The sequence below is a fragment of the Bos grunniens genome, chromosome 1 (genome assembly GCF_055505025.1).
Source record: "Bos grunniens cultivar Pamir isolate PY7600 chromosome 1, Bosgru_T2T1.0, whole genome shotgun sequence".
NCBI classification, from domain to species: Eukaryota; Metazoa; Chordata; class Mammalia; order Artiodactyla; family Bovidae; genus Bos; species Bos grunniens.
The window spans coordinates 14,998,885-15,142,641 of NC_141165.1; the positions used below are offsets into that span (position 1 = coordinate 14,998,885).

A 143,757-nucleotide genomic window follows, 5' to 3' on the forward strand; every position below is an offset into this window, starting at 1 on the left:
AAAAGAAAATGGAAAGGAAGCTGGGCAAGGTAGAGTGAGTTCCCTTTCGTGTGAACAAATGTGCTTAAGTGCGCAGAGGACATTCTGGGAAAATGCCTAAGAACTGTGAAACGTGGACAGTGGCACTCAGAAGGGGCAGAGTCTTCTGTACTGTCTGACTTTAACAACCAACTGTAGGTATTGTATCCTTATTAAAACATACTCAATACATTTGTTAAAATGTAGTTGATAAAAATAACTTTTTGCTGGAGAAACAGCAAAAAATAAAGAAAAAGCACCTCTACCTTTCAAGAGCTGTGACACAGAAATGAAATCAGCACACCTGTTTTCCCTGACTTGTGGTTGTCGCCTGTCTTTTCAAGTACTCGAGGTTGGCCTGGGATTAAGTGGCCTGGAAACTCATGTCACTGAGCAGGGACCCTCCTGACCTGCTCCTGGGTGGGTTGTTGGGTGGTGCCCAGGCCTGATGGTGCTTCCTTGAGCCTCACACTGAGCCTTTGTTCTTTCTTCCTGGCCAGGCTACAATGGGCATTGACCCTGCTCTGGCTCCCAGGTGTTCTCCCAGATAGAGAGGTGTTCACAGGCAGCTGCAGCTGCCATTGCCCCTCACTTGCTACTGCAAAACAGTGGGGTGGGAAGCACCTCTACCCTTTGGGATGGTCGAGCCTCTGGGGACTTTGAGTGGGCGGGGCTGGAGGGAAGGGCTCCCAAACAAACAGAACCTGGAGTGCCTGTGTAAACACAGGGGTATAAATAAGTCTTCTTGGCCAACTCAACATGTTTTCTGAGCAGTCAGGTCCCCAGAGCCAGCCTGTGACCATGGAGGCCAGAACATTCTGGCTGCTGGTGGTGGTGGTCCTGGCCTTGGGGTCCTCCAGTTCAACCGGGCAGTATGTGGGCCTGTGTGAGTACCGCTCTGACCCCCTCCCACTGGGCGGCAGGGAGGAGGAGGGGCTGAGTGGAGAGTGGGAACACAGGACTAGGGGACAGGACATGGAAGAGCCAGGCTGGGGGCTTTCTGTGGGCTAGAGGAAAGTGGCCAAGCTCCTTAATAATTTAATGATTGCTACTTTAGCCACCTGATGCAATGTACTTTACATTAAGAGCATGAAGGTTAGAGCTGAAGGATCAGCTGTAGTATGGAGTTGGGTTTGCTCGTCTCTGTTACTGATCAACTACTTTAGCCACCTGACTCATTGGAAAAGATCCTGATGCTGGGAATGACTGAAGGCAAAGGAAAGGGGGGTGGCAGAGGATGAAATGGTTAGAGAGCATCACCAACTCAATGGACTAGATAACTCAATGGACATGAGTTTGTGCAAACTCCAGGGGATAGTGGAGAGCAGAGGAGCCTGGTGGGCTACAGTCCATGGGGTCGCAAAGAGTCAGACACAACTTCGGGACTGAGCAACAACGGCAGACTTACCAGACACATACATTTTCTCTCAGCAGCCCTACGAACTGGGTCTTGCTGTCCATATTTTGCAGACAAGGAAACTGAGCTTCAGAGAGTTAATAACTGACTCTACTGGTCAGTGTGGAAAGCAGGATGGGAACTTTGGTAGCCACACAAAGCCTACCCTCCCACTGCCTTCCTTGCTGGAGACTTCTGAATCAACAGTATAGGTCTTTCTACATTATTCTGGCACATTCGCAAAACACAAAGAAAAGACAAATGAAAACAGCCGCTTCCAGAACATTTTCAATACCTACAGTTTTCATTTAGCCATTGAATTGTGATTCCAGGTGGGGCATGACTGTTCCATTAACTGGATTTTGTAGAAATTCAAGTGTGGCTTTTATCAGGTTCTGAGTGGTCTCAAACTTGGGAGCCATCAGAATCACCTGGAAGCTTTTAAACCTCAAAGCCCAGTAGGATGTGCCAACTACATCAGAAGGTCTCTGGGTGGGAGCAGGTGTCGCTGGTCCTGACCCCACCGTGAGCAATGTTTGGGAACCAGTGGAATAAGGAATTATGAATTGGCAGCCATAGAAGAGGATTCTAGGTTCCCTGTGAATTCTATTTGCCTAAGGAAAAATCCGGTTAAGGAATGAGGCACAGTGGACTTTTGCTGAGCTTCTGACATAAAGACTTATCTGAAAAGTGAATCATAGAGACCCACAGATACACAGGCACGGTGTGTCAAGGGAAGGAGGGAGAGGCAGAAAGGAGCTCACATTGCGGTTTTCTTACTTGAATGCCTATCTTCTATTATCCTATTCATTTTTAAGGGGGAAGTTCTGTTGATTAAACACTGAAGGGGAACTTTGTTTCCGGGTTCAGGGGACCCTGGATTCCTGTGGGTACCTGCCAACTGGCAGGAACCCAGGCTCTACAGGTGCTAGGAGCACCCAAGTGAGAGACCCCGGGCAGCCGGCCAGATCTTTCACAAAACATTTCTCCTTAAATACTTATGGGGAAAGAGGGCCCTGGAGCAGCATGTTGGGGGAGGGGTGGGGTTGTATCCTATGAACTGGGAGCTGCGGGGAGGGTGCGGACTTGTAAATGCGGCCGGTGGACCAACCCCAAGCCAGAGAGGTCTGTCTGACCTGGCTTTGTGTGGACCAGCGGCGAACCAGTGTGCAGTGCCGGCCAAGGACAGGGTGGACTGCGGCTACCCCGAGGTCACCCCCGAGCAGTGCAACAACCGCGGCTGCTGCTTCGACTCCAGCATCCACGGGGTGCCCTGGTGCTTCAAGCCCCTGCAGGAAGCAGGTGAGCCAGATCGAACGCACAAGGTCTTTCAGGCCCCGGGAAGCCACACACACTTGGGCCCTGGGTGGGCCCCCTATGCCACATCTGTCTGCTGGGCAAGGCGGGGCTTCCCAGGTGGCACCAGTGGTAAAGAACCCACCTGCTCATGCAAGAGACACAAGAGACGTGGGTTCAGTCCCCGGGTTGGGAAGATCCCCTGGAGGAGGGCAGGGCAACCCACTCCAGTTTGCTTGCCTGGAGAGTCCCATGGACAGAGGAGCCTGGCAGGCTGCAGCCCAGGGGATCACGAGTCGGACACAACTGATCACTCATGCACTTAGTTTTTCATCCTTTGAGAAAGGTGTTCAGAGTCAAGGCCTTATGTAGAGGGAAATAGCTTAAAAGCTACCCTGGAGAAAAGTGGATATTACATGGGTTTGGAAAACCGGGCTGACTTTCAAGGCCATTTTCAGCAAGCACCCCACTCAGAGTCTTGGTCATTTGTGATCTGTGACGTGCTCTCTGTCTGGACGTGGAGTCCTGGCATGTCTCCCCACCCTGCCACCCACCTCCTGCCCGTACCACGAGGGGCTGCCCCCTCCCTCGCTGGGGCAGTGGGGTGCAGGGTGGCCCTGGGGGACCCTGCCCAGGAGCAGACAGCAGCGCACTGGGTGCTGTGCTTTCCTGGCTGTATTCCGCCCCCCTCCCCGCCTGTCCCCCATCTCCACCCCCATGGAGGTTGCCGTGAGCCATCTGGAGCCCAGGTGCCAGCTCACCTTCTAAGAGGCACGTACTACTATGTGAGGCCCTTTCCTGGAATTGGCACAGTGGCGGGGGTGGGGGGTGGGGGGGATAGGGGCACCCTTGCCCTTTGTCCCTGGGGAATGACAAAGGCGCCTGCATTCCAGCCAGCCGGTCTGCCTCCCTAATCAGTTACGGGGGTGGGGGCCTACCCATAGCCCAGAGCTCCTCCCCTTCCCGCAAACCCCAGCAGAGGTCCAGATCAGCCTCTGGGCCCAGTGGGGAGTCACCCCTGTGCTGATCAGCCCCGCCTCCACCTGCTCTTCAGCCCGAGAGGATACTTCTTTGAACTCTAGCAGCGGCCCTGTCTGGCCTGGCCCATCTCAGGCTCCATTTGTCCTGACCCCTTGGGTACCCCTGGGATATGCGGCTGTTCTCCCAGGGAGTGGGGACTCGACCCTTCCCCAGGGACTTGGCAGGGAGACAACACACACCACCAACCTGGAGAAGCCAGGCAGCGGTGGCTGGGGACCACGTAGCTGAGGGTAACTCTTGTCTGTGCTTCATTTCCAGAATGCACCTTCTGAAGCCACGTGGCCGCCCGACACCCAGGGAGGGGATCTCCGTACTTGGGTACCCTGCCCGCCCACCCAGTGCTCATCCCTCTGCTTCTCTCAAACTGCTCCTGGCCAGGCCTGAACCAAATGCCTGGGGCCTGATGTCTTAAAGAATAAAGCTCCCGTGCTCAGCATGAGGACAGGTCTTCATTCCTAAGACTTGACGCCGCTGTGCTTTATTTCTGCCAAGTCACTCTCTTCCTTCTCAGCCTTCCACCAATGGGGGCAGAGGGCAGTGTCTTAGCATCACCCAGCAGAGGGTCTGCCCTAGGCCTGGGGAGCAGGGAAGGACCCCAAAGTAGCTCCCTAGAGGTGAGGATGCTGCAAACCTGAGACCTAGTGTGGCCGGACAGAGAGTGCCACTTGGACACTTAGAAGGTTTCTCACCTTCTAAGCATCACTTAGAATGGTGTTGAGAAACACCATTTCAAATGTAAGTTCCCCCCAAAAGGTTATTCATGACTTTCATGGTAAAGAGAGAGCCAATAAATCCATTTTACCAATTGGCACTTTTTTGGGTATTTCTTTGCAAGTCAAGTGTAGCATCTGTGACACCTTGGCCTTCTTTTGCTATTTTTCCTCTGAAAATGGATGCGGTTTTAATCCATAAACAAAGTGTCACCATGAGAGCTCTTGAAGTCTTAGCCATCCCCAGATGGAGAGTCATCTCCCCCACTCTTGGAGACACTCGGCTCTCCCGGGACACCAGGAACATGTCCACACCGTCAGACCTAAGCTCCTGCTCTCCAGGCCACATGGCCGACTCCTCTGATGCTACTGAGGGCTGTTTCTGCTGCTCGGAGGCCAGGAAGTAATGCGGCCCCCGAAGGCAGGGCTTCTGGGCCTGAGCCACCCTTCCTGCTGGAAAATAGACACTGGCTCCTTTTCAAAACAAAAGGCTTCCTTTTTAGCCTTGCACTTGGGGCCAGGTCTGTAGAGTGAGAGCCTGTGTGTGTCCTAGAAGGGAGAGGTTAATACCCTTGTTGTAGGATAAGCAACTCATCCCAAAGCCCTTTGAGGGGGCACCAGCCAGAGCCCACCCAGGAGCGGCCTGCCTGTTACACTGAGATGTGTCAAGTGAGGTCTGGTTGGAGGACCAAGAGCTGCCCTGACGCGGCACGTGATTCCCCACGTGGGAGCCCCCAACCTGGTCTCCAGCCCTCTCACACCCTCCACCCCAAGAAAAGGACTCTGTCCCATCCATCATCCCCGATGGCCCTGAGTCAGCATCTCTTCCTGGCACCAACCACTCCCCCCGCTCAATTTGTCCACAGATTCCCAACAGCATCTCCCCCATAGGTCCCTACTCATCCCCCACCCCCAAGAGGACAGGGCACTCAGCGTACAGCCTTGCAGGGTAAGGAGGGAGACAAGGCTGGGACCACAGGGGACGATTCCCTTCCCCCACCTTGGAGGCAGCCAGGCCCCTGCACGCGCCCTCCTGGATGGAGCCCACTGGAGTCACCGTCTCCCCACGCCACTGATGCCACTGCCCACCTGGCACTCCTGTCGTCAGCTCAGAGCCACTGCTTCTGTGTCAAGGCCTCCAACACCATCAAGGGGAGGGGTCCTTGCCCCCACCTCAGCCCCCAGACGGCAGCTTCTACTTGCTCACTGGTTGTTCAGGGTCCTTGCCGGGGTCCAGCCCCAGCTGATCCAGGGTATTCGAAGGACAGACGGCGTAGGCGACCTATTTATTTAAATATTCATCAAAGATATAGAGTAATAGAATGAGGATAGCTCAGTGAGGAAATTCAGTGGAGAAAAGCAGCTGAAATAAGGATAGCTCAGTGAGGAAATTGAGTGGAGAAGAGAGGCTGAAATAAGGATAGCTCAGTAGGAAAATTTAGTGAAGAAAAGAGGCTGAATAAGATTCCAAAGCAGGGAATTTACGTCACCTACGAAGGCCACAGGTGTCCTCCCGTTCTCCCGAAGGAGAGGAGACGCTAAGGCCTCCCTGGTCAGATCTTAGAAGCCCAGGCAAAATTAGTAGGCTTGACAAGCTTCCCCGCCTCAGAGGAAAAATTCAGCCAGAAGGTGAAAGAAAGAACGACATGGGGAGACCAAGTTTCGGTGAACAAGAAAGGGACGTACTTTATTTTCCAAAGTAGTTTTATACCTTAAGTTGTGCATAGAGGATAATGGGGGAGGGGGTGGAGTCATGCAAGGACAGCAGTTCCTGATCCTAATCGAAGCCAGGCCAGGCTTTCAAACTTATCATATGCAAAAGTTTAGGTGATTTACATCATCTTCTGGCCAGGAAGCCTGTTAACATTTTAAGAAACTTATTTTTCTCTAAAGGTGATTATTCCAAAGTCAGGCGCCAGCCTCCAAAAAGCATTGGATAAAGTTGCATTCCTATAGGGCAAAGGTGAGGTGGGCTCAATCAAGAAAAGAATTAACTCAAGGGTCCAAGGTTACAAACATTAAAGCTACTACTTACATTTCTATACACCCATTATATCAATCAGTACACTGCCAAGGACACAGTAGGTAAGGGATATGGAGACTTAGCAGCAAACATTGGCCCAATAAGTGAAAAACCCTTCACCAATACAATTTCTAATCAATCTTTTAACTACTCAAAGGAATCTGTGTTTAGACAGTTTAGAACATCTCCTGCCTCTCACAGTTGGGAGGCTCTGAACAATCACATGTGGCCGGAAAAACCGATTCAGGCAGGCTAGAGGACTTCCAAAGGAGTTTGTAGGTTGAAACACTGTCACACCCAGGAATTATTAACTGGAGCTGTAAGCTAACTCTTTTTTCAGAGAGAGGTAGTGGGGGACAGCCCCCCGTAAAGTCAGAGGTGTAGGTGAAAGCACAAAGCAGAAAGTAGGCAGACTCTGGTTTTGGGGGGTAGATGCTCGAGAATTTCCAGGGGGACTCCTGAGGCTCAATCCTGCCTTTGCGTATGCCAAGCCTCCTTCTTCATGACCTTTGCCACGGGTGGAGCTCGCTTCCAGCAGGTCCTGTCTGGAGAATGTGTTTCCTGGGAAACTTGGAGGAGACTCCAGGCCAGAGTTAGATGCTGGAGCAACATTCGTCCCTACCAGAAGACCTGGCCACAGGTGGGAGGATGGGGAGATGGAGCCTTAACACATCTCTGTTGTTCCTGCAAAGGTCAGAGGGGTCATCACACAAGTTGGGCATCTGGGGTCCCAGTTGGCGTAAACACTAGCCCCTCCCCAAAGCCAACACTTCTCAAGTGGCTCAAACAACAGGTGTGGATCAGAATCACCCAAGGAGTTTCCAAGAGTCTCAGAGTCTGGTGATGAAATTGGGGTCTCCAGGGCAGCTCACAACCTCAGTGATATCCAGTCAGGCAGAGAGAAGCTGGGCACGTCCTTCTGTGCAGGGTCAACATCTGATAATGGAAGCCAAGTGTGTTGTGAGGGTCTGTGACACCAGGAAGGACAAGACCCACAGAGAGGGGCCTGACCAGGCAGACTCGGATCGTCTTTAAAACCGAAACTCTCCAGTCAAAATGAAATACACAAGCAGAGCCAGTGGCTCACTTGTCCTCCAAGCCAAGATAACCGCAGACTTGTGGGGACCTGGACAGGCCACTTCTTAAATAATTTCATATCATTACTGAGTTAGGGCACACACTTCAATCCCATGCCTCACCCTAGCCACACAGGTCGGGGGCTGTGGCTGTAGTAGTCTCATAAGTGTGTTCGAAGACCACCGACATCAGGCCAGACCGCTCTGACCGCAATGGAGCAGGACACAGGGAAGCCCAGTTCCCCATCCTTCCAACCTGGTCCAAACCACAGAGCCCCCTCTGCTGGCTGACCTGAGTGCCTGCAGCTTCCTGCAATCCTAGCTTAAGCCTGTCTCCAAGTCACTCACTTTCTAAATGGGATTTACTAACAGGCCTGGTCACCTGACCACGTTGCCTCCAGACAGCATGGGATCTTGAGCAGAGCTGATCCCCAGTTTCCACCAATTAAGCAAAAACTTCATCTTCTCAGGAAACTTGGAATTTTTTTCTCATTCTCCTTTTCCTTGCGGTTAAGTTTAACCCTGGCCGTGGTGCTCCATTTCCCGCTTCCTGAGATGTCCTCTAGTCCCAGGGGGTGGGGGAGCAGAGGAGGTGGGGGTCTCATGAAAGCATCTAGTGCCCCGTCTCCCTGAAAATAAACATTGAAAAGGCGGCTCAGCCTCCTTTAGTGCACACAGCTGCAGCGCTGTGGGGCTTCACACACTTTACTTCATTCAGCCCCTACAGCAGCCTGTGGAGTACAATCGTTATCTCCGTTTTTACAAGTGAACAAGCAGAGGCACAGAGAGATTAGGTCAGGAGCCCAGGGTTACACAGCAGTGGAGGGAGATCTCCAGGGTCTGCAGGCACTTCCCCACCCCAGCAGCTCTGAGCTCTCAGAGTAGAGAGGGCTCCTTCTTAGTTATCAGGCCAGGAGCTGGGTGGGGCAGCTTCTGGGCGATGGGTAGAAGAGGGGCTTCCCTGTCCAGGTCAGTAAGTAGCAATGGCTGGGTGGCTGCTGCATGTCCTGCCAAAGAGAGCTAGAAGTAGCCCCACTGAACCTGCAGTTTCCAGAAGGGTCTTGGAGGGTGTCCCTCTGGGACCCTGCCTCCATGAGTGCCAGGCCAGGGTGAGAGGGGGAGGCTTACAGAAGTCCACATCACCCTGCCCAGTGTGGAAGCCCAGACCCCAGCAAGCCCCAGCTTACTCAGCAGGAACTGGGTGGAATTCACTCCAAAGTGCCTGAGGGGGAGCCTTAAGTTCAGCCGTAGAGAAAACTCAAGTCACTGGTGTGCACAGTGCAGATGTGTGCACCACGTTTCGTGTGTCTGCCCGAAGCGTGTGGCTGCCCCTCGTTTCATCCTCTGGACAGACACTCAGAGGGTCTGTGTGAAGCCCAGCATCTCACAGTAACGCCTGGGGTGGGAGGAGCTGGGCGGGTCTGGCTCCCAGCATGCTCTGTGTTGGCGGCAGGGTGGTTCCGCCTTTATCCTTCCCCCAGGTGTGGACATCTCACGCTGAGGCCAGCCGGAAGTCGCTGGCTGACACCCAGATGGATCTGTAAAGATAATCAAAGCTAATAAGATGATCAAGCACTTGGCATGCGGCAGACACCCATCAGGTACTTGAGATTTGCTAAGTCCTTGAAAGCCCATGTGGCGTGGGGGGTGGGTACCGCCATCCTGTTTTTCATTTTTTCTGAAGAGGAAGCTTTCGCAGAGCCCTTTAGTAATTTGATCAGGCATCCACAGCCAGGAGGCAGCCTGTGAGGATGCACTGTGGCGGAATCATAGCACCTCCCATCTAATCCATTTTATAAACAGCAATAGATTTCTGACAGATGGCGCTAGCGGTAAACAACCAGGCTTCTGATGCAGGAGAGGAGAGAGATGTGGGTTCGAACCCTGGGTCAGGAAGATTAAGGTCCCCTGGAGGAGGGCATGGCTACCCCCTCCAATATTCTTGCCTGGAGAACTCTGTGGACAGAGGAGCCTGGCAGTCTAGTCCATAGGGTTGCAAAGAGTCAGACACCACTGAAGCAACTAAGCACAAAGAAATTAAATTGTTAATATGTTTACAAGCTTGTGTAAAGAAAGGTCTATAACAATTGGCTAGGTTTAAAAAGGAAACACTGATGGGGAATTTCCTGGAGGTCCAGTGGTTAGGGCTCAGAGCTTCCACTGCAGGGGGTACAGTGCAGGCAAAAAAAAAAAAGAAAAAGGAAACATTGAAATGCTGAAAAACATGAATAATTATCCTAATTACTGACTTGCCATGACCCAGGAGAACATCCCACTGAGCCCTGCTCAGTCCTTGAGTTCTGTGTGACCTGGTGGGGGGTCTCCCAGGGGTGGGTGGTCTTCCTTGGCTCTGGACCCTAGATGTCAATTAAGTACAGAGAGTGCTAACCAATTTTAAAATTCTGGGAGGAGAGGTACTACAATGTGGACTGGGCACTTTTTTCTTTGATTTATCCTTACTTTACCAGTGAAGAAACAAGAGAGAAATTCGCTTAAGGACACAGCTTTGCTAAGACTCAAACTCAAAGTGTGCTGGCATTTTCCTGGGCTGCGTGCAATTTGATCATCACTGGTGGATTTCACGCCCCCCGGGCACTCGACTGACACTGACTGTCCAGGTTCCAAATGGCCTATACACCACCCATTAAACCTTCCTACCTCCTGGTCAGTGCACATCTAAAATTTGAATCTACCAGTGGTCACGGTAGGTTCAAAAAATGAATCGGGTCCCATAGGATCCAGGGATCACTCTGATATCAAATACCTTCCTCACTGATTAATGATGCACATTGTGGAACCTTCCAGAAACCATGGGATGAGCGCTTTGGCTTGCCCAGGAGAAGCCAGACCCGCTGCCTTGCTGCTGGTGGAAAGGGAAAACAAACATCAGGCTTACTCCACCCCCAGCATACACAGTGGGCCATTAAACCTACTTATTATTAACATTACTTGTGATGTTCACAGGCTTTTCTCCTCCTCTTGTGTCAGTGCGGTTGGTCTGTGAGAACGTTGCTCTGACATTTCTTATTTGGCAATGACTCCTTCCGTATTGTTCCAAAATATGTCGACTACTCACTGGAATTCATCACTCTAAGAATTCTTAAATGCTCAGAGGCATAGAGAGGAAGGGTTTTGCAGGGTCAGGTGATCAATGCATTCACCAGGGAAGCCTGCAGGGAGGCGAGTGGGTGATGCCGGAAGTCCCAGGTCTCACTGTGGGTCTGACACCAACAAGTGGAGCAGGGAAGGAAGGACTTGGGGTAGGGGGCAGAGCCTCGGGCCACGGCTAACTTCAGACAAGGTTTCCAACAGGTGGATCCCTAAACCAAGCTGCCCCTTAGCAGAAAACTGCATGGGGAGGAATGGCCAGGTTGGGAGGGGCCTGGGGGAGGTGTCCTGGTGCCGGTGCCCTGGGGCTAGAGGCAGGGTGTGGGTGCTGGGAGGGGCTGCCTTGGACGTACCATGAGAGTGGGGGTCACGCGTGGGGTCTGCAGCCCCACCTCCAGGGGGACAGCTTCTCTGTGCACCTGTTTCACGTCGCACATTTCCTTCTGCTTGAATTTCCAGAAAAGCTTCTGTGGTTTAGATTGGAGGTTGTAAGGATATAAGTATAAGGTTGTTTTCCTACTTCTCAGATTTATTGAAGCATGGATGCTACGGTAAAAACAACCACAGTGGGGATCAGAAGGGACATGGCTGCGTGGATTCTGGAACATTCCGAGGATGGCATGAATGACGTACCTTCTGGTCTGATTTGGAGTGGGGGGTGGGAAGCTGGTGTGAGGAGGGTCATTCTGAGAGTCATGAGGGGCAGGGTGATCACCAGCCATCTGGTGGGCAGCTCTGGTTTCTTTGAGGGGCTGTGCTTGGGACGGTTTGGGGGTGAGATGACTAACTTTCGTCTTATTTGTTTAAAGGCGTGTGTAGAATATTGGTGAATGAGATGTCTAATAAAGATCTTTTTGGAAGGAGTGGACAGTGGCGGGGATGCTGGTGGGGAAGTGCGGGTGGCTTGGAGCAGAGGACGGCGTCTAGAGACAGAGAAACCTGCACAGGGAGAAACCGTGGGGGCGCCAAGCCTCAGCGGGGCTTCTCCCTGTGTCCTGTCCCCTCACACACACCTGCAAGGGAAACCTAGTCCTCCTCTCACGGCCTCTATCAGGTGAGGATCCCAGAGACACCTGGACCCAGGACCAGCCTGAACCCCAGTGCTGAGCCCTGTGGGGCCCTGACAATGTAAAGACCCACAACACTGACTCCTGGTGATGTTCACCCATCGTCTGGTTGTGGTTGTTTAGTCGCTGTGTCCAGTTCTTTTTGACTCCATGGACTGTAGCCCTTCAGGCTCCTCTGTCCATGGGATTTCCCAGGCAAGAATATTGGAGTGGGTTGCCATTTCCTTCTCTAGGGGATCTTCCCAACCCAGGGTTTGAACCTGCATCTCCTAGCAGAGACTGGGAGAAGTGTGGGTGTGGGGGCAGACTCCTCCAGGCCGCTTCCTGTGACTGGACCGACTCTTTGCCATCAGCCTCCTCAATGCCTTCTTCTGAAGGCGGGAGTGTGATGCAGGGGTCAGGAGTCCTGGTCCCCCGCTAGACTGTCACCGTCTGAATTCCGCCTCCACCATTTGTCTTGGGACACTTGTCTCATCTCTCAAACTCAGTTCCCTGGCCTGTGAAACGTGCTGGCCATAGTGTTCTATCCCCAAGGATGCCTGAAAAACGAGATCACACATGAAAGCCGCCTGACCCTGCGTTACCACTTTGCCTATCGAGTGGGGCTGGCGTATCTCCTCCCGCACTCTCACTTTCCTTCCCAACTTCATCCATCATAACACCTTCAGAGGAACTGTTTCATTAAGAGAGAGCACAGTGCAAGGTGGACAAAATTCCCCACAGCCTCCACCAGGCCCCAGGCCCGAGTCTCCCCGCAGGCTGTGAGCTGCTGCTGTCAAAAGGAAAGAGAAGTGAGAAACAGGAAAATCTGAAAATAATGATGATTTATTTTCATTTATGTCACATTTTCATAAATGGCATCTAATTTCAGAAAACAAAACTCAAGTCTGCAAAAAATGCACGTACAAATCATCTAAGGAGATAATTCTACAGAGATATACAAAGTAGGACCAGGGTCTATAAGATTGAGTCAGAAAGCTCACACCCTAGGGTCTGCTCAGGTCCCTGTTCCAACAGAGGGAAACAGCCAAGGAGTCAGGTACCCAAGGGAGCCACTGTCACTTAAAAAAAAAAATATATATATATATATATATATGTACGTATGTATAGATGTCATTCTCATCTACAAGAGTGCACACCTCTGCCAGAATTTCCTAAAGCTACGCGGCTATATCAAGGCAAGGTTATCCACACAGCATTATAAAAACCAGAGATTACATAATTACAGGTTAGATATACAGATATATGCACATCTTTACACAATGATTAAAAGTGTTATTTGCATTGACTCTTGCTTTGGAAGGAAGAACAAAGGAAAAAAGGTAAAGTAGCTACTCATCGAGTAAAAGGCAGCAGTTCAGATTCAGCTCTGAGCAGGTATTAAGCCACTCTGTCTGCAAAGAAAATACAAACTTGGGGAGTGGGGTCAGCTACGTGTGCTAATTTTTTAAACATACACATTCTACCAAGAAACCCATCTCTGGTCATCCCCCTCCCCAGGGAGCATTTGATGATAGAAACAGAAAACTTCTAGTGTGGGGAGAGTGGTTCATATTGTTAGCAATTTGGGTGATAGAACCTTTTGCTATCATTTTTCACTGGCCGAGGACTTGGAATGAGGTATTTGTGATGATTCTTGGGTAGCCTGTGTTCCAAAGGTCATAGAAAAGTGTCCCCTAAGGTACACGATGCCAGAATTGTGGGGGGAAAAAGTAGAGATATAAAAACAAAGTATCTACCACAGCCACTGGAATACTCTCGATGAAACCAACCGTGGTGCCTTTCAGATGGGGTTGTGCCTGGGATGTCCAGGAACCCATGAATGTAGGGCTCTCAACCTTGACCCAGGTGCCCACGACTCTCAGTCTATCTCTTCGAGATCTGACCCATTCCACCCAGCTCGAGAGGGCATGTTCTGGGATCCCCAGGAGGGCAGGTGAGTTTGGTAACTTCTCCCCTTGGAATGAGTGAGCCTGCTGTTTCCTCTGCCCCAGCAAAGACCTGCTTGGAAAATACTGTTTTCTTGAAAGCGCCACAGTGCTGATCCAGGGCTGTGCTGACTGGACCACTGCCTCGTGGCAGGTGAAATGAAAGCAAGGCTTCCTGAACACTCCTTCAAGGAGACGCCCTGGGGGGCTTGAGAAGTTGCCCCCAAGCAGGTCAGGGACTGTCACACCTCACCGCCTGGCCATGCCTCAGCATCTCCACCCCAGCTCACCTTGGCCCTGCTGCAGGTGAGGGATGACCTCCATCCTGCAGAGGTACCAGCAGATGGCTTCCAAGTTCCCCAGGACCAGATGTACTAGCATCAGTGAACATAGGAAGTACCATTTAACTGTACACAAAATCGGGGCCACAGTTAAACGCTTGTGCAGGGTTCTCGCTCATATTTATAGACACCTCAAGCAGAGGGTGCGGGCCATGGAGACAGAACTTCGGCTGACTGTAGCCGTTTTCTGCTTTGCTCTTTTCCACTTTTGTGGCTTGGGCTCGGGCTGTTTCCAACATCTGGTTAAAACCATGAGCCCCAGGGAGAAATTCACACATACTTGTGGCCCTATCCTCGGTTTGGGGGTGTCTCCGTGGGAATGGGGAGCAGACTGGTTGGGTCTGGCCTTCCCACTGTATACTCACAGCCCATCTTCCCTCCCAAAGTGGGGCCCAGACCCAGCTGACAGGCTCTGTCTGGCCTGTGAGCAAACGAGGACACACTTCTGTGCTTCTGTCCTTTCTCTGCAGCTTTACATGGTGGAAAAGCCCTGAGGCTGTGCCCCTCCAATGATGACCACTTGGCTGGCTGGAAGGTGGTAGCCAGTGCACTTTCTCCTCTGATGTTAAAGGTCTATTTTAAGAACAGGGAGGTGTCAGGGGCTCTAATTCTGGCCTGAATTCACTTGAGTCGCCTGTAGAAACCTGGCTTCCTTGGCTGGCCTCAGGGCCACTGTTATAGGCCACAGTGAATGCCTGTTTGAGGACTGATTCCACGCTGATGCGTTCAGAGATAACAAAAATGAAGCTAATGCTAAACCTTCATTTCCTCAAAGATGGGAAGAAGAAGTGGGGGAGGACATGTAACAGCTGTCAGAAAACCTGGGCTGAGCCTCAGAAGGACATGCCTGAATGCTTCAACTGCATGCCGACTTCCTGCCCAGAAAGTGGGATTTTCAGCCCAGGCTGCATGGAGCCTGCAGGTGGGAAAAGTGGACTCCACAGGCAGGGTGTGGGGCTCCCCCATTTCTGGTCCCAGGGGGACCCCCAATAGGGACATCAGAAACACCTGTTTTTGCAGAAGGCGATTGTCTCCGGGGCATTTCCCTGAGGCAGGAGGTCAAGTGCAGGGACCGGAAGGACCAGACCTTAAATGGAAGCTGCAGAGAAGGGTGGGATCCGCAGGGCAGCGGTGGTGCAGAGAGGAAGCAGAGGGAGGCTCTCAAGCCTGCCCCACTCCAGGGAGCTCTTCAGTGTCTGCACACACTCTCCGGGCACTTAGCAGAAACGCAGGGGCCGCCCATCCTGGGACTTGCCTGGCTCCATCCTCTGTGTCCCCAAGGAGAGAGGCAAGCCCATGATGACAACGAGCCCTAAACACACTTCCCTGGAAAGTGTGGCTCTGGGTGTATTTCCTGACCAAAACCAGGGAGCCGAGCAACACCCTACACCAGCTTCCACGGTCCCTGTCCCCTAGGACTATCGCAAGGGAGGCACACATGGTCCCTGTGAATCTGGGCTGTCGGCACTTTCTAAAGCCCTGGCTCACATTAACAAGGGGGCGGGGAAGAGATGGGTGAGGAGGCTGGAACACAGAGGAGAAAAACAGAACTTTAAGACAGTTCAACATGAGACACGAAAGTTACTGAGAGAAAGGAGACTATTTACAATCAGGCGTTAGACGGGGCCACTGAGGAATGAACCAGAACCTCTGCTGGACGTCAGCAAGGATAATTTCAAATACAAACAAAGACCCCTCCCCTTTACCGAGTCAGATCCAAGCCCAGTATTTTGAGTCTGAAGCATTTAACACTGAACACAAGTGAAAAGTTATAAAATATTTTATTAGCGGTCTTATTTCTTCAGAGCCTCTAACTTGATGGCCATACACACTGCACCTCCCTCCGCCCAGCTGGGTCGTTTGGGTTTGCTTTCTGCCACACGCTGATCAAGCCGGCATTTGCTGAAAGACTGAGTTGGTTCTGACTATGCTTCACCATCTGCTCGGCAGGTGTGAAGTCGGTGAATTTTCTCTTTCCTTCTTGGAGTAAAGGACAAGTAAAGATTTACAGACGCCACAGATAATACTGTGAGATACACACCCGGAGCCAGCTGGCGCATGCCTTTGCGCATGTGTGCACACACTCGTAGGCACACACACACTGGACCCTCTCGGACCCCAGCCAGCCCACAGGCAGGCTGCGTTAGGAAGCTACAGCCAGGCACGGGCAGAGGAAGGCACCTCTCCACTGAGACAGGGTGGGTGGGTGGGTGGAGTAGGGGTAAGAAGCTGGGTCCCCAGGCCAGCTCGGGACCCCCCTACAAAAGGCAACTGAGGAAAGACGAGCAGGCTGCCCCCCATCCCCATGGTCTGCACGGTGACAGCAAGTCCAGAACTATCCTCGTTTCGCACTTTACACCTTGAAAAGCACTTTCGAGTCCATTCACACACTGAGAATAGGAGGCAAGAGGGCAGAGCAAAGTAATAGAGCATTTGGGGTCAGACCTGGCTCTCTCCTGGTCCTAGCACCCAGGGCCTCACTGAGCCTCCCCAGCCTCGGTGCTCTGGCTGCACCAAGCATGCGGGGGGCGGGGAGGCGGTGAGGGGGAATCAATACACGTTAGCGAATGAGGACCCAAGCAGAGGAGCTGGTTAGGCACACAGCCGGGCCGCCCAGTGAGGAATGATGGATGCTAGGCACACGGGGGGATGTTCAGCTGTGAACCCACCGGAGGCCTTTCTACCTCACGCACTGGCCTGCCCCTGACCTTTCTCAGGTGGGAAAATGACCTTTCTGTGGATCTCTAGGATGAGTTTTTACCTAAAAGCTTAAGTCCTGTTTCTTGGTCCAGAAGGGCCCTCTCCCAAGGTGACTTAATCAGATTCCAGCACCTTTGTAAAATGTTTACCTGGTGTCTTTCCTTCCCATGTCACCCATACGAAGCTTTGGAAGCATTTAATTCTCAAGCTGATGTTCAGTAAGAGTAGGTGAAAGGGAGGTCTGAGGTACTGCAGACAGAGGCGAAAGGCTCCCAAGATGGGCTGGTCAGCAAAGCCAGGACCTGACGCTTCTGAGGAGCCACGGGGGTTAGAACACAGTGGAGCTCCTTCCTCTCCTCAACCCCATGGATCAGAGATTCTCTGGACTTACATTCTCACCTATACTGACAACCAGAAAGGCAGCACATCACTCATCTGAAGTTTCCTCCTTCCTTTTAAATGAAGAAATGAAATCACAGATGAAGGAAGATCCAAGTCATTACATTCAGAAATTACTTAAAAGAATTAGACTTGGCAAGTGGCCCTGGTTTAAATTTCAATGTGTGAAAGATGGCACGTCACCCTCCCCCCCCACCTCTTAACTAAGCCCATTTAGGAAAATAAAATCAACAAGTTACTTGGATATTATCTTTTGTTGTTGCTTAGTTGCTCAGTCGTGTTGACTCTTTGTGACCTCATGGACTATAGCCTGCCAGGCTCCTATGTCCATGGGATTCTCCAGGTAAGAATACTGGAGTGGGTTGCCGTTTCCTTCTCCAGGGTATCTTCCCGATCCTGGGATCGAACCCACATTTCCTGCTTGGCAGGCGGTTTATTTACTACTGAGCCACTTTGGGAAGCCCGGATATTATCTCAGGCCATTGCAGTAAGGGTTTTTTTTTTTTTAATCAAACTTCCATACAACAAAAAAGCAGATTCACTCGGAGACCCTGATTCCAGGTTACAGCATCCTAGAAGGGGAAATAGTTCTGTTTCCTTCAGAAACCTTCTTTGGCCTGAACCCCCTTCTACCCTGTGGCCACACTGATTCTGACAAGCACACAGGCTCCTGCCAGGAATTCAAAGGCCATTAACCCTACAGAAGTGCCCATGATTCTTGCCCTAGAGGGATTTTGCTTAGGTGATCGCATCATTGGAAAGAAGTTTCCAATCCGGAAAGACTGAAAAGATGATGGTGCCGCTGAGTTGCCATGGAAACCAGATGTGGGAGACAGCATCTCCCATGGCTCTCAGTACACAGTTTGATGGAGCTCCAGAGTCTTGGCCACACTAAGCTTTTGCCAGTTTTTTACAAAGGCCTTGGATTCTCAGGAAATCTCAGCATCTTCCCTCCTATGCAGTTAGTACATCTTTCATGGGCTACACCTGCAGATCCTGCACATTCACATCTGGGTTTCTCTGAGCCCAGGTTCAGTGGAGGTAGTTGATGTGATAAGTGAGGGAAGAGAAAATGTTTGTAAAAAATCAGCAGGATTGAGCTTCTAGAATTTTTAGGCAAAATTAAGGTGCTCAGAAAGTTAGGAGAAAAAAAAACCCCAATATATTTTGCTTAAGTGAAAATAAGAAGCACGGGGGAAATAAAAGATTTTGAAAGAGATAGCCGAATTTGCCTTACAACTTTCTGTACAACTTTACAAAATTCCTGCATGGCTTAGTGCGCATGGTTGGTTCCAAGGTTTTCCTCCAACCTGCAACCAGCAGCTGTGTCTTTCCCAGGTTCTGTCTGCAAATGAGACCAGCTCAGCGATCAAGCCAAACCCCTCACATCTCTCCACGAAGTAGGTTTACCCTGAATAATTTTCTTCACCAAGTACTAAAAAGGTATAGCTTCTGGAAATGAATGAAATTGATCGACTTTTGACTTGGAAAACGACTTCTCGTTGGAAAAAGAGACAAACTGTAGAAAGATGCAACTATGAAAATACCAGTCACAGGATGGAGTCCCTCTTGGCTTCGCCTTTCCACCCCTGGACATCTGACTGCCCAGGGGCCCCGGGAAACCACCCACATTCCTCGTGCAGAACCAGAGCTCCCTGGTGAGAAGGAAGAATTCTGCTGAGGAAGCCTCTTGCCACCCACTATGTGGCAGTTTTAAATTCTGCCTCAGGGGTTGTATTTTAAAAATTTCTGCATGTGAAAAAGAAAGACCATTCTACATCTTCTTCCTAGTTATAGCTAGAAAGGGTAATGGAGAGAAGACCCAACTCAGTGGGGCGGCGAAGTCCAGCACAGGTTCGCTGCCTGACAACCCGACGTAGTCCCCAGGGTCCACAGGCGGGTCTGTGTCCTTGAGCCCGCAAGGGTTCTGGAAGTGGCCCATGGCCACGGTGTCCAACGTTCCTCTCTCTGGCTTTGCAGCACTTTACCTCTCGGCCCGGATTTTGTATCTCAGCACGAGGTAGGCGATGAGACGCAGGGAGATAAAGAAAATCCCCAGGACAATGAAGTCCAAGTAGAGCTTGGCGTTCTCCACGTCCAGTTCTCGCAGGATAGCCTCTGACTTCTGGAAATGGCAGGTCTCGTTGGTGTTACAGTGCAGGTCCTCCCGGTCAAGGCCGTAGATGGAGAGGATGACCCCCTCAAACCCATACCTGAGGGGGGGACGCCAGAGTGAGGAGGGCTCAGGACCCCCCCATCCCTACCTCTGCCCATGTCTGTGGAATGTACACTGACCCCCCCACCCCATCCTCAGCCTGGCTCCCTCCCTCCCTGGAGGTCTTTTTTCCTGGAATACTTCTTAACCACTCTGCAGCTTCCTAGCATAAACTCACTCAACAGCTTGATCGAGTGTCTTCCAATTTCCTTGCCTCCAAAGTCTCCACACACACACAAAAAAACAACCCAAATTTAACCAAGAGTGGGTATTGTTCAGAGGTGACACGAATGGAAAAACACATTGATCACTTCTGATATCACACCTTTTTTTTTTTTAACAGTTAAATAGAATAAAAGGTCTGAGAGCTTTTCAAGGCCTGCAGAGCATTTGAATAAAACATTTCTGCACCACCTTTCATTCTGTTCCAGCTCTGCATTATCAGAACAAAAATGCTAATTCCGAGAAGAAAGACACGGGTCTCTGATTTCTCGGTCTTGAAAGGTGCACCATTGCTGAAACTCTGCACAAGGGCTTTGTTTCGATTTTGTTCTCGGGAACAATGTACCTGGCTCTGAATTGACATTCTAGAAAACACAAGCTTGTTCACAGCTTGGGACCCTAGGTGTCATGTGGAATGGCTGTGGCTGGGGGCACAAGCTCTAATGACCGGCCCTGCCTGCTGAGGGCCAAGGTGCCAAAGCGCCTGTGAGCCAAGAGCGTGAAATCTGATGCTGAAGCGCTAAGGCACCAGAGCAGTCTTGTTCAAGAATATGAGGACGCTTGAGACATGTCTTGTTTTCCACTGGATTTCTTACTCAGAACCTTGTACTGTGGTGTTGGAGAAGACTCCTGAGAGTCCCTTAGACTTCAGTGAGATCAAACTAGTCAATCCTAAAGGAAATCAGTCCTGAATATTCATTAAGGACTGATGCTAAAGCTGAAGCTCCAATACTTTGGCCACCTGATGTGAAGAGCCAACTCATTGGAAAAGACCCTGATGCTGGGAAAAATTGAAGGCAGGAGGAGAAGGGAGTGGCAGAGGATGAGATGGTTGGATGGCATCACTGACTCAGTGGACATGAATTTGAGCTACCTCTGGGAGATGGTGAAGGACAGGGAAGCCTAGTGTGCTGCAGTTCATGGGGGTGCAAAGAGTCAGACATGACTTAGCGACTGAACAACAATAAGAACCTTGTTATAAGCAGTGTTTATTCCAGAGAAGAATGAAATTCTTCAACGCAGCTCTCTAAAGCACGTAGGACATGGGGTTGCCATGGCTTGTCCAGGGCACCAGTGAATGCTTGCTTGGTCGCCCAGTCATGTCCAACTCTTTGCGATCCCATGGGCCATAATGCACCAGGCTCCTCTGGCCATGGGATTCTCCAGGCAAGAATACTGGGGTGAGTTGCCATTTCCAGGGCACCAGTAGCTAGGGTTTATTTTATCCACGAGTGTGTGTGTGTGTGTGTCTGTGTGTCTGTGTGTGAAGGTGAGGCACACACAACTGGGAAGAAAAAGGCACTGATACTTTCTAGGTTCATGACCTGAGAATCCACCCGGCATCTAGCTGACGGCCAAGGAGGGGCTTTCGTGAGCCTCTGCCTGTCCCCAGTTCCCTTCCCTTTGTTGTCCTAAAGGCCCCTAGTTCTAAGGGGCCCCGCAGGCTACCTGACGTAAGAGACATAGGACATCCACTGCAAGTAGGTGGGGATCGTGTCAAAGCTGACGAAGAACCCTGAGAAGAGGAGCACAGGGATGGCCGTGACGGGTCCCACGAAGGTCGCCACCTGGGAGGGGACACAGAAGGACCTTACTCCTACCCACCCCCTCCTCCTAAGGGGGCCTGGAGCCCACAGCCCACGCTTCCAGGAAAGGGCCAGAGCTGTCAGGACAGGTCGTCCAGGTCATCCAGGTCATCCAGGACCAGGATGGCACAGACGCACCCCTTTGGGGAGGAGCAGTCTGGTCTCCTGCACAAGGAGGAGCCAGGTTGGTGCCCAGCAGGACCCAGCAGAACCCAGCAGAGGGGACGGAGGCTGAAAGAGCATGGAGGCCCTGAAAAGCAGGGACAGAGAGATGCTGGTGGGGCCATGAGGGCGCTTGTGGGGTGGGAGGCACACGCCTGAGGAGTTGACATCCTGTGTCCCAGCAAGGAAGGGTCAGGAGTGAGACTCCCTGGGTGCCGAGAGCAGCTGGCATGGGCCCAGCACTTTCTACGGCTGTTGGCTGTGAGATGGACACCACTGCCATTCCCGCCCATGGATGCGGGTGCTGCCCAGAGGCCGTGGACATGGAACACGAGGCCACGCAGCAGGGGAGGGGGCAGCAGAAAGCCGTGGGGTGCTGACTCCCCAGGCTTCTGGCTTTGTTTCCTAAGGCTCAGACTGGCCTGAACACATGAAGCCCTGGAGATGCAAAAACTGTGCACACAGTGGGTTTGGCAGGCTGGGAGTAGGTGGCACCAGACATCCAGAAGGGGCATGTGGAGGGGCTTGGGCAGGTGGGAGTGTGAGCTGTGATGGGGTTGTCTGGGGAACAGCTGTGTGGATCCCACAGAGGCAACAAAACATAGGAATTGAGAGCTTGGCCTGAGAGCTGGCTGCGTGACTGTGACAAAATCACCTTGCCTCTCTGGGCCTCAGTCTCCCCATCTGTGAAATGGGAGGACTGCACCTAACTTGTGGGGGTGCTTAGACTCAATGAGCTCATGTTCAATCACAGGTCCAGCTGGCCTCTGGGCACAAACTCAGCCCGTCCTTGTGCCAGAGACCAGCCGCTCCTCCCCAAACAGGTGCTTGGTGAGAACAGCACTGGTGTGCCCCGTGACCCGTAAGGCCACCTGCTGCTGTCAATTTGCCAATCCTGAGCAGCCAGGACACCTTGATCCCTTCCCCAGCGACCGACTGACCGACCTGCTGAAGCCAGGCTGGGAAGTCAGGACAGAATCAGGAGGAGGGGTCTCAGGGGCGGGGTACTGAGCCCACAGGGCCCGCAGCCCCAGCCACATGGGTGGAGGTGGGGAAGCGAGGTCCGCCCCATGGTACATCCTTGGCTGGTACCTGCAGTGATGTGGATGCAGCTCCGATCAGCAGGCCCAGGGACTGCGCCACCAGGGAGGTCATGGTGCCCAGTGCCGCGAACAGGACGAAGCGCACAGCGTCAGACGGCTGCGACGTCATCCAGTACACGATGCTGCAGTAGGCCACGGGGAACATGATCTGGAAACACAGCACCCGTCACCCTCACCTGCAAGCCGCGCCTCCCGCCCCCCAGGGATGCTGGAGAGCCCCGCCCCGTCATGCCACGCCAGGGCGCATGCGCACCTGAAAGGGCACATCCGCCATGGTCTTGGCCAGGTAGTAGGCCTTCAGGCTGTACCAGTAATTCAGGTGTTCTCGGAGAAACACGCTCATCTCCAGAGGAACTAGGGGGCAGGAAAGTGAAAAGGGTCACTTGGACATTACAGCACTCCAAGAACTCAGACAAGGGGTCTCCTGCAAGGCCCTCTGCAGCCCCAACTTGGGCTGCCTTCCTGTGAATCTGAAGTGCTTCAAGTATTAATATCTGGAGTTTGAATGGAAAGGTATGAAATGATTCACCTGCCTGGAGAAACTGCCTAGTACGCTGGCATCACTGTAGTGACTGGTCCAAGTATCTCCTGCTGAACCTGTTTTCACTGAGTAACTGACAATGCAATGCCTTTCCCTGGGCAAGTCCTCAGAAGCTGCCCTTGTAAACTCAGGGCAACTTAAGGAGGAGGAACTGCTGGAGGAGCTGTCTAGGCTGGGAGCCTGGTGAAGCCAGTTTTCCACACTGTCCCCCTGAAGCGGCTGAGGGCAGCCTGCTCTGCAAGCAGCCTAGAATTGCACAGAAATCCACCTAGAACAGCATTGCTGCATGCTAAGTCACTTCAGTCGTGTTCAATTCTTTGCGACCCCATGGACTGTAGCCCGCCCTATTCTTCTGTCCATGGAATTCTCCAGGCAACAATACTGGAGCGGGTTGCCGTGTCCTATTCCAGGGAATCTTTCCAACCCAGAATAGCTTTACCCGCTCACAAATTTGGCTGCACCAGGGCTATCTTAACTGAATGAGGTAATGCTCACACAGTAGCATTTGAGGGGTTCCCAATTAGAAAACCTTTTAAAATCTCTCAGCCTTCCACAAGGCTTACAGATCTTCTATTAGTGATTCACTCCTTTGGCTTAAACATGGTATGCATTTTCTCATCTAACAGAACATACAATCATACCTACATCTGTCAACAAAGAAAACGGTATTTTAAAAAATAAAATAAAACACTCTATGTTTGTGGCCAAGAAAGCCACGACTTAGTGGCAGACAAGGAAGGAGGGGTGGGCGCAGGCTGGACCAGGCACTCACATGTGAGGACGGTGGGCATGAGGGCCGCGAACATGAGGAAGAGCATGGAGAAGAAGAGGAAGCCGGAGTTGCTCAGGACCTTCTTGGCTTCGTTGCCAATCCCCAGGTACAGCAGGCCAATGAGGAGGCCGATGCCGATGTGGGACGTGATCCGCAGGTGCGTGAGGACCTGGGCAGACGAGGTCCACACTCAGGTGTGCAAGCTCGGAGGTGGGCAGTGAGAGGACAAGGAGACCAGGGGCCCCAGAGGGGGCGGTCAAGGCTTCTGCCCCTTCCCTCCAGAAAGGTGGCAGTCAACCCGCTTCTCCTGAGGCCTGTGCATTGCAGACGGATTCTTTACGACTGAGTCACCCAGGAAGCCCATTCATTCACTACCCTTAGTTTAAGCTTCCATTATACCAAGCCCAGGACCCTACACCAGCTCATGTGAGTGTGTGTGTGCATACACGCACACACATACACACACAAACTCACAGGGCAGCATTTCACTGCTGTTCAAGCGGAAGGAACTTCTATCCTGCATTAAATCCCCTTCAACATAGCAAAGCAGGACTGTGTCCCTTCGGAGGAGGGGACAAGTGACAAGAACGGTGGTGAAGCGGACAAAGAACGGCCGCAGGACAGACCCACCCTTGCAGAGCAGGGGCTGGATGGCTCCCAGCCCCTCTATCTTTCAAACTGGGTTCCAGAGGTTCCTGGGCACTCGGGGACCCCCTACACAGGCTGTCAGATTGTCCACTCGAAAGGCTGGATCTTGTTCTGATTCCCAATCCTTCACCAACTCCTTCCTCTGCTGGGTGGGGCTTCCCAGAGGGAGGAATCCCCTCCCTGATGCCAGCCTTGGCCAATGGAACGTGAGCACCAGTGGCAGGTTCCGCCACCCCGCCAGGAGCAGGAAGCTATAAGGGCTGCCATTGGGTTTCTCCGACACTTTCCCCTGCCACGTTCTTTTCTAGAACCGGAGCCGGTCCTCCATTCTGGGTCCCCAGACGAGAAGACACATGGGGCAGGACCACAACTGACAGCCACCCACAGGTTACACGAACCAGACATGACTACTGTCATAACCACTAGCAGCCAGGGAGTGTTTGTTACTGCGGCATCACAGAAAACTGACTGATGCAGAAAAAGGAAAGCGCAAGCAGATGAACAGACCCAAAGGTGACCCCTCAGCTTCTGTTGCCATGGAGACCACTGCACACCGCCTTACCGAGTCCCTCATGATGCTGAGGAAAGTCCTTTTGAAGAGGATGCAGAACTGGGTGAGGCAGCTGGCAGAGAAGCTGTGACAGCCTTCCATGGAAGTGGAGTCCTGGGGACACACCAAGGGGGAGAGGAGGGGTGAGCCCCCCGGCCCCCGGACGCCCCCTCCTCTGAGCTGAGGAAAGTGCTCGTGCAGCAGGCGTGCAGGGCGTCGTGCAGTGCTCCCGGGGGCTGGGGGTGTGCATTACCTTTCTCCACCCCTTCCATCGTTTTGTCTGCTTTACCTCTTCAGAGGGCCGGTGCCAAATAAAAGGATTCACCTCGGCATCGCCCCCAGGCTCTCTCCTGCAGTCAGAGTCGCACTTGCCCTCCCAGACCGCTCTCACCAGGCGGCCGTTCTGGTCGCCGTACTCGCCGGACGCGACTTCCATGACTGCACAGAGGAGAGAGACAGAGCGTTCAGCCCAGCATTGCTCATATGGGCCTCTTCCTTTGCAACAAAGTCAGTAATCCGGTGGGAATATCTTTTAACTGATTATATAGATGCCGCGTGAGGATGCTAATGGTGTGATAAAAATCATTTAGCGGCCAATGTTTCCTTTCTCAATGCCCAGCAAGGCCGTTGATCATATCAGGAGGCTGGAAATGCAAATACAGATTGTGATGTTGGACAGCCCGAGAAGTCATGAGCTCATGCATCTATTAACTTACTCATCTGTCTAGTGTTTATTAAGTGCTGGTCATGGGCATGCATGCATCAGAGTTGGAGCTGAGAGGAGGGCAGAAGGAAGCAAGATTCCTGTTGGGAAGGCAGTTCCCAGGATGAGGGTGAGCGATGAGCACTGAGGCAGCTCTTTGGGACCAAGAAGAAGTGCTGGGGGTCCTGAGAGGGGTGTGCTGAGGTTTTGGACTACAAGCTCCACCTCTCAGATCCCTCCACCGACCCTCCTTGACCCTGGTATCATGCCTCCTCTGTACCCCAGACTGTCCAAGGTCCCACCTTGCTCTTTCTCTCCGGGGTCCACCCTCCCCTGGCACCTGCTGCTCCTTCCTCTCCTCCCACCTGTGCTCTCCCTCCACCCTCCCCCATTCCTCCTGATGTAGGACCGGATCCTTCATCTCAGTAAGATTCTTGCTAATGCAATGCCCCCAGGGACCCTTTCTGGCAAAACCAGCTGTTTCCAGAGCCCAGGCCAGGACAGCTAACTCTCTCTGCATCGGATCACAAATCGGGAGAGCCTGGCCCCACCAGAATGTCACGATCAATGACACCAACCCAGCCAGAACTGCCTGCTCTGCTGGTCATTCACACCCACCACCCTCCAAACAGCCCCTCTCTCCCCACGTCTCTCCCTCTCCTCAGGCATGATATTGAGGAGCCCCTCCCTGGGCTCTCCCCAGTGCCCTGTTCCTTCTCCTCCCATCTGTCCTTCCTTATAGGTCCTCACCTCTCTGCTGGCCGTGGACCTCACCGCCCTTCCCTGTTCAGCAGCACCTGTCCCCCACTGTCCTTGCTCCTGAACGACTATGCAGCCAACCTGACCATCCCCACCATCAAGGATGCTTAAGACTCCTCCTCCTCTCCCTCGGCCCGCATCTCCTTCCCGCTCACCCCACTCTGGCCCGGCTTCGTCAGAGCGCCCTTCTTGTAAGACAGAGGCATTTCCCAGCAATAGCATCTCATGGAACACAACTTGGGAGAGGATGTGTAGGAAAGGTGGGGTCTGGGGAACTGCTGGGGCTGGATGCTTGAAAGTAAAACAACTGAGTGAGGAAGGCTGATGACCAGGAGACCAAGAAGGAGGAATGGAATGGGTTGAAGCGTGCCCCCCCAAAAGACTCATGTCCACCTGGAATCTCAGAATGTGGCCTTCTTTGGAAAAGGTTATTTGCAGATGTAATTGGTTTTGGATCTTGAGATGAAATTATCCTGGATTTAGGATGAGCCCTGAATCCAACTGAAGGCAAATGGAGAAGGGGGCTGCAGAGGATGAGATGGTTGGATGGCATCACCAACTCAATAGACATGAATCTGAGCAAACTCCAGGAGATGGTAAAGGACAGGGAAGCCTGGCGGTGCTGCAGTCCATGGGGTCACAGAGAGTCGGACATGACTTAGCAGCTGAACAACAACTGAATCAAATGACTGGTGTCCTTATTAGAAGAGGAGGTGACATACAGACACACACAGAGAAACACAGAGAAAAAAGCCATGTTGGGTCACAGGCTAAGGACCATTGGAGCCTCCAGAAGCTGGATGAGGCAGGAAGGACCTTCCCCCAGAGCTTCAGGAGGGAGCCCGGCCCTGCGGACACCTTGACTTCTGGCCTCCAGAGTCTGAAACGTGACTTCCTCTTGTTTCAGACCACCCAGCTTGTGGGGCCCCAGGGAAGCAGGACACGATGGCCAGGACAGGACCCCATGCACCATGGTCGAGGGGGAGAATGGGACGGGATCGGGGTGTACAAGCACTTGGTGGTCTAGTGACTACGAAGCTCAAAAGGAAAAGAAGGCAAGCAAGGGGGGTTGCAAGTTCTTGCACTTGGACAGCAGGGAGCAGAAGTGGTGGATCTGACAGGAGGACAGGGAGATGGTTCCAGAGGCACTGGACACAAAGGGGCCGCCATCTGCAGACAAACGTGCAGGCTGCACAATGGGCAGATCTGGTGGGGAAGTGACTTGGGACGTTGGTGTCAGTGCCCTGGAGGGTTCCGGCCAAGAGGAAAGGCCAAAGCGGGAGCCCTGGGGGCACTGAGCATGGAGCTCATAAAGCATGAGCTGCAAAGCACAGAAGCTGCAGCCTCTGGATCAGGAGGAGCGACTCCTGTCATTAACCTGGGCTCTAGGCTCCCAGGGTGTTAGTGGCTAAGTCGTGTCTGACTGTGCGACCCCACTGACTATAGCCCGCCAGGCTTCTCTGTCCACGGAATTTTCCAGGTGAGAATACTAGAGTGGGTTGCCATTTCCTTCTGCAGGAGATCTTCCAGACCCAGAGATTGAACCTGGGTCTCCTGCATTTCAGGCGGATGCTTTACTGTCTGAGCTACTAGGAAAGTCCTGGGTTCCCAGTGAAGTGATGTGAAAGTCACTCAGTCATGTCCGACTCTTTGCGACCCCATGGACTATAGAGCCCATGGAATTCTCCAGGCCAGAATACTGGAGTGGGTAGCCTTTCCCTTCTCCAGGGGATCTTCCCAACCTAGGGATCGAACCTAGGTCTTCTGCATTGCAGGCAGATTCTTTACCAGCTGAAGTACAAGGGAAGCCCTGGATCCCAGGGTCTTGTTCAAAACTGCTTTGGTCAAAATTTGTTGTGTTTGGTCAAAATTTAAGCTGAATTTTAACATCTGCATTAATCAATGCAAAGGGGAATTTGTTAAAGGTTATTTCTTTTTAGAAATAACTTCCTTTAGACCGAAAGCATCACACAGTCAAGTATTGGGAAATATTTGACCTAACAACAGATCCCTTGTTTCTAGTCCCAGGTATTTCATCTGGAGGAAAGAAAACCTCTTTTGACTTGGTCTTGAAAGTTCTGCCTCAGGACGGCACTTGAACTATCTGTGGAATATTAAAGTAATTCTTGATTTGAAGGCTAAAGGTAAGAGTAGAAACCCACCAGGAATAAAAAAGACCCTCTTTTGGCTGGTCAAGGCTCAACTCACCGAAATCGGCCGGGTTGTGGTAGGTTGGGCAATTCAGACCTAAGTCCCTCAAATACGGTACAAGGTTTGAGACTTTCCCTCGGTACACACACTGTCCTTGACTGAGGACATAAAGCTGAAAAAGAGTAAGAAGGAAAACATCAACTCTGCCTTACTCTGTAAAGGGAGAGAAACTCTCAATCCATCCATCCAATGATCCACTCACCCACCCATCCATCCATCTATCCATCCACTTATCCATCCATCCATTCACCTAACCACTCACCCATCCACTCACCCAACCATCCATCCATCTATTCATCTATCTATCCATCAGTCCACCCATTCACCCCATCATCCACTCACCTGTCCATCCATCTATATATCCACTCATCCATCCATCCACCCATCCATTCACCCCATCCATCTAACCATCCACCCATCTATCTATCCATCCATTCATCCATCAATCCATCAATTCCTCTCTCAGGACAGCTTTATGTTACCTCCCAAGGACTCAAAGTTCAAAGGGAAATCCATGATAAGTCAGGAAAGACAGAAGCTATCATATGACCAGGAATTATTCATTTTGTTGCCTTTCTTCCCCTCATGCTAACCACTTGCTTAGGCCAGATTTTGGAGCTATACACACTGCATTCCTTGGGACATTTTTTTGCTCAGGATGATATAAAAGCATAAGATTTATAAAAGAGATGATACCGTACAAATATCACAACCTGCCATCTAATTCTGTATGGCAAGTGTCCCCGTCCTGTCATCGGGGGGCCATTAATGAAGCCTCAGTAATGTCAGTGACTCATCCAAGACCCTAGAGAGAGGACACTGGCCAGCTCTTCCTATCCCTTCTGGCCCTGCCACCTGAAGTGCTTATGGCATCAACGTCTTAAGAAACATAACACCTAAGGCCACTCAAAAATGAAGACACCCTCATGAACTAAGCTGCGAGTACCTAGATTTGGTTTCACCCAGGCCAATGACAGTGGGCCAACGTACCTGGTCGAACAGCTCAAAGAGCTTGGCACTGGGTTGGTGGATGGTGCAGATGATGGACCGGCCGCCCTGGGCCAACCCCTTCATCAGGGAGACAACTTGGAAGCAGGAGGCGCTGTCCAGGCCACTGCAAGTCAAGGGACACCGTGAGACGTCTGTGAGCCCCAACCAGACCCCTCATTCAGAGCGCCCTGGTTGTGTCTGTGCAGGCTGGCCTGAGCCCCTCAGCGGGCGGAGAGGTGGCCCCTTCTGCTGGCGGGGAGGGCAGGGCCTGATTACCTGGTGGGCTCATCGAAGAACATGACGGGAGGGTTGTTCACCAGCTCCAGCGCGATGGCCAGTCGCTTTCGCTGACCGCCAGAGAGGCTGCCGGTCCGCGTGTTGGCACAGGACAGCAGGCCCAGGGCCGTCAGGATCTCCTTGACCTGGGGGACAGCAGAAGCAGAGTGGCATCAGAGATCACAGCCGCTCCTCGCCACCTACAGGGCCCACGTGGAACTCCGATCTCCTTCTCCACCCAACTCCCAGACACACCTGGGACCGCACATCCGGCCCACCCCAGCGTTGCCAGGCCTGATGTCCTGATTAAGGAGGCTGAGACTCAGGAGACTGAGAGGCGGGGTTGGGGCCAGGCCAGCCTGGGCTGGAGTCCTGGTCCTGCCTCTGGCTGGCAACCTAGCAAGTCCGTTCATGTGTGAGCCTCACTCAGGGCCAGGGCCGAGAAGGTGTTGGATAAACACTGCAGAAAGGGTGGATCCATGGACACATAAGTGGACGAGTGACTGGGTTTCTGACCAGCACCAAGGGGAGGGCCACCCTGATAGTTTAATGCTATAACAGATAAAACGCTTGGCACATGGTAAGCATTCACTCGGCGACAGCTGTTAGTCACACTATTGCTAGTGCACATAGCTCCCGTGGACTCAACCACACAGGCCAGGTCTCCCAGAAAGACAGAGCTCCATCCACGCTTGTAAATGGGAAAAGAAGGCCTCTGATTCAGCAGCAAGGCAATGACACTGCTTAAAGCTATCACTGCTTCTCTTAGAGACCCTGCCAACACTGCCCTGGGAGCTGCCTGGGAACCAAGGTATAAACAGCCCACTGTGTGCTCAGCCCTCCCTGGCTGCCCCATCCCTGATCCGGGCTGGACTCAGGAGCAGGAAGGTCAGAAGAGTTCAGTGTAAACCGTTCATCAGTTCATCCACAGCGGTCAGTGTTCGGGTCCATCCTGGTGTCTTCTGGAGGTGGCCACAAGAAGGCAGAGGTCAGGTGCCGCCCTTCTGGCCTCCTTGTCAGGTTCACCTCCCAGTGGGGTGCGAGACAACCTGCCACAGAGGTCCTGCGAGAATTCCCTGGGCCATTGTCCTAGCCCATGGTGGCAGCAGGTGGACCCTAGTCCAGCAACTTCTCTAGGGAGCTGAGGTCATCCTCAAGGAGAAGGAACTCAAGGAGAAAAATTTCCACTCTGGCTCTTGAATCACTTCTGCGCGGTCAGGACACAATGTGGCCTCGGTGATGGGAAGGACCGGGGTGCTACTGCTCCACGCACTGGAAGCAGGCAGGTCAGATAGATCTGCATTTGAATCCTGCTTGGCCTTTCCCCTGCTGAGCCCTAAACCCAGCTCCACCACCTCTTCTAGAACATACAGCCACTGAGGCATGCCATCCCGGAAGCTCGCAGCAAGGTTGCCCAGAAAAGGCCATCTTTCAGGAACGCTTTCCCTCGTGTGGACAGTCCACTGGCCTTCCCAGGATGACATGGCTCCGGCAGTCTCCAGGAATCCAGTCCAAAGGTTCAGGAGGAAGACCACCCACTCCCTTCTTGCCCTTTGCCCCACTGGAAGGATGCTGGAGGCGGACGCCAAGGTCAGCACCTCCTGTTTCCCTTGCGTGCAGGCATCTTGTCTAGGATGCTCTCAGGAGTGACGCCCTGAAGGCTGGTTTTGTTTTAAAGTGAATCAGAAAGAACAATGTCCCCTCCTGGGAGACCTCACTCCTGAGGAAGACCCCTCACTGGGGGGTTCTCGAGGCTGGGGCCACTTTTCTGGGAAACGAGGTGGACTGGGCAACATTCCACTACCTGCTGGAACATTCCAGTCTTTTATGTTTCCTCGAGAAGTAAACAACCAGGACCCAGGGACACAACGGGGCTGGAGGGAAATGAGTCAGGGCCTGTCCTCTCCTTGGACAATCACGCAGCCCTGCCGATGGTTCTGAGGGGGGAGGGGGGCTGGACCCTGCTGAGGGCGAGGAGGACCGGTCGACACTTGACAGACAGAGCGGGTGCAGGGCTGAAGGACTGGCTGTGGGTGCTCCTCTGTGGAGTCAGCTGAGAGGCACACACGTGCCCCTCGCCCCCGCCCTTTAGCAAACGCTCCCTCCCGGCTGCCCCTCCCACCTGGAAAGGCTGGTCCCCCGGACCACGCTGCAGGCAAACCATCCCACACCCACTTACTCATGGATTGCATCTGTTCTGGGAGCTCAGACATTAATGAGAGCATTGCACTCAGCTTCCCACCTCCAGGAGGCAGCTACGGACAAAAGTCCCAGGCGCTGGACAATCTGGCCTCAGGTTGTCCAGTGGTTTCCAGGAGGCCTGGCCTGAAGGGTCCCCTCAATGGGCTTAGTTCTGCTTCACTTCAGGGCAGGTTCACCCTCTGATCCCCCACATCTGCTCACCCATCCTCCCAGGGCGCTGGCCTGTGTCTGAGGCTCGCCCTTCAGAACAGAGTGGTGGTGGAAACACCCATGCCTCCCATGCTTTTTCCCCACATCTGTGTTTTGGGGTCTGTTCATCCATTTTATTCCTTTCAGCTACAGAACCAGAGTCCATGTGAAGCATCTACAAGGAGGGGTTTTCACTCCTCACAGAAATCGGGCTTCCCTACCCTGGATGTGCCATTTCCTCATCCTCTCAAATTTCCACCTGAATCCTCAGGTTTCTGAAGAGTGAGGTTGGGAGAGGAGGGCACAGGGAGGGACAGGAGGGCCCCTAAAGACACACCATGCTCCAAGGTCATTTGTGATGTGTGCATGTTCGGTCATTCAGTCATGTCTAACTCTTTGTGACCCCATGGACTGTAGCCCGCCAGGCTCCTCTGTTCATGGGGTTCTCCAGGCAAGAATAGTGGAGAAGGTTGCCATTCCTCCTCCAGGGGATCTTCCCAACCCAGGGATTGAACCGGGTTTCTTATGCTTCCTGCATTGGCAGGCGGGTTCTTTACCACTAGCGCCACCTGGGAAACCCAAGGCAGTTTACATCACATCCTATCAACTGTCATGTTGCTGCTGACACTGTGACTGTTTTCTACGACAGAGGATGAGATGGTTGGATGGCATCACCAACTCGATGGACATGAGTTTGAGCAGGCTCCGGGAGTTGGTCATGGACAGGGAAGCCTGGTGTGCTGCAGTCTAGGGGCCACAAAAACTTGGACATGACTGAGCGACTGAACTGAACTCATTCCATTTTGCATGGTCACATAAAGAGCCGAGTTGCATTGCTGGCACCAACCCCACAGATCTTGCTCTCTCTGCTGCTGGCCTGTGGCCCTACAGGCACAGGAAGACAGGATAATATAATAAAAGTAGAATTTCACCAAATCCCATCTTACACTGGAACTCTACCAGTGCCAGCCATGGGGTGGAGAGGAGGGGAGTTGGGTTTGTCTTAGACAGTGTATAAAAATAAACCAGGCCTCCCCACTAAGTGGGGGCTTCTGGTGCTCCCCGCTGGGTCTGTTTACCCAACACCCTTTGGCTCCCTGGGGTTTCAGGGAGGCAAAAAAGCAAGGAAAAGGATCACAAGATCTCTGTCATCTCAGAAACTTGCTTGTGTTATTTTTAAAAGGCTGGTTAATAACAGGTAAGAACCAAATTTCTTCTTGCAAGTGTGTAGGAGTGGAGGCTGGTTATTTTTAAATGGATGACTAACCATCTTCACTGTTAGTGTTTTATCAAAAACAATGGAGTATAAAGTGTATCAGAAACTAAAAGGGGCAGAGGGCTGGGTCTAAGCCTGAGCTTGGTTCCTCAAGCCCGTGTCCTTGCTACATCTGTGAGCTGCATCTGTCTGGTGGCAGCATGGTCATTCAAGGCGTGTGCCAGTCCAAGGGCACATTGCTATGCCACTGACCCCCCAACAAAAACAGCCAGGTGCCAAGCCACAAGCCAAGTCAGTCCCCAGAGGCCCCTCCACATGTGACTGCCAAGTGGATTTCATGTGACCCAAGCATACACTTACCATCTCCCTTCTTCCTTCGTCCTTCTCCTGGAGTTTGAGGTGTGCAGATACCTGTAGGGGACAAGAGCAGCAGTATGGGTCAGAACAGATGGCCAGCAGCAAGACAACCCAACTCAGCGACGGCGGCCCCAGAGCCCCAGGGGCTGAGCTGCTGGATGACAGAGGAAATCCACAGAGGTCCAGGCTCTCCACCTCCCTCAGCTTCACTAAGGAAAGTCCCAGAAAGCAGTGGCCCCAGGGGCTCAGCTGCTGGATGACAGAGGAAATCCACAGAGGTCCGGGCTCTCCACCTCCCTCGGCTTCACTAAGGAAGGTCCTGGAGAGCAGTGAGGTCTGGGATGCTTCCAGTCATTTCCGTGGATTCTCTGCTGGTCCCTGAGGGAAGTTAGATGTGGGTAACTGAGCGACGTGGACTCCCCAGGCTTTGGAGGCTTCAAGATCACTGTCAGGAATTTCACAAAGCCACCTGTGAAACCACTGACAGCTTACCATTCTCCACAGTGGGAGTATTTACACCACAGAAATTGGCAAGTGGTACACAAAAGGAGTTAATTGGGAAAGACCCTGATGCTGGGAAAGACTGAAGACAACAGAAGACGGGGGCGGCAGAGGATGAGATGGTTGGACGGAATCACCGACTCAATGGACATGAGTTTGAGCAAACTCCAGGAGATGGTGGAGGACAAGTAAGCCTGGTGTGCTGCAGTCCACGGGGTCGCAAAGAATCGGACACAACTTAGTGACTGAACAACAACAACATACAAAGGGTCTAGTTTTGTTATTTCTGTTGTTTGGTTTGATATCCCACCTGCTAGCACACATGGGGCCCCTGACCCTGTCTGGCGAAGGCCTGAGTAGCCATCACCATGGCCAGCATTCTGCCGATTCCTGGGACCTCGGGAAGCAAGGGCTTCAGTCTCCTCCTCGGCACAGCACTGAGGTCAGAACTTGCCCACCTGGTGAGCTACTGAGGCTGCCCAGTGGCCCCTCAAGAAACTGTGATGCAGGGGTGAGGGGCCGAGAGGCTGAGCTCCCAGAATCAGGCTGGAGCAGCTGCCAGCCATGTGACTCCGAGTGTCATGTCTCAGGCTGCCTGGGGGCGGAGGGTCAGAAGCAGCGCACGGAAAGGCACCACCAAGGGCTCGTGGCCAGCATCATCCCCACGTGTGGGACAGGATCCTGCAGAGTACAAGGGATCCTTTCTCATTGTGTGCCAGCGTGTTAAGTCACCTCAGCTGTGTCTGACTCTTTGCGACACTATGGACTGTAGCCCGCCAGGCTCCTCTGTCCATGGGATTCTCCAGGCGAGAATACTGGAGTGGGTTGCCATTTCCTCCTTCAGGGGATCTTCTCGACCCAGGGATCAAACCCAAGTGTCTTATGTCTCCTACATTGGCAGGCAGGTTCTTTGCCACCAGCGCCACCTGGGAAGCCCATCCTTTCTCATTAACTGAGAATAACTCATTTACTCAGTTAATCATTTCTCATTAACTTCACAGTATTTATCAAAGGGATCATGAAGCTCTCAAAATCAAAATGTAATTGAGTTCAATTCTGAAAAATAAATGGATTTCCCAGCAGAACCTGGAGACACGTTAGGGGGAAGACAGAGGTGGCAACAGGAGTCGAAGATCTCGTTTTCAAAAGAAAGCGGTGACAGAGCTAGAAATCGAAGTGAAGTTTCTCAAACAAGTAACCAGGGAATGAAGCTTTGGTCGCCCCAGATGAAGGTGAAGCGACAATGCGGGAATCCTCAGGATCCACAATGAGGGTAAGTAAAAATCACGTATTTCCCAACCTCACAATCCTATTTGCAAACTCCTCCTGAGCAGCCCATGCCCCCATGAGAACAGCCACTTGGAGGCCTGAGGGGCTACATGGTCAGGCTGCTGGGCACTTAGGGCTGCTGGGGCAGCAGGTTAGAAGGCAGACCACCTACCCAACACCTTCTCTGCTTCTCTGTGCTGAGCTGAGGATCCCTTGGAATTGCCCTTCAGCCAAAATGCTGGGCATCTACCTCTCTGCAACCCCGCAGAGAGGAAGCCTGGCCCCGTGTGTGTCAGGAGTGCAAGACAAGACCTCTCTTGTGGAAATCCATGGTGAATGCTCGTCTACTGCCCAAGCACGAGGTAGACTATCTGGGAAGGTCCCCAATGTGCCAGGAGAGGCCTGGAGACCGGGCACTGCCTTGCACCGCAGATGAGATGGCAGAGAAGCAGGCAGCCCCACGGACCCATGCTCCATCATGGAAAGGGCTGCCCACTGACTTCCTGGCTGGGAGGCTCCCTAGCAGCTTCCACAGCCCACAGCGGGTCAGTGTGGTCCCTGTCCACCTGGCACAGGGCTAGGTCACAGTCTGCCCAAAGAGTACAGACCACGCCAGGCCATCCTAGACCCCGCTGTACAAGATGCCTGGACTAACCGCTAAACTCTCCAAGGCACCCTTTCTCGTGTGGTTGTGTAGGATTACATGTCTGATGACCTTGCTGGACAACGTGTGTGTGGGCCTGAGACCCAGCAAGTGAGCAGCAAACACGTGTTTTATACCCACCTGGCAGGCAGATGAGTCAGAGGACAAGACCCTCAGGGCCCTAATCCAGGCACCAGACTGCCTGGAACTTTGGCCAAAGCCATATAACACCAATGGGAAGAAAAGACCCTTGACCCATGGGCCTGAGACTGAGGTCACCCTGGCAGTGGTCCCCCACATCAGCCAGGTTAATCACGTTCTCAGAAACCTGGCCTCAATTTTGCCATCTGGGGTCTACAGGGCCTTGGGAGGCTGCCTTGGGTGAAGCTGTCCACACAGCACGTGGGGTCAGAACTCTGTGTGAAAGTGGGGTGCCAGTGCCACTCCGCCTCATGTGGAGGGTGGGGGGTAGATGCAGGTGAGGGCAGGGTACAGGTGCCGCTCCGCCTCATGTAGGGGATGGGGGGTGGATGCAGGTGAGGGCAGGGTACAGGTGCCGCTCCGCCTCATGTAGGGGATGGGGGGTAGATGCAGGGGAGGGCAGGGTACAGGCGCCGCTCCGCCTCATGTAGGGGATGGGGGGTAGATGCAGGGGAGGGCGGGGTACAGGCGCCGCTCCGCCTCATGTAGGGGATGGGGGGTAGATGCAGGGGAGGGCGGGGTACAGGCGCCGCTCCGCCTCATGTAGGGGATGGGGGGTAGATGCAGGGGAGGGCGGGGTACAGGCGCCGCTCCGCCTCATGTAGGGGATGGGGGTGGCCAGGTGTGGGGCTGCGGGCCCCAGGACGCTCACCATCATGGCCTCTTGCACGGTCAGGTGCGGCAGCAGCAGGTCGTCCTGCATGATGTAACAGGACACCTTCCGGAAGCAGCGCAGGTCCCGAGGGAGCCCGTTGATGAGGACCTCACCCTTCATGCCGGTCTCCCTGCAGGGTCAGCGAGAGGACGTGTCAGCCCGGCCCCTCCTGCACCGCCTCCCCCTCCTCCAAGGCTGAGGGAGGGGGGAGACCACAGCCCCTTCCAGCATCATCCAGCTGGACCAGTAGGGACACCAAGCTGGGCATGGCCAGGACACCCAGATCAATGCTCAGAGGAAGGAACCCCAAGAAGAAAAGGCCCAGTGTGAAAAGGGAGGGGAGAACAAGTGTGGGCCTCTCTGGGATCTCACGTTCATTGCAGGTGCCTACGGACCAAACCAATACATGGATGCTCCTACCTGTGGACATGAGGCCCCATGCATGCCCCTGGCTTTGCAGGGTTTATAAGATGAGCATATTAACAATCCTGTGTGTAGCCTCGGTTATATCAACTCCCCGAAAGGCCAAGACTCTGCAGCCCAGGGTGGGACCGCTAGGTAGGTCAGAACCAGTTTCTGAGGGCAGCATGAATCTGATGCTGACTGGGAGGGACCAGTACAGGCTCCCCAGGCCCAGGTGGCTCAGAAAAGAAGAGGGAGTCTGGGCCCTGGACCCACTAGATTGAGCAGACGGGGAGTTGTTCTCTCAGACCACAGTGGAAGTGCGGCATCCTGGGTATACTGTGGAGACGGAGGGGCATGGCCCCACCAGCCACACTCACTCTCCCACTCAGACGCACTGGGCATCTCTACTGTCCAGTACGGCTCTGGTGCATCATCGCAGCCCAGGGAGGTAGAGGGAGCCGCAGGCATCCTACTAGGATCCACCTTATCCTGTGCTGCCTCGTTGATGCCACGGAGAACAGAAACACAGAGAGTCTATGGAGACCAGTGAGATTACACCTGCTCTCCAACTTCGTCCAGCCCACTACTACGACCATGGGCCCTGGGGTGGGTCCCTTCTTTCCTCCAAGGAATGGGTTGGATCAACTGGCTTCCCAGGGCACTAGGCTGGGAGACCTGTCTCCAGGTTGCCACATGTGGCTCCAGGATGGTGCTGGGCAGTCTGGGCAGGAGTGTGGGTGTGGGGTGAGCTGAAAAATGACTGCATTCACCAAACAGAAGCTGCTCCCCTGAGGCTTCTCAGAGCCTTAGAAAGTGATGGGGTGTCCCATCAATGCCGCTGGCCCCTGGCCGACCACTGGCTGAGGGTCTGCTCACCTGTATCCAGCCAGGATGTTCATGAGTGTGGACTTCCCGGCCCCAGAAGGACCCATGATGGCCACCAGCTCTCCACTGTTGAACTTTCCAGAAATGCCCTTCAAAAGGGTCTTGTATCCTGTGAAAAAAGGATCACGTTCATTTCCAGCCATCCCAGGACATAGTGGCTCTGTCCCCAGCGCTACAGAGGCAAACACAGAGCATGTAATTGCAGACCCAAGGCCACAGGCCAGGGTTTTCACCCCACAGTATTTATAAAAACGCTGAGTTCTGGGCACGAAAATGGACCTCCTGTCCTTTAGATGCCTCTGCCTACTTTCTCAGTTGCATTTCATGGGTTATATTAGTGATAAGTACCAGTGGGTGTACAATGGCTGTAGCATTTACAAAGCCCTTTCCTGGACATCACCTAGGGCAGCCGTCCCTAACCTTTTTGGAACCAGGGACCAGTTCGGTGGAGGACAATTTTTTCCACGAACCATGGGGTAGGGGATGGTTTGGGGATGATTCAAGCACATTAATTGTGCACTTTCCTGCTATTGATATTATTATTACATCAGCCCCACCTCAGATCATCAGGCGTTAGATCCCAGAGGCTGGGGACCCCTGATCTCAGGTATGAGGAATCCATATGACTTACCTATTTAAAATCTATATTGGTATAAATTATTTATATAGAATTTATCCACATTTGTAATTAAATGTTTCACATGCTAATAATTCATTACTAATTGAAAGTTTATCATTTTGCAGTTATACCACATTGCTCTGGACTTTCTGCCAAATCTCCATCAAAGAGCCTTGTGAAAGGGCAAAAAAAGAACTACACATGCCAGACAGTCAGTTACTTCTTTTCAAGCAGACGGTTGAAGATCTTAAAAGATCCCACGTGCCGCAGTGGGACCTAACACAGTCAAATAAATAAATTTTGTTTTTTAAAAAGGAATCAAATAGAGGCAACTAGATTCATCTGAAGATTCCTAATTCAGAGACAGTTCTCATTGAAACATTGAGAAACAATGTTTCTCAGAGAAACATTGCCAGGACATGCCCTTAAATGATCAGAATTGGGCAAATTCAGCATTCTGGTTCCCCACGCAGAGCTGAAAGGGGCCTGATGAGGACAGGGCCTTTTGGGTACCTGACGAGCCCCTAGTGACTCCCCAGGCCCCAAACCCATGTTTACTCAAACCCCAGCCTGGGTCTAGGTCTCGGCATCTTCTCCCAGTGGCCTCTCTTCTTTCACAGATGGGAACCCCAAACCCCCACTTGTCACCAGGTGCCTCCCTGATTTGAATGGGGAGTCAGTCCCTGAGGACTTTTTAATCAGGCCGAGAGAAGCAAAGGGCAGGAAGCTTGCAGCCTTGCGACTTGACTCATTATGGGGAGTGGCGGTCACCAGGGAGACCTGAGACAGTCATCCTGGGGGGAAGGGACCGAGTGGCAGATGGACAGGTTGAAGGGTATCTGGGAGAGCCGCTTAGGTCCGCAGGCAAGTCAGATTCTTGCCACTGGGATGTCAGTGATGGCAGGTGGACAGACACACAGCAGGGAAGCCAAAGAACACAAGGGTAGGGGTCAGCGACCCTGAAAGGTTACACCTGCCCAGCCGTGGGCACAGATGGAAGAGCTGGGGGACAGCAGGGACCCCCCACGGCGGGTAGAGCCCCAGACTGGGCTCTGTCCACATGGGAGGGAGCTCTGTGGAGGGGGACCCCAGGGGACTGGTGTGACGTCACCGAGAGAGCACTAATGCCAGGCATCTGCTCATTACTGGTCTCCTGGGGGGTGCAGGCAGCCTTGGGGTTACTCCAGTGCAAACCTTCCTTCAGCTCTGTGCTTCCCTGAGTTCAGAACTAGCCAACCCCCAGCTGGTCCCCTGAAAACCGGGGCTGCCCGAGGAGGTATGTGGCTAAGTTGACCACCAGCCACTTGGAGGTCATGTACATTCTGGATCATGATGCCTGAGGGCAGTCTTGCCATGGGGGTCTGTGAGGCCCCTTCCCTCGGGCAGGGGACCATGGGAGCTGCTCTCTTTGGGACCCTTGATGATGGGGTCCACACGAGGGCACTGGATAATAGTAACACTTCCAGGGACCTCACACAGGCTGTGATGCCCATGGCCAGGATGCCAGGAACAGACCCGAGTCTGGGACCTGGGGGAAGCATCAGCCTTTCAGGGGAAAAGGCAGACATACGGGGTATAGACTGTGGTCTTGTCATTCACAGCCACCAGCTTAGAACTGGGGGTCTGACTGTGGACCCCGGGCTAAACCAACACACCTGGAGCCGAAGGAGTTATCTGCCTCCCAGCCCATTCCTAGGAGGGGGCGTGGGCTCCCAGGGGGACGGGGAGGGACATGACGCAGAGCTGGCTGGCCAAGAAGTGTCCCTGTGTGTGCTCCACCCTCTTGGGCACCGCGTTTATATCAGAAGCCTGCTTTTCTTTTAAAACGACAGACCTGTATTTGGGATTGAAGGTGACACTGGACTCAGAAGTCCAGGAGGCATCCCCCTGCACCCACCCTGGATGGGCCAGGATGGGAGGACAGGGCGTGCTCTGCACTGGCCGAGGGCTGGGGAGCCAATGGGGGGCACTCCTGTTAGAGTCGAGTGTGTGAGCGAGTTGGTGAACACAAATGCATCCCTGTGCTTAGTCACTCAGTTGTGCCTGACTCTTTGCGACTCAATGGACTGTGGCCTGCCAGGCTCCTCTGTCCATGGGATTCTCCAGGCAAGAATACTGGAGTGGGTTGCCATTTCCTTCTCCAGGTGCATCCCGGTATTTATGTAACGAGCTCGTCCTTCACTGCAGAGTCTGGTGTCTGATCCCCATATAGAAACATGAAATTGAGATGCTCTACCCCACCCCACTCCACCCCCCTGCCCTACTTCCCAGAGGAAGCTCTGCTTGGCCCAGCTTTTGGTATAATGGATAAACCGCCTCCTCCGAGTCTAGAGGTCACTTGTCTACACAGGTGCAGATCCTGGGCTGCTCTTTGGATCTGGCCGGTGAGCACTCAGGGGATTGTAAGCACATACACCTCCTGAGAGGAAGAGCCACCCAGTGCCCATCAGCCCCACACAGGGCATGAGTGCTCTGTCCTTAAAAGGTCCAGCCCTGAAGGCAGGTCAAAACCCAGACCCGGGATGACAGGAGGGATGGAGAGACAGAAACAGAAAGACAGACAAGACAGAGAGATGATAGTGCCTTGGGCACCCATCACAGGGAAGGAAACTCTGCTTAGACCCTGGGTTCAGCGGGGCAGCTTTGCTAGCATCCTCTCAGACGGGAAGGACACGGCCTGAAACGAGAAGCTGGGGACCAACAGTGGGAGTGTTGACCTTGACCTCCTTGACCTCCAACTCCAGGAGCGCTGGAGCAGATGTGCTGGTGAGTGGGGGGGCGGGGTGACACTGGGGGGCAGCAGATGGAAACCCATAGTTTCCAGCCAGCCTGGGCCAGTCTGTCTCACAGCCCTGGATGCTTTACATCGAGGGGATGTTCAGGGGGTCTTCATGGGGAAAAGGACAAAAGTACAATGTGATGTCTGGTCCTGGCTGAAAGCCTAGTTATGCCCCAGCAGTTAGAGGAAATACTATTGTTGGAAGGGTGGCTAGAGCAGGTGCCCAGGGCACGGGAGGACAGAGCATCTGTGGGAGAAGAGAAGCCCAATACAGAGGAGGAGCAGACCTGATTGAGAATCCCCACAGCCCCCACAGGCCCACAGGCCCAAGGGCACCCAAGGATCATCTTGCCTGGCTTGTCTTTGGTGTTCAAGAGCAGTCTGTGAGAAGCAAGATTCATTTTCCAGAGTTTTGCTTTACAAATGCCCTTGCTAAGCATGCTGTGTTTTATAAAGACATACCATAACATTTCAAGCGACCCCGTGGCTCCACTAAACTCAGAATTGGTTGACAGACCCTGTGCCCTGCCCAGCGGGTATTAGGAAGGAAAACCATGAGAGTAAACCCGTAAAGGCTTTCTCCATAAACACCGCTGAGGACGTGAAAATGAAGCCAACTGGAGGTGTCTTTTCCACAATCTAATCCTTTCTCCAAAATCACTATGGATGGTGACTGCAGCCGTGAAACTAAAAGACACTTGCTCCTTGGAAGAAAAGCTATGACACACCTAGACAGCATATTCAAAAGCAGAGCTATCACTTTGCTGACAAAGGTCTGTGTAGACAAAGCTATGGTTTTTCCAGTAGTCCTGTACAGATGTGAAATTTGGATCATAAAGAAGGCTGGACGCTGAAGAATTGATGCTTTCGAATTGTGGTGATGGAGAAGACTCTTGAGAGTCCCTTGGACTGTAAGGAGATCAAACCAGTTAATCCTAAAGGAAATCAACCCTGAATATTCATTGGAAGGACCGATGCTGAAGCTGAAGCTCCAACACTTTGGCCACTTGATGCAGAGTCAAGTGGCTGGAAAAGACTCTGATGCCAGGAAAGATTGGAGGCAGAAGGAGAAGGGCACAGCGAATGAGATGGTTGGATAGCATCTCCCACTCAGAGGACATGAATCTGAGCAAACTCCAGGAGGCAGTGAAGGGCCGGGAAGCCTGGCATGCTGCAGTCTATGGAGTCACAAAGAGTAGGAGCAACTGAACAACAAAAACAAATCCTTTCCAAGGGGAACTGAGATATGTTCAGAACATCCACAGTCCATTCAGCACCCGCCTGGTGGGGCTGTATTTATCTATAAAAAGCGGAGATAAAGATGCTTGTTAACAGTTTGCATGAAGCGAAAACTGAAGGCTCTGTTATACCTGCAGTGAGTTACTCTTACAACGTTAGCAATTTGGAAAGAGCCTGTCCGGACATTCTGCATTTGGGGAATGAAGGACACTCTGAGCAGGCTACTTTTAAAGACAATGCCCATCCACCAAACCGAGTGCCCAAGGGGAGCCTGAAATCTGATACCTGCCCCCCAATGCACCCCTCCTTCTGCCTCCTGACCCCCTCAGCTCCAGGAAGACATAAGCAGAGCCATCTTCTGAAGCTCCACGTCCTACGTGTGCAGTGGTGCCTGGCGTGTAGTGGTCACTGAGAAAGTGTCTATGACATTAATAATCAGAAGGTGAGCTCTTTGCACAGGTGAGCTCAGAGTGATGGCCAGTATCTCAGGCACAGCCATTTGGATGTCACTTCTTTCCAAGCCACCTCCAACATGACCAGACCCCTCTGGTGAGTGTTGGGCTAGCAGGATATGGCCAGGAGCTTGTGGAGGACCAGCGGCCTGGATGGTCTCCAAGATTAACCCACCGAGGGGGCACTGCCTTAGGGATGGGCACTGTTGCCCCTCTGTGTCACATCCCTCTGTGTTATACACCCAGTCGTCTGTAAACTCTTACGTACTAGCAGTCAAAATGTGCATGTTCTATCACTTCCGAGGAATCCCTTTTGATGCAAATTTTACCGAAATAAAGAAAGTGTGTGTGTGTGTTAGTCACTCAGTCGTGTTGGACTCCTTGTGACTCCATGGACTGCAGCCTACTAGGCTCCTCTGTCCATGGAATTCTCCAGGCAGAAATACTAGAACTGGTTGCCATTCCCTTCTCCAGGGGATCTTCCCTACCCAGGGATCAAACTTGGGTTTCCTACATTGAAGGTGGATTCTTAGCCATCTGAGCCACCAGGGAAGCCCGACATATAGAATACAGAGAGGAAAGGGAACACATCGGTAGTGTACACATGGCTCCGTATACCTCCCGCAGACGGAACCACCCAAGGAACAAGCCCTGAGATCAAGAAATGGGATCCACAGAGCTTCTGGAGGGTCCTCAGGCCCCCTGTCATCACTTCAGTGTGGGAATTGCTTTTGAATCTTAAGCAGAACCCCTGGGCTGTTGAGTTTTAATCAGGGAAACACCTTTCCCAAACAGAGGGAAAAACCGGTAATTTCCTCCCTTGGAAATGCAGACAGCTCTCCTTTGCTACGGAAAAATTAAGAAACACCCCTTAGACCTTAGACGGGAAATTGCTCCTTTGTCCCCCCCCCCACCCCACATGGGGAGTGCCTGTTTGAAGGCCTGTGACCCCAGCCTGGTGGTGGGATACCCTTCCCCCAACTTGGCCAGACAGCAGCCCCTGGGATGAGCTAACTCTTGTCCAGAATGCACCTCAGGAAGTGAAGTGAAAGTCGCTCAGTTGTTACCAACTCTTTGCGACTCCATGGACTGATGCAATTCTCCAGGCAAGGATACTGGAGTGGGTAGCCTTTCTCTTCTCCAGGGGATCTCCCCAACCCAGGGATCAAATCCAGGTCTCCCACATTGCAGGCAGATTCTTTACCAGCTGAGCCACAAAGGAAGCCCCAAGTCAGGATAGCAGGGAGAAACAGCGACTGCCTGCTGTTGCATCCTCTATGTCAGCTAACAGTGCGAGAAACGGTGCTTGTCAACACCTCCGAGCTTCTGTAAGGCCGGCTGGGTCCCGGCATGGATTTTTTCACTCTAGAAACCTGCCCCTGAAGGAGGGGTTGGGAGCAGCCCCCCACCCCTCGGGAAGCGTCAGCCCTGGGCACCCTCATCTGGGTCAGTACGGGCCAGCTCTGCAGTGTGTCCATCTTCATGCCCCACAGCAGGCTGAGTCCCAGATGCTCTCCGTATAGCGCACAAGAGGAGAAGCCAGGGCTCAGAGAGGGTTCATGACCTGCCTGAGGCCACACAGTGGCTGAGCAGAGAACCCAACATTCCAACCACTTCTCTGCCCAACCCCAGAGCGGCTAAGAACCTCTGCCAGTGCGGGGAAGTGCAGCTGGGGGGTTCAGGCAGCCAGCTCCCCCCACCCCACTCTCCCTCCACATGCAGGCTTGCTCCCAATGAATCCCAAGCATGTGTGCGCTAAGTCACTTCAGTTGTGTCCAACTCTTTGTGACCCTATGGACTGTAGCCTGTCAGGTTCCCCCGTCCATGGGATTTTCCAGGCTAGAATACTGTAGTGGGTTGCCATTTCCTTCTCTGGGGATCTTCCCGACCCAGAGATCGAACTCACATTTCTTGTGTCTCCTGCATTAACAGGCGATTTCTTTACCACTAGCACCACCTGGGAAGCCCTAATGAACCCCAAGGTCAGCTCAATTCGGGAATGCGCGTTCAGTCTGCTGTTGCAAGAAATATTTAACAGAGGATAGGAATAAACATACACCTTCCGCCTCAAACACGAGATGCCCTTGGTCAGCAAAGGCCACGTGTGCCACCCGGGTACTAGCAGCCTCTCCCAGTGTTGATGTGGGAAGATGCTATGGGAGCCAGGCCCCTAGCCCCTCTGTGGCTCCAAAGAGCTCCCAACTTGACCAATCACCTCTCATCCTTCAAATTCTTTTTCACTTTGTGAAACATTCTTGAGTTTGTTTTGCTTTGTTTTTTCAATAAAGAAAACCAAAAGGTCTTGCCAGGACATGGGAAGCTTCTTTGGTCTGGGGGGAACTCAAGCCCCGCTTCTGAAAGGACCTCTCGCTGGGAGTGGGGTCTGTCCTCCAACCCAAGTGGATGCTCCCAGCCCCTCCTTGTCATAAAACCCTCTGCTGGGGAAGAGCAACACACAGACCTGTGTAGGGGGTCCGGAGCAGCAGTGTTGCTGACACATCGGGGTCTGCCGCCCCTCAACACCATCAGGCCCTCGACCCTGTTACCTGCAGAAAATGACAAGCAGCTTGTCCTTCATCTCCAGCTCCAGGGGCCTGCTCACTCAAGTTTCATTTAACAAGCTTCGGGCTTTTTAACAAGGGCTGGCTTTTCTAGTGAGATCCCAAGGTCAGTCCGTCTGTTTTCAAGCTCACCACACAGAGGTCAGTGGTGTAGGTGGGCTGGCTGGAAGTCCAAGGCCACAGCAGCAGCTCGGCACTCAGACCCCTCCAGGGGGTAAGTGTGCCGTAAAAATACTGTGCTCAAACCACAGGGACCACAGCTAGCATGAGTCTCGGATCTCCCTGGTGGTCCAGGGGTTGGGAGTCTGACTGTCGACGCAGAAGAACGTGGGTTCCATCCCTGGTTCAGGAAGCACCACGTGTCACGGGACAACTAAGCCCGTGTGCCATAATTACTGAAGCCCGCACACCCGAGAGCCCATTCTCCACCACAAGAGAAGCCACCGCAATGAGAAGGTCACGTATCAAACTAGGGAACATCTGCATTCGGCAATGAAGACCCACCACAGCCATAAATAAATAAATATCTTGGGGGGAAAGAAAAAAGGTAAGTCTCATCACAGAGAAGGGTCCTCGATGGACAGAGAGATGCTGCCTGCAGGAGAGAGAGGAATAGAACTGCCCATATTCCCCTCCACACCCCAACCCGGTCCCCTCTCAACAGCCCCCAGGGTCCCCACACCCATCAGCCAGGCTCCAGGACAGAGTCTCAGATCCTGCAGTCCGTATCCTCATTGGGAGACCTCCCCTCACACAGGAACAATAAGACACAGACCCAACCACCCACTCTAACCCCACTCCCATCTCCACACACCCAAGAGGTCAGTTTTCCAAATAAGAACCCAGACCACTGTCATCACTGACCATCTGACCACCAGGGACATCCAAAATCCCTACAGATGCCTCCTCATCCAGTCCACCTGTAGCTACAAAGAGGCCCCTGAGCTAGTGGGGTGGGTAGGGGTGCCTTGCGCCATCTGAACATGGCTGCTGGGGATTCCATGTAGAAAGGGAGGCAGGAGGACACTGGCGACAAGCTGGCAGCTCACATGGAAATGAGGGCCGGGGGACTTTGAGCAAATCCCCATTTCTGGGCTGTCTTTCTATTTGTTCTTTCTGCTAATGGATATTTTCCTGCCATCAGCTCCTCGGCTCCTTGGCAGAGTGGAGGTGGGGGCACAGGGAGGGTGGGCACAGAAACTGACCACCTGTCCTGCCTCTTGCTGTCACCTCTGACACCCCCAGTCGGCGGGAGGAGATTCAGACCCAGGTCTTTAATCACCGGGACTCCATATGTGCATCTCCACATTCCCCCTGCCCCCCCTGCAAACAGCAAGCTCTTGGATATTTCGGGCAGCTCTTTTTAATGCTCACAACCCAAAAAGGACCACAGCAAGATCATTCAGAGGGAACACAAGGAAGGGAGAATAGGGACTTGCAGGCACCTCCTGGTTTCAGCACAGTTCATGTGTCACCGAGTGGCAAGACCCTGGCTTGTCAAGTGCTGACAACTCACATCTCAGGCCCTTTGGGAGGAGTCGGGTTCCAGCTCAGCCACCATCGAGCTATGGGACTTGGGCCAGCTCCCAGAAACGCCCACAGCCCAGTCTCTGGTTCCCACCTTGGGGCAGAGGTTAAGTGTCCACTCTAAACATGAGTGGCCAGGTCATCAGCTTTACCCGAGAGGTGACACAGGGTCCTCACCTTCCTCCACGGGCTCATCCAGGAAACCCTGATCCTTTGCCCTTCCTGCCCTGTGAGCCCTGACACGACTGGTGTTAACAGAATAACACACCCAGGATACCATGACCCTCATGTAGTGGGACTGACTGCATGGAGGGAAGCACCTCTGGAGGCCATGACTGTGGGCACCAAATGCAGGCACAATTGCCTGATGGGCACAGAGACATGGTTCCAGCAATCTTGCCAGTCCACAAGATGAGTGACAGTTAGGACAGCAAGGGGCTTCCCTAATAGCTCAGTTGGTAAAGAATCTGCCTGCAATGCAGGAGACCCTGGTTTGATTCCTGGGTCGGGAAGATCCACTGGAGAAGGGATAGCCTATCCCATTCAGTATTCTTGGGCTTCCCCTATGGCTCAGCTGGTAAAGAATCTGCCTGTGATGTGGGAGACCTGGGTTCAATCCCTGGGTTGGTTAGATCCACTGGAGAAGGGAAAGGCTACCCATTCTAGTATTCTTGTCTGGAGAATTCCATGGACTGTATAGTCCATGGGGTCGCAAAGAGTTGGACACAACTGAGCGACTTTCACTTTCACTTTAGGAGAGCAAGAGCAAACAATGGCTGACTCCTCAAAAGCCGCACCAGCTTGGGTCACCTCCATTGTTCCCTGGGCCAACATGACGCCCCCACCAGGGAGGACCCTAGGAAGTGCTCCTTGAATGACTGGTTGGATGGCGGCGATGACAGGGCTCAAACCCTGCAGACTAGGAGTTGGCAACTCATCTCTTTAAGGGCTAGATCATCAATATTTTAGGCTCTGCAGGACACACAGCCTGTCACAACCACTCAGCTCTGTGGTTTTTACCACAAAAGCAGCTAGATGAAATGAACGGATGTGACAGCATCCGGATGAAGCTCTACTTAAAGAACCAGGAGGTGGGGTGAGGGGTCTGGTCCCCAGGGCATTGTTGCCAGCCCTACCCTAGGACCCTGGAGTACCAGCCATGCTACTTCTGGCCTCGTCATCCCTCTGGGAGGTTGGAGGAAGGCCAGGTAAGGAGGGGGCACAGTTCTGGGGGAGATCAGGAGAGCTGGGGTGTGCCTGGGAGGAAGGCATGCACTCTACACCCAGAAGTGAGGAAGAGCACTGCCCCGAACCACAAGTTGCTTTGGAGGGCATGGGTCTCCAGAATTCTAGAATGAACCAGGCTAGCTCAGCCAGCAGAGGGGTGACAGCCTGTGGGTATGCCAGGTGCTAGGACAGCTTTGGGTTGGCTCTTCTCCCATCCCTCCCAGACTTCCCATCATGCCACCCGTCAGGAGTACCACCGGAGCCATGGCTTTGAGGGCCACCTGCAGGCCCCTCATCAGAAGCCCTGAGGGCAGGCACTAGCAGCTGCCCTAATCCCATGACCCTTCTTTAATAGGACGTCCCAGCCCACGTCTCCAAAGCTTACCAGGAACAGCAATGTCACCCACAAGTTGTCATGTGCCATCTATCTCTACAAGGGTCAAATCAGGAGCTGCTACAGCTGCTGACCTTCAGCAGCCACTAAAGGAGTTCACGGTGGAGATCAGGAATGCAGCATCAGTGCTCTGGGAAAAACTGGCAGAACAGGTCTTCACATAGTTAGATATTTTCAGGAGAAGATTTTTTTGAGCCTAATTCTTTTATCTCCTTGTATCTAGAAAAATGTTAAAATCCTTTCTGGTGATGACTGTTCCCCATGATTAGCAGAAACCTTCTGCTAAAAATATGTGGTTAATTGCATGTACTCACCTTTCACCAAAATCACATACATACTGACCTCCTCCCCTGATTCTTTGGAGCAATTTCTCAGAGCTATCTGAGATGCTGCTCCCAGGCTATAGTCCTCATTTTTCCCCAAATAAAACTTAACTCATAATTGTCACATTGTGCTTTTTTTTTTTTTCCAGTTGACAGCAGAACCATGTTTAGAGCAATCCCCAACTGTAAGCCCCAGAGTAGTTTTCATGCCCAGATCTTGGAGACTAGGGGTGAAGAGAACTCTGGAGGGATGGGTGGGTGGGTGTGTGGGTGGAGGGAGGGGTGATGGGATTCACGCTCTGCCTCATTGTGGAGGTAGAATCATAATCTCCATGGATGTCCACATCCTAGCTCTTGGCATCTGTATGTTGTCTTTGCAGATGGGATTAAATGAAGAATATTTAGATCAAGAGATTATTCAGTATTACCTTGGTGTGGGTGTAGGGTAGGGGTGGTGCATGATGGTCCAAAATCATCACAAGGGTCTTTATGAGGGAAAGAAGGAGGCAGGAGAGTCAGAGGCAGTGGCAGGAGCTATGAAGACAGAGGCATAGAAAAAGAAATTTGAAGATGCTACTCTGTTGACTTTTAAGGTGGAGGAAGAGGCCATGGGACCAGGAACCAAGGTGTCTCCAGAGCGAGAAAAGGAAGGAAAGGATTATTCCCTGAAGCCTCCAGAAGGAAAGAAGGAACACAGCCCTGCTAACACTTTAATTTTATATTCTGACCTTTGGAATTTTCAGGTAGCAAATTTGTGAGGTTTTTTAAAAAAGTTTTAAAAAATGTTTTTGACTGAACTGAAGGGCCTGCAGGATCTTAGTTCCTCAACCAGGAACTGGATCCTTACCCCCTCCAGTGAAAGTGCGGAACCCTAATCTCTGAACCTCCAGGGAAGACCCACAGATTTGTGTGTTTTTAAGCCACCGAGTTTGTAGTAATTTCCATCAGCCACGGGAAATGAACACGCCCACCCTCACACTGCCCACACCAGCAGCATCCCTGCCAGGCCCAGGGGACCACTTCCCTCTGACAATAACTCCTACATGAGCATTACAGAGAAGCTACACTTCTCAGCCGGCAAGCATTCACAAGAGGCAGTGTCCTGAGAAGGAATGTTCTGGAAGTGATGAGAGCTGCTGTCTTGCAGCTTTCCCAGGGGTCCTTCTCCAGTCCAAGGTCCTTCTCAGACTCTCCTGTGCAGCTCATGTGGGCACGAAGCCTGGTTACATCATCTCCAGTACAGGTTTTTTCATGATAAGTTTAAAGGAGCTGGTTATGTGCCACGCAATTAAATACGGAAAGAAAGATAATCGGCCTTGGAGCTTCCAGTGGAGACCTCTGGAAAGGAGGGAGCACAGTGGTAGGAGGAAGCCTGGGGCTCACGACTGGCTGTGCTCATGGCTAGAGAGTGGCCATGCACAGGCTTCCCACCATCTTGGCCTCAGTTTCCCATGAGGAAAGAAAAACTTAGACTTCTCCAAATGTGAGTCACGTGGGGCTCTCCTGCTGAACCAAATGTCAGCTGAGGTTAAGGGGCGGGCTCCTACCCAAACAACCAAAGGTCCTGACATCAGGGCCGGAGACACGGAATTCCATCTGCAGACACAATGCTCCCAGCAAACACTGATGTTGAGATCACTGACCTGCAGAGCCTGGCCCAGAATCTTGTCTCAATCTGAAGCAGGTCTTTCATTTCAAAGAGATGTTTTTCAGTTGGTTCTGAACACTGACAACTAAAAAGAAACAAGGGAGCCCAAGCAGATTATAAAGGCAATAAACCTAGATCATTATTTTCAAGTGGATGTGTGCCTTCAATTATTTTTTAATGGTAAAATTTTGCACAGCAGACTCACAGAATCGTCAAGTGACACATTTTCTAGGTCTGCCAAACAAAACTTGCCTAACCCCAGGGCATTGCCTCATGCCACACACATCAGTGATCCCCCACTGCCCAGAACTGAGCTCATTGACTGCATATTTTCTCCGCTGAGAGGCAGAGACATAGGCAGACATTCCTACTCAATGAATGAAAATTAATGTCAATATCATGGGATGTGAAAATTACAGCAATCAAAGGACTGTCTGACGTGGTGAGCATGGAATCCTTCTGGATCCTTCTCCATGCTTGGGAACCAGGAAGGGGAAATGGGATGAATGATGGGAGAGGGAAGTGGGGTAGGGGGAGACACAGAGAAGGCATGTGTGGGCTAGAGGGGCTGCCTCGTTGGCTCAGGAGAGGACGAGCCATGTTCTGATTGGTCAGTCACCTCTGGAAGAGAGTGTAAAGGTTCCCTGTACTTGCCAGTGTTATCCAGTGTGCCTGAGTGCAGGGAGCAATTCAGCCCATAGCACAAGCTCCATCATCTTCGAAATCTCCTTTGCTGGCGTGATGACTTCACTCACTCCTGCCATGCAGGGAGGCACCTGTGGACTGCAGGCATTTCAGTGGCCAGTTCAATCACACCCTTAAGTGTGTGAGATTCCTCTTGACCACAGACTGAAACACATTCCAGTTTCTGGAGTGCTGGATCCAGTGTGGGAGGCAGTGCGCACAGTGGGCAGGCAGCCCAAGTGGGAGGTCTGTCAGAGTCTGGATGTCCCTGCATTGTCTTTCTCAGGGTCACTATCTTGTCCTCACGCTGCCTTGCCACAAGCTTTGGGATGAGGCTGCCTAGAGGAGCAGGATGGATGGAGGGTCCCAGCTCATCCATCCCCAGCACCCAGGAAATACTAGCACATGTCCTGCTAACTCTGCATCTCTCTTCATCAGCCCTGTGTCTCTTTAATGATAACTCCATAAACAACAAGGAATAATTCAGACCAGACGCTGGAAAATACTTCTGCAGAGCCGCCAGCCCCGTGGTCCCCAATATCACTGGCATGTGGGGTCTTCCTGGAGCTTTGAAAGCTATTCTGATGGAGTCGGTCTGGCCCCAGTGGCCCCTCCACCACCCTGGAGCTCAGCCCCTAGTTTGCTGTGTGACCAGGACAAGTTGCTTCAGCTTCCTAGACTCATTTCCTTACCTTGACCTTCAGGGTGTTTGTGAAGACAGAACAAGATCATGTGCTTGAAGGGCATCCAGAGGAGGTAGGTGTGCCCTTCCAGCAGGTAGGGGCTGGAAGAAGCCGTGGAGCTGCAGCTGCAACAGGCACAAAACGCACCTGGTGAACTGCAAGCCACCTGACAGTGACCTTGTCACCTGAAGACGGACAGCTGGGCCACCATCCTCATTCATGTGGACTGAGGACCCTGTGTGCATCCCGGTGCATCTGCAGGGAAGGGACACCCAAAAGAGCATCCACCCCAGGGTTAACATTCTGGACCTGGTTGCTCAAGCCTGTGATCATTTTCAATGAGCCAGAGCCCACTCTTGTTGGAATGTTCCAGAAAGCCTCTAGAGGCTGCTAGGTACAGAGCCCGGTCAGCCCCTGTGAAGAGGAACCTTGACCTCAGCCTCCCTGGGAGCAGGCCTGCCTCTGTTTACACTGTGAGAACTGCTGATTCTCAGTGGGTTAGGGTCCCAGACAACACAGCTGGCACACTGCAGTGACATCATTTCCTGTCGCCAGGCTCTATGGGTCATTAGGAATGACAGCCCCCTGGAGCCAGGACTCCTGGGCTGGGTGCTCAGAGCAGCTGTGATATCAAGAGAACAATGTACTATGCACCTCCAACATGCACACACATATACACCATGCACACACATGCACACACCACGTGCATGCATGTGTACACACACCGTGTGCACACACATACCATGTACACAGGGCAAAGACACTGTGTACACACGTACGTACACACACCATGTACACACATGCCATACATGCATGTGTATACACATCATGTGCATGCACCAGGTAAAACACATATACACACATCCCATGTACACACACGCACACATCCCACGTATATACATGTGTACACACACGCCATGTACACACACACCATGTATATACACATACCACATGTATATACACTATACCATGTACTATACACTACACCATGGATATATACACACCATATACACACATACCATTCACACACACAGCATGTACACACACCCCATGTACACACAAACCATGTACTCACATACCATGTCCACACCCACCATGTACATGCACACACCATGTGCACACACATACCATGCACACACACACACTATGTACACACTGTGTGCATGCACACTATGTACACACACATACCATACACACACACACCGTGTACACACACTCTCGTGTTCCACAGTTGGTCAGTACAGAAGCTCACTGGCAGAGGAGCCCCTGCCCCAGTGCAGATGATGGCTGTCACACCTGCCTGTCAGGCATGAGGCAGCTCTCCATCACTGCAGTATTTTTATCCCTCTAAAAGCAGAACTGATCTTTTTCACAAGCTTCCAAACCTGCTAGAACATTGAAGAAAAAAATCCTTCTGATGACTTAAATTATGCCAAAAGCACTGATAAGGGTGCCAAATAAGCTCCAAGTATCACATCAACCTCAAACTGAAATCAACACGCAGGACCATTTCTACACCCAAGGTCGTGACTTTCCTCTAGATGCCAATGTTGACAAGAGGAGCCCAGCTACACCCCTCCCCACCTCCCCTCCTCCCCTTTCCTTCCCCATCAGTCTGGTCTTGGGCTTCAAAGGGACTCATGGTGAGAACAGACTGCCTTGCTCTCCAGACCCTCTTCCTCCCTCTTTGAGAGTATGCTCAAGGCAAAAAGTACAAGATCCGTGTTCCCAGACACTGATGACATTTCCTCCTTAACCCTGCCTGCGTCTTACCCTAATGCCCAAGGGCCAGCTCATCAGTGCCTCACTTTTCCTTCAGTTCAGTTCAGTCGCTCAGTCATGTCCGATTCCTTGTGACCCCATGGGCTGCAGCACACCAGGCTTCCCTGCTCATCACCAACTCCTGGAGCTTGCTCAAACTCATGTCCGTTGAGTTGGTGATGCCATCCAACCATTTCATCCTCTGTCACCCCCTTCTCCTCCTGCCTTCAATCTTTCCCAGCATCAGGGTCTTTTCCAATGAGTCAATTCTTCACATCAGGTGGCCAAAGTATTGGAGCTTCAGCTTCAGCATCAGTCCTTCCAATGAATATTCAGGACTGATTTCCTTATTAAGTACTTTTTCTTATTAAGGGGCAAAGCTACACCCACAACTCAGACCTCTTTCTTCTTGTTTTTTGCATCTGAAGTAAAAGGGGACTTTTTTTGCTCACAACAATAACAGGAACCATGCCTGGGAAACTGGACCTAAAAACGTCCAAATGGACCTAACCACATGTGAGAGTTTCTGAGCCTGGGGGAAGGGACTACTTGTAAAATGAGGACATTATCGTTCATTCCCAAACTGTGCAAACAGCATATCTTCATCTGCCACCCCCAGTGGATGTCATGGCAGGAAGTCCACTCTGCCTTCGGAACAGCTGGTCGAATTGTCAGGCTGTGAACACTGACCACTGGGCTTTAAGCAGGTGCTCCACTCTGGAAGTCAACCAAGCAACAGACAAGGTGGAAAGTTTTCTGGACGGTTTCCCCAGGGCATGACTTTAAAAGGCTTAAAATGGTCCCCTGGCCACAGCTCAGCAATGCTTTTCGTCCTTGTTTCCTCAGAACCTCTCCCTGCATCAGCATCCTAATCTCCCTCCTGCTTTGGGGTCCCTGTCATTCTGCCTGCTCTGACCCCCAGCATCCCAATGCCCTGAACCTCAGCAGAAGCGGCCCCTCACCCTCCTGTCTGCATGGGTTCTGAATTTTGGTGGGCGGTTATCGAATGAGTAAATATGCAAAATGCTGTTCTGTGTCCACAAGCATCCCAAAGAGCCGCCCATAGCTTCCTCTCACCCCCGACTCCACAAGGTTGGAAAATCCACCAACTTAAGAGGCACTCCCACAACACAGGGCTGTTTGCCCGTCCTTCAAAGCCCAGCCACTTGGTGGACAGTGACAAGTCAGGGGCCACTTGACAGAGTCACTGAAATGCAGTATCCTGTTCATGTTCCCCAGAGAAAAGTCACAGCACCAAGAGTGGTGCCCAGCTGCTGCCACGCGGGCTCCTGGCTTGGGGACAGTGGGGTGTTGACTGCACCTGCCCCATGGGTCCCATCAGATGGAAGTCTCTCTTCCTACTGTGGATGGCTGGCGGTCGGGGGGCAGGGGGCTCTGCAGTGGGGGCGGGGCTCACTGTAGTGAACTGTGTCCCAAGCCTTGCTGAGCTGAGTCCAGCATGGTTCTGGCTTACTCTCCACCCTCCATGGGGGCTGGGTTGCTCTCCCCACATGGGCACCTGCACATCCCTGCTCTGGTCTTATGACCTGCTCTGAGCACCTGCCCTGGCAGACACTGGGGTCTTGGCTCCTCACCCATGTTCCTGGCTGACAGGCCCTCACCCACCCTTGAATCTCCTGCTGGAGCAGCCCTTGATTCAGGGCAGAGTAGGCGTACTCCCTGGGGACGAGCTGCCCCCAGGCTGGGATCTAGGTTTAGAGGCGTCTTCTGCTGCTTCTCACAGGCCCGGCTACATTGGTCTCCAAAAGCCACTGTCACATGTAGGCACGTGGGGACTTTGGAAAAGGCAGAGCACACAGGCAGCAGCCCCAGCACAGAAGTCCCTTCCCCTGCCGCCCCCAAACTGTGGCCCCCAAACCTCACTCACTGCCACCACCACCTGGCCTGGGATGACATCAAAAGTTGACCTTCCCTCCAATGACTTCCCAAACCCTGGCCCTGGAGTGAGTTAAAATCCAAGCGTGAGTGTGAGTCGCTCTGTCATGTCCAACTCTTTGTGGCCCCATGGACTGTAGCCCTCCAGGCTCTTCTGTCCATGGGATTCTCCAGGCAAGAATACTGGAGTGGGTTGCCATGCCCTCCTCCAGGGGAGCTTCTCAACTCAGGGATTGAACCCACGTCCCTTGATGTCTCCTGCATCGGCAGGCAAGTTCTTTACCACTAGCGCCACCTGGAAAGCCCCATGAATATGAATTAGTTTGATTCTCACCACAGCCCTGTGTGGTACAAACTTTAAAACTTCCATTTTACAGAAGAGAAAATTGAGGCACAGAGAGCTAAAATAACTTTCCTAAGGCACCATGACTAACAGGTGGGAGGCCAGAATGTAAACCAAGCAGTGGGCTGCTCGCCTAATGCTCTGCTGGAGATGGCAAGTTGGTGAGGTTTCAGAAAGAAAAATAAATGAAGACACACGTCATGCCACTCCTGAGCTCAACCATCTGGAATTGTACTATCCCCTTATTTTTGTCTCTATTGTATGACATTTGTATTTATCCTTAAATAAGTTTGGTAAGTTTTCCACGGTTTTGGAATTTATATAAATGTGTCATAATGTGTGTATTCCAAGAATTGCCCCTTCTCCAGCTCCACTTTTTATATTATTATTATTTATTTATTTTTGGCTGTGCTGGGTCTTCGTTTCTGCGTGGGCTCTCTTCTCTAGTTTCGGCAAGCAGGGGCTACTCTCTGGTTATGGTGTGCAGGCTTCTCATTGAGGTGACTGCTCTGGCTGTGGAACGCAGGCTCTGGGTGGTCAGGCTGCAGTAATTGCAGCTGCTGGGCCCCAGAGCACAGGCTCAATAGTTGTGGTGGATGGGCTTAGTTGGTCCATTTGATTATCCGATTTTTTAGCACCCCACTCCAGTACTCTTGCCTGGAAAATCCCATGGATGGAGGAGCCTGGTAGGCTGCAGTCCATGGGGTCGCGAATAGTCGGATATAGCTGAGCAACTTCACTCTCACTTTTCACTTTCATGCATTGGAGAAGGAAACGGCAACCCACTCCAGTGTTCTTGCCTGGAGAATCCCAGGGACGGGGGCACATGGTGGGCTGCTGTCTATGGGGTCGCACAGAGTCGGACACGACTGAAGTGACTTACCAGTAGCAGTAGCAATCTGGTTACATGAGGCTTTAATTTTGACAGCAGAATCATCAGTATCTCAGTCAGAACAAAATGAATACATGCACATAAGATACAAATTTAGACGTGGCAGTAATAGGACTAGATCTCAAAAGCTGGTTTATCTCAAACCAAAGGTCTTTCAACCTGGGCTTTCTCATCTATAAAATGAGAAGATTGGACCATTGTAATCTTTAATAGCTTTTCCTAACTTGGAAAAAATACTCATGCATAAATATGATCACACAAGGATGCATTTGTAAATACACGCACTAATATATGTACCTGCTATTGTATATTGAAATGTCATTTCTTCTCTCTGCAAGGCAAATTGATGAAAAAGAAACTCAAAAGCTCAAGGAATGGCATTCATCCCTTTATGTCAGTGAGGAAAAGCTGTGACTGATGATTCTTCTCGTAGCCAAAGCAGCTCTGTTTACTGTCTTTGAACTGCACTGAGCTTCATCTATGAAAATATTCAGTCGTGGGTAAATCATTAGGACAGTTTTATTGTTTTGCCAATATCTTAGGTGAAAACTGTCTCGATAGCAGTAATTCCTTTCAAAGCTATTTTATGTCCATTGATGACTATTTTCCCTCAAGAAACAGCCCCTGTAAAAGTCCCCACCTTTATTTCTCTGAAATGCCTGGATGGCAAATTCAGTGCTGCCCCCTTGAAAGTCTGGGAGCTGACAGGAGAGCCCGTGAGGTGCCCAGAGGTGGGTGGGGCAGTGATGTCTGCCTCCTGGCCCTCAGTCCCTGTCCCCACCACCCAGAGCTGCTGCCTCCCCTGGTGACAGGTGTTGGAACACTCCAGCCCAGGGCCACGTCCTGGATCTTATTCTGGGCCATTCCATGGAGGAGAGACACAGGCAAGGTGTCTCGTCTGTCTGACCAGCACTTTCCCCGCCTTGAGCTCCATCTGCTGGTCGTCAGATCAGGCACTCAGGAACAGGGAAAACGCCAAATTGCCTGGATTCCCCCAGAGGATGTCCAGTGAGCTCAGCACCAGTTGCCAGGCCTCCTACCCCCTGAGCCGCTCCCGTCCTTGCCTCGACAGGACTCCGCCTGCCTGTCCAGCTCTGCCCTGCCTGCTGGGCCTCTCCACAAAAGACAGGACCCCAGTGTCCATGAGAGCACCCCGTCCAAGCAGTCCTCTCGTGAAGCAAATCAGAATAAAGATATCCTGCTGCCCTCACCAGCTTTTCCCTTTATCTGGCCCAAACACCTAAAGTCAACTGGAGAAGAATGCAGTTTCCAGTGGCTTTGTAATTTTTATGACTACAAAACCCCCAAACCAACATCTTCCTTATGAATCAGGCTTCTACACAAGCTAACGGAAGGCGTCAAGCCTTTACATAAATCCTGTTTTCTTTGGTTCTTCCACTGGACTTTTTGATCCTGAAGTTGGCTTTATTCTACACCTTCTGGTACAAAGCACAGGATGTCCGCAATTCAATGGAAGAGGCCCAGAGACAGTCCCAGGGGACACACTCCTGACACTCAGCTCCTGGGATAAGGCTGAACTGCAGGAGGCACCTGGGGTTAGAGCTGGACCAGTGAAGGGGGATTTGGGACCTGCCAGGCATGGGGTCGTCTTCCTCAGGGTTCACCCTCAGCCAGTGAGTCTTGAGATAATGAAGCCCACACTGCTGGCTTCCCCTCCCCCTCCCAGGATGACTTTCTCCAAGTCTCAAGTTCCTCCAATAAGTTTGGGGTTTTCTCTGCCTCTGGCCAACCACCAGAAAGTGCTTCACCAGGGGTAAAGGTCACAGCACTCAGCAGGTGTTTTCCAAGTTCGTTGCAGAGTCAGTTGTTTTGTGTCAGGGGAATGGGCCTCTGTTCAGCACAGAGGCAAGAAGGCCTCCCACCACTCAGCTCACACTCCAACCACTAGGACACCTGCGTGCTCCAAGCAGAATTTTTAAAATTCGTAAACTATGATCCTTGCAATTCAGAATCTGCCATCTGGGAGACCAGGAAGAGGCTCCAGTTCTTTGCCAAAAAAAGAATGGGGACTGCGAAGTAAGACAGTGCCGCCTATTAGACCGTGGCGACACGGTGCACGAGAGACAATCAGGCCTCTCAGATTCGCTGACTGATGGGCAAATCAGTAACTGCATCGGCCGCCCATGTTCCCTGACTGGTCCCTGGAGCTGTTGCAGAGGATGGTGGACATGTTGACCTTATTCTGCAGTGACCGGTATCACTAAGAACAAAATACCCAGAGAAGGGCTCAGGCAGGCCCACGTAGGCACCCACACCAGGAGGGTTTCTTAGAAGCCTATCTGGCTCCTTTGCACTCTCCCCAGCAGGCAAGTCTGTGAATAGATGACTGAGCACTGTGGGACATCCTCCATAAAATGGAATCTTTTAGCAAACAGTGTAAAATTACCTGGAAAATCCCATGGACGGAGGAGCCTGGTGAGCTGCTGTCTATGGGGTCGCCCAGAGTCGGACACACCTGAAGTGACTTAGCAGCAGCAGCAGCAGCATAAAATCACCAAAGCCTATGGATTTTCAAGTTCCACCTACAAACACAGCTCTGATGTGTCCCCCTTTCAGTTCCTGGTGAGCTCACTGATGTTACATACAGCAAGAAGGCCCACTTCGCACAGGGTTTCATGAAGCCGGTGGCCCAGGCCAGTGGTCCAGCTCATATTCCAAGAGGCCAGCACTTCTGAATGTGGGCAGGCCTCTCAGAACAAGTCCTCAAGTGTCAGAGTCACGAAACTCCCGGAGATCCACGTGCTCCTTCCTGGCAGGTCCAGACACCTGGGCCCCCGAGTCCCTCTGGAAAGTCTGCCTATGTGGCCACCCCAATGCTCCCCAGACCCCTGCAATGCTGACAAAGTCCCAGAGCAGCAGATTCATCCTGCATTGCCCTGCCCAAGTGAGTGTGGGGTCCATTTGTCACAACAGTCTGCTGTCCGCAAAGACCTGCAGCAGGTTTAATCTGGGCCAGGCTTGAATCCTACTGCAGGCTCTGCTCCCACAGCCTCCAAGCTCATCGGATTTCTCTCTGATGACACTGGCTCATTCTCTGTGTAAACAATGCTCCAGGGCACAAGCAGGCAGGAAGTAAACAATTTAACCTTTAGAGTGTATAGATAACCAATGGGAACTTGCTATATGATTCAGGGAACTCAAACAGGGGCTCTGTGACAATGTAGAAGGGTGGGATGGGGAGGGATGTGGGAGGGAGGGGACATGGGTACATCAATAGCTGATTCTTCTTGATGTATGACAGAAAACCAGAAAATTCTGTAAAACAATTATTCTTCAATTAAAAAAATAAATAAAGTTGAAAAAAATGCCCCTGGGCCAGGGAAGTCAACGGATCTTTTGACTGGACGCAGAACAAACAGGAGCCTGGGGTCCAGACAGGATCCTGGGGTCCTCCCAGAAACTCTGAACTTGTCACTCATGTTTCTCCAACCAGGATTTCCCTGTTGATAACCTGGAGACCAGGCCTGACAAAGTGACGGGGACTCACTTGGCAAGGCAGGTCACACTACCACCCTCCTCTGGGAGGCTGCTAGTGGGCCCTCACAGCCCAAGACGGGGACACAGGGCTGGACTCGCCCTCTCACTCGAGACTTACAGCCTCGTGACCTCAGGAAGGCCCCAAGTGTTTCCCTGCTCCTCCCTCATACCCAAGAAACGTTCAGCTAAGTTGACGTCCACCAACTGTACACTGTCTTCACTCTTTTTTATTTCTAAAGTCTCAGATTTTACCCCCAACTTACTTTTAGAATGATAACCAAAGGCTCTGATCCATCCTATGACCTCTGGGCTATTATTATTTAATTATATCCCATATAATCCCATTCATAACTACTGTGAAAAAAGTGAAAGTCACTCAGTTGTATCCGACTCCTTGCCACCCCATGGACTGTGGCCTGCCAGGCTCCTCTGTCCATGAATTCTCCAGGCAAGAATCCTGGAGTGGGTTACCATGCCCTCCTCCAGGCATAAGGACATGTAGCATTCACAAGGACTGTAGCTACTGTTTATTAAATACTGCACACTGGGCACAGAGCTTCACCTATATCAAGTTATTTGGTTCAATAACATGGGTATTATTACCTATAATCCCTTTTCACAGGGAGGTTAAGTAACTCACCCAGATGCCCAGCTGGAGTAGGGAAGGTTTTGAACCCAGACTCTGACTCTTGAGGCCACATCCCACCCTCAACCCCTTCTCTGCTGAGCACAAGCTACTAAAAGGCACTAGACTGGGAATCATTTTATTAAAATAAACAAGAGAGAAAGAAGGAAAATTTTAACTAAGCCCAATGGCACCCTACTCCGGTACTCTTGCCTGGAAAATCCATGGACGGAGGAGCCTAGTAGGCTGCAGTCCACGGGATCACTGGGAGTCAGGCAGGACTGAGCGACTTCACTTTCATGCATCGGAGAGGGAAATGGCAACCCACTCCAGTGTTCTTGCCTGGAGAATCCCAGGGACGGGGGAGCCTGGTGGGCTGCTGTCTATGGGGTCACACAGAGTCGGACATGACTGAAGCAACTTAGCAGCAGTAACAGCAGCATGTAACACAGAAAACTAACCAAATTGATCCACGGACCACAACCTTGTCTAACTCAATGAAACTATGAGCCATGCAGTGTAGGGCCGGGGACAATAAAGGACAGAAACAGTATGGACCTAACAGAAACAGAAAATATTAAGAAGAGGTGTAAAGAATACACAGAAGAACTATACAAAAAAAATCTTAATGACCCAGATAACCACGATGGTGTCATTACTCACCTAGAGCCAGACATCCAGGACTGTGAAGTCAACTGAGCCTTAGGAAGCATCACCATGAACAAAGCTAGTGGAGGTGATGGAATTCCAGCTGACCTATTTCAAATCCTAAAAGATGATGCTGTGAAAGTGCTACACTCAATATGCCAGCAAATTTGGAAAACTCAGCAGTGGCCACAGCACTGGAAAAGGTCAGTTTTCATTCCAATCCCAAAGAAAGGCAATGCCAAAGAATGCTCAAACTACTGCACAATTGCACTCATCTCACACACTAGTAAAGTAATGCTCAAAATTCTCCAAGTGAGACTTCAACAGTACATGAACTGAGAACTTCCAGATGTTCAAACTGGATTTAAAAAAGGCAGAGGAACCAGCGATCAAATTGCCAGCGTCCGTTGGATCACAGAAAAAGCAAGAGAGTTCCAGAAAAACACCCACTTCTGCTTTAATGACTATGCCAAAGCCTTTGACTGTGTGAATCACAACAAACTGTGGAAACTTCTGAAAAAGATGGAAATACCAGACCATCTGACCTGCCTCCTGAGAAATCTTTATGCAGGTCAAGAAGCAACAGTTAGAACCGGACATGGAGCAACTGACTGGTTCCAAATTGGGAAAGGAGTACATCAAGGATGTATATTGTCACCCTGTTTATTTAACTTGTATGCAGAGAATATCATGCAAAATGCCAGGCTGGATTAAGCACAAGCTGGAATCAACACTGCCAGCAGAAACATCAATAACCTCGGTATGCAGATGACAACACCCTTATGGCAGAAAGCGAAAAGGAACTAAACAGCCTCCTGATGAAAGTGAAAGAGTAAAAACAACGGCTTAAAATTCAACATTCAAAAAACTAAAATCACGGCATCTAGTCCCATCACTTCATGGCAAATAGATGGGGAAACAATGGAAATAGTGACAGACTTTATTTTCTTGGGATCCAAAATCACTGCAGATGTTGACTGCAGCCATGAAATTAAAAGACGCTCGCTCCTTGGAAGAAAAGCTATGACCAACCTAGACAGCATATTAAAAAGCAGAGACATTACTTTGCCAACAAAGGTCCATATTGTCAAAGCTATGGTTTTTTCAGTAGTCATGTATGAATGTGAGAATTGGACCATAAAGAAAGCTGAGCGCCAAAGAATTGATGCTTTTGAACTGTGATGTTGGAGAAGACTCTTGGGAGTCCCTTGGACTACAAGGTGATCAGACCAATCAATCCTAAAGGAAATCAGTCCTGAATATTCATTGGAAGGACTGATGCTGAAGTTGAAGCTCCAAAACATTGGCCACTTGACTCAAAGAACTGACTCATTGGAAAAGATCCTGATGCTGGGAAAGACTGAAGGCAGGAGAAGGGGACGACAGAAGATGAGATGGTTGGAATGCATCACTAACTTGAGGGACATGAGTTTGAGCAAGCTCCAGGAATTGGTGATAGCCTGGCGTGTTTCAGTCCATGGGGTTGCAAAGAGTCAGACATGAATGAACAACTGAACTGAACTAAAGCCCTATGTAATAAATAATAATTCAGTTCACCTTAACTTCCTTATTATACATTAACTCAAAATTACTCTAAAGGAAGGAAAATACCTTTTCCACAAAACTACAGCCAATGGGATTTCATGTTAAATATCTGCAAACCCAAGAACAGCGTTTATGCGCTGGTCATGCGTGGCCACACAGAGACTGGGCTCACCACCAATGCCCCTGTGGCTGCCAGTCAGAGCAGAAGCCCATGACTAGACAGCCTGCCCTCTCATACCATTTAGGACAGAACCATTTTCTGGACAGGCCAATATGCAGGTCTTTAGAAATAGGAAACCCGCAAGCTTCTTTGCAGGTCTTAATGGGGACTCCAGTGAAATGTGAAACTAAATATAAGGGCTTTCCACTTTTCAACCAGCTTTTGGACATAATCTGTTCTTGTGTTGGCAATAAGCCCTATTATTGTTTATAATGAGGGAACAACTCAGCTATCATAAATGTGCACTTCCTTCTTTTTCCAAAGGTTTTCCACACACCTCACCAACAGCACTTAGGAAACCATAAGAGAGAATTTATTGCATAACAACTACCCACCACCATTTCTGATTCCTGTATCCCACCTTCAGGTCAGCAAGTCCTGGTGCTTGAGAATTACACTCTCTAGGTAGGTTTACAAAAACGTCAACTCTACGGTCACAAAATCAAACAACCAACCAAGTAAAACCCAAGGCTATGAGAACAGTTATTAACTCCCCATTTCCTTGTGTTTGGTGAAGAACCATACAAATGATGGTGCTGAATGTTTTGTGTGTGTGTGTGTGTGTGTGCCCAGTCTTTTTGCAGACCCATGGACTACAGCTGCCAGGCTCTTCTGTCCATGGAATTTTCCAGCCAAGAATACTGGAGCAAGTTGCCAAGCCCTTCTCTAGGAGGTCTTCCCAACCTAGGAATCAAACCCATATCTCTTTAGTCTCCTGCATTTGAAGCGGGATTCTTTACCACTATCACCACCCAGGAAGCCCTGAATGTTTCATAACTCACCTAAATTCAGCACAGAGGAACCAAACTGGCCAGGTGTCCAGGGAAGACCCTGGTCCTCAGGGAGGGGCAAAGCATGGCACCTCTGCTTCTACCAAGGCATCTCTGGCCTTCAAGGCTCTGGAATGGAGCCCAACTTGTAGATCATGTTTATATTTATGATCACATGAATGGATTCATACACAATGTACACGTGTATGCTCCAGGAAGCACACATAAAGTTCAGCTGCTGTTTCTCCTCACAAACCCACCCAGGGTGGAAGTGAGTCACCAGGGAGTGGGGAGCAGCAGCCTGGCAGCTGACACTCTGGATTCCAGCCCCCTTACTCGATCTGCCCCTCGGATTCCTAAGCAGAACCCCAGGATTCCAAGAACCACCCTGCTCATTTTAAAATGCTGACTGCTCAGTCTGCCCGGCCCAAAGCAGGAGGCCCTGCTTCTCACTGTCTCACCTACAGGGTGAATCTAAAACAAAGCAAAACAAGAATGATTCACAAGGATTCGGATGTGGGTGTCTCACAGGAACACGCGCACCTGGCCTCATGGCCCTACCTTCCACTTTCAACAGAAGTCCGGAAAACGCATGAAGCTTCCCCATTCTGAGGAAAGCTTCGAGGAGGAAGACACTACACAAGAAAGCCAGCCAGTTTCCCTCAAGATGGTCTTTCTAAATATCTATGTGCTATTTCTATCCCAGTGAAGTCTCCCAATTATGCTTAAATAGACATCAAAGTAATAATCATGGGTAAAAAGGAACCCCATTCATCAGATGCATGTTAGTGACGTCTCCAGGGTAAAATTAGGCTATGGAAAGGTTCTCTCATTTTCTGGGCCCAGGTGTTTGTCGGATTTGGTCTGGAGCCGTGTGGCACTCAGGCTCGGCATCCGATGTGCACAGGGTAGGGTCTGGGGAGGGCGGCCCGGTCCGCTCAGAGAGGCCGCAGCATCCGGACCTAGCAGCTTGGCATCCTCTGTTCGCGCTTAGCAACAGCTACCGCTTAGCTACAGCGCCCGGCGGGCAGCCAAGCACGGCGCCGCCGCCGAGGTTACCCGCGAGCGTTGACCGGTAGTAACCCCTGCGCGGGCGGCGGCGGCGGCAGGTGGCCTTTGCGCATGCGCAGCGGAGCGCCCCTGCCCACCCGCACCTACGTGCGCGTGCGCTTGAGAGGCCGGCCAGTGCCCTTCTCTTCCAACCATTCAGAATATAGGGTTCCCGACGTGCACGAAAACCACCAGGCAGCCTCCGCCGGACCCTCAACCGTATCTACGACTGAAAGCAGGTGTGTCCCCGCCACTTGGCAGGGACAGTGCAAACGTCACCCAGGGCCCCAGGCCTGCAGAGTCAGCATCCGCCCCGGTGGAAAAGACAAGGGTTTTTACTCCATTTTAAAAGCCGGGAAAGAGCCCTGTTGGTGGGCCGGCCAGGGCCTCGCTTTCCCCAGAGCCGCCCTGGGCAGAAGTGTGGAATAGGGAGAAGGGGTTGTGGGGGTTGGGATTGGCCCCAATGAATTTGCTCCTTGGAGACAAGCCAGTCTGGTCACCCTTGGAAGGAAAGTCAAGGTGAAGGACAGGTGGCCCGAGAACCCCATCCTGGAGGGCACAGGATACGGAGTCCTTAGTCAGGGTGGTGAACACAGCCGCCCCCGGCCCAGCCCATGAAGGAACTCTGGGGGTCTCTTCCCCAGGAGGTGGGGAGGCTTTCTGTGGCACCTTTGCTGCCACCGGGTCTGGGGTTGTGTTTGTCATGGGCAAAGAAAGGTGAGACAAACAGCTCATCTTTGTGGACCTGCAAAATGACAGAGGGAGGAGGGTTCTCAGTGGAGCTCGGAGCTGGTGGTTAGTAAGATTCGAGGTCTACGCCTGAATCTGACATCTGCCTCCTTCTAAGCCTCCTTTCCTCCCCCACCCCCACCCCCACCCTTAGGTCCACACTGACAATGATGCCCTGTGGCTTCCCCGTGAGCACTTAACAGAGACAATATGCTAAAGCAAACAGCATTTGTTTAGAAAAGCATTTGTTTAAAAAATAAACACTTCTCCCCCAAAAGTGGGAGGGAAGAAACAGCAACTGAGAAATCCCATTAAACTCCTGCTAAAAAGTTCGCTTTCAAGATAGGCAGAGGAGATATCAAGGCGAGGGACTTTTTGTCTGAGCACATCAGCTTGTCTAATGACAGTAAAAGAAACAGACAGAATGACTCAGGTTCTCTTTTTCAGTTTATCGCCACCCTTATCAGTTCACCACTGACAGCATTCGGGCAGGGGCTCCTTCTCACTGCCCTGCCCCCAGGAGTGCCACTGTGCTACCTTCTCCCAGAGCAGGGCTCCAGCTTCATTCATCTCCTCTACCAGCCACATGCTTTTCATTCCCTCCTTTCCAGATAGCCCTGGAGCTTAAGGCACCTGATTTGTACATAGGCTTTTTTCCTCCCAGTATGTGAGCTCATTTCAAGACCAAGATAAATGCACATTTTTTTCAGAGTTTCGAAAAGCAGAACTTGGATCAACAAATGAACATTACTCGAGTTGAGATTTCAGCTCCACAGACGGAATTCTAAGAATGAGAGTTGCGCAAACATGGACCTGGTCAAGCTGGGAAGTGCCAGGCCTTGGTTGCTGTCAGGATGGAGCAAGAAAGATTGCTCCATGGGTGAGAGGTCAGAGGAGGGAGCTCCCAGGCTCCTTTGGGCTCCAAGATTCAGGCTCTAAATATAGGACTCCATTGGACATAATTGCAGTCTTGAGGTCAAGCACAAAGAAGACTAACATCAGACACAGCTGACGAAAAGTAAAACTAAGGGCTGTGGGTCAGGTCAAGTCCCGGCAGGCACACCCGCTTCCATCCTAGACTCTGAAAACTCTTCCTGATGCCTTTTTGCAAATTATGGGCAAAACCACCCAGTATTAGAGATACTTTATTCAAAGGTAAGTTTTCTATAGAGGTTTTGGAACTCCATCAGCGAAGGTTTTATAGAAGATGTACCTCCATCCTAAAAGCTCCTCGTTTTGTTCAGGTCAGTCTTACCAAATGTTTTTCATCTGACCCACGTGGTTGCCTTTGTTCCTTAAATAAGCAAATCTGTTCGTTCTAGAACTGAACTCAAAACAAGCAGGTGTGTGGTTACTAAACATTTTATTCTCCCAGTTTATACATAAAAGAAATGGTTTCATGTTCAGCAGAATGTCACCTTCGGTTATATCTTGGCCTTGATGGATTCAGTTCTGGTTTATACAAGAAGACGTTAGTTCCAGCATATGAAGTTTTAATGAGCATACTTGGGGGTGTTAAAGGAAGGCAGGAGGGTACCTACCCAGCAGGTGAAGATGAGCGTCACAAGAATGCACTCAAAAAGTGACACAGTGACACCAACCCCCCACTGAGCAGAGCACAGTCCTGCAAGGTGACACTGAAGAGACCAGATGGCTCCAGACCAGGCACACTCTTTAGAAAAATGGCAGTGTGTTAGTGGGTCTTGCCAACTGGAAGGTGACTGGGGTGGCCTGACATGGGCATGAAGGAAAAGAGAAGACCTCAAAGGCAGCGTCAGCAGGGTCACCTGTGCTATGTCTGTGGGGGCTGTTGAGCCTGATCAGACTACACAGGAATCATGCACCCCTGATTCCAGGTCCCTGTTAGTGATGGTTTGACTTCCATGCAGCATGCCCCAAGAGAGCTACAGAAAGGGTGCCTAGACCCTTTGGATGTTCAAGTTCTGCCTGTAAGCTAGCAAACTCTTACATGGTCACACTACATCCATTTGTCAGGAGAGTTGGCCCATCCTCTATAGTTTTTCAAAGCCTCTTTCAGAGCCTATAAGGCAGAGATTCAGAACTATTCCAGAAGACCTCATCATCAAAAGGGCCTGAGCCAGTGGCCTGACCCAGGGAGCCACAGAGAACCTGGAAACTGGCCCTGGAGGGGGCAGAGGAGTGCTCCAGACGTCTCCATTCACCAAGGTGACCTGGGGTGATTGGGTTCCCCATGTCAACACCCCAGCATCAAGCAGGGAGCCCTCGTAAGCTAGGTCTAGGTTTGCTAAACTGCACCATAAGACCAGCCACAGCCTCAAAAACAAAGGCAGAGTATCAGAAGCCTTTTCTTTGCTCCCCAAAGAAAGCTTCCCTTCGCATGACAGTTCCATAGAAGATGAAAGTAATTTATGTATGGCCGATTCATTTTTCTATACAGTAGAAACTAATACAGCATAGTAAAGCAACTATATTCCAATAAAAATTAATTTTAAAAAAGTAATTCATTCATGCTAGAGGAGCATAAACTTGCCTTCACACCTGAGGAGCCCACCTCCTAGAGCCCCCTCGCTGCTCTGGGATTTCTACAGTCCTCCTTTCACTGGCCTTCCTCCCCATCCATGTCCCCGCCAGTTGGATCAAATCACCCAGTGCTGGGATGGAATCCAGTCTCCCCCTTAATGGAATTGCTGAAAGGGATTTTAATGGCACCTTCTACTCATTTTAGCCAGCCTGTCATTGCAGGCCTTGTGAAATAGCCGTGGAAATTAAGAGAAAGCAAACCTGAATTTGAGAAGGGCATTCAAATGCATTTTTATGGCTCAGAAGCAAACCAATACAGATAATCTGATGTGGGGCTGCCCAGAATGTTTAACTCTATCCTGACGTTTGGCAAGGATGAGGCTAGAGGGTCTGGTTTCAGAGTAGGAGGTGCTGTCCCATTCCATCAGAGTGTTAGCATGTTGAGACCCCAACCGGGCTGAGGAAGAGGAAAGAAGACTCTCTAAAGCCCCAGCTAGGATTACTTTTGTTCTCAACCCACAGGTAATCTGGGGAGGTGTATTTCATTTCTAAGAATCAAGTCACCTGTTTGTGCAAAGCATGTCAGGCACACCAGCCTCACCTCCCTCAGGAGAGGACAGGACAGCCAAGCCTCTCCACAAGATTAAAAAACCTCTTTATGGGTCCCTGTGAAAGGCGGAGGTGACTGACATCCAGGCAGGCCTATTAAAGGGAAAATAAATCAGAAGTAACAGTCAAGGCAACCCTTAGTGGTTTTGTAAAAAGGGTGAAGCACATTCATGCCATGGTGGTCCTGTTGTCAGGTGCCCATGTTGGGGCCAGGGGCTTACTGGGTGTCTCGTCGGGTCCTAGTCTCAAAGCTCCCGTGCTTTTGTGTCCCACGTCCCCTGCTCCTGTGACCTGGGATATGTCTCCGAATCTCCTATACTCAGTGTATTAAAAAGACAGAATTGGCTTCTGAGTCACCTGAACCAAAGTGCTGCTTGAATTTTATAAATGGAAACGGCTTCCTTCTCTCTGGAAGGCAGACGACTCAAGAGTACCCACTACTCCATGTCATGGACAAGCTCTGAAAGCCAGAGAGTGCTGTCTGTGTGTAGAATTGCCTCTGCTCCACCTCAGCCTTTCATGATGTGGATTCTCTTCCTAACAGGGGTGCTGAGCTGCTGTCTAGCACAGGGAGCTCAGCTCAGTGCTCTGGGACAACCTGGGGGGCTGGGATGAGTGGGGGTGGGGAGGAGGTACAAGACGGAGGGGATTATATGTATACATATAGCTGATTCACTTCCTGGTACTGCAGAAAGTAACACAACATTGTAAAGCAATTATACTCCAATTAAAAAATTAAAAAAAAATTATGTATATATATATATATATGGAGTCCTAAATGTTACCAACAACAATGCAGTGCCTAGCTTCCACAAAGCAAAAGCTACTTTCAAATTTAAGTCACACTGGGGTGAGTGAGGACAATTAAACTAGATGTTCCCTTACTTCCCTCAACACAATAGTTCACGTGACTAGTTAACGTTATGATACCAAAGTCCAAATTGTTCCAAGTCATCTGTCCCATCAACTCCGGCTCCATGAGTGAATTCCTTGAGGTAAAGTCATTACTGTATGAGAAGTCAGTGAGATCCTCCCCAGGGGGGCACTCTTTTCTCCTGGGAATGGTTCCTTTCACAATTATGCTCTCTACTAGGAATCTATTACACGATCCACATTTTCCTCTAAAGACATCATTAATCATATAGTGCAAGTGTAACTACAATTGAAAATACAAGATGTTTTCTTAAAGGCCACAGTCAGTGCGGGGCAACCATCAAGCTCAAGAATTGTAAAGAACCAGTGCTGACATCGCCTTCTTAAACATGGCGTCACTCACATCCTTTCCACTAAGGGTTATGAAGCTTCTTTTTCCCATCTTCTTTAAAATAACTGTGTAGGAGCTTGTGATATTATTCTAACGCCGGTGACCGACTTTGCTACAGCATTTTGTTGAGTTAGTGTATAGCACCATGCTCTGGGATGGGGGTCGGGGGAGGCTTTCCTGGAGTTTACTTGAGTGGACTAGTGTCTGTGTGAGGGGAAGAAGCATGGACAGGAATCCAAGGCCGAGTGGAGGTGCTGGCTCTGACTTTGAGCAATCACCCCAGCCTTCAGGCTCCTGTGTCCATCACTCACTATACAACCAGGCAGTCCTGAAACACGTCACCCTCTCAACCCACCACTCTCATTTTCCTTTCAGAAACGCCTCTCCCCTCCTCGGTGCACTGCGTTCAGCCCCGCTGTGATCCTTATAGTGAGCTTGGCACATAACGTTGAATTTTAAAAAACAAACAATACAGACAGAAAAACAGAACATGGTAAGAGAAGAAAGCACAAAAGCTCCTGCCCCAACAGTCAGTTGCACTCGGCATGATGCCTGGCATCACACATCACACAGAGGTGATGCCAAATATAAAGCTGCCATCAAGAGAAAAGGGAGATACTGGCCAGCTGGATGAGCAGCAGCAGAGAGGGCCTCATGGGCACTAAGCCTGAAGAAGAGCACCGCTGCCCTGTGGCCACAGGGACCCTGGCACTCCGAAGCCCTGCACCAGGCGTGGCCTGGGCACCAAGCTGGGCCACAGAGTCTGAAACCACTGTCCAGCCTCTGGCCATCCCCGAAGCTGAGGCTCAGGGCAAGTCCTGCACATGCTGCTTCCTCTATATTTGGTGAGAAGGTGGACAAGTACCCCCCAGCCTCTGGGGGACAAGGAAATGATGGAGTGCAGGGAAGGAGGGCAGGGCTGGGGGAAGTGAACACAGGTGCTTCAGAGGCCAAGGAGGAAGCCAGATGGAGAAGTCAGGCCTCGCTGCTTGAGAAACCAGCAACCCGGACACATCAGCCAGTCTTCCACTCTGGCCCTAACCATCTCTGACTCACAGGCAGGTCCCTGGGGCCCACACCCTACTCCTCCACCCAGGCCCCCATCCTGAGCCTACACAGAGGTTACTTCAGGGCAAGTGTCTACCCGGAAGCCACCTGGACAAGGCTTCCTAGTAGGCCACTGGCCATGGACCTTGGTGGCCTCTCCCTTGCTAATTAAGAGGCCATTTCCGTTGACAATCAGCATGACCAGTTCTCACAAGTAGAGACTATAGTGTGGGCAAGCCACACATCTGGCCAGGAAGTGATATTCTTCACCTGCCAGAGCCCCAAGTGAACACCTGCCAGGTTGGATTTCAAACCAACATTCTGCCTCCGTTTTCAAATGTTGGCATTTCTTCATTGCAAGTTGTCTCCATTTGAAATTTGAAAAATACCCATCTAAGCACTTCTAATATCATGATCACATTTCTAAGGCCACACATAACACGTGGACAGAAATCTGTTCGTGTCTCCCACAGGTTTGCCACCATTTATCTATAGAGACACATCAGGTCAAAACCTCACAATGTCCTCCTAGTCACTTAGTGCATTTTTTCAATAAAATCTTTGTTCAAGTGAAGAAGGAAAAAGCTGGAAATTTATGTTGAAATTTCAAGAGGCTCAAACAAATAGGCTCCTGAGCCTCTCACAGAATTTCTTTGTTAATGAAACAGGCTGGCACACCCTGAAAATATAAGTCTCAGATCACTCAGATACTATCAGCTGTTGATAGTATCTGTTTGGGATCTGTTCCTGGTTGTGGTAGCAGACACACAGTCATCCCACAGTCAAGTTGGCTCCAAAGTCCCAGGGATCTGTCAATCAAGGCTCTAAAACCATGGTTCCAAGGAATTCTGGGGTGCCACACCAACCATCTCAACAGATTTGTGTCAAAGTGGTAGGAAACAAAACGAAGGCAAGAGAGGGCAGAAAGATGAAAAGTTAAAAAAAAAAAAAAGTGAGTCTTGGTGGATCTTCTTAAAGGAAGAAGGATAGAGCCTAGATTAAGTTAAAAGGTTTAAACAATATAAACATTTAGAAGGTACCTGAATCACCTTGTTCCAAATTCCTCATGATTTTCCAGTTGTTTTAAATGGTTCATTAGAAACTAAAGACCATCGTTTCTGGGTGACATCTAAGATGTCCTCTCCCAGTCACCTCCCTCCCCTGCCTCCAAAGATGGACGTGGGTTGGGTACACAGAGCTGGGGTGAATGAGGAGTGAATTCCATGGGAAGAAGTCAGTCAGGCTTGAAAAAGAAATACCAACCCAGGGAGGCATCAACTCTACACTCTGAAAATCCAGAGCTAGCAAAGGAGTATCTCCATTGTGAAGAAAACTCAAAATATCATCAGTTGTCGATTCCCAACAACAAGCAAAAGGGCAGTGGCAAACTCCTGTGTGTGCGCGTTTCCCAAGATCTCTGAAGTCTCACCCGCTCCATCAGCTCTTCTGTGTTTATGGCTAGCCCACCAACACCCCCCTGAGTCAGTCCTTTCAAGATCTATAAACATATACAACTGGTTTCCAGAGAGGTTACCCTAGGTCAGTGGTTACTTTTCAACACTTCAAGCATGGGAGGAAACACCTGGTTTCCATTTTTCTCTGAAACTAAAAAAGTCCCATCTAGAAAGACTAACGTTAACAACATCCAATAAAGAGAACCCTCCGTGTTCAGACTGGAAGCCAGCACACAGGAAAGTTGGTCAAACTTTGTGATCATGTCAGAGATTAAGAACTACTGTGTGATTCACAGACACAGAAAGCAATCTTGTGGTTACCAGAGGGAGAAGGCGAGGGATAAATTAGGAGTTTGGGGTTAACAGATAAGACACCACCATGTATGAAATGGATAAACAACAAGGACCTATTGTATAGCACAGAGAATGCTATTCAATATCTTACGATAACCTTTAATGGAGAAGAAGCTATAAAAATATGCATATATATATATATATAAAACTGAATCACTTTTCTTTACACCTGAAACCAGCACAACATTGTAAATTAACTACACTTCAATTAAAAAGAGAAAAATAAAAACACTCAAGATGTCTCTTGAGTCATCTAATCTAATCTGTTCATATCATAGATAAGAAAAAAATCAGGCATAAAGCAATCAGACAGATTGGCCACAGCAGAGCCGGAGTGGAAAGAGACAGTCCCCCACCTTCCAGACCCAGATTTTTCCAAACCACCTGATGATTCCTTCAAGGTTCCGCCCACCGCCGAAGGCTCCTCCCACCGCCGAAGGCTCCTCCCACCGCCGAAGGCTCCCAGCAGTTCCGCTCCCTACCTTTCTTCCTCCACCAGGGGCCTTCTGGGACAGAGTAGGAGAGGTCCTTGAACTCAATGTTCACTGCCGCTCTCCGAGGCAGGGAGGAGAGGCGCTGGGCTTCTGTGAGATTGTTGTCCTCCTTCTTCAGATGTCCGTTCAGCAGCTCCTTCTCCACGGTGTCCCTGTCCCTGTTGCTGAAAACTACCTCGTCCACTGAGACGCACACTGACTTGGGCTCTGTCATCCCTGAAGAGCCGTTCTAAAGAGACAGGAAAGAAGCGTCGACAGCGAGTGTAAGCTACATCACGACAAGGACCACAAGGACAGAACCGTCCATCAGAGTCATCTATCAACACTCCTCACCCTCCACCGCGCCTTCAGCAGCACAGGACGGATGCTCCTCTAGAGGAGTTCCCTCTCTCCAGCCTTCACTTCTTCTACCACTATAAGTATGCTAAAGATAAACTATGAAACTGATCTACCGTCTTATTTAGGAATCATAACATCTAATCACAAAACCAAAATAAATACACCACTTGCCTCAAAGAATGAAACATCAGCCACCCTAAAAAATTATCTACTTACAGTCCACTTGTTAAAAAACCCAACAAAAATGCATGAGACTGCTAAGAAATGCACAGATGAAAACACTTTATGATGATCTCCTTCAGTACCTCCCTGGTGTAACCTCATACACATTTTTCAAGAGCAATGGTATCACTTGGACCCCTGGGAGTTGGTCTTTGTGTTTTCCTTATAAATTTTCCAACCACCCTACAACTCTCCTCTCTCACTGTATCTTCATAATAGCTCTGAAGTGTTAGAAAGCTTGATTTTTTTCTCTGTGATACAGACAAGGAAACTGAAGCACAGACTATTTTAAGGAACTCTATGATCAAGTGAGGGGCAGAAGGGATCCCAGAATATGAGTCATCCATAAAAATAGGTGCCTCTTCCACTGCATCACCAGGATACCTAATATGTAGCTCCATTGGCCTTTCAGGCTTCCACTGGGAGTCCACTGAACAGATGACCCAAGAACCAAAAGTATTTATGCAGAGAAAGGAATATCCTTTCTAATGGCTTGGCAATGCTGAGCAAATCAATATGCTTCAGGCACCTCCAAAACACAGAAGAACCCTGGGGTGGACAAATAATGTGCTGTGCTTTTTCTAGCTGTCTCTTGAATCAAGAGAGAACATTCCCCCATGCCAAAAGCGTAGGCCTCCAGTGACACACCTCCATACTGTTGAAGGCAGTCCTCCTGATCTAGTCTGATCTGGATGACCATCTTTGATAATTCAGGCCCTTCTGATGGCTGTAAGCCTGGGTAGCCCCTGACATACTGCTGTTTGTTCTAAACAGGAATAATATCACACTGTTATTTTTCCATAGGTTTGTGGGGTATTTCTTTAAAGTTGATGGCTTTTTGATCGTTATTGTTTCTAATAAAAAATCTAAAACAAAACCAGAGGGTGGACCATCAATAAACATTCTTACAAACCCCAGCAACTCTAGTGACCCAAACAAGCCCTCTCCCCATTAGAATGACCTCTTGTGTGTACAGTGACTGCATCCTTAATGAGCTGACATTATTTCCATCATGGGATTTAAGGCCCCCCACAATATCAGAGGATGTGGAGGTTTCAAATCTTTAAAGCAGGAGTAAGGGGATGGGGAGATGTGACCACAGCGGTTTCTGGTTCTTACGATACTTGAAAATGTTGGTTTGCAGTTTAAGAAAAAGACACATACACACACACACCTCCCAGGCATCTCCCACCTCTGAAAGCTTAACTGCATCAGAACTTAGTTCATTGACTGTAACATTCTGTGGATAAAAATTAAACTGCAGAGTAAAACTCTTGACAAAATTAATCTTGCTTTGCTGCTGGCACCGAGCACGTGAAGTGCTTCAAACGCAAACATGAGTGGGTTCGTGCATCCCCCACACAGTCGGGTTTGTGTCAGCCTGACAATGGGCCTGCTCAGAGCGTGGGCTGTGGAGGAGCCCCTCCTGCGCCCAGGAGGGCGCTGCAGGGCTTCCGCATCCGCGCTGGCCCAGCGCCTTCAGTGATGCGCCCCCTTGAAGGAACAACAGAGACCCTGCCCCAGTTCTGCACGAGCTTGACTTTGACCCACCAGCGCGATGCTTACCTTCAACTCCAGCACACAGAGCAGCCCCAAATGCCATCCCTGTGCCACCTGTCTTGCCCTTCCGGGAACAGGAGCTTCTTTCCCGAGGTTATAACCCAGTTTGACTCCACAGGAGTCCTGGAAGCACCAGTCCTGGCTTTGGCCCGGTGTAGGGTAGTGGAGGAGAAGGAAATGGCAACCCCTTCGGGGCGGGGGTAGGGGGGTGGGGTGGTGGAAGGGCTTGAGGGGAGCGGCGGGGCTCAGCGGTAAAGAATCCTCCTGCAGTGCAGGAGAGGAAGGAAAAGGGGTTCTATCTCTGAGTCAGGCAGATCCCCTGGAGGAGGGCTTCGCAACCCACTCCAGTATTCTTGCCTGGAGAATCCCATGGACAGAGGAGCCTAGCGGGCTACAGTCATTGTCGCAAAAGGTCCCACGAGACTAAGCACGCACGCATGTGGTAGTGGAGAGACCAATGGTCAGGGCAGTTAGCTCCAGGTCTGGTCCCCAAAGTCTGTCCTCACCCCCCACCTTGAAAGGTGAGATGTCTGCATCGTGTCCTGAGGCTCTAAAGTCTGGGTGGCCAATCGCTTTGTGTTCAGTTAGGGACGGGGAGTTTCCAGCAGCCCCTCCGCAGAGCGTGGCCTCCTTCCCCCTCCTGCCAACGTGGACCATCCTGAGGAAGCCCAGGGACACGTCGGGTCTCGCAGTGCTGATGAAGCCCACACGACACGGAGATGAGCAGCCATTACTCCACCCTCCTCCTAACTGGAGCACATGCCAACCTGGAGTATGAGGAGGGTCTGACTTCCCCCTCTACACTTATCTACTCCCTCCCCCTCCCTCCCCTCACTCTTAGCCCAGATAAAGCCCTGGGGATCAGCCAGCCAGACACGCTCAGGGCCAAGACTGGGCCCCAAAGAATTTCAATACGAAGGGGCCAGGACTAGAAGGAAGACGCTACTGGGACCCGCAGGGGTCACCCAGTGCAGCGCGGGCCTGGGGATGTGGGACACACGGTGCTTCTGAGGAAATTGTGAGCTGGGCTTAGCAAGGGGAGGTGGGGGAGAGGTGCTGCTTCAGGACGGTCCCTGCGAGGGAACAGCAGGTGCGAAGGCTGGGCAGCAGGAGAGGGCGGAGCATCTGGAGACCGGAAATTCAGGGGCTGGAGCGCTGATGTGGGGTGGGGGAAAGCGCTTCTGGAACAAGATGGGACTAGAGAGGCTCACCGGGTTCACACGGTGGAGGGCTTGCCAAGCTTGCTAAGGGATTTGCACTCTATCTGAAAGTCTCTGCGGGGCCGCAGAGGGATGTCAAGGAGGAAGTAGCCAGCAGCCGAGTAGCTCAGCAGGGTGCCGGAGCCCTGGCGGCAGCGAGGTGGTGGGAGTGAGTGACCTCCACTAGCTGGGGACAGTGGGGAGGGAGACAGATGGACGGGCCGGTGGGACAAAGCTGGGTGAGTAAACTGATTTGGAACTGAAAGAGAGAAGCCAGAGGCCCGTACTTTCTATATAAAGTTTTGAATTATTATGCCTCCTGCGTGGTAGGTAAACGATTATGAACAATAGCGACTATTCATTCAGTAATGCACGACAATGTGCCCAATTACACTCCAGGCTGCATAGATTAGTCCCCTTCTGTCTCCATAGCTCGACAGGGGGTATACCCTTTTCCACTCCACTTCACAGAGCCTGAGGCCCCACGACTAAGGAGAGGCTGAGCTGGGGGCCAGCTCCTGCAAGGTGCTCCCACAAGCAGCATCCCTAACCACGCCGGAATATTGCTTGGCTTTCTATAGGCAAATTGCAGTAGTCCCTAAGCCATCCTAGCCCCTGTCCATCACAGGCAAAGCCACAAGAGACTGGGGAAACTGTACAAGCCCACCTTCCAAAGCAACCAAAGGAATGCATACCATCACCCGTCATCTTTCCAACGGGTGTCCAATTAATAAAATCCTGCAATCCTGTCTGATGGGAGGTAGTGGCTGTCACTCCAAAATAGACCAGCTCTCTTCAAACACATCCTCTGAGGATGTAGGTTACAGTTAGCTTGTCCTTAGCCTTCGGAGCTCATTAAAAATGAAACAAATATATCTTCCCTCCCTATTCGTTCCCTTTCATTGTATGCTTTCCCTATCGTACCAAAGCATTGTCTTTGCCCTCTCCCTCCACACAATTTGTGCTGCATAATAAAAGGTAAATAATAGCGAGTACATTCACAGGTGTTGAATGCCAAGGAGACCCATTTGGACTGTTTCTGCTTGCTGTTGGTAAGAATTTTTTCTTGACCGCTGATTTCCTTGCACATCGAGATACCTATTTAGCTGGGGAGGGTCTCTAACAGTCAGCACCCCCCACCCCTACCCCGGACCATAGTGACACTGGTTCACTCCCTTTACTCAGGGAAGCCTAGTTGGAGATAGAAACTTTTCAGCATCTTTTCACAGCATCATGGGAAGGAAAGGAAAGAGGAAGTCACAGGCTCCAGGTACTGGCATGCACTCTCGGCACTTCTCTCCCTGCTGCCAGCTACAGTGTCCACCTAGACGAGTGGACCCTGCATTTGGAGGGCAGACCCCCCACACACACACACACACTGGAACCTTGAGCACACACAAAGAAGGAAAACTAGGTCCAGCACCCTCAAGAGCACTGCCTAAGGGAAAAGAACCCAAGTGTCAAGCCCTTAATTAAGCAAAGGCCAGGTGTCACTGATACGGTCACTCAGAGTGCCAACCTCATCGTCTCCAAAACCTGGCTTCCAACAGCTGCAAATGCCAATCCCATTGGGAGCCCTGCCCACCCCACCCAGCCCAGCTCAGGGACTAGCGAACACGGGTGGGTGATTTTCCCACCTCCAAGGCACCTTCTCTAGACTCACACCTGGCAGTCAGCCCTGGGCTGGACCCTAGAGGAAAGTTTAGGGCCCTGGGAATGTCTCTAGGGTTCTGTTTATGACTTGGGTTGAAATTTTAAATTTACAAAAGGACAGGGTTTTCAGGGAGAATGATTTTCACATTAAAAAACATTCTCTGAAAAAAGTGAGTTCAGCCTCATGTGAAAGAAACACCTAAGTTCTGGTGCTGCCTCAAACCGTAAGGTAACATTCAGGAAATCTTGACAAAAACATCTCTACCTTAAAACATTCTGATTCACTATTGTCCCACAGGAATAAGCCACTTTTGCAGCTTTGAAAGGGCTTCAGGAGTTAGTTAGCAGGCACCTCCAAGACCTGAAACTTTCTTTAACCACAACTAACAACAATAATCTCCTTCATTTTCCATTCCCAGCATCATTCTGGAATCCCAAAGAAATGAACAAGTGCAAAATGAAAAATAGTCAAGTGTTACCCAAACATTCAACCAGATAAAAGCAAACGTCATGAGGGGGGTGCCTTTTTCATTTGGGCATCCCTCTCATATATAAGAAGCTAGGTCATAAAGGCGGAGTCCTTCCAGAGATGGGACCCGGCTTGTGGATCCCCCTGCCCCTGGCTCTTTCCTGCTCTGCGAACCTCCTCAATGTGTCCGCGGCCCCATTCTCTCGGTTTACACAAAATCATTATATAATGAGCTGGCGAGGGTGGGTATGTTCTACAGTAACCTGTTTGGAATCATAGGATGCAGTTGTCAGAGCAGAGCATGCGCAGAAACCCGGCTACGTTTTTTTTTTCTTTCTTTCGCTCAACGCAAGAGGTAACTGTCGGTCAAATCCTGCGGAGCCCTGCTGACTTCAAATACAGGATGCTAAAAATGAAATAAAGGCAAAGGGTGGGGAAGAAACCCGTGCGTGCTGTGCACGGTGGGGTTACAGCTCATGGGAAGTGACTAGCAGGATAGTAAACACACAGACAAAGGACAGAAGAGGGATGCATGGGGGGGTTGGTAGGGGGAGGGCGAGATGGCTTGGAATACGGAATACTTTATTCTATCTGTACTTTAGATGACCTGAAATCAGTCCAGAAGTACCTCACTGCACTGCCTGTGTGCTGGGAATAGAAACCAAAGGCCCTGGGATGGGTGAGACAACAGTTAGTTTGTTTTTCTTTTTTCTAGTGTGAGTTTATGTTTTAAAGGGGTAAGAGGAGACTCCTGACCATCTATAGAAACAGCATTTACTGTAAGTGTCTAGCAAAGAATTCGCCTGCACTCGGTGGTCCCTCTACGGAGCTGGCACCCTTGGGAAGAGTGAGATGAGCGCCTTTGTCCCCACCCCAGTCTCTCCCCAGGGTAGAGAAATGTGACCCAGGGTAGCCCCTCACCTGCCTCCCCCTAACTCCGCCCGCCGCCCCATCCGGAGCAGGTCCGGGAGAGGCTGTCCCCGGGGGCGAAGGGGCAGCCCAGGCTCTCGACCATCTCTCTCTTTTGTTCCCCTAGACAGTGCCGGCGCTCCGGAGAGCAGCGCAAGAAGCGCCGGATCCTCAGGCTCCCGCCACGCGCGCGGGCAGACGGATGGGACCCCCTTTCCCTCTGGCCCAGGCTGCCGCCCCGCCCCGCCCCATGCTATGGGTCCCCAGGCCGGACACCCTGAGGCGGACGAGGTCAAGGCCATCTGTCCAGTTATGGGACCTCCTCCTTCCCTTCCTCCATCCCCTGGCCATCCGCCTTCCCCGCGTCCTCGGCTGCAAGCAGCATCCTGAGGCGTCAGGTGGCCAGGGCCCGGGGAGAGGTGAGTCGGGCGTCCCCCCCGGGGCTCACGGGCAGGTGTCAGGGTGCGGGTCTTTGTGCGTTTCTTATTCTCCCGGAGAACAGAACCCAGCCCCGGGGGCAAAGGATGCGCTCACTCACCATGGCGGTGCCGACCGAGAAAGTGGCCATCAGACAGGCCATGCCCCGGGGGCGGCGGCGGCGGCGGCGGCAGGGACAAGGCTGCGGGCGGCGGGGACGGGCGGCGGGCACGAGGCTGCGCTCGCACCGGCTCGGCTGCTACGCGCCGCGCGGGCTCGGGCTCCAGCTCTACAGCTCTGGGGCCCCGGCCCCGCCCACGACTCGCCCACTCCGGCCCCGCCCTCTACCAGCGATTGGCCGGCGCGCGGGGGCGGGGCGGAGCCGACAGGTGCGCGTGCTCTTGTTTTGCTTCTGCGGGGGCGCGGGTGGCCCAGTTCTTCGCGTCTCGGCTCCGCTGGCTGCCTGAGCGGCTGGCCCGGCAGGTGCCGAGGATCCTCCCCGGACCCCGAGTCTTCCAGTTCCAAAACTCGCGGGGGCTGGGCCAGAGACCCTGGGCCCCCAACTGTCAGCGGGGGGTCCCCGTCAGGACTACCACCTCACAGACTGTAGTGCTGTGCCGGGAGGAAGAGCGGCAGAGTTCGTCTTGGGAGGGAGAGTGGAAGGGTAAAGGAACTTCTCTCTCTCTCTCTTTTTTTTCCCCGTTGTTGGGCACCTCTCTCCCAGGTAGGAGCATGAGAACTAGAGAAGAGGAGATGGCCGCTCCAATACCCGCCCCCCATTACAGCTCTGTATCTGGGGCACCGGCCCCTGCATACTGAGGCAGCACATTCACTCATTCACCCAACATTGCTGGGTGCCAGATGCAGAGTTAAGGCCTGGGTAACAAAAGGGTGCTAGGTGAAGATGCCCAGGCCTCTGTCCTTCCCCAGCGCCCCAACTCCCACCTTAACAAAAAACCAAAAACTTTTTTTTTTTTGATTTTAGATGTAGTGTTCCCAGTACCTGGCCCACAGCTGTGTTCATGTAAATGCATAAGGAGAGAAACCTCAGACACCCTCTCATGTGGCCCCAGACGGGAGTATCAGATGGCCTGGCTTCTGCTAAGACCCTTATTATATGTAAGTGGAACCATTTCCTGGTAACTATGGTGATAAGACATTTCTTACTCCCAATCTCAGAAGCTAATACTTTTATTCAGTGGTTTGCATGTCGGGACCACAGGTAGGAATGCATCCCTCCTCACCTCCAGCACACCTGGGTCACCCCTCCCCACTTTTCCTTGGGTTGGTGAAGCCCCTGCTTTTCTCATGGGGAGAGGGAGCGTGGCTTTTCACACCAGGCAGGGGGGGCTTCACACCTGAGGTCTCATGACCATAGGCAAAATCGCCCCTCGAATCAAAGGATGGAGGGAAAGGCAGTGTAATGTATGAGTTCAAGGGCGAGAGGGCCCTGCTTTTGTCTGCATCGTTCGCTTGAATGGTTCATGCACCACCTTTATTCTGTTGTTAAGAAATCTGAGTGTTGTATCTCTAGGTGCCACTCATTCTCTACTTGCCGGGCCCACCAGGCTGTGTGGTGCCTTGAACATGCTGAGCAAGGAGGCCAATGAACTCCCAATGTTCTGGAAAGAGGTTTCAGATTCACAAGCCTGTCTATGAGAACTGAGACCCAAAGGTAGGGATGGAGGTGCCCCATCTCTGAGACCTGGGATTTGTGGGCATCCCTGAAGCCCACCACTTGCCCCAGGGCCAAATGGAACACAAAACAGGGGCGAAAGACACAGCAGAACGCGACCATGGAGGAACTCTCCATGAGAATCCACTGGACCGTGCTGTGCAGCCAGGACAAGTGACAGTGTGGTCCTGCTGCCCTGGCGTGTATTCTCTGCCCGAGACTCACTCTCCTCACTGCTGGATATGTGCTTAGAACATCCTTCTGGAACTGCCCCTGCCCCCAGCTCTACACCTGCTGATTCAGCCAGTGATTGGTCAGGTACTGGAAGTGTAAGGCTCTGCTCGCCGAGCTCCTGGGAATGGCCAGGGGGACATGTGGAGCCTGAGGATGAAGCCAGAGAGGGAAGACAGTGGTAAAGTGGGTCCTTGCTGGCTTTTCCATTAGAGGCCATGGAGAGCTCCACTTACACATCTGTACATGGGGATAACAATCATCTCAGTCACGTGGGAAATAATGTGTGCTCCACTGCTCATGGACACATAGCCAGCGATTCTAATCCTTACTAATGTTATCCTTCTTGTGCCAAATTTGGGAATAAGCAAATGGTGAATAAAGTCGGTCAGATCTGTGACGTGGCTATTGGGACTTCTTTGGCTGTAAGTGACAGAATGCCCTCTCCAACTGGCTCAGGGTATTTCAGTGTCTTAGGTAACAGGAAGACTCAGGGTGCACTGGTTTCAGGCTTCAGCCCTTGATCCCAAGCTCTGTCCATGGCTTTGCTTTCTGTCTGCTGGCTTTCCACTATGGGAGGCTGTCACCACATTGCCCTCCCAGTAACAAGCCTGCATCCCATCACTGTGACCAAAACCAAATCAGGTCCACTCTTCCATCATTAAGCATAGCCAAGCTGCTGACACTGGAATGTGAGGCAGGAAAGTGTAGCCTTAAATGCAGGGCACCAAGCCAGGAATGGGGAGACAAGCCTCAGATCCACTTCCACCGGCTCTTTGATTTTGGGATTTTTTAAAGGGAAAGAACAAAGAAGCTTGGGTTAATTATCATCTGTGACAGCTCTGAGTCATGGTATCAGGAGGTAGGAGGTCTCTGGTGGTCCATGGCTCAGGGCGTGGACCTGAGAATATCTTGCCCTGGAGAAGCAACCTGGGTACATATATTAATGATGAATCTATGTGCTGTGCTTAGTCACTCAGTCTTTGCAACCCCATGGACTCTAGCCCATCAGGCTCCTCTGTCCATGTGATTTTCCAGGCAAGAACACTGGAGTGGATTGCCATGCCCTCCTCATAATGGAGTGGGTCTCCGTGCCCTCCTCCAGGGGATCTTCCCAACCCAGGGATCCAAATTTGGTATGTTTTATACTTGCTCTGTGAGATTAACATATTTTGTAAATATTAATTAATAATTCTTTGCCTAAGTTAGAGGAACTCTTATTGTGTAGTTTAAGGGACACCCTGCCAGAAGCACACTGGTGCCACTCTGGCCTCAGGTCTCTCTCCTGGCCCTGGCCTTTCAGAATCAGTCCTGCAGGTGTCCCACCCTGGAGACTATGTATATATCTGCAGTTGCACCCCCTTCCAAACCATCTCATCCCTGATGCTATGCCCCCTTATAATCCGTGCATCACCTAATTAATTCACTATTGATTGTGTTTCCTGTCTGCCACACTGCTCAAGAATATAAGCCCCATGTGGGCAGGAATATCCACCCACTTATGGATCATCAGCCCCAGGAGCAGTGTCCAAGCTCATGAGCTATTCAGTCAATACCTCCCACCCCCCGTCCCTCTGGATCCTCCACGCTGGTTGTTCCCAGTGTGCATGAAGTGCCCAGAGTGGAAATGTGCATGCCTGTCAGTGTTCCACCAGGGGGGCTTCTCCCCCATTTGGTGCCCACCATTGCCCAGATGGGCTTTCCTGGTGGCTCAGTGGTAATGAATCTGCCTGCAATGCAGGAGATATGGGTTTGATCCCTGGGTCAGGAAGATCTACTGGAGAAGGAAATGACACCCCACTCCAGTATTCTTGCCTGGGAAATCCCATGGACAGTGGAACCTGGAGGGCTACAGTCCATGGGGTTACAAGGTTGAGCATGACTGAGCAACTAAATCACCACCACCACCACTATTGACTGAAGTAAAACAAACAAAAAAACCTATGACAGAAGGCTGACCCCCCACCTCCTTAGTTCCTCTCATCATGTTGACACCTGCTTTGCAGCAATGTGAAAGCTTATGGGATTTCTTTCCCCAAAGCCTCAACCGAGCTTGACTTTGGAGGTGTGGTGTAGGAAAGCATTTGTTTGCTTGCTTACTCTTTACAACCCAAGCTCTGACTCTGAAGGTAAAGTTATCAGACAAATAAAAGCAGAATCTGGTGCCTCAGCAACCACTAGGAAGGGTGGGGCTTGCCCCTTCCTCAGACTGGCGGGGATGGGAGACATAGTGGGGCCTTTGGGAGGCAGGGATGGTCTGGGGAACCCTGCCCTGTAGTACCCCCAGGCCCACAATATAGCAGGTATTGGTCACTGGAGGCGTCCCGAGGGGAGACTTGCCCTTGGCTGGGCTGGAGACCTGCTTTCAGGTCATGGCCCCTGACCTCTTGGCCTCTGTGGTCCTTCCACTCATGTTGGCAGAGTCATCGGACCCCTTCTACTTCTGTTCACACCACCTCCATTGCTTCCACTTTTAAAAAGGAGGAGAAAGAGAGAAAGAGACAGCGAGAAGAGGTGAGAGGGAAGAAGGAAGACAGGAAAGAAGGAAGTGGAAAGGGGAAGAGAGAAAGAGCCTTGAGTGGGAGAATAGGAGTCTTAGCCTTTGATGGAAAGGGTGGACAGGGGAGCAGATGAGCAGACAGACGCACAGACAGAGGCTGCCTGGGAGGATGACAGGCTAAGCCACACACCAAATGGGAACTCTAATTGGTGTACTTTTAAGAAACATTGTTTTCCTGTCTATGGTTTGTTTGATTCCTATTTTACTAGCCGTCTTGACTCCCCCAGGGTTCCCAGTGGCTCAGTGGTAAAGAATCCACCTGCCAACGCAGGAGATATGGGTTCCATCTCTGGGCCAGGAAGATCCCCTGGAGAAAGAAATGGCAACCCACTCCACTATTCTTGCCTGGAGAATCCCATGGACAGAGGAGCCTTGTGGGCTACAGTTCATGGGGTCACAAAGAGTTGGACGCGACTAAACAGCAACAGCCTAACTTCCCCAGCATCTGTCTCGATCCAGATGCCCCCCCATCACATGTGAGCATCAGCCCAGCTCCAGAGAGGGGCCCTGCCATCCCCCGCCTGCCACAGGTGATAGCAGGGGCGGGGCACCACTGAGAGTGTGGTGCAGGTGGAGAGAGGGAGAAAAGAGCCCAGATGGTAAGAGGGAAGGTGGAGGTGAGTGAATGAGAGAAGGAACAAGGCAGGTAAGTATTTTATAAGCTAAGTTAGCAAGAGGCAAGGTAACCATTGCAAGCACAATATTTGTTTTCTCTCATTAACATGGAACACAGAGTGGTGGGAAAGATACAGGAGACCAGCTATTTCTACAAATGAAGAAAGAGGAAGTAGCATCTGGCAATGAGATGACCTTCACAGCTGAAAATTAGGAGAGACGTCTCAGAGGCAGACATCAGAAAACTATTGGAGGCCTCCTTCCCCCACAGATATAGAAGCATGTCCCCCCATAAAAGATGCCAGCTGGGGAGTAGATGGAACCCCCCAGGCCACGGGGCACCCACTTTTCTTCTGGAAAACTGCTCTCCCCAACTCCATGTACTCAATCCAAGACAACCTCCACCCAGAGCCATCAGATCATTCCATCTAATGGTTTGAAAAGTACAGTAACATGTGTTACCCTCTGAGATGCTCGGAACAGCCCTGCAGGGTCAGAGCGCAGGTGCCATCACAGGAACATGTGTGCATTTGATTCCCAAGCCCCAGGAGCAGGACAAGTCAGGCCTGCTGGAACACAGAGTAACTTTCCACGGCTCCGAAGACCACAGCTCCAGTCCACTGTGCTCAGCACCCAGGCCACCCAGCAGAAGTCCTCATGCCTCCTGGAGACACCTGAACTCTCCTGGGATCTGCCCACTACTTTTCCTCTCCCCAGGCCTGGGAAATGTTTCCTCCACCTCCTGCCTCTCCCCTCTGGAGACTCAGCTCTATTCCTTCCCCTCTGGGAAGACCTGACTGTCACTTTGCTGAACCCTGGCTTTTGAAAGCAGAAGTCTGGTTAGGGAGATTATCTTCTGTACACTTGGAAACCTTCAGGGCAGAGCCTTGCAACTCAAAAGTCCCTAAGGCAAGAGAGAATCAATCTAAATTTTTTTTTTTTAAATCTTGGCTACTTTTTAAGGGAAAGGAAGCGGGGAAAGCTCCAGCAGGGAAATTAGTGTCAGAGATTATCTCAGCAAATTATTTCCTGCTGCAGAAAATAAGGGGATGGAGACTGCACGAGGTTTGAAACCTGCCTGAGACCAAGATGCCGAGGCAAGAACCCAGCTCTCCTAACTCCTGATGAGCACCTTTTCCACTTTTTTACAGCTGCTAAGCATTTGATACAAAGAGCCGATTCATTGGAAAAGTCCCCGATGCTGGGAAATATTGAAGGCAAGAGGAGAAGGGGATGGCAGAGGATGAAATGGTTAGATAGCATCACTGACTCAATGGACATGAATTTGAGCAAACTCCAGGAGATAGGGAAGGACAGGGAAGCCTGGCGTGCTGCAGTCTATGGGATCGTGAAGAGTCTGAAACTACTGAGCGACTGAACAACTATAACAACATTTGTTGAGACTACGTCAAACCTATTTCTAAATGGCAGAGAACTAGCTACAAGTCCAAGTGCAGTCTTTTAAAAGTCACAGGCAGACTAGAGGGGAAATGGAATAGACATGCTTTTCTCTATTCCTCGCCCCAGTACAACTAAAAGCTCTGGACATAATACAAAACAGACCTGAGGAGACTGTGGAAGGTGGAGTGGACAAGGCAGGGTGGCCAGGACCTGGGGACCCAAAGCAACACATGGTGCTGAGGTCTCCGGGGTTTCTTTTCACTGCGTGGATCCCAGACGCTCTGCTAAAGAAACCAGCAAACCAGAAGTGGCAATTGGCACAAATGAAAAAGGTCCCACAAAAGACTACTCTCTCTAGCCACAGGGATGGAAAGAGAGCTGCCTGGCAGGATGGAAAATCTGTAGACAACTACCGCTCTGTTCCTGCAGAATCCATGCAGTAAACTCCGCACACTACCCACACCAGCAAAGATGAAAGGGGAGCCTAGATTTTCACTCTCCCCAGGCTGTCATGAAGCACCCAAACCTGCCTCATCCCCCATCAAAACTGTATCAGAGAAGGACAGGGAGTCTGGGACCCTTTCTCTTCCTTCCCTTCCTCGCTGGAGTGGTGGCAGAGGAGACACAGTGGAATGAGCCCTCGCAGCACCTATCAGTGGTAATGAGAACATGATCCAAACCACACGTGGAAAGCGTGTGGGGAGCAGTAATGAAGTTCACCTGTCCCAGCCAGGGAGGTGTGGGTAGTGACCAGTAGAGGGTCAGGATTCCAGTCCTTCCCAGCAGTAACGAGAAATCCCACCCTTGAGTGAGGGATTCTCTGCTCACAAAGAGTGAGCAGAGAACCTAGAATTCTACCCTCACAGGCAGAATGAGGTAGTGCTCCTCTTCCCTTCCCTGCCTAGTGATGTCAAAAGAAGTCAGCTAAAACAGAAGGCTTAAATAATATCTAGCATCTTGTAACATTACATTGAAAATATCTAGGTTTCCATAAAAAAATCATTCATCATCCAAGAATCAAGAGAAGCAAAATTTAAATGGGAAAAAAGGCCAATCAATAGACGCCAAAACCAAGATAAATAAAAAGTTACAATTACCCAACAAAGATATAAAAGCAGCCATCATAAAAATGCTTTAGTGAGCATTTGGGAACACACTTGAAAGAAATTGAAAAATAGAAACTCTCAACAGAGAAGTAGAAGATGTAAAGAAGAATAAAATGGAAATTGTAAAACAACAAAAAAATGCAATAACCAAAATGAAATAGTCAGTGGACAGTCTCAACAGCAGAATAAAGGGGAAAAAGAAAGAATTAATGAAATAGAACTATAAAAATCACCCAATTTGAACAATGCAGACAAAACGTGCATGTATGATAAGTTGCTTTAGTCATGTTTGACCCTGTGCAACCCTATGGACTGTAGCCCACCAGGCTCCTCTATCCATGGGATTCTTTAGGCAAGAATTCTGGAATGTGATATCATGCCCTACTCCAGGGAATCTTCCCAACACAGGGATCAAATCTGCATATCCTGCAATGCAGGCAGATTCTTTATTGCTGAGCCACCAGGGAAGCGCAACACAAAGAAAATAAGCTGTACAAAAATTAAGAGCCACTGTGGACTTCACTGCTGGCTCAGATGGTAAAGAATCTGCCTGTAATGCGGGAGTCACGAGTTTGATCCCTGGGTCTGGAATATCCCCTGGAGAAGGGAATGGCTACTCACTCCAGTATTCTTGCCTAGAGAATCCCCTGGACAGAAGTGACTGTTGGGCTATAGTCCGAGGGGTTGCAAAGAGTCAGACACAACTGAGCAACTCACACTTTCAGTGGCTAAGAATCCCCTGCAAATACAGAGGACACTGGTTCCATCCCTGGTCCAAGGAGATTCCATACAATTCACAGAGCAACTAAGAACACACACCACAGCTACTGAAGCCCTCAACCTAGAGCCCATGCTCCGAAACAAGAGAAGCCACTACAGCAAGCAGGAGTAGCCCCAGCTCACCGCAACTAGAGAGCGCCCGCCAGCAACAAAGACTGAAAGCAATCAATAATTAATTAATTAATTAAATTATTTTAAGAAGGCGAGGGAACATTGTATTGCTATGATAAATGGGCCAATCCAGCATGAAAGCATAGCAGTTCTAAGTATGTATGAACCAAATAGAAGAGCTATAAAAGTTTGTAAAGCAAGAACTGATAGAGCTGAAAAGAGAAGAGATAAACCCACCATTACAGGTGGACAATTCCGCATCTCTCTCTGTCTCTCCTTAATTGCTAGAACAATTAGATAGAAAATCAGCAAGTATATCCATGTTCTCAGCAACACCACTGGCCTATGAAATCCAATCAATATTTATAGAACACCCCACCCGACATCAGGAGACTACACATTCTTTCCAAATGTTCATAGAACATAGACCAAGACAGATTCTATCCTGGGCCATCAGACAAACCTCAACAAATTTAAAAGAATTGAAATTATACTGAGTGTTTTCTCTGACCCAAATGAAACTTTTCAAATCAATAATCTAACCTCCCACCTCAGAAATGTAGAAAAAGAGCTAAATAAGTCAAAAGAAAACAGTAAACGTAAAAGCAGAAATCAATCAAATTAAAAATAGAAGAACATTAAAGAAAGTCAATGAAACACAAAGCTGGTTCTTAGAAGTGATCAATGAAATCGACAAAACTCTAGCAAGACTGGTAAAGGGAAAAAAGAGAGAGAGAGAACACAGATTACCAATATTAAAGATGGAGCAGGGATACCGTTACACACCCTGCAAACATCCAGAGGACAATAAGGGAACAGTACAAATAACTCTAAACACATAATTTTCACAACTTAGATGAAACAGGCCAATTCCTCAAAAAGCTACAATTCACTGAATGTAAAATAGGTTATTTGAGTAGCCCTATAACTATTAAGAGAGCTTCCCTGGAGGCTCAGTGGTAAAGAATCTGCCCGTCAATTCAGGAGAGGCGGGTTGGATCCCTGGATCAAGAGGATCCCTTGGAGGAGGAAATGACAATCCGCTCTAGTATTCTTACCTGAAAAATCCTATGGATAGGGGAACCTGGTGGGCTATAGTTGACAGGGTGGCAAAGAGTCAGACACAAACCAAATGACTGAGGACACACAACAACACTGCACCCTGGGGCTGAAAAAGGGTCGGACAAGACTTAGCGACTAACAACAGCTATTAAAGGAATTAGATTCATAATTTTAAAACACCAAGTAAAGAATTCTTTGGGTCCAGATGGTTTATAAAGGAATACTTCCCAATTCATTTAATTTGCTAGTGTTATCCTGGCACCAGATAATGATAGCATGAAAAAAAGGATACTGCAAACCAATATCCCTCATGAATACAGATGCAAAAATCCTTAACAAAATGGTAACAAATAGAATTCAGCAGTACATTTTAAACCTTACATACTATGTTCAAGTGGATGTTATTCTAGGCAGGCCAGGCTGGTTCAATATTTGAAAGTTATTTAATGGAGTGAACCATACTAACAGATTAAAGAAGAAAAATCACACAATCATGCCATTTAATGCAGAGAAAAAAAACTGCTTGGCAAAATTTTACACTGCTTCATGATTAAAAAAAAAAAAAAACTTTCAGTAAAATAGGAATAGAGAACAACTTCCTCCACTTGATAAAGCCCATCTACTAGAAAACTTCAGCTAACAGTGAAAGACTGAATGCTCTCTTTTTTTTTTTTTAACTTTACAATATTGTATTGGTTTTGCCATATATCAACATGAATCCATCACAGGTATACATGTGGTCCCCATCCTGAACCCTCCTCCCTCCTCCCTCCCTGTACCATCCCTCTGGGTCATCGCAGTGTACCAGCCCCAAGCATCCAGTAGCCAGGACATGGAAGCAACCTAGATGTCCATCAGCAGATGAATGGATAAGAAAGCTGTGGTACATATACACAATGGAGTATTACTCAGCCATTAAAAAGAATACATTTGAATCAGTTCTAATGAGATGGATGAAACTGGAGCCTATTATACAGAGTGAAGTCAGCCAGAAAGAAAAATACCAATACAGTATACTAACACATATATATGGAATTTAGAAAGATGGTAACAATAACCCTGTATACAAGACAGCAAAAGAGACACTGATGTATAGAACAGTCTTTTGCTTTCATTTTAAGATCAAGAATAAAGTAAAGATATTTCCCTTCACCACTCTTATTCAACACAGTGCTGGAAATTGTAGCCACTGTGGTAAATTAAAAGGAAATGAGGCACAAAGATTGGAAAGGAAGAAATAAAACTGTCCCTTTCACCAAACAACACCAAAAATCAACAGAAACGCTCTTAGAACATTAAGTGAGATAAGCAAGGTTGAGGAGATAAGATAAACGCACAAAAATAAAATTTATTTCTACATCCTCAGTTCAGTTCAGTTCAGTCACTCAGTCGTGTCCGACTCTTTGCGACCCCATGAATCGAAGCACGCCAGGCCTCCCTGTCCATCACCAACTCCCGGAGTTCACTCAGACTCACGTCCATCAAGTCAGTGATGCCATCTGTCGTCCCCTTCTCCTCCTGCCCCCAGTCCCTCCCAGCATCAGAGTCTTTTCCAATGAGTCAGCTCTTCCCATGAGGTGGCCAAAGTACTAGAGTTTCAGCTTTAGCATCATTCCTTCCAAAGAACACCCAGGGCTGATCTCCTTCAGAATGGACTTGTTGGATCTCCTTGCAGTCCAAGTGACTCTCAAGAGTCTTCTCTAACACCAGTTCAAAAGCATCAATTCTTTGGCGCTCAGCCTTCTTCACAGTCCAACTCTCACATCCATACATGACCACAGGAAAAACCATAGCCTTGACTAGACGAAACTTTGTTGGCAAAGTAATGTCTCTGCTTTTGAATATGCTATCTAGGTTGGTCATAACTTTCCTTCCAAAGAGTAAGCATCTTTTAATTTCATGGCTGCAGCCACCATCTGCAGTGATTTTGGAGCCCAAAAAAATAAAGTCTGACACTGTTTCCACTGTTTCCCCATCTATTTCCCATGAAGTGATGGGACCAGATGCCATCCTAGCAATCAACATATGGACAATGATATTAAAAATAGCAAATAGTTTACAATTGTTCAAACAAAAGCAAATACTTAGGTACAGACCTAACATACACATGTATAGGACTTACTACTAAAAACTACAAAATGATGATGGAAGATAATCAAAGAAAATCCTCTTTTTCTTTCCTTTTTTTTAATTAAAGTTATTTTTAATAGAGGGTAATTGCTTTACAGTACTGTGTTGATTTCTGCCATACATTAGCATGAATCAGTCCTATGTATACATATGTCTCGTCCCTCTTGAACCTCCCTCGCACTTCCCACCCCATCACACCCGTTTAGGTTGTCACAGAGGGCTGGATTTGAGCTCCCTGCATACAGCAAATTCCCACTGGCTACCTATTTAACACATGGAAATGTATATTTTTCCATGCTACTCTCTCAATTCGTCCCACCCTCTCCTTCCTGCCCTGTGTCCACAAGTATGTTCTCTATGTCTGCATCTCCATTGCAACCTGGAGAGACGGCCTATGTTCATGGATTGGAAGACTTAGCAAAGTAAAGATGTCAGTTATTCCCGGATCAAATACAGGTTTAATGCAATTCCTATCAAAATCTCAGCAACATTTTTTTATAGATTAAAATAAGTATAGTCTAAATTTTTGGAAAGGCAAAGGGATTAGAATACTTAAACCATTGTTATGAAGGAAGAATAAAGTAGGGGAAATTGTTCTACCTGATTTCAAGACTAATTTTAGCTACAGGAATTAAGACTGTTTCTGGTAAAGGGAGAGACACAAAGATCAATGGAAGCCAAAAGGGAAACCTGGAATTGGATGCACACAACAATGCCCAAGTGATTTTAAGGCAGGTTCAAAGCACTTCACTTCAGGAAAGATCTTTTTCAACAAATGATGCTGAAGCAATTGGACATCCATAGTCAGAAAGAAAAAGAAACTGGGTCTAAATCTCATGCCTTATGTAAAAATTAACTCAAAATTGTTGTTGTTGTTCAGTGGCTAAGTCATGTTTTCAGTGGGTAAGTTGTTTTTATAGACAAACAGCCCCATCAAGCAGGTGCTGAATGGACTGTGGATTTTCTGAACACGTCTCAGCTGCCCTGTTGTTCAGTTGCTAAGTCATGTCTAACTCTTTGTGACCCCATGGACTGCAGCACATCAGGCTTCCCTGTCCTTCACCAACTCCCGGAGCTTGCGCAAACTCATGTCCATTGAGTTGGTGATGCCATCCAACCATCTCATCCTGTGTTACCCCCTTCTCCCCTACCCTCAATCTTTTCCTGCATCAGGGTCTTTTCCAATGAGTCAGCTCTTCACATCAGGTGGCCAAAGTACTGGAGCTTCAGCTTCAGCATCAGTCCTTCCAATGAATATTTACAGTTGATTTCCTTTAGGATTTGATCTCCTTGCATTCCAAGCGACTCTCAAGAGTCTTCTCCAGCATCACAATTCAAAAGCATCAATTCTTCAGCACTCAGCCTTCTTTATGGTCCAACTCTTACCCTCTTCCAACAATGCAAGAGATGACTCTATGCAAGAACATCACCAAATGATCGATACTGAAATCTGATTGATTACATTCCTTCCAGCCAAAGATGGAGAAGCTCTATACACTCAGCATAAACAAGATCTGGAGCTGACTGTGGCTCAGGTCATTAGCTCCTTAGTGCAAATTCAAAAGGGACCATAGATTTAAATGTAAAACAATAAATCTTTTAGGAAAAAAGTGGGAGAAAATCTTGGATCCAGGGCCAGGCCAGGAGATTTAAAAAACGAAAAGCATAATGCGTGAAATGAAATGTGAATGCGTTGAACTATTAATACATCAATATGAAAAATCTTGACTTCTGAAAAAGACCCTGTTAGAAAGATGAAAAAACAAGCTATGGAAGGGAGAAAATAGATGTAAAACTCACGTCCAACAAAGAACTAGTATCTAGAATATATAAAGCACTCTCAAAACTCAGCAGTGAAAAAGCCCAAACAATCCAGCTTAAAATGGGCAAAAGACACAAACAGGCATTTTACCCCAAGAGAAAGCAAATAAGTGCATGAACAGAAGTTCTGCATCACTAACCATTAAAGAAATGCAAGTTAAAATCACAATTAGATAACACTACAGCTATATAAGAATGGTTAAGTTAAAAATTTGGGACATCACCAGGTTTGAGGGTGCAGATAGACTGAGTCACTAGCACCTTGTTGGTGGGAAGGTAAAAGGCACAGCCACTCTGGAAAGCGGTCTGGTAGTTTCTTCAGAAACTGGACATGCAACTACCCTTCAGCCCAGCCATTGCACTGCTGGAAATTAACCTCAGAGACACAAAAACTCACATTCACACAAAAATCTGCCCACAGAGGTTTACAGCAGCTTTATGTGTGATAGTCAAAACCTCCAGACCACCCAGATGGCTTTCAACAGGTCAACAGTTAAACCAAATGTGGCCCATCCACACTGTGGAACACTACTCAGCCATAAGAAAGAATGAACTACTGATACAGAAAACAACAGAAATGGATCTCCAGAGAATTCTCATGGAAAAGCCAACCGCAAGAGGTTATATATTATGCGATTCCATTGATGCAACATTTCTGAAATGACAAAATTATACAGATGGAGAAGAGCGTTGTGATCGTCAGAGGTTAAGAAGCAGGTGAGGTGGAATGAAAGGGGTTGTGATTATGAAGGGGTCGCTGGAGGCATCCTTGTGCGCATGGAATGTTCTGTCTCTGGGTTGTATCAAGGTCAGCTTTCTGGTTGTGATACTGTGCTACAGTTTTGCAAGTATTGCCACCGGGGCAAGGAGGTAAAGGCGTACATGAGATCTCTCTCTCTGTTCTTTCCTACAACTATAGTCCTTTAAAAATACAAACATTATTTTTTTAAGTCATAGGACAGTCTTGAGTGAGGTCACTATGGCACTGGGGGCAGTTACATGGAATATGGGGGTTAGGAAGTGGGTAGAGGAGCTCTGGAGATTAACAGTGAGAGGACCTAGAATGAGAGGGTGTCAGGTCACCAGAATCAGACAGCTGGGCTGCAGGCCAAGGGACTGTGACCATCCTTTGTCAACCTCAGAAGGTGAGGACAAGGAATGATGCTCTTCTTCTTTATTAGAACTCAGAGAGAGAGAGAGAGAGAGAGAGAGAGAGAAAGAGTGTCCACGCACGCACGCTCAGGTCCAGGCATCTGCAGGCAGACAGTGGTGGGCGAGATGGCAGCCCCATCGCTGGCCATCACCGGTGCCAGGTTGGTTTCTAACCTCTCAAAGCCTTCATCTTCATCAGTAAAATGGGCATAAAGAGTACCATTGTGATGCTTGAGTAAGATTGGGTAGTTCAGGTGCCTGGGAGCTGAGGAGAGAGGGTGTTTCCTATGCGTCTAACATTTTTTTCACATCCTGAGACCCTGACCAGCCCATTTCCCTCCTCCATTGTTTTCACTGCTCGTCTCGTCCAGTGAATTTATTCTTCTTTGCCTTCAATGATGAACTGCTGTGTAGGATATTCTATAAAGAAAACAATGTGTGGATAAATGTACAAAGGAACTGTCACCAACCTCACAATGACATATTTTGACATTAAATATTAAAGCATCTATATGGTGGGCAAAGGTAAAAACTTCCAGTTAAAAGATAATTCCTGCAGATGTAATGTACAGGCTTTCCAGGTTACGCAGTGGTAAAGAATCCACCTGTCAATACAGGAGACACGGGTTCAATCCCTTGGCCTGGAAGATCTCCTGGAGGACAAAATGGCAACCCACTCCAGTAATCTTGTGTGGGAAATCCCAGGGACAGAGGAATCTGGCAGGCTACAGTCCATGGGGTTGCAAAGAATTGGACACGACTGAGCGACTGAGCACACAAGCTCATAATGTACTATGGTGAATAGAGTTAATACTATATTGTATATTTTTAAATTGCTAAGAAAATAAATCATAAATGTTCTCATCACAAGAAAAAAATCTGTAACTATAGAAGGTGATTGATGTTAATTAAATTTATTATGGTGATCATTTTGCAATCCATATATCAGACCATTATTTTGTTTACCTTAAACTAATATAATATTGTATAGCAATTATTTCTCAATACAACTGGAGAAAATATTAAGGCATCTTACTTTTTGCTGACACTCAGTTCATCTGAATTTACAGATTTGTTCTGCTTCCCCCACTGGTCTCTGGACCCAGAGGATGGAGACACTGACTGCTTCTCACTGGTCCCCACCATTTAGCAGGTGTCTGCCTGTAAGGAGACTCTTCAGTATCTGTAGGCTGGTTGATTTGTCACAGACACTTTACATCAGAGTTTAAATTACAAATTGTTGTTGGCTGCCTATACTAAGAGACATGACTTGTATTTTCCCTGATACACATCTAGTTACCCTTACTCCTTACATTCATATTAAAAACTTTTTTTACTAAAATGCATTTTGTCAGTGACTTACCCACAGCTTAGGTATAAACACTTCCCAAGAAACCTTTCTGCTGCAAAACAGACCTCCCTGAGTGAAGTATATTTATTTTGCAATTAATAAAGGGAAGAAGCCCCTGCCTGATGTAGGGCAGGTTTCAGCTGTCACCCCAGCAGACACGTGAAAATCCCCAAACCACAAACTGTGATTCAGTTTCTGTTTTATGCCACAAGGAGAATTATTTTAAAATAGGCATGATGTAATCATCTGTGTAATAATATTGACCAATGTAATTGTTTCTGTAGAAAACAGGAAGGGAGTGAGGTTACTAACGGTCAGTTTTGCTCATTCCCAGGTCACTGGCATAGAAAAGCATGTCTGTCTGTCCAAGGACTGACCAAGTGTGAGATCTAGGTATTTTCCATAGGTAGTCAGATGATATATTTTGCATTTGTGAACATGGTGAAATTTTTTAATAGCACACGACTTGAACACGACTACAGCAAAAATTGAAATCATCAAGGTTTACAGGGTAATAACAAAAGTAAATGGAGTACATCTTAGTAGGAGATCTAGAATAACTTGTAAACATCATATCATGATAGCTCTAGCCAAAGATTATTGCTGCAAAGTGGGAAAAAGTGAGCTGGGGAAGCTTCTGCGACTTCAGAGCTTGAAGGAAACTTAGCCATCATCTGATAACAAGAACTATGCCTTGGAGACTGTACTAGGTGCCCAGCACCTTGAACTTGAGGGCCATTAATTCACTTAATCCTTACCACAGCTCCTTGAGCCAGTGCTGTGTGGTTAGTCTCTCAGTCGTGTCCAACTCTTTGCAACCCCATGGACTTTAGCCAGCCAGGCTCCTCTATACGTGGGATTCTCCAGGCAAGAATACTGGAATGGATTGCCATTCTCCTCCAGGGGATCTTCCCAACTCTGAAATCAAACCCAGGTCTCCCGCACTGCAGGCAGATTTTTTACCAACTGAGCCACCAGGGAAGTCCAAGAATACTGAACTGGGTAGCCGATCCCTTCTCCAGGGGATCCTCCCAACCCAGGAATAGAACCGGGTTCTCCTGCATTGCAGGTGGATTCTTTACCAGCTGAGCTACAGAGAAGCCCATGAACCAGAGTCTCTAATTATTCTTCACTCTATTATATTTCACAATGAGGAAATAAGGCACAGAGAGGTTATGTAACTTACCTGGGGTCACACAGCAAAAAAGTACCAACCTCAGATCCAAAATGGTCAGGGTTGGCTCCAGAAGTTGCAGATTCTTTTTTTTTTTTTCGTGTAAGAAGGATATTTTTATTTAAAGTAAAACACAAATATTTTAATGTTAAAACTTGATGGATTTTACATGTTTATTCACTTATTTAGGACTTCCCAGGTGGCTCAGTGCTAAAGAATCTGCTTGCAGTGCAAAAGATGCAGATTTGATCCCTGAGTTGGGAATATCCCTTGGAGGAGTGCATGGCAGCCTACTCCAGTGTTCTGGGAAATCCCATGGACAGAGGAGCCTGGCAGGCCATAGGCCATAGGGTTGCAAAAAGTTAGATACTTGGAATATGGAATGAAGCAGGGCAAAGACTAATAGAGTTTTGTTTTGCCAAGAGAATGCACTGGTCATAGCAAATACCCTCTTCCAACAACACAAGAGAAGAGTCTATACATGGACATCATCAGATGGTCAACACCGAAATCAGATTGATTATATTCTTTGCAGCCAAAGATGGAGAAGCTCTATACAGTCAACAAAAACAAGACCAGGAGCTTACTGTGGCTCAGATCATGAAATCCTTATTGCCAAATTCAGACTGAAATTGAAGAAAGTAGTGAAAACCACTAGACCATTCAGGTATGACCTAAATCAAATCCCTTATGATTATACAGTGGAAGTGAGAAATAAATTAAAGGGCCTAGATCTGATAGATAGAGTGCCTGATGAACTATGGGTGGAGGTTCGTGACATTGTACAGGAGACAGGGATCAAGACCATCCCCATGGAAAAGAAATGCAAAAAAGCAAAATGGCTGTCTGGGGAGGCCTTACAAATAGCTGTGAAAAGAAGAGAAGCGAAAAGCAAAGGAGAAAAGGAAAGATATAAGCATCTGAATGCAGAGTTCCAAAGAATAGCAAGAAGAGATAAGAAAGCCTTCCTCAGTGATCAGTGCAAAGAAATAGAGGAAAACAACAGAATGGGAAAGACTAGAGATCTCTTCAAGAAAATTAGAGATACCAAGGGAATATTTTATGCAAAGATGGGCTAGATAAAGGACAGAAATGGTATGGACCTAACAGAAGCAGAAGATATTAAGAAGAGATGGACAGAATACACAGAAGAACTGTACAAAAAAGATCTTCACGACCCAGATAATCATGATGGTGTGATCACTCACTTAGAGCCAGATATCCTGGAATGTGAAGTCAAGTGGACCTTAGAAAGCATCACTACAAACAAAGCTAGTGGAGGTGATGGAATCCAGTTGAGCTATTTCAAATCCTAAAAGATGATGCTGTGAACATGCTGCACTCAATATGCCAGCAAATTTGGAAAACTCAGCAGTGGCCACAGGACTGGAAAAGGTCACTTTTCATTCCAATCCCAAAGAAAGGCAATGCCAAAGAATGCTCAAACTACCACACAATTGCACTCATCTCACACACTAGTAAAGTAATGCTCAAAATTCTCCAAGCCAGGCTTCAGCAATATGTGAACCATGAACTTCCAGATGTTCAAGCTGGTTTTAGAAAAGGCAGAGGAACCAGAGATCAAATTGCCAACATCCGCTGGATCATGGAAAAAGCAAGAGAGTTCCAGAAAAACATCTATTTCTGCTTTATTGACTATGCCAAAGCCTTTGACTGTGTGGATCACAATAAACCGTGGAAAATTCTGAAAGAGATGGGAATACCAGACCACCTGACCTGCCTCTTGAGAAATCTGTATGCAGGTCAGGAAGCAACAGTTAGAACTGGACATGGAACAACAGACTGGTTCCAAATAGGAAAAGGAGTACGTCAAGGCTGTATATTGTCACCCTGCTTATTTAACTTCTATGCAGAGTACATCATGAGAAATGCTGGGCTGGAAGAAGCACAAGCTGGAATCAAGATTTCCAGGAGAAATATCAGTAACCTCAGATATGCAGATGACACCACCCTTATGGCAGAAAGTGAAGAGGAACTCAAAAGCCTCTTAATGAAAGTTAAAGAGGAGAGTGAAAAAGTTGGCTTAAAGCTCAACATTCAGAAAACGAAGATCATGGCACCTGGTCCCATCACCTGATGGGAAATAGATGGGGAGACAGTGGAAACAGTGTCAGACTTTATTTTGGGGGGCTCCAAAATCACTGCAGATGGTGACTGCAGCCATGAAATTAAAAGACGCTTACTCCTTGGAAGGAAAGTTATGACCAACCTAGATAGCATATTCAAAAGCAGAGACATTACTTTGCCAACAAAGGTCCATCTAGTCAAGGCTATGGTTTTTCCAGTGGTCACGTATGGATGTGAGAGTTGGACTGTAAAGAAAGCTGAGTGCTGAAGAATTCATGCTTTTGAACTGTGGTATTGGAGAAGACTCTTGAGAGTCCCTTGGACTGCAAGGAGATCCAACCAGTCCATTCTGAAGGAGATCAGCCCTGGGATTTCTTTGGAGGGAATGAAACTCCAATACTTTGGCCACCTCATGCGAAGAGTTGACTCATTGGAAAAGACTCTGATGCTGGGAGGGATTGGGGGCAGGAGGAGAAGGGGACGACAGAGGATGAGATGGCTGGATGGCATCACTGACTAAATGGACGTGAGTCTGAGTGAACTCTGGGAGTTGGTAATGGACAGGGAGGTCTGGCGTGCTGCGATTCATGGGGTCGCAAAGAGTCAAACACGACTGAGCAACTGAACTGAACTGAACTGAGTGACTAAACAACAAATACACCCAAATACCAACTACAAAATGGAAGATATTCACCTTGTGAAAATGTTTCTTGGGCACTTGCTCAATCAATTCCAGTCTCTAGAAGTAAACACCATAGATTAGTGGTTTATTCTTGATCTCTGTATAATTGGAATACCATATATACTATTTTGTGTATTCCTTCTCTCACTCCACATGATGATTTTGAGATTCACCCTTGTTGTGGTACATACTCATGGTTCATTCCTTTACGCACAGTTTATTTTTCACTCTCTTATTGATGACACTTGTGTTGTCTCCAGTTTGAGGCTGTTATAAATAAGGATGCTATCAACATTCTTGTAAATGTATCTTGGTGGACATAAATATTCATTTCTCTTGAGAATATATCTAGCAGTGAAATTGATGGGTTATGGGACAAGAATATGGGTAACTTGAGTAGACACTACCAACCAGTTTTCCAAATTTATACCAACCTATTCCCACCAGCCATGTAAGAGTTCCAGCTGGTCCACATCTTTGCCATCACTTTGCATTTCCAATTTTTCTTTTCTTTTCTTTCTTTTTTTTTTTTTAACGGTAGCTGTTCTCATGTGTGCTCGGCATTTGCAGCACCAAGGTTTTAATTTGCCTTTCTCTACTGAGTAGTGATGTGTCTGTTCAATTTCCCCCCACCACCATCTTAAAATTGGATTGTTAGATTCCAATTAAATAAATTTAAGAAATTTAAAAACTGGATTGTTTTGTTTTTAATGACTTGTAGAATTTGTCTATCTGTTCTGCATATACGTTCCCTGTTGCCCACATATATTGTGAATATGTTCTCCCAGTCTGCAGCTTGCCATTTAGCTTCTTAATTATTTTTTTTTTTTAATTTCTGATGATTAGAGTTCCTAGTTTTAACAAAATCCAATTTTCCTCTGTGGTTATAGGTTCTTTGTATGTATGTCTTTAAGAAATCTACCACAAGAACCTACCTACCACAAGAATATGAAAATATTTTTAATACTTTCTTCTAAAAGTACCATTGTTTTGGTTTCCACTTCTCAGTTTGTGATCCACCTTGAATTAACTTCTGTGTGTGCCAAAAGGCAGAGGCCAAAGTTTATTTTTCTGTATGTTTAATAGCTCCAAGCATCAGTTTGCTGAAAACACCATCCTTTCTCCCCTGAATTGCACCAGCACTTTGAATTCATCACACCACCATATCTGAGAGGGAGGTGCATTTCTGGAGTATCCATTCTTCCCAAGGGCTGTCCATAGGTCTTACAACAATATTGCACCATCTTTGTTACATTGTTTAAAAGTAAGTCCTGGAATAGGATAATATCCTGGGTCCTTTGGATTTCCACATAGATTTTAAAATCAGTTTATCAATTGTCATCCCAAAAGGAGGGGGAGAGGAAAAGCAAACCTAGCGGAGTTTTGACTGGGATTGAATTCATCTAAAGATTACTTCTTGTTAAGACCTCATCTTGGTGGTTTAGTCACTAAGTCACGCCTGACTCTTGTAACCCCATAGACTATAGCCTGCCAGGCTCCTCTGTCCATGGGATTCTCTAGGCAAGAATGCTGGGAAGACCACAGGTCCTCCCAAGAGAAGACCACATCTTGAGAGCATTAAATGCCCTGTGGTGTGCTGTGCTTAGTTGCTCAGCGACTATGTTCTATTTTGTAGATTGTATTTAGGTGTATTTGCTATTGTTTAATCACTAAGCTGTGTCCAGCTCTTTGTGACACCATTGACTGTTGCCTGCCAGGCTCCTCTGTCCATGGAGATTCTCCAGGCAATAATACTGGAGCGGGTTGCTATGCCCTCCTCCAGGGAATCTTCCCAACCCAAGGATCAAACGCAGGTTTCCCACATTATAGGTGGATTCTTTACCTTCTGAGCCATCAGGGAAGCCCAAGAATACTGGAGTGGGTAGCCTTTCCCTTCTCCAGGGGATCTTCCCAACCCAGGAATCAAACCAGGGTCTTCTGTGTTGCAGGCAGATTCTTTACCGGCTGAGCTACCAGGGAAGTCCTTTAAAGATCTTAACCCACTGCTGCTGCTGCTGCTGCTAAGTCGCTTTAGTCGTGTCCGACTCTGCTCGACCCCATAGACAGCAGCCCACCAGGCTCCCCCGTCCCTGGGATTCTCCAGGCAAGAACACTGGAGTGGGTTGCCATTTCCTTCTCCAGTGCATGAAAGTGAAAAGTGAAAGTGAAGTCGCTCAGTCATGTCCGACTCTTAGCGACCCCATGGACTACAGCCTACCAGGCTCCCCGGTCCATGGGATTTTCCAGGCAAGAGTACTGGAGTGGGGTGCCATTGCCTTCTCCACTTAACCCACTAGTATAGAATATCTCACCATGTGTGCATCATCTATAGTGTCTCTCATCAGTATTACTATGTTTTAAGTTCATCTTTAGCTAGGTTTATTCTTTTTTATTATTGTAAAGGTTATATTTTAAACTCATTGTCCAATTATTTGCAGTATGTAGAAATAGAATTGACTCTCTAGACTGACTTTGTATCTTATAATCTTCCTAAAATATTATTTAGGAATCTTTTCCTAAATAACTAAGCATTTATTCTTGCTTTAATATTTATTATTTCCTTCCTTCTGCTGGGTTTGGGTTTTGTTTGTGCTTCTTCCAGGTTCTTAAAGTGGAAGTCTTAGGTTCTTAAAGTGGAAGTTTATTGATTTGAGATCCTTTTTTAACTCTTACAGCTGCTGTAAATTTCCCTCTAGGCACTGCTTTTGCTGTATCCTATAAGTTTTGGTATATTGCGCTTTTATTTTCATTCATTGTGAAGTATATTCTAATTTCCCTTGTGGTTACTTCTTTGAGTATCTGATAGCTTAGAATAGTGTTGTTTGATGTGCCCATAGTGAATTTTCTGAAATCATTTATTAATGACAATAATTTACACATTTATAGATTTTATATTTTAGATATATTATATTTATAGTATATAATATATATTATAGGTAGTTGAACAATGATGTTTGTTTGTTTTTCTTAATTATTCATCCTGACTGGAATTAGATTTTTGAATCTGTGGGTTGTTACCTTTCATAAGATTTAGAAAATATTTGGCTATTATTTTTTTAAGTATCACTTTTCCGTCTACCCTCCTCCTCTGTTCTCCCCGCTTCTCCCTCTATTTCCCCTGTCTTTCCTTCTCTTTCTTCCCTAGGACTCCAGTTACATCCATGTTGATATTAATCACGCCCTCCCTACCTGTCTCACACTTTGTTCTATTTTCACAGTTTTTTTCCCTCTCTGTGATTCATTTTGGATATTTTCTCTTAGTCTATCTTTAAACATAATAATCTTGTGTCCTGTTATATCCAGTCTTCTGTCAAAGCCATCTGAAACACCCTCATTTCAGATATTCATTTGCTCTTCCAGAAAGCCCATTTGACAATTTTTGCAGATTCCAATCCTTCATTGAAATGCTCCCACTTTGCACCCACCTTTGTCTCTCTTTTACCCTGTTATAACATATTTGTCGCAGTAATTCTGAAGTCCTTGACTTCTAAGTTTATTCTCTGGGTCATTCTCAGAAGTGTGGCCTCTAAACATACCAGTTGTCTCCACAGACAAGAGATGAATTGTGTCTCCTGACGTCTGTGCTCTGGTTACGGTATTCATTCATCAACTTTCACCTACCAGTTGGGACGTCTGGGTTGGTTTGCCTTAGAGTCTGTGATCGCACCCCCAGCAACCAGGCCAGGAAGTACACGTTGCAGCAGTAACTCTAGTGCAATAACCCAAACAGTGCTGAGTCACTGGAGATCAGGAGGCACTTGCCCTCAACAGTTTGGGAAGCTGGTTGTCTTGGGCGACGCAGGGTCTAGAGGCTGAAACCATTTTCACCATTTTCCTTGGATGGGTCATCGACACTGAGGATTGTCAGTGCACGCATCACAACCCGTAGTTTGAGTAAATTGTTCTTTATTTCTCAAAAAGTCCTAAAATTGATGTTAACGACAATTTAACTGAAGCAGCCTGTGGTGCATGGTACAAACCCTATTCTCTTAAGAACAAAGGTAACTCGTGGTTACCATAACTGGTTCACTGGGGTTTTGTCTGCCTCTGTCAATGGAGGGTTTTGAGGAATTTTGTACAGGTTTGTGATTGGAAACGAGCCCCTATGTGGGCACTGTGATTTGTGTGATAAATGCCTCACGTGGAAGAACTTGGGAGTGCTTTGGTTTTCTTATGTCTCAATTACTACACAGTAGTGTTTGACACAATGCAGATACCTTGTTATTTCAACTGTACCAAGTTTTCAACTCTTAACCATAGGAGAGATCAGAAGCGCTATTTGGGCTGTCAGCTGGCAATGCCTGGCAGGGATTCAGTGGGAAACCACACCAGGCGAGGATGCAGACCTAGAACTGAGGCCATGCATGCTACGCGCAGGGCCCTGTGGACCGGGAAACAGCCTGGAGCCTGCTCCCTGATGTCCAGTGTCCCTGGACCCTTTCTGGCCCCACCTTTCCCAGCCAACCTCATCCCCACCATGCCAGTCTGTCTCCTCCTGGTCAGGCACTGGTGTCCTATCAGCCTCACACTGCCCTTCATGTCTCCAGTCTGGACATCTTGCACCTGTCCATCGCCTGATATGGGCTCTGGATGTGCGTGGGTCCCGAGGCCTCTCACAAGAAGCGGTGCCCACTCTGTGCTCCCTCCCTAGAGGGCCTGAGTCCACAGAGGAGAGCAGGACATGCATCTGAGGCCGATACCATTCCTGCCACCTGACATCAACACAACTTCAGTAGAACCTGGCTTTGCCCAGTCATCCTGGCCAAACTCGTTGTCCAGTGGTTCCTCCCCCGCTCCCCTCACCCCTGCGTTTCCTACGATTCTGACCCCCTCCCAGCTCACGACCTCTCCCTCCTGAGCAGCTGCAGGGCACTGGTGACTCTAGCAGCACCTTAAACAGGCAGGGAACAAGTGTGCCCCTGGGTGGGGGGTGCCTGGTGCTGACAGCCTTGTGAATACATCTGGGACACTTGATTCCCTCCTGAGAGCAGCCGAGAGCCACGGCTCTTAAGGCTCCTCCTGTGGGGTAGCTGAGTGTGGCCACCTGTGAGCCCCAAATCATGGGATCCTGGGGGCTCCACAGGGCTGGGGGCCGGAACCCATTTCACCAGATGTCACCTTCCTTCCCCTTTGCTTCACCATCTCAGGAATCGGAGATGACACAGAAGCGTGTCTCTCCAGCTCCACGTGAGTGATAGCCACTCTCCTCCTGTCCCCACCATGGTGACTGACCCAGGATGGTATCCAGGTCCCCCTTTCCTGATGCACTCACTCCATGCCTGTCCTGTAGCAATGCCTGCAACCTGGAATCCCCCCCAACAGGGAGCCCCCGAGACCCTGACAGCAAAGGTCTGGGTGTCCAGAGTCTGAACAGCTTCCAGGTGATGCAAATATGAATTCAAATACTGTAATGAGAGACCTGGACCTAAAGGTGAATTTGCATGAGAAATTCCTGGGAATTTGCCTTGTTAGACACACCGTACCACACGCAGTCAGTGGGTGAGAACTGGTGCTTTTACCCAGCTCCTCAGAGTGCCTTCAGCACTTCTGTCTCCCTGAATGTGGTGTCGTCCTCATGAAGTCCGCCCTGGAGGTGAGCTTGAGGACTCCTCTCCCTGTTGTGTCATTGATAAGCAGCCCTCCCCTCTGTCCCAGCACTTACACTCCTGTCATCAGTGACCTCACTCAGTCATGTCCAACTCTTTGCCACACCATGGACTGTAGCCCGACAGTCTCCTCTGTCCGTGGGATTCTCCAGGCAAGAATACTGGAGTGGGTTGCTGTTTCCTTCTCCAGGGGATCCTCCCCACCCAGGGATTGAACCCACATCTCCTGTGTCTCCTGATTTGCAGGCAGATTCTTTACCCACTGAGCCATCAAGGAAGCTTCACAATACGATGAGTCCTGCCATAACCAGGCTGCCCAGTAGAATCTCCTGGGGGAGGGGCTGTCATGCCTCCAGATTACCGCAGACTCATGAATCGGGACCTCTGGGTGGGATTCAGGAAAGAGAACCCTGATAGCCACACCTCAGAACCCACCCTGAGTGACAGGAAGGCCCAGGTGGACAGAGGGCTAGATGCCCCAATATCCCATCCCTCTCACAGCCCTTCACAATTCCCCCCCACCCCTGGCAGCTTTATCCCCATGCTGGAGGTGGCCCTCCTTCCCCCACCCAGCCTGTTGCACTGAGTCTGTCCGGCTGCCTGTCCCATGTGGCCGTGTGTCTGAGGTCACTCATTCCAGGGCAGGACTGTGGTGCATGGGTGCAGCCCCATGAGGGCATGAGGATGGGGGTGGTTTTCTCCTGATGAACCACAGGATAAGAAATGGAAAGCGAAGCATGAGCCCCAGTCAACTGCCTCCTTTGCAGTCCCAGAAAAATGTCCTAGAGCCTGTTCTCCAGATGCCAAAGGTCAAACAGCTTAAGAACACCTGGCAGCAGAGCAAGATGACATAGGAAGTCAAGGGCAGAGACTTTTGCCCCTCAGCACAGGAAAAGGGGTCCTAGGACATCCCCAGGCATCAGCTGCAGGTTCTTATAGCCGCCTCTACCCATGGAACCATTTCAGAATGTGGAAACTGGAAAACCACGTAAGAATATCTCAGACAGTTGAGATTGAAAAATAGATAGATTGAGCTGTGAGTTGATAGAAATCAGAAGTATGTTGGCCAAATCTCAAATCTCCTCACCGGGACAGCCTTGGTCCTCCCCACATGGCTGGGACAGTCCCAGTGGCCCTGCGGGGAGGCTGTTTGTGTTCCTATAAGCCGGAGGAGAAACAAAAGCAAAGCTAGCAAGTGCCTCTCTCAGGGCCAGGGGACCTTGAAGGCAGGAATGTCAGGTAGCTGGGGGTCTGCACGGGTTGTTGTTGTTCAGTCACTAAGTCACATCCCACTGTCTGTGACCCCATGGACTGCAGCGTGCCAGGCTTCCCTGTCCTTCACTATTTCCTGCAGTTTGCTCAAACTCATGTCCATTGAGTCAGTGATGCCAATTAACTATCTCATTCTCCGTCATGCCCTTCTCCTCCTGCCTTCAATCTTTCCCAACATCAGGGTCTTTTCCAATGAGTTAGTTCTTTGCATCAGGTGGCCAAAGTATTGGAGCTTCAGCATCAGTCCTTCCAATGAATATCCAGGGTCAACTTCCTTTAGGACTGACTGGTTTGATCTCCTTGTTCAAAAGCATCAACCCTTCAGTGCTCAGCCTTCTTTATGGTCCAACTCTCACATCCATACATGACTACTGGCAAAACCATACCTTTGATTAGACAGACCTTTGCTGGCAAAGTGGTGTCTCTGCTTTTTAATATGCTCTCTAGGTTTGCCATAGCTTTTCTTCCAAGGAGCAGGTGTCTTTTAATTTCTTGGCTGCAGTCACCATCTGCAGTGATTTTGGAGCCCAATAAAATAAAGTCTCTCACTGCTTTCAATGTGCTGCAAATTCCCACAAGGTCACCATCAAACATGGATGGGTCAAAAACATGTCACAGTCAGGTCTCTGGGATGACATTGGGGTCCGGGCATGGAAAGCTGGCCGGGAGCAGCAGGCTGTGCAAAGTGGCCTAGAACTTGGGACCAGATCATCCAAGGTCTACAACCTATGAGAACCAGCCTTGACCACTGAGTGTCTAAGAAAATCCATCAGGCAGTGAACAGTCCTCTTCCAACAGAGCTGAAGAGCACCAGAGGGGTAACTGTGATTCAGTGTCAGCCTGTCTCCCAGCTGTGCTCCTTAAGTCACCCCAAACCCAGAACGAAGTTTTGAGCTTAACAGGACGTGGACTTCCAAAGGCTTTTTGCCTTTTGGAATCATAGAAATCCCTGCTTAAAGACTTTGAATCTTAGTCTCTCTTTATAAAATCCTGCTGGAGCCCTGGAGAAAGAATTTCTAAGCTCAGCTCCCTCCCAGCTCATGCACTGTCAGCTGCCCTCGGCATCGAGCTCCAGTCCACGAGGACACACCACATCCGGAGAGTTGGCAGTCCCACGCAGGGCATGCCATGGCTTTCTCTGGCTTATTGTTGAGCATTGAGAATGCATTTTCCCATAGATGCAGGGGTTAGGTTCCCAGGCCCATCTATAAAAGACTGTTTTTGTTTCATTTGTAGATAAATTGCATTACTGCCATTCTTCATGGCACTACAATGTGGAGCTCTCAGTATAGAGATCTCTCCAACACTGAGCTTGTCAGCAAATGCCTCCAGTTCAGGCCTCCAGGAGGTGTGGTTCAGTGACGCAGGTCCTGGGGTGCCCACCTGTCCAGGTGGGAGTCAGTGCATGGGTCACTGGTCGGCATTACCCAGAGGGTGGTCCAAGGCTATGGTGTCAATCCCGAGCGGGGATGCAAGTCAGGGAGGAAAAAGACGGGAACAACTGATCCCTGGACTGAGGCAAGCTTTCATACAGCAAGAATATCAGCTGGTCCAGCAACGTCTGCAGGAGAAGCCTTGAACATCCTGCTAAATCCCACGCAAGCAAGGGTGGATGAAGTGACTCCAGCCAGTGGTTCCCATCTGGACAAAGGTTTTAATCTGGAGAAAAAAATTTAAGGTTCATCCCTCAAGCTGAGTTGGATCCCTCAGGAAGGCTGTCACTGCCTTCATCTCTATTATACCAAGTCCAGACTCAGCAGCACTCAGTGTCCTGATTGATTGGAGATATCTGCCAAGGGAAAAGGCAGGGATAGTCTACCTGGTGGGATACACCCTCCCTGGGAAATGTTTAAGTTGTTCAGTCATGTCCAACTCTTTACAGCCCTGTGGACTGTAGCCCACCAGGCTCCCCTGTCCGTGGGATTTCAGCACCTCCCCGATTTTTAGAATTTTTCCAGGAAAGATGTGCTCTTATATACAAACAGACACTTGGATCTTTTTTCAGAAGTCCATAATAGAAGCATTACTTGTCAGAGATTATACAGTTGGGCATATATGTAAATCTAAAAGTATCTTACACCAAATGATGTCTATACAATGTACAGAGAAAGAAAGTGGCCATGTTCTGCGGGAAAGGTGTTGTCTTTGGGTACATGAACTAAGTGTACCCTGGAGAGTGGATATCAGTCCTGTTGAATATTGTGAGTGTCCAGGAAAACATAGTTATGTGGCCACTGTGTGTGTATAGTTGCTAAGTTGTGTCTGACTCTTTGTGACCCCAGGGAGTGTAGCCTGCCAGGCTCCCCTGCCCATGGGGTTCTCCAGGCAGGAATACTGGAGTGGGGTGCTGTGCCCTCCTCCAGGCTACTTATTGCACCTGAACTTTTACTGTGACTGTATCTCACCAGACTTTGTGTGCATTTCCCCTGTTGGGGAAAGTAAACTACTATTTCATTGATTGTTTTGCAACATAATTTAAATGATGCTTTATCTCTAGAATGCAGGCTTAATAGGTCAGTTGGTAAAGAATCCGCCTGCAATGCAGGAAACCCCAGTTCAATTCCTGGGTCTGAAAGATCTGCTGGAGAAGGGATAGGCTACCCACTCCAGTATTTCTGGGCTTTGCTGGTGGCTTAGGTGATAAAGAATCCACCTGCAATGAGGGAGGCCTGGGTTCAGTCCCTGGGTGGGGAAGATTCCCTGGAGGAGGGCATAGTAACCCACTCCAGTGTTCTTGCCTGAATAATCTCCATGGATGGAAGAGCCTGGAGGGCTACAGTTCACAAAGAGTTGGACAAGACTGACCTACTTTCACATCTCTACTACTAAAATTTGATTATTGCAGCTTTAAAATATTTTTCATCTGCAATCACCCCTCAAACTGTAGGTTTCCATGTAGGTTTATGAATCTCCCCTCATGTAGTGTTTATGCTGGGTAGGTGTTCCAGACCTCGAGGGGAACATGGCATCAATCCCGGAACAGCAGTCTCCTTGGGAGATTTCAATATTCATGATGCTCCGCTGAGAGAGTTAGCTTCAGCACAAACAGCCCAAGGCCTGTTGACCTACAAGCATTTATGTGGTTCCCAACCGTGCCCTCCAGCAGAGCCGTGCGTGCTGGTCCGGAGCTTCAGGTAGGAAGCGCTGGTTAGCTCCCTGACCCCTGCAGAGGTCAGTTCTCCACTGAAATCTACTGCAAAACTTTCATTTTTGTTTAATAAAAAAGGTTTATTTATTAATGTAAATGGGTGCAACTCACAGAAAGCAACCACATTTAGGACATCTTCCTAAATGAATGAATGAATGAAAGGTAGATAGATGATAGATATAGATGTGGATGGATGATAGAGATAGAGATAGACAGATAATAGATGAATGATATATAATGGATGGATAATGGATAGCGAGATGGATGAACAGGTAGATAGATGATAGAAAACAGATCGATAATAGATAGTATTAATAGACGGATAGCTAGCTAGCTAGCTAGATGGATGGATAAATAGATGGATGGATGAATAAATAATGAATTAGACAGAGGGAGATATGACAGCTGAAAGGTAAAACAAATCTTTAGATGAGTAAATGCCTGACTTGGTCCCTTTTGCTAGTCTTTATTTGACTTCTGCTCTGAGGTCTAAATTCTGGGCTGAGGACGAAGCTCTTCCTGGTTGAAGGTTTGCTCTGCATTCCAGAGCCCACTCCTTAAGGACTGGCCACCTTGCTCCTTAAGGACTGGCTCCTCTCCTTAAGGACTACCCGTGTGGGTTCCTGGTTGTCAGGGCCTCAGCCATAATGTCTGATCACGGTAAATAGCCTAGTTTCTCCTTCTAAGCTTGTTGCTAAGCCTCCTGCAGACCCTGTCTGCCTGAGGGGAGAAGGATGCAGGCAGCCAGGCTCCCAAGCCCTCCGCCAGCCTAGTGGTGTCAAACTGCAGCCGGCTGGGCAGTGTGCCCTCCTGGAGTGTGGTCACCGCTGCACTGATCCTCCCTACAGCTGCTGCATGTAAAAGAGACCTAGCAGTGCTCACCCTGGAGGTGGGGGAGGTGCGGGTCCAGGCTGCCGGCACCTGGCCATCCCTTCCGCTCATCACTGGCCTGCAGAGTCAAGTAAAATAGAAACATATAAACATGGGCTTCTGATCAACTGGCTTGTTTATAAGCCCTAGCTAGTCTGTTTGATGGAGAAGGCAATGGCACCCCACTCCAGTACTCTTGCCTGGAAAATCCCAGGGACAGGGGAGCCTGGTGGGCTGCCATCTGTTGGGTCACACAGAGTCGGACACAACTGAAGCAACTTAGCAGCAGCAGCAGCAGTCTGTTTAATACACTAGATTTTACTATTTCACACTTTCTCCTAAGTAGAAAATGTTTGCAAACTGTTTCCATTATTATGAAAACAATAATTTCCTTTTACCAAGTGTCTTACATATGCCTGGCACTTCCTTGAACTGTTATCATGTTTTCCACACTTCACTCCTTTGGACAGCCTGCCTTGTCATGTTAGTCTCTCAGTCATGTCTGACTCTTTGTGACCCCATGGACTGTAGCCCACCAGGCTCCTCTGTCCATGGAATTATCCAGGCAAGAATACTTCAGTGGGTTGCCACGCCCTTCTCTAGGAGATCCTCCGAACCCAGGGATTGAACCCCAGTCTCCAGCATTGCAGGCAGATTCTTTACTGTCTTAGCCACCAGGGAAGCTCAGGACAGCCTAGAGGCGGGGTATTATGTGGGGTGACCAGCTATCAGGTTTTTTTCAGGACTGAGAGGAGGGGTGAGGAGTTCCTGGGATGTGGGTCATAAAATAAACAATTGTTTGTGTGCACTTGTGTGTATGATTTATGTAAAGTGTTTTCTTTTAAGTAGATATAGAACTATATTTGACACATTACTTTATCACATGAAAGTATTCCATAACAAAATATAGATATCTTGCCAATTGTTTTATTGACCACATCATTGAATTGTAAATGCCATAAATTATTCAGCCACTTCTTTATGTATGAATATGGAATGTCTGCCATTTTTTTTTTCAGTTAATAAAGGCAACCCTAGCTACTTTTTTTTCCTTTGTTCTTTCCCAGCTGATCTAAATGTTACTTCCATCTTAACTTGATTCAGAGAATGGACAATAACATTGCATTCTCTGTGAGCCATGGTTTTTCCTTATCTTAGTTTGTTTCTAAGAAATTGACAAATTTTTTTTAACATGTATTTTTCCAATTTTGTCTCTTATATTTGAAACAGTGTTTTGCTTTGATTTGGAAGGACTATCTTTTCCACTTGCTCAACTAAGACTGTGAAACACTCGCTTTCCAGTAAGAGAACGGTTACCTACATTGCTAATCTCCTATTTTAACCAAATGACACAGATGTGAGGGGTGAGTGAAGTTCATCAACTGGAAAACTAAAAAGCTACAGCTTTAGGAAGCGGTGTGCTGAGAATGGCTATTAGCTAGCTATTGGTGGGTACGGTTGAGGGTGGGGAAGGGAGGGAATATCTCTGACTTAGAGAGTTTCCCAGCTTCCAAGTGCAAATGCTCCCACCATTGACCAATTTCAAGCTCCAACACAACTTCACTGACTACAGCGTTAGGAAGAGACCATCACAGAGTATTCCCACCATACAGGTACCACCGACATCAATAACCTCAAGAACATAAGTAAAAGTAAAATGTGTTAAAGATGATCAAGAAGTGGTGTGGTTCAAGTGTTTATTACCGTTGGTTTTAAAATTCCTTAATTTTGAAGAATGACTGGATTTGCCACTGGCTCTCGTGGGCTGGAGGAAGCCGACACAGGCGCACCCTGGCCGAGGTCCCCAGCCGTGTGATCGGCCGCCTCCGTATTCCTTTCCTCCTGCCACCAGCCCAAGGCACATCACTCATGCAGGGGAGGCTCGCCTAAGTAATGTGGTTGGCTGCCCAGGGAATTCTTCACTTCTGCACACAGAAAGCGCTTATGGTTTTAGAAAACTATCTTCCCACCTTCTAACCATTAAGATTAAAAAAAAAAAAAAATCTCAGGCCCAGTTTTCCAGTAGGCCCCTGATAGGTTAACTCGGGGAGCTCCTCACTGCTTTTCCACACACACACACATTTACCTTTTCCAACAACAAAAACCATTGGCCTGGGTTAGTTTATTTGCTAAACAGTTTCATAATAGTTTAAGTAAGTTTTTGCAGTTGTCCATTTTCTTTTTTTTTTTTTTCTTTGCCCTATTGTACATTCTTGCCGCCTTTGTCAAAAATAAGGTACCCAAAGGTGTATGGGTTTATCTCTGGGTTTTCTATATTGTTCCATTGGTCTATATTTCTTTTTTTGTGCCAGTACCATACTGTCTTGATGACTGTAGCTTTGTAGTATAATCTGAAGTTAGGGAGGTTGATTCCTCCAGCTCCATTCTTCTTTCTCAAACTGCTTTGGCTATTCTGGATCTTTTGTGTTTATATATGAACTGTGAAATCTTTTGTTCTAGTTCTGTGAAAAATGCAATTCGTAATTTTATAGGAATCATGTTGAATCTGTAGATTGTCTTTGGTAGTATAGTCATTTTCAAAATATTGATTCTTCTTACCCAGGAACATGGAATATCTCTCCATCTGTTTATGTCATCTTTTATTTCTTTCATCAGTGTCTTATACTTTTCTGTGTACAATTCTTTTGTCTCCTTAGGTAAGTTTATTCCTAGATATTTAATTATTTTTGTTGCAATGGTGAATGGGATTGATTCCTTAATTTCTTTTTCTGATTTTTCATTGTTAGTATATAGAAATGCAAGTGATTTCTGTGTATTCATTTTGCATCCTGCAACTTTGCTAAATTCACTGATTAGCTCTAGTAATTTTCTGATACCATCTTTAGGGCTTTCTATGTACCATATCATGTCATCTGCAAACAGTGAGAGCTTTACTTCTTTTCTAATCTGGATTCCTTTTATTTCTTTTTTTTTCTCTGATAGCTTTAACTAGGACTTCCAGAACTATGTTGAATGATAGTGATAAAAGTGGACATTCTTGCTCTGTTCCTGATCTTAGGGAGAATGCTTTCAGTTTTTCACCATTGAGAATAATGTTTGCTATAGGCTTATCATAAATGGCCTTTACTATGTTGATGTAGGTTCCTTCTATGCCCATTTTTTAAAGAGTTTTAATCATAAACTGGTAATGAATTTTGTCAAAGGCTTTTTCTGCATCTCTTGAGATTATCATAGAGCTTTTATTTTTCAATTTGTTAATATGGTGTATCACATTGATTGACTTGAGTCTTTGGAAGAATCCTTGCATCCCTGGAATAAACCCGACTTGATCATGGTGTATGAGCTTTTTGATGTGTACCTGAATTCTGTTTGCTAAAATTTTTTTAGTCCATTTTCTGTGACTATTTTAAAGGCTGTTTTTAGTGCCTCAGAGTCACGTGGTCCAGTGACATGCTCTCTGAGAGATGGAAGAGCCAGCCTCTGCTCCTGACCCTCAGCTCACCCACATGTGGTCCTGGGGAAGCTCGTCTTTTCTCCTACCTCTTCCCCTGAAAGGGAGAGGGCATATCCAGCCAGGAAGGTGCAGGAAACTCATGCTGCCCAAGCGTAAGATCTGAATAGAGAAACTGTGGCCAAAGCCAGGTTAGAAATTCCTGAGGCTCCAGTAGGACATGGAGGTACAGAGCCACAGCCTCACTGGGATCTGGTATTAGAAGCAGGTGTGAAGGTCAAAACTGAGCCAGCCTCCACTTAAAGCCAGGGAGGGGCAACCCAGGCTTGCTGGTGACAAGCAGCTGAGAAACAGCTGCTGCAGACGGCTCTGGGGTTGATGTCCTCTAGGATGAGGGGACCCCCAACCACAGAGAAGGACAGAAGGCTGGCCTGAGTTGGGAGGGTGTGAGGGGGCGAGTCAGCCACAGAACCAATGGTGAGTGAGACGGAGACCCAGGGGGACAGATAGACACCAACAAAATTCTCAGCTGCAATGAGCCTGCAACCCTAAATCTAAAGGTCAAATGATCGGCCTACAAAACCAACATCGAAGCATCAATTTACTCCAAATAAAGTTAATTTTACCAGATATTCTGGCAGACACAAATTAAAATAAATTTTTTTAAAGAAAAACTTTTATGACAAACAAAATATGTATACAGAAGAGCCACTCAAAACTGTTGGAAAGGAAAGATAGAATTATTCAAATAAAAATTAAAACACTTTTATACCTGACAGAAAAGAACAAATTAATGTACATAAAGGGAGACATTTCTGTTACATTATAAATCAGATAATTAGTTGAATGAATAAATAAATAAATAAATAAATAGGCTGGTTCTTAAAAAAAAAAACTCTATTAGAATAGAAAAACTAAGAGTTAACCTAATTATCTAAAAAAACAGAAAATAAAAACAGATTTATTGATGGTTCTTGAAGCTTGATCAAGGGTATAGTCTTTGTCACACTGTTCTCTCCACTTTTATGCTTAGAAATGTTTATTACAAGGTAAAGAGAAAAAGACAAAGAGAGAAAAATAATGAGGAACCAAGAGCTATATATTAACCATATATAAGATATATATTAATATTAACCAAGAGCTATATATTAATATCAGACAAAATGTAAGGAGAAATCATAACAGTAAATCAAGAGTGTGGGTACCCAGCCTAAGGTTGTATTCACAGGACAACTGGACACTCAGTGTCAGCAGCTAGCTAGGCCCCAGCTCTCAGTCCCACTGTCCAATGGCTCCCCTGGGCCATCAACTTGCCTGGCATCTCTTCCTGCTCTGCCTTCTGCAGTCCTGGATAAGCCTTCAGATGCAGAGATGAAGATACTGGTAGTTTGAAGTTGGACAAAACATCCCTGAGGGACACAGATGGGCACTAACAGACTGGTGACCAATAAGAACAGGCATTTTCAGGCACATACAGAACATCTATGAAAATTCACCTGCAATCTGGGACACAGAGCAAGTCTTAAAATTTTTCAAGCTTGGCTTCATCACATCACATTCTTTGTCCCTAATTAAGAAATTAACCACAGAAAATAACTTGGGGGGACTTCCCTGTGGCCCAGTGGATGAGAATCCACCTGCCAATGCCAGGGACATGGGTTCAATCCCTGATCTGGGAAGATTCCACATGCCACAGAGCAATTAAGCCCATGTGCCACAACCACTGAGCCTGAGCCACAGCACTGAGCAGTTCCCACAAGGGAAGTCACCGCAGTGAGAAGCCTGCCCACCAAAATGAAGAATAGCCCCTGCATAAACAAATACATAACATTAAAAAAATAACTTGGGGATGGGGAATTAATAAATATACTTCTAACTAATGATTTTAAAAAAACTAAATTGAAATTGTGCGATGTGCTAAGTTGCTTCAGTTGTGTCTGACCATTTGTGACCCCGGGAACTGTGTAGCCCACCAGGCTCCTCTGTCTGTGGGATTCTCCAAATAAGAATACTGCAGTGGGTTGCCATTTCCTTCTGCAGGGGGTCTTCCTGACCCAGGGATCAAACTTGCGTCTCCTATGTCTCCTGTATAGACAGGTGGGTTCTTTACCACTAGTGCCACCTGGGAAACCCCAAACTGAAATTAGAAAATACTTTTTAAAACCATTACCTCTTAAATCAAGAGGCATGCAGCTAAAATATTTTTAGATAAATATTTAAATTCTTCCATCAACAGACGGATGGATAAGGAAGAGGTGATCTATCTATCTGTCCATATCTATCAATATATATACAACAGAATATTAGCCATAAAAAGAACGAAGATTTTCCATTTCCAACATGAATGGACTTGCAAGTTATTACGCTTAGTGAAATGTCAGAGAGAGAAAGACAAATACTATATAATACCACTTATATGTGAAATCTAAAAATATAAAACAAACTATGAATATAACAAAAAAGAAACAGACTCCCAGGCTGGTAGCAGTTATCAGCTGGGAGAAGAAAGAGGAGAGGGACAAGATAGGGAAGGGGATTAAGAGGCACAAACTACAACGTATAAAATAAATAAGCTACAAGGATATGTTGTACAGCACAGGGAATAGAATCAATATTTTGTAACTAATTGTGAATCACTATGCTTATTTAACTTATATGCAGAGTACATCATGAGAAACACTGGGCTGGAAGAAGCACAAGCTGGAATCAAGGTTGCCAGGAGAAATATCAATAACCTCAGATATGCAGATGACACCACCCTTATGGCAGAAAGTAAAGAAGAACTAAAGAGCCTCTTGATAAAAGTGAAAGAAGAGAGTGAAAAATTTGGCTTAAAGTTCAACATTCAGAAAACGAAGATCATGGCATCCAGTCCCATCACTTCATGGGAAATAGATAGGGAAACAGTGAAAACAATGGCTTACTTTATTTTTCTGGGCTCCAAAATCACTGCAGATGGTGATTGCAGCCATGAAATTAAAAGATGCTTACTCCTTGGAAGGAAAGTTATGACCAACCTAGACAGCATATTAAAAAGCAGAGTCATTACTTTGCCAACAAAGGTCTGTCTAGACAAGGCTATGGTTTTTCCAGTGGTCATGTATGGATGTGAAAGTTGGACTGTGAAGAAAGCTAAGCACCGAAGAATTGATGCTTTTGAATTGTGGTGTTGGAGAAGACTCTTGAGAGTCTCTTGGACTGCAAGGAGATCCAACCAGTCCATCCTAAAGGAGATAAGTCCTGGGTATTCACTGGAAGGACTGATGTTGAAGCTGAAACTCCAATACTTTGGCCACCTGATGCAGAGAGCTGATTCATTGAAAAAGACCCTGATGCTGGGAAAGATTGAGAGCAGGAGGAGAAGGGGATAACAGAGGATGAGATGGTTGGATGGCATTGCCAACTCAATGGACTTGGGTTTGGGTGGACTCTGGGAGTTGGTGATGGACAGGGAGGCCTGGCATGCTGTGGTTCATGGTGTTGCAAAGAGTCAGACATAGCTGAGCGACTGAACTGAACTGAACTGATGTTGTATACCTGAAACTTAGGTAATATTGTAATTCTGTAGGCAAGAATACTGGAGTGAGTAGTCATTCCCTTCTCCAGGGGAATCTTCCCAGCCCAGAGATCAAACCCAGGTATCCACCATTGCAAGTGGATTCTTTACCATCTGAGTCACCAGGGAAGTCCGTATTAACTCTATCTCAATTAAAAATAATTTTTTTTAACCCTCAAAGCTTATGTTAGGAAAAAAAGCAGAGACTAAAATGATAAAAACATGTTTCCAACACAAGAGGTTAGAAAAAGAACAAACAAATAAACACAAGGAAAACAGAAGAAAGGAACTAATTAATGCAGAGCAGACATTAATAAATCAAAAGACAAATTGTACCAGATGCCATGTGCAGCTCAATTCAGCTTGGCCTCTGCCTGCTGCCTGCTGTGGTCTCAGCTTCCAGCTGACGGCCCTCACTTCACCCCACATCTCTCAAGTCTTCTCTGATCAGGAGCCCACTCAGTTCTCACCCCAGAGCAGCCCAGAAGTACAGGAGGTTACCACCCAATGGGATAACTGCCCCATCTCCACCTATGGGAAGCAGGAGTCCCAGTCTTTTATTTCTTGGACAGAAATGTCTGGGAGAATTCTACACCCATCTGAATAGGTCCCAGCCAGGCCAAGTCCCAGTTACCCACAGCAGTGGCCAGCAGAAAACCTGCATTCCTTCAAGTCCATGCGGAAACAGGTTAATAATGAATGAGGTTTCTTTAAGTTTCAACATTCTTTTTATTTTTTGTATTTAATTTATTTTTTATTATTTATTTTTTTCAGTTCTTTAAAAAATTTTTTTTTATTATTATTATTATTTTTTACTTTACAATATTGTACTGGTTTTGCCATACATCAACATGCATCCGCCACGGGTGTACATGTGTTCCCCATCCTGATCAACATTCTTTTTAAATTGCCATCATCCAGAGCACATTCTCAGACCTCAATGCAATTAAATTACAAATCAACAATGTAAACTCTTCAAAGATGTTTAGGAAATTTCAGTGTTCTCATAAATGACTCAAGTTAGGAAATTGCAATAGAAATTGTGAGATGCTGGTCCCACCAGAATGGATGATTAGCGCAAGAACACAAAATTTCTTAATGTTACTGAGTCCAAGCTAGTACTGCTCACTGCACAGCAGGCACAAAAATTGAGAGATGAGTTGTTAGAGGCAAGAAATAACAACTTTATTCAGAAAGCCGGCCGACTGAGAAGGTAGTGGACTAGTGTCCCAAAGAACCATCTTACTCAAGTCAGAATTCAGACATCTTTCACACTCGGAGGGGAGGGAGGGTGGTTGGTTGTTGCAAGCTTCTTGGTGTCTGAATCCGTCCATCTTGCAGGGGTCTCCTGAGTTCTGGTCACAATATTCCAATAAACCTCTAAGACAAATGTTATTCCCTGATCTGAAACTTTTCATCTTTCTGTGAATGGAAAATGTTATACTTTTAATTGAGGTCAGAGCCTTGAGAAGGGACCACCCTGTATGTTTCAAGCTACAGGCAACATTCTTAACTTGTAGCAAAAAGGATAGAATAAAGGTTAAAGTATAAGAAACAGATCTAATATGGAGTCTGATCTGTTCTTCCCTATGACAGTAATAGTCACATATAGCTAGAAACAACAACAAATCAGTAAACTTAGAAGTGAGTTCTTTGTAAAAAGAAAAAGCTAAGAAAACAGACAAACCTACAGCCAGAGAGATATAGAAGAAGAGGCAGGGGCAGGAGAGAGGAGTAGGAGGAGGGGGAGAAGAATGACTCAGAGGAATGAAAGGTGGGGTTTAACTGCAGTGAAAACTAAAAACACATTTAAAAGATACTATGAATAACTTTATCCAATGAATCTGAAAACAGCAATGAAATGGATAATCTTTAGAAAAGTAAAAATCACCAAAATTGAATCGAGAGGAAAACAAAAGCCTGAGTAAACCTATGACCTCTTACATAAAGTCAGTAGTTAAAAGTTTCCCACCTTCCCAGGTATCCCAGGCAGATTTTCAGGTGAATTTTACCAAATATTCAAGAAGTAGATCATCTTCATTTTATACAAATTGTTTCAAACAACAGGAAAAGAGGGAGTGCTATTACAGTTCATTTTAAGCTGCCAATACAAGTTTGATGCTTTTGAACTGTGGTGCTTGAGAAGACCCCTGAGGGTCCCTTGGACTGCAAGGAGATCAAACCACTCTATCCTAAAGATCAGTCCTGAATATTCATTGGAAGGACTGATGCTGAAGCTGAAACTCCAATACTTTGGCCACCTGATGCAAAGACCCAACTCATTGGATAAGACCCTGATGCTGGGGAAGATTGAGGGCAGGAGGAGAAGGGGACGACAGAGGATGAGATGGTTGGATGGCATCACAGACTCAATGGACATGAGTTTGAGCAAACTCTGGGAGACAGTGAAGGACAGGGAAGCCTGGTGAGCTATAGTCCATGGGGTCGAAGAGTCAGACAAGACTTTATTGACTAAACAACAGCTACAACAACAAGCTTGATAATGAACTATGACTAGGAAAATATATTAAACCCAAGTCTCTTGCGTCTCCTGCATTGCCAGGTGAATCTTTACCGTGGCACCACCTGGGAATCCCCTATATATGTGCAACTAAACCGCAAGGAGTACATGAACTAGGTAAAGAAATTCTACCAACTAATAGCAAAAGAATCTGAACAATCTAACATTTAAAGTGTGCAAAGTTTATTTAGTTCTTTGGCCCATTTTTTGATTGGGTCGTTTATTTTTCTGGAGTTGAGCTGTAGGAGTTGCTTGTATATTTTTGAGATTAGTTGTTTGTCAGTTGCTTCATTTGCTATTATTTTCTCCCATTCTGAAGGCTGTCTTTTCACCTTGCTAATAGTTTCCTTTGATGTGCAGAAGGTTTTAAGGTTAATTAGGTCCCATTTGTTTATTTTTGCTTTTATTTCCAATTTTCTGGGAGGTGGGTCATAGAGGATCCTGCTGTGATGTGTGTCAGAGAGTGTTTTGCCTATGTTCTCCTCTAGGAGTTTTATAGTTTCTGGTCTTACGTTTAGGTCTTTAATCCATTTTGAGTTTATTTTTGTGTATGGTGTTAGAAAGTGGTCTAGTTTCATTCTTTTACAAGTGGTTGACCAGTTTTCCCAGCACCACTTGTTAAAGAGATTGTCTTTAATCCATTGTATATTCTTGCCTCCTTTGTCAAAGATAAGGTGTCCATATGTGCGTGGATTTATCTCTGGGCTTTCTATTTTATTCCATTGATCTATATTTCTGTCTTTGTGCCAGTACCATACTGTCTTGATAACTGTGGCTTTGTAGTAGAGCCTGAAGTCAGGTAGGTTGATTCTTCCAGTTCCATTCTTCTTTCTCAAGATCGCTTTGGCTATTCGAGGTTTTTTGTATTTCCATACAAATTGTGAAATTATTTGTTCTAGCTCTGTGAAGAATACTGTTGGTAGCTTGATAGGGATTGCGTTGAATCTATAAATTGCTTTGGGTAGTATACTCATTTTCACTATATTGATTCTTCCAATCCATGAACATGGTATATTTCTCCATCTATTAGTGTCCTCTTTGATTTCTTTCACCAGTGTTTTATAGTTTTCTTTATATAGGTCTTTAGTTTCTTTAGGTAGATATATTCCTAAGTATTTTATTCTTTCCGTTGCAAAGAAGACATACAGATGGCTAACAAACACATGAAAGGATGCTCAACATCACTCATTATCAGAGAAATGCAAATCAAAACCACTATGAGGTACCATTTCACGCCAGTCAGAATGGCTGCGATCCAAAAGTCTACGAATAATAGATGCTGGAGAGGGTGCGGAGAAAAGGGAACCCTCTTACACTGTTGGTGGGAATGCAAACTAGTACAGCCACTATGGAGAACGGTGTGGAGATTCCTTAGAAAGCTGGAAATAGAACTGCCTTATGATCCAGCAATCCCACTGCTGGGCATACACACTGAGGAAACCAGAAGGGAAAGAGACACGTGTACCCCAATGTTCATCGCAGCACTGTTTATAATAGCCAGGACATGGAAGCAACCTAGATGTCCATCAGCAGATGAATGGATAAGAAAGCAGTGGTACATATACACAATGGAGTATTACTCAGCCATTAAAAAGAATACATTTGAATCAGTTCTAATGAGGTGGATGAAACTGGAGCCTATTATACAGAGTGAAGTAAGCCAGAAGGAAAAACATAAATACAGTATACTAACGCATATATATGGAATTTAGGAAGATGGTAACAATAACCCGGTGTACGAGACAGCGAAAGAGACACTGATGTATAGAACAGTTTTATGGACTCTGTGGGAGAGGGAGAGGGTGTGAAGATTTGGGAGAATGACATTGAAACATGTAAAATATCATGTAAGAAACGAGTTGCCAGTCCAGGTTCGATACACGATACTGGATGCTTGGGGCTAGTGCACTGGGACGACCAATAGGGATGGTATGGGGAGGGAGGAGGGAGGAGGGTTCAGGATGGGGAACACATGTATACCAAAAAAGAAAAAAAAAAGAAAATGAGGGATCTGACTCAAAAAAAAAAAAAAAAAAAAGCCAAATATAAGTATGGTATTTACCTGGCTTACTCCATTTTATATGAATCTTTCTTGTGATTTGGGGGGCTACTTTGTAGATAAAACTGGGGTTATATCTGTGTTAAGTTCTTTTTGTTTCCTAATTGTCTCTCTGACACCCACTGTTTAAGAAGTTTATAGAGCATCTTTTCTTTGGCATTTTGATGGTTTTACTATCAGATGGTCTGAATAAAAATAAGCAAAAGACCTCTCAAAAAAAAAAAATAATAATAAAGTGTGCAAAGTTGATGAGCAAGAAAATCACAGAAGAAACTCAAGCGTCTAATAAACAAACACATGAAAAGATGCTCAAATTTGTCAGGAAACACTGACCTAGAAAGTAAAACAATGAAATACCATTTCACGCTCATCAGACTGGCAAATAGCTTAAATCTTTAGACAAAATATTACAACCACTTTGCAGAGCGAATGGCAGTCTTTGGTGAATTTGAAGACACCTGTCTTCTACAATGTGGCTCTTTTAAGGCCGACCGAGCCAAACCACTCACTCCAGGTACACATTCAGCTCAAGACAGGGCCGGGCTCTGTCCATCGGCCTGCCTCTCTCTACTCAGGGGGTTCATCCTGAGTGGTGATCAATTTCTAACAGCACTTGGACACTTTGATAAGGTAAGGCTTTTGTTCACTCTAAGGGTGTCTCATAACTTAAAAAAAAAAACACTTCTAAAGTGTTTAATCCAAATAGAAGATCTAGCCGTCAGATGCCACCCCCTTGAGTGTGTCAATATAAAGGATGTCAAAATTGCAAGTAGAGAAAAAGACAGTGGGTGTATTTTTAGCTTTAATGCTAACACAGATCATCCAGTGCAATCATGTGAAAATGTTTTCAAGAACATTTTAACCACTCAAAAGTGGCCTGTTTTCTCAAAGGAAACCGAGGCTATTTTACTGGGGGAAATCCATGTTTCTAAGAGGCCGAGTCAGATTCTGGGTGAATGGCTAGACCACTTTCGGGAATCATCTAAATAAGGGACCACTTTTAGGAGTCATGTTCCCCGATCCTGCCACATAGACTACTGGAGTAGGTTGTCATTTCCTTCTCCAGAGGATCTTCCTGACCTAGGGATCAAATCTGCATCTCTTGTGTCTCCTGCATTGGCAGGCAGATTCTTTACCACTGAGCCACCTGGGAAGCCCTTAAGTTCATTTAAAAGCATTTATCCCTGGTGGTCACGCATTAAGACTTCACCTTCCAGAACTTCCCTGGTGATGCAGTGGATAAGAATCCACCTGACAATGCAGGGGACACGGGTTTGATCCCTGATCCAGGAAGATCCCACATCCCACAGAGCAACTAAGCCCGTGTACCATGACTACTGAAGCCTACATGCTCTAGGGCCCTCGAACCAGAACTAGAGAAAGCCCTCATGTAGCCACAAAGAACCAGATCAGCCAAAAAGTAAATAAATAATAAAAACATATTGCCTCCCAATGAAGGGGGCACGGGTTTGATCAGCACCGGTCAGGAAGCTGAGATCCCACATGCCCTGCGGCCAAAAAAACAAAACATAAAACAAAAGAAGCATTGTAACAAATTCAATAAAGACTTTATGTTTTAGAAAAAATGTTTTAAAAGCATTTATCGAGCAGAGGCTCTAATGTAAGTCATTATCCAAGGGAGGTGCTGAAAGGGTGCTGAGTTGGGGACACTTTACTTCCCCTTTAAAGGGTGCTTGCTCCTTGGAAGAAAAGCTATGATCAACCTAGACAGCATATTAAAAAGCAGAGACATCACTTTGCTGACAAAGGTCCATCTAGTCAAAGCTATGGTTTTTCCAGTAGTCATGTTTGGATGAGAGAGTTGGACTATAAAGAAAGATGAGTGCTGAAAAATTGATGCTTTTGAACTGTGGTGTTGGAGAAGACTCTTGAGAATCTCTTGGACTGCAAGGAGATCCAACCAGTCAATCATAAAGGAAATCAGTTCTGAATATTCATTGGAAGGACTGATGCTGAAACTGAAGCTCCAATCCTTGGGCCACCTGATGTGAAGAACTGATTCACTGGAAAAGACCCTGATGCTGGGAAAGAGAGAAGGCAGGAGGAGAAGGAGATGACAGAGGATGAGATGGTTAGATGGCATCTCTGACTTCATGGATATGAGTTTGAGCAAGCTCTGGGAGTTGGTGATGGACAGGGAAGCCTGGTGTGCTGCAGTCCCTGGGGTTGCAAAGAGTCGGACCCGACTGAGCAACTGAACTGAACTGACTCCCCCTTTGCTCACGCATAACTGTTTTGTAGAAGCTCAGAGGAGAAAGTACTGCCACAAATTGGAGCAGCAGGATGTCTTCCAGAAAGAAGTGGGAATGTGTCAGGTGTGTGTTGGAGTTAAATTCACAGGGATGTAGCCGCTGGGTCAGATCACCAAGCAACCTAGCATATTGTCCCTGGCTTTGACCATCTAGAGCAGTTCATCCCTGCTTTACAAAGCCAACTTCAAAACTACTACTGGGGTCATTTCTTATGAAAACACATCAGATTACCTACTTGCAGGGCAGAAATAGAGATGTTGGTGTAGAGAACAGACATGTGGGCACCAGGAGGAAAAGGCGGATGGGATGAATTTGGAGAGTAGCGTTGGCATATACACACTGTGCGTGCATGCTAAGTCACTCAGTCGTGTCCAGCTATTTGTGTAGCCCGCCAGGCTCCTCTCTCCATGGGATTCTCCAGGCAAGAATGCTGGAGTGGCTTGCCATGCCCTTCTCCAGGGGATCTTCCCAACCTAGGGATCGAACCAGCATCTCTTCTGTCTCCTGCCTTGGCAGTACAGTTATTTACCAGTGACACCCCCTGGGAAGCAAAGCAGACAGCTAGTGGGAAGTTGCTGTATGACACAGGGAGCTCAGCTCAGTGCTCTGTGACGACTTAGAGAGGTCGTCCAGGGGGTGGGGGGAAGAGGGAGGTCTAAGAAGGAGGGGATGTGTATATACAAAGAGCTGATTGTTGTATAGCAGAAACTAACACAACAATGCAAAGCAACTATAGTCCAATTTACAAAAAGGGAGGCATTGAAATTGCTTCCAATTATTTGATGTTAGGAATAAAAAAAAACTACATCAAATTAAAACATCTAAGAGAAGTTATGAGGAGCCAAGAAGCTCTGAGAAGTTGTGATGGGAAGGGTGCTGATCACAAGGTCTCTGCAGCAGGCAGAGGGCCCAGGATGAAGGGGAACAGGCAAGGGCTTGATGACTCTGGGGAAAATGTGGATGTTTTTGAGAACATTGCCTGTGATGAAATAAAATTTATCTTTAAGGCAGAACAAGAAAATTAAACATACAGTTCTCTCCACGTGTTTGTTTGGGGCTCCTCCCTACCTCCCTAAAGTACAGGGTGTCTCTGCCTTACACATTGACCACACCTTCTCCAAGGAGGGAAGGGCTACTCCACTGTAAAGATCCATTATTTTTTTTCCTTTCTTCTGACACTAGCAACATAACTTCTTGAAAGAACACAGTTCTTTTCCAGCTCCACAGCGGGTCATGGTGACCTGCTGCTTGCTTGGTATGAGTTTACCTGGACTATGTTTCCTTGGTAAACTTGATGTAAAATATTAGCATGTCATTTTGACAGACGATCCTTTGTCTCAAAATGTATATGACTGTGCCTTGACTTCTAAGGGGCAGAATAGTCCTCACCGTTTATATATATAGTCTTCGGTGTGGGAGAAGGCAATGGCACCCCACTCCAGTACTCTTGCCTGAAGAACCCCACGGACGGAGGAGCCTGGTGCCCTGCAGTCCATGGGGTCGCTAGGAGTTGGACACGACTGAGCGACTTCACTTTCACTTTTCACTTTCATGCATTGGAGAAGGAAATGGCAACCCACTCCAGTGTTCTTGCCTGGAGAATCCCAGGGACAGGGGAGCCTGGTGGGCTGCCGTCTATGGGGTCACACAGAGTCGGACATGACTGACGCGACTTAGCAGCAGTGTGGATCAAATAAAATTCTCTTTTTTCCTTCTTAACTTGAGAGTTAATTGAATTTTCATCAATACCAGGAAGAGCAGGAATGCCCACGTTGCTTAGGTGTTCCTGGCAGGTTGAAGGTTGGTGTGTCAGGGAACTCAGGTGGCCAAGGGCAGCAGGTGGAAGAGTATATGTTGCAAAGACATCCCAGAGCTAAAGCTCCCTCCTTGGAGGTGTTGCTAGATCTCTCTGAATTCTCAAAATTGAGGTTGTGGTACCAGAACTAGTGTCTCTACCTGAACAAAGGTAACGAGACTGAAAGTTAAATAGGATTGTTGTGGATGGACCTAGAGCCTGTCACATAGAGCAAAGTAAGTCAGAAAGAGAAAAACAAATATTGTATATTAATATACGTATGTGGAAACTAGAAATATGGTACTGATGAAACTATCTGCACAGCAGGAATATAAACACAGACATAGACAACAGACATGTGGAACAAGGAGGGAGGTCGGATGAATTGGGAGATTGGGATTGACATGTGGGCACTGCCTTATGTAAACAGATAGCTGGTGGGAACCTGCTGTATAGACAGGGAGCTCAGCTCAGTGCTGTGTGATGACCTAGAGGGGTGAAATGGTGGGGGTAAGAGGGTGGGAGGGAGGCTCAACAAGGAGGGGATATGCGTATACATATGGCTGATTCACTTCACTGTACAGCAGAAACTAACACAACAGTGTAAAGCAACTATACCTCATTAAAATTTTTTAATTAAAAAAATTTAAATAAAAAAATAATTAAAGCATGGGTGACAAAGACACTGGCAACAAGATTTCTATATGAACCACAATATATGTTTACACATATGTATATTAGGGTCCACACTTGTTCCAGAAAGTGAATGGTGCTATTTGTGAGCCTGTTAAGATAATTTAAGGGCTTCCCGGGTGGCTCAGATGGTAAAGAATTTGCCTGCCGTGCAGGAGATGCAGGTTCGTGTGGGAAAGATCCCCTGGAGAGGGAAATGGCACCCCACTCCAGTATTCCTGCCTGGAGAATCCCATCAATAGAGGATCCTACAGTCCATGGGATCACAAAGAGTTGGACACAACTGAGTGACTAACACTTTAACACTTCAAGATAAGAGCTGAAGAACAGGCTCTGACTCTGGCAGGCTTTGTGTGTCCTGCCTTCTTTCAGTTTACCAACCCAGTAATGAAAAATGTCCCTCCAACTGGCTCAGGCAGGGCTGACTTGCAAGCATGTGGTCCAGCTCTGAGTAATCAGAGCCCCGCCCTCTCGACCACAGTGATTGGTTTGGACACAGTCATGTGACTCAGCCCAGCCAATCAAAATCCCTCCTGGACCTCTGCCATGTGCCATATAATGAGCCTGGGCTCTGCCAGGGGCTTTGCCCTAGCCTAGTATGAGAGATGACATCATTGGTGCCCTCCTGGGCGCCTGTGTGCCTGGACTTCCCACTTACGGGAGCCAGCAAGCGCTCTGCTCTGCTTAGGCTAGTTTGAGATGGTTTCAGCTCAGAGAGAGTCCTGAGTAATCAGCCTTTTATGATAATGGCTTTTTAAATGACTTTTAATGGAAATTATAGCTAATAATTGCCCAAAATAGAAACAACTGGCTATTAATTCAGGCCATTGAGAGAGGAATGTTCTACATTTTAGAGGCACAAATACACCTTTGCAGTATACATGTTTCCTCAAACACACACTCTCTCTCCCTGTCCCCTTTCTCTCTCTCATACGCACACACACACTTAGAGAGTGTCAGAAGATAAAATCAATTTTCCCAGGTTCTAGGATGTCATCAAGTACTAGAGAGTGGTAATTTACTAAATGGCCTTCTCCCTTTGGAAGAGTTCATAGAACTTCTAGAACAGCACCTGGCTCACTTTCTCAGAGCAGTTTTTGAATTAGTTGAATCAGGCCGAATAGTTCCAGAAAATCCCCAGCTCTGGCAGTAGGCTGCATTATGAATGTAAAGGAGGTATTGCCCTACTTTGATGCAATCACTTGGGGTCTCAGATGACAATCTGGAAAGGTCTTCCAGACAAGATGTGCTACCTCTTCCCTAACGATCCATATAAGGGGCTTCCTGAGGGAAAAGCCCCACCCTGATTCCTGTTGGGGGATCTCTTGGATGTCTCTAGGTCAGGAGTCCCCATGCCCCTTCCCACCACAGCCAGTAGCCCTCCTTGCTGTCCGGAGCCCCCAAAGACACAGAACAGGCATTTACGTTAGGACCTGGACTAGCGTCCAGGCTCAGACGGATCCCACTTCAATGCCCCCTGGACACTGGGAATCCTGACCACTGACTCAGCCAGTCACACCGCTGCAAGCCCCTGTCCAAATGCCAAGCCCCTGTGCAAATGCCGAGGTGCTGGTCATTTTCCATGACTGCCCCCTGTCTCCCTGCTCACACCCCTGGCCACCACAGAGGGACAAAGCTCTGAGAATAAGGCAACACTGGCCCAGGAGTCACAAGACCCCACAAGCAGACCAGCTCTGCCACAGGGGGCTGTGTGGCCTTGGACAAGTCACTGAGCCTCTCTGGGCCACAAATTCCCCATGGGAATTTGGACTAGGTCAGTGAGGGAATTTGGACTGGGCCAGTGAGGGAATGTGGACTGGGCCAGTGAAGGAATTTGGATAGGTCAGTGCTTTTCAAACAGTTACTGCCTACAGCTCGGGCCAGATGGCAGGGCTGGAGGGCAAAGGCAGAAGTGTGAGTCTCCTGCCCCCTCAGCAGTCAGGTGATTCCTCTTCCACCAAAATCGCTGGACCATGGACTCCTTGGCTAAAAGCAGTTTGAACCCCACCTCCCACCCCCAGCCCAGTACATTATCCTCAAAGGCCTTTCCAAGTTGTGATACAATGAATGGGATTTACCCACCAGGGCATAGAAGATATAATCAATCCAGAGAGAGCCATTAATCAGCTGGAGGGCAGGGGCGCTGGCCCTGTCTTTGGGCCTGAAACACGATTGCCTCTCTCACCCACTCTCACCCATCAATGAGTGCTTCATACATACGTGCTAAATATTAACAAAACACAAAACAGGAAGCTTGGTTTTCTTTTTTTTTAGGAAACTTGTTGAACCTAATTTTAATTTCACATTTGAAAGAGAATTCTTTAGCTTTATAAGAAATTTTACTTATGTTTGCATTTAAGATCTCTCTTGGAAATGAAAATAAGTAGTAGTGTAGCTTTTACTGACTGTGATATTCAGATTTTTTTTTTTAATCCCTCTTGGAAATTTTTTTTTTCCCTATCATACAGGGTTAAGACTGACTAACTGGAAGGGGGAAATATTATTCCAGGGTTTTATTTATTTATATGGAAACTTTTTAAAGCACATTGTTAACATTTTTAGAATCTACCCAACATTTTAAGAATTAGAAAATTAGAGAAAGGTCAGAGAAGCAGGCTAAAACCCACAATGCTCTGATTGTTCTAAATTCAAAACCTAGAAGAGAAAATATCCCCACACTGTCATTTCCAGAAGAACTCCCGGTGGCTATTGCCAAGTCGCCCAGCCGCTTCAGGAAGCACTCAGGATATAACTTCCAAGTTGTAGGCAGGGGATTCCCTCGTGGCCCAGTGGTGAAGACTTCACCTTCCAATACAGGGGCTGTGGGTTTGATCCTACATGCTTCCTGGCCAAAAAAAAAAAAAATCAATAAAGGCTTTAGAATGGTCCACATCCACAAATAAACAAAAAAAGCTGCAGGTCTGATTCCACATCCCAGACAATTACACCATCTGCACTATTAAACAGCCTTCGCTCTAGCTTAGCTGCAGAGAATTCTGCATTTGATAATACTTTGGGCCTCAGTTTCCCCAGGGAGGTTGGGAGCACTCGGGTTCTCAAAGATTCAAGCACTCGGGTCCACAAAGATTCAAGCAGCAGGCACGGGCCACCAGGCCACTTCCAGGCCAGCTAGAGCACGTCCCAAAGTGACCTGCTCTCCATTCCCAGACCCACCCACAGTCACCTTTGTTCACAGCACAAATGTCTGAGGCCTCCAGACATAGTGACATATCCAACCAGAAGGCAGGGCCCAAAAGGCAGCCAAAGACTCTCTCCACACTGAGCCCTGACTGTGACCTTTTAAGGTCATGTCTCCTTGGTTTTGTTTTTTACCTGGCCCAAATGGTCACTGGCAAGTTCCACAAAACATTTAAGGTAGAGAAAATATTAATTCTTCATAATTTTTTCTGAACAATAAAAGCGAAGGGAAGACTTTCTCCTTATTTTTTTTTTTGTTATACATACACATGTGTCTATTCTTTTTCAAATTCTTTTCCCATTTCAGTTATTACAGAATACTGAGCAGAGTTCCCTGTGCTATACAGTAGGTCCTTGTTGGTTATGTATTTTATAGATAGTAGTGTGTGCATGTTAATCCTAAAACTCCAGTCATGTCTCTTTAAAGCGAACTTTGGAAATCCATGTCTTCCTCTTCCCACCTGTATTTTACAGATAGTAGTGTGTGCATGTTAATCCTAAAACTCCAGTCATGTCTCTTTGAAGCGAACTTTGGAAATCCATGTCTTCCTCTTCCCACCTGTCAAGGTTTGAATGGTAGGCTGATGGTAACAGTGAAGACAGAAGGGAGAAGTTCCACACATAAGGAGTTATGTAGGTGGTGTGCACACCTGTCTGCCTGATAAAGTCTGCTCCGTCTCTGCTCAGTATTTGTATGTCAGCAAGTCAGTTGGGAAATTAGTGAGTGGTAGAACATTTGTTACGCTCCTCTGAGCTCCAGGCACTGTGCTAAGGTTACCCGATGAATAGATATTGTTTCAGCTCTCAAGGACTTTATTGTCTAAGGCGGGAGAAGGACAAACAAATAATAAGTGCATAAAAAAGCTTCAATCACAGCACGAACAGTACATTTCTGGAAGCAAGAAGAAGCCATGCATTTGTATTATTTTGACATTTTGTGTGAATATTTTTATTTGAAATGTATTTAGTTTCTTTAAATTGTGATTTAAAACAAAAACCTTTAAAAAGTGATACCAATTACTGTGGGATCCCTAATACGTGTGCAGACAGTGTGTTACAAAGCAGAGACATCACTTTGCCGACAAAGGTCCATATAGTCAAAGCTATGGTTTTTCCAGTTGTCATGTAGAGATGTGAGAGTTGGACCATAAAGAAAACTGAGCACTGAAGAATTGATGCTTTTGAACTGTGGTGTTGGAGAAGACTCTTGAGAGTCCCGTGGACAGCAAGGAGATCAGGTCGGTCAATTCTAAAGGAAATCAGTCCTGAATATTCATTGGAAGGAACTGATGCTGAAGCTGAAGCTACTTTGGCCACCTGATGTGAAGAGTGGATGTTTTGGGAAAAGATCCTGATGCTGGGGAAAATTGAGGGCAGGAGGAGAAGGGGGCAACTGAGGATGAGATGGTTGGATGGCATCACTGACTCAATGGATGTGAGTTTAAGCAAACTGAGGGAGATAGTAAAGGCCAGGGAAGCCTGGCGTGCTATAGTCCATAGAGTCAGAGTCGGACACTGCTGGACACTACTGACCGACTGAACAACAACATGTGTGCAAACAAAAACAGTATTACAAAGGAAAGGATGTGGAAAGGAAGACACACCACTGCAGGTGCAAGGTTCGAACACTCTGAGTGAAGTGGTGCAATGTTATCTGAAGGTTAAAGATACAAAAGAACGTAACACTAGTAACAATACCATGCCCAGAGAGTAACAAAAGATGAGAGCACAACTAATAAGCCGGTGAAGTGAAGTCCCTCAGTCATGTCCGACTTTGCGACCCCGTGACCCCATGGACAGTAGCCTACTAGGCTTTGTGATCCATGGGATTTTCCAGGCAAGAATACTGGAGTGGGCTGCCATTTCCTTCTCCAGCCAGTCAGATAAGATCAGATCAGTTGCTCAGTCGTGTCTGACTCTTTGTGACCCCGTGAATCACAGCACGCCAGTCCTCCCTGTCCATCACCAACTCCCGGAGTTCACTCAGACTCACGTCCATTGAGTCAGTGATGCCATCCAGCCATCTCATCCTCTGTCGTCCCCTTCTCCTCTTGCCCCCAATCCCTCCCAGCATCAGAGTCTTTTCCAATGAGTCAACTCTTCTCATGAGGTGGCCAATGTACTGGAGTTTCAGCTTTAGCATTATTCCTTCCAAAGAAATCCCAGGGCTGATCTCCTTCAAAATAAACTGGTTGGATCTCCTTGCAGTCCAAGGGACTCTCAAGAGTCTTCTCCAACACCACAGTTCAAAAGCATCAATTCTTCGGCGCTCAGCCTTCTTCACAGTCCAGTTCTCACATCCATACATGACCACAGGAAAAACCATAGCCTTGACTAGATGGACCTTTGTTGGCAAAGTAATGTCTCTGCTTTTGAATATGCTATCTAGGCTGGTCATAACTTTCCTTCCAAGGAGTAAGCGTCTTCTAATTTCATGGCTGCGGTCACCATCTGCAGTGATTTTGGAGCCCAGAAAAATAAAGTCTGACACTCTTTCCACTGTTGCTCCATCTATTTCCCATGAAGTGATGGGACCAGATGCCATGATCTTCGTTTTATGAATGTTGAGCTTTAAGCCAACTTTTTCACTCTCCATTTTCACTTTCATCAAGAGGTTTTTGAGTTCCTCTTCACTTTCTGCCATAAGGGTGGTGTCATTTGCATATCTGAGGTTATTGATATTTCTCCCGGCAATCTTGATTCCAGCTTGTGTTTCTTCCAGTCCAGCGTTTCTCATGATCTACTCTGCACATAAGTTAAATAAACAGGGTGACAATATACAGCCTTGACAAACTCCTTTTCCTATTTGGAACCAGTCTGTTGTTCCATGTCCAGTTCTAACTATTGTTTCCTGACCTGTATTCAAATTTCTCAAGAGGCAGGTCAGGTGGTCTGGTATTCCCATCTCTTTCAGAATTGTCCACAGTTTATTGTGATCCACACAGTCAAAGGCTTTGGCATAGTCAATAAGGCAGAAATAGATGCTTTTCTGGAACTCTTGCTTTTTCCATGATCCAGCAGATGCTGGCAATTTGATCTCTGGTTCCTCTGCCTTTTCTAAAACCAGCTTGAACATCAGGAAGTTCACGGTTCACATATTGCTGAAGCCTGGCTTGGAGAATTTTGAGCATTACTTTACTAGCGTGTGAGATGAGTGCAATTGTGCGGTAGTTTGAGCATTCTTTGGCATTGCCTTTCTTTGGGATTGGAATGAAAACTGACCTTTTCCAGTCCTGTGGCCACTGCTGAGTTTTCCAAATTTGCTGGCATATCGAGTGCAGCACTTTCACAGCATCATCTTTCAGGATTTGGAATAGCTCAACTGGAATTCCATCACCTCCACTAGCTTTATTTGTAGTGATGCTTTCTAAGGCCCACTTGACTTCACATTCCAGGATGTCTGGCTCTAGGTCAGTGATCACACCATCACTCAGTTTTTGTACAGTTCTTCTGTGTATTCTTGCCATCTCTTCTTAATATCTTCTGCTTCTGTTAGGTCCATACCATTTCATGAAATGTTCCTTTGGTATCTCTGATTTTCTTGAAGAGATCCCTGCTGCTGCTACTGCTGCTAAGTCGCTTCAGTCGTGTCCGACTCTGTGTGACCCCAGAGACGGCAGTCCACCAGGCTCCCCCGTACCCGGGATTCTCCAGGCAAGAACACTGGAGTGGGTTGCCATTTCCTTCTCCAATACATGAAAGTGAAAAGTGAAAGTGAACTCGCTCAGTCGGGTCCGACTCTAGCGACCCCATGGACTGCAGCCTACCAGGCTCCTCCATCCATGGGATTTTCTAGGCAAAAGTACTGGAGTGGGGTGCCATTGCCTTCTCTGGAAGAGATCCCTAGTCTTTCTCATTCTGTCGTTTTCCTCTATTTCTTTGCATTGATCACTGAAGAAGGCTTTCTTATCTCTTCTTGCTATTCTTTGGAACTCTGCATTCAGATGTTTATATCTTTCCTTTTCTCCTTTGCTTTTCTCTTCTCTTCTTTTCACAGCTATTTGTAAGGCCTCCCCAGACAGCCATTTTGTTTTTTTGCATTTCTTTTCCATGGGGATGGTCTTGATCCCTGTCTTCTGTACAATGTCACGAACCTCATTCCATAGTTCATCAGGCACTCTATCTATCAGATCTAGGCCCTTAAATCTATTTCTCACTTCCACTGTATAATCATAAGGGATTTGATTTAGGTCATACCTGAATGGTCTAGAGGTTTTCCCTACTTTCTTCAATTTAAGTCTGAATTTGGCAATAAGGAGTTCATGGTCTGAGCCACAGTCAGCTCCTGGTCTTGTTTTTGCTGACTGTATAGAGCTTCTCCATCTTTGGCTGCAAAAAATATAATCAGTCTGATTTCAGTGTTGACCATCTGGTGATGTCCATGTATAGAGTCTTCTCTTGTGTTGTTGGAAGAACCAGTGCATTTTCTTGGCAAAACTCTATTAGTCTTTGTCCTGCTTCATTCTGTATTCCAAGGCCATATTTGCCTGTTACTCCAGGTGTTTCTTGACTTCCTACTTTTGCACTCCAGTCCCCTACAATGAAAAGGATATCCTTTTTGGGTGTTAGTTCTAAAAGGTCTTGTAGGTCTTCATAGAACCATTCAACTTCAGCTTCTTCAGCGTTACTGGTTGGGGCATAGACTTGGATTACTGTGATATTGAATGGTTTGCCTTGGAAATGAACAGAGATCATTCTGTCGTTTTTGAGATTGCATCCAAGTACTGCATTTCAGACTCTTTTGTTGACCATGATGGCCACTCCATTTCTTCTGAGGGATTCCTGCCAGCAGTAGTAGATATAATGGTCATCTGAGTTAAATTCACCCATTCCAGTCCATTTCAGTTCGCTGATTTCTAGAATGTCGACATTCACTCTTGCCATCTCTTGTTTGACCACTTCCAATTTGCCTTGATTCATGGACCTGACATTCCAGGTTCCTATGCAATATTGCTCTTTACAGCATCGGACCTTGCTTCTGTCACCAGTCACATCCACAGCTGGGTATTGTTTTTGCTTTGGCTCCATCCCTTCATTCTTTCTGGAGTTATTTCTCCACTGATCTCCAGTAGCATATTGGGCACCTACTGACCTAGGGAGTTTCTCTTTCAGTATCCTATCATTTTGCCTTTTCATACTGTTCATGGGGTTCTCAAGGCAAGAATAGTTAAGTGGTTTGCCACTCCCTTCTCCAGTGGACCACATTCTGTCAGATCTCTCCACCATGACCCGCCCATCTTGGGTTGCCCCACAGGCATGGCTTAGTTTCATTGAGTTAGACAAGGCTGTGGTCCTAGTGTGATTAGCTTGACTAGTTTTCTGTGAGTATGGTTTCAGTGTCTTTGCCTCTGATGCCCTCTTGCAACACCTACTGTCTTACTTAGGTTTCTCTTACCTTTGGCATGGGGTATCTCTTCACGGCTGCTCCAGCAAAGCACAGCCATTGCTCCTTACCTTGGACGAGGGGTATCTCCTCACCACCACCCTTCCTGACCTTCACCGTGGGATAGCTCCTCTAAGCCCTCCTCCAGCAAGTAGAGGCAAGCAAATGGAATTCTAAATAGCATTCAGTTTAAAACAAATGTTATGTCTATTTTACCAAAATTTTTAAAATATCCAAAGCTCAGCTGATCAAATAACGGAGAGAAAAAAAAGAAAAAGTAATAAGATGATAGATTTAAACTGGACCATATCCTAAACTGAGTGAAACATTCCAATTAAAAGTCAGATATTGTCAAAGTGGATCAAAAAACAGAACCTGAATTCATATTTCTATTAAAAAAACCCATTTAAAATATAATGATACAGATGGAGTACAGGTAAAGGAATACAAAAAGATATACCGTGCATGTACGAGGCATGAGACTGGCTGGAGCAGCCATATGAATACAGACAAACTGGCCTTCAGAACAAGGACCATCACCAGGCATAAAGAAGACATTCCAGAGACTTCCTGGTAGTGCAGCGGATAAGAATCTGCCTGCCGATGCAGGGGATGTGAATTTGATCCCTAGCCTTGAAAGATTCCGCGTGCCACAGAGCAGCTAAGCCCATGTACCACAACTACTGAAGCCCATGTGCGCCCTAGAGCCTGTGCTTGGCAACAAGAGAAGTCATGGCAATGAGAAGCCCATCGGCAACAAAAACCCAGCGCAACCAAAAAATCTATAATTTTTTTAAAAAGTACATTTCAAAATGATGGAAGAAGTTCATCATGAAGATATAACAATTCTAAATGTGTACACACCTCATTACAGGTCTTCAAATGTACATAAAGGGAAAACTGCAAGATCTAAAAGGAAACAGACAAATCAATAATTGTAGTTGGACGTTTAAATGTTTCTCCCTCAATAACTGACAGAACAAGTAGAGAGAAAATTGGCAATAATATCACCTTTACTTGAGAACACAGAATGAACACACTTCCCTAATTTATGGTTTCAGACACTCTGCCCAATCATTGCACCATCCAGTCTTTTCAAGTACACATGGAACATTTACCCAGAGAGACCATGTGCCAGGCTAGGAGTCACAATAAATATAGTGATTCACATTACGTAATGTCCATTCCTTTACCATAAAAGAATTAGACTAGAAGTCAATAACAGAAAATTATGTAGAAACTCTCCTTAAAAAAAAAAAAAAAAAGGAAATCTTCTAAATATTTGGAAATTAATCATGCATTTCTAAACAGTCCATGGACTTCCCTGGTAGCTCAGTGGTAAAGAATCTGCCTGTAATGCAGGAGATGTAGGAGACTTGGGTTTGATCCCTGGGTGGGAAAGATCCCCTGAAAAGGAAATGGCAACTCACCCCAATATTCTTGGGCTTCCCTTGTGACTCAGCTGGTAAAGAATCCACCTGCAATGTGGGAGACCTGGGTTCAATCCCTGGATGGGGAAGATCCTCTGGAGAAGGTAACAGCTACCCACTTGAGTATTCTGGCCTGGAGAATTCCATGGACTGTACAGTTCATGGGGTCACAAAGAGTCGGACACGATTGATCGATTTTCACTTTCATGTTCTTATATTCTTGCCTGAGGCATCCCAGGGACTGAGAAGCCTGGCAGGCTACAGTTCACGAGGTAGCAAAAGAGTTGGAGACAACACACACACACACAGGCCAAAGAAAAACTCACAGAAAAAAAGAGGAAATATCCTAAATAGAGTGCAAATGAAATCAGAGCATATCAAAATTTGTAGGAGGTAGCCTAATTAGTTCCCAGAAGGAAATTTATAGTTTTCAAGACTTTCATAAGGAAAGAACAAAGGCCTCAAATAATTGATCTAATTTTGCCAGTCAAGAGAAACCCAACTTAAGAAAAAATAATGACTGGTAGTGAGCACTTGCGTGCATGCTCATTCACCCAGTCGTGTTTGACGCTTTGGGACCCCGTGGATGGCAGCCTGCCAAGGCTCTTCTGTCCATGGGATTTCTCAGGCAAGAATACTGGAGTGGGCTGTCATTTCCTCCTCTGGGGGATCTTATGGACCCAGGGATCAAACCTGCATCTCCTGCATTGCAGGTGGATTCTCAAGCCATCAATGAACAAACAGTGGTGTCTTCATACAATGGAATGACACTCTTCAGGACAATGTCTTCATTACCAGTACATACAACAGCGTGGCTCTCAGAATACCATGCAGAGGGAAAGAATCCTTACATACAGAAGTACCTGCTGTGCAGGTCTGTTTACATGAAGATCTAGAACCAGCAAACTAAGTTGTTGGGAGCCGCGTTAGGCATTACTGACAAAATAGAGGCACGGCCCCAACCCCCTTTCCTCATCTCGCAGGCACGGTCCCGAGAAGAAGGAGTTCAGTTTTGTGATTCTGACTTGTTCTTTCCTTTCTTCGGTTGAGTTGGCTGGAAAGAATGTTAAGGTGTTTATTGTTCTTGAGAGAAGCATGAAAAAGCACAAAGACTTCTGCAGTTGTGCCCAGAAAATAATCTATAAAGTAACCATTGACATTTGTTCAAGGATCTTTACAAAGAATGTTCCAGGATGAGCACGTAGGCCGCAGCTTGAGGCCATGGGAAGGATTGTTATCTGAGACCTATTTGTGAGGGGAATGTTTATGGCAAAGGAAGTTTGTTGAGCTTAGGGCTTAGAAATAATTAAGAATAGCTAGAAACCTTTTTAGGAGATAGTGAGCTTAAGATACTAGGGGCAAGCAGGATTTAGAAAGATAAGAAATAAACTGAGGAATGTGGTGTGCAGCCCAGACATAAGCATGAGTTACAATGTAATCACAGGTAAACAGAATTCTGAAAGAATCACTGAAGCAGGAACTCTGTTTGAAGGGCAACAATGAGACAAAAAATCTGGGTGAGGGGGAGCTGAAAATGTAAAACTGCTGACCTAATGCTTTTGTCAAAGTATAAAAGAAGACCTGATGCTTGAAATAAACATATAGTCCCCTACCTTGAGTCAGAGGCTACATCATCCTTTGCTGACACTGCTCATCCCTTCAGGCTGAGTCCCTGGCTGCTAGAGCTGGACTCCGGCAAGTGGCGCCCAAACAGGGACATCTGAATGGTAAGTAACTTTGTGACTGCTACGCAGAGTGGTTAGGATTGTACCTGTGGGTGGCCGGCACCCCTCTGCAGTTTAGGCAGGGTGAGGGGGGTACAGAAGGAATAAGAATATTCTCTAGGAAAATGGGTCTCTCTGCATCCAAGAATAGACAAATGTTTATTGAAATATTACTTCACATGTTGGCCCACAGAGGCGTTAAGGTAACCAAAGGAAGACTGTCTAAATTTCTAATTTTCGTCCAAGAGCAATGCCCATGGTTTCCTGAGGAGGGCACCATAAATCTAGAAACCTGGACTAAGGTTGGAAATCAGTTACATTTGTTTTATACTTTACATGGGCCAGAAAATGTTCTGGAAGATGCTTTTGCTCTGCGGAATATGATTAGGGACGTCCTGGACCCTCGGCATGAGGCTGTTAGACAGCCTATGGGAGAGGCTGCAGCAGCGGGTGGTGGGCCTCCGCCTTCTGCACAGATCATGTTTTCTGCCATTGACGAAAAAAAGGAGGGAGACTGTGCTCAACCTCCTGAGGAAGGAGCGGACTTGCCGGACGCTGCGGCCGGGCACCTTAGCGAGGCCCCTTCTCCTCTACGCAAACCTTTAAAAATTTATCCATCACTTTCTGATTTAAGGCGATCTTCGCTGCCTCCGTTTGCGCCTCCCAGGGCCAAGGAGTTCCCCACTTTGCCCCCAAAGCCTCCCAGAACATTGCCTGAGGCAGATAAAGAGTTTTCTGAAACAAAGGAGCTCTTGAAACAGACGCATGCACAATATATGGAGCGTGCTCCTTGGAGAAAGCCCCCTTAGGGGGCCCCACCCAGACTAGAAGAGAAGCGGAACAGGCGGACTTGGAATTCTCATGGCCTTTCCAGTAGTTTTTACCAAAACAGAAAGGGAAGGCGAAAAAGAGGGAAAATAGGAACCGGTCCCATATAAGCTACTAAGAGCTTAAACAAGCTTGTCCTGAGTATGGGTCCCCCTTCCCCACTAGCTGTGCCCTTTCAATATAATGTGATAATTATAGATCTACAGGGTTGTTTGTTTACCATCCCCCTGGCTGTTCAGGACTGTAAGCAGTTTGCTTTCAGTCTCCCTTCGGCTAATTTTAAACAGCCCTATAAAAGGTTTCATTGGAAGATTTTGCCGCAGGGAATGAAAAATAGCCCCACCTTATGTCAGAAATTTGTGGATCAAGCTGTGCAGAACATTAGAAAAAAGTATAAAGATGTATATTTGATACATTATATAGATGATATTTTGGCTACCCATAAAGATAGAGCCTTGTTACAACAAATCTTATCTAAATTGATTCAGGCCTTGGAAAACTGGGGTTTGAAAATAGCTCCAAATAAGATACAAGTAAATCCTCCTTTTTCTTATTTAGGGAGGGTGTTAAATACCCATACTGTGAGTCATGCCCCTTGGCAGCTGCAGAGAGATCGTTTACTAACTTTAAATGATTTCCAAAAATTATTAGGGGATATTAATTGGATACGCCCACATTTAAGACTGACTACTACAGATTTAAAGCCTCTGATTGCTTAAAGGGTGATCCTGATCCCAGTTCTAAGAGAAAATTGACTAGTGAGGCAGAGTCGGCTCTTGTTAAAGTGGATGAGGCTTTAAATGATCAGTTAATTAGGATTAATATTACCACAAGATGGGATTTAATTATTCTCGCCACAGAACATACACCTACGGAATGCTTGTGGCAAGAAGGCCCATTGGAACAGCTCCATCTACCAGTGACCCCCTCAAAAAATAGTTTTGTCTTATTCCAGCTTGGTGGCACAATTAATTATAGAAGGTAGAAAAAGAAGTGTGGAACTTTTTGGAAAGGAAATAACAAATATAGTGATTCCATTTAATAATGATCAACTGCAATTTCTTTTACAAAATAGTGATGATTGGCAATTTGTCCTGATAGACTTCAGGGGTCAAATTTTGTTTCATTTGCCCTCAAGCTCCTTTTTGCATTTTTTGAAAACACATTCTGTGATTTTTCTGAGGAAATTTTCTATTCAACCTTTAGAAGGGGCAATTTTAGTTTTCACAGATGGTTCCTCTAATGGTAAAGCAGTCACAATTATTAAAAGAAAATCCCATGTTCAGGTAACTGAAGAGAAATCTGCCCAGAAAGCTGAATTAAGAGCAGTTATTTGGGCTTTTCAACATTTGAGAGACCGTACCTTCAATCTTTTGACTGAATCCCAATATATTGTAGGGTTGTTTCCTCATATTGAGACTGCTAATATTCCAGAAAATAAGACTACCATCTTCTCCTTGTTATTTGATTTACAGAAGGAGATTAAACACAGAGATAAAATATATTTTGTGGGACATATTAGAGCCCATTCCGGCTTGCCCAGTCCTTTACATAAAAGAAATGCTTTGGCAGATACATTAACTAAAGTAATTGCTTTCAGTTCAGTTCAGTTCAGTTCAGTCACTCAGTTGTGTCCGACGCTTTGCGACCCCATGAATCACAGCATGCCAGGCCTCCCTGTCCACAAAAACTCCCGGAATTCACTCAGACTCACGTCCATCAAGTCAGTGATGCCATCCAACCATCTCATCCTCTGTCGTCCCCTTCTCCTCCTGCCCCCAATCCCTCCCAGCATCAGAGTCTTTTCCAATGAGTCAACTCTTCGCATGAGGTGGCCAAAGTACTGGACTTTCAGCTTTAGCATCATTCCTTCCAAAGAAATCCCAGGGCAGATCTCCTTCAGAATGGACTGGTTGGATCTCCTTGCAGTCCAAGGGACTCTCAAGAGTCTTCTCCAACACCACAGTTCAAAAGCATCAATTCTTTGGTACTCAGCTTTCTTCACAGTCCAACTCTCACATCCATACATGACCACTGGAAAAACCATAGCCTTGACTAGGTAGACCTTTGTTAGCAAAGTAATGTCTCTGCTTTTCAATATGCTATCTAGGTTGGTCATAACTTTTCTTCCAAGGAGTAAGTGCCTTTTAATTTCATGGCTGCGGTCACCATCTGCAGTGATTTTGGAGCCCCCAAAAATAAAGTCTGACACTGTTTCCACTGTTTCCCCATCTATTTCCCATGAAGTGATGGAACCAGATGTCATGATCTTCGTTTTCTGAATGTTGAGCTTTAAGCCAATTTTTTCACTCTGCACTTTCACTTTGATCAAGAGGCTTTTTAGTTTCTCTTCACTTTCTGCCATAAGGGTGGTGTCATCTGCATATCTGAGGTTATTGATATTTCTCCTGGAAATCTTGATTCCAGCTTATGCTTCTTCTAGCCCAGCATTTCTCATGATGTACTCTGCATAGAAGTTAAATAAGCAGGGTGACAATATACAGCCTTGATGTACTCCTTTTCCTATTTGGAACCAGTCTGTTGTTCCATGTCCAGTTCTAACTGTTGCTTCCTGACCTGCATACAAATTTCTCAAGAGGCAGGTCAGGTGGTCCCAATAGAATGGGAAAGACTAGAGATCTCTTCAAGAAAATTAGAGATACCAAGGGAACATTTCATGCAAAGATGGGCTCAATAAAGGACAGAAATGGTATGGACCTAAGAGAAGCAGATGATATTAAGAAGAGGTGGCAAGAATACACAGAAGAACTGTACAAAAAAGATCTTCACGACCCAGATAATCAGGATGGTGTGATCACTGACCTAGAGCCAGACATTCTGAAATGTGAAGTCAAGTGGGCCTTAGAAAGCATGACTATGAACAAAGCTAGTGGAGGTGATGGAATTCCACTTGAGCTGTTTCAAATCCTGAAAGACGATGCTCTGAAGTGCTGCACTCAATATGCCAGCAAATTCAGAAAACTCAGCAGTGGCCACAGGACTGGAAAAGGGCAGTTTTCATTCCAATCCCAAAGAAAGGCAATGCCAAAGAATGCTCAAACTACTGCACAATTGCGCTCA

At 48.1% G+C, this 143,757-nt stretch overlaps 2 protein-coding genes and 2 long non-coding RNA genes across 6 annotated transcripts; 2 read left to right on the plus strand and 2 right to left on the minus strand.

Annotated features, from left to right (window-relative positions):
• Positions 1 to 745: 745 nt before the first annotated feature.
• Positions 746 to 4,210, plus strand: TFF3 (trefoil factor 3). The gene is made up of 3 exons (XM_086315642.1): positions 746 to 904; positions 2,570 to 2,716; positions 4,010 to 4,210. Exons 1-3 carry the CDS (start codon positions 778 to 780, stop codon positions 4,021 to 4,023), a joined length of 288 nt encoding a protein of 95 aa, XP_086171768.1. The 5' UTR covers positions 746 to 777; the 3' UTR covers positions 4,024 to 4,210.
• A 1,911-nt stretch (positions 4,211 to 6,121) lies between these two features.
• On the minus strand, positions 6,122 to 9,151 carry LOC147379036 (uncharacterized). Its single transcript, XR_015131945.1, has 2 exons — positions 8,748 to 9,151; positions 6,122 to 8,189 (listed from the first exon to the last, which is right to left on the minus strand). It is a non-coding gene; the product is annotated as an uncharacterized LOC147379036 (long non-coding RNA).
• Positions 9,152 to 15,766: 6,615 nt separating this feature from the next.
• On the minus strand, positions 15,767 to 81,234 carry ABCG1 (ATP binding cassette subfamily G member 1). Of its 3 annotated transcripts, none has more exons than XM_086315687.1 (15): positions 81,091 to 81,234; positions 74,190 to 74,430; positions 38,356 to 38,473; positions 37,072 to 37,204; positions 33,809 to 33,859; positions 29,842 to 29,987; positions 29,566 to 29,689; positions 28,573 to 28,687; positions 25,192 to 25,340; positions 24,915 to 25,016; positions 23,705 to 23,873; positions 22,645 to 22,745; positions 22,381 to 22,539; positions 20,990 to 21,108; positions 15,767 to 19,316 (listed from the first exon to the last, which is right to left on the minus strand). In XM_086315687.1, the coding sequence occupies exons 1-15, from the start codon at positions 81,130 to 81,132 to the stop codon at positions 19,088 to 19,090; spliced, it is 1,998 nt and encodes a 665-aa protein (XP_086171813.1). In that variant the 5' UTR covers positions 81,133 to 81,234; the 3' UTR covers positions 15,767 to 19,087. The 3 variants fall into 3 exon arrangements, with proteins under 3 accessions (XP_086171813.1, XP_086171803.1, XP_086171818.1); XM_086315677.1 differs by having other exon boundaries at positions 25,156 to 25,340; XM_086315692.1 differs by lacking the exons at positions 33,809 to 33,859; positions 37,072 to 37,204; positions 38,356 to 38,473; positions 74,190 to 74,430; positions 81,091 to 81,234 and adding an exon at positions 30,097 to 30,229 and having other exon boundaries at positions 25,156 to 25,340.
• On the plus strand, positions 48,622 to 51,282 carry LOC147379038 (uncharacterized). The gene is made up of 2 exons (XR_015131969.1): positions 48,622 to 48,749; positions 50,079 to 51,282. It is a non-coding gene; the product is annotated as an uncharacterized LOC147379038 (long non-coding RNA).
• Positions 81,235 to 143,757: the final 62,523 nt, after the last annotated feature.

Coding starts and splice junctions, on each gene's coding strand:
- TFF3 (XM_086315642.1), top strand. CDS start 778: ATGTTTTCTGAGCAGTCAGGTCCCCAGAGCCAGCCTGTGACCATGGAG. Junction 905..2,569: donor CGGGCAGTATGTGGGCCTGT/GTGAGTACCGCT, acceptor TGTGTGGACCAG/CGGCGAACCAGTGTGCAGTG.
- ABCG1 (XM_086315677.1), bottom strand. CDS start 81,132: ATGGCCTGTCTGATGGCCACTTTCTCGGTCGGCACCGCCATG. Junction 74,431..81,090: donor TCTCGGTCGGCACCGCCATG/GTGAGTGAGCGC, acceptor CTGTCTCTTTAG/AACGGCTCTTCAGGGATGAC. Junction 25,341..28,572: donor CCACAACCCGGCCGATTTCG/GTGAGTTGAGCC, acceptor TCCTCTGTGCAG/TCATGGAAGTCGCGTCCGGC.